General features: G+C 40.2%; 6 protein-coding genes and 1 long non-coding RNA gene across 11 annotated transcripts; 2 read left to right on the top strand and 5 right to left on the bottom strand.

Moving 5' to 3' along the window:
• Positions 1 to 70,827: 70,827 nt before the first annotated feature.
• Positions 70,828 to 72,450, bottom strand: gadd45ga (growth arrest and DNA-damage-inducible, gamma a). The gene is made up of 4 exons (XM_080893307.1): positions 72,309 to 72,450; positions 72,088 to 72,189; positions 71,754 to 71,964; positions 70,828 to 71,618 (listed from the first exon to the last, which is right to left on the bottom strand). Exons 1-4 carry the CDS (start codon positions 72,359 to 72,361, stop codon positions 71,505 to 71,507), a joined length of 480 nt encoding a protein of 159 aa, XP_080749433.1. The 5' UTR covers positions 72,362 to 72,450; the 3' UTR covers positions 70,828 to 71,504.
• A 3,685-nt stretch (positions 72,451 to 76,135) lies between these two features.
• creb3l3l (cAMP responsive element binding protein 3-like 3 like) lies at positions 76,136 to 82,215 on the bottom strand. Its single transcript, XM_080893948.1, has 10 exons — positions 82,079 to 82,215; positions 80,585 to 80,725; positions 79,965 to 80,358; positions 79,709 to 79,818; positions 79,469 to 79,561; positions 79,193 to 79,299; positions 78,366 to 78,434; positions 78,171 to 78,255; positions 77,993 to 78,086; positions 76,136 to 77,826 (listed from the first exon to the last, which is right to left on the bottom strand). The coding sequence occupies exons 2-10, from the start codon at positions 80,723 to 80,725 to the stop codon at positions 77,435 to 77,437; spliced, it is 1,485 nt and encodes a 494-aa protein (XP_080750074.1). The 5' UTR covers positions 82,079 to 82,215; the 3' UTR covers positions 76,136 to 77,434.
• LOC308404096 lies at positions 80,816 to 83,788 on the top strand. Its single transcript, XR_013973061.1, has 3 exons — positions 80,816 to 82,053; positions 82,159 to 82,245; positions 83,649 to 83,788. It is a non-coding gene; the product is annotated as an uncharacterized lncRNA (long non-coding RNA).
• nim1ka (NIM1 serine/threonine protein kinase a) lies at positions 82,729 to 94,917 on the bottom strand. 5 transcript variants are annotated; one of them, XM_080893949.1, is made up of 9 exons: positions 94,479 to 94,917; positions 88,496 to 88,593; positions 88,084 to 88,255; positions 87,760 to 87,819; positions 86,903 to 87,217; positions 86,668 to 86,780; positions 85,272 to 85,393; positions 85,000 to 85,146; positions 82,729 to 84,303 (listed from the first exon to the last, which is right to left on the bottom strand). In XM_080893949.1, exons 5-9 carry the CDS (start codon positions 87,214 to 87,216, stop codon positions 83,545 to 83,547), a joined length of 1,455 nt encoding a protein of 484 aa, XP_080750075.1. In that variant the 5' UTR covers position 87,217; positions 87,760 to 87,819; positions 88,084 to 88,255; positions 88,496 to 88,593; positions 94,479 to 94,917; the 3' UTR covers positions 82,729 to 83,544. The 5 variants fall into 5 exon arrangements, with proteins under 5 accessions (XP_080750075.1, XP_080750076.1, XP_080750077.1 ...); XM_080893950.1 differs by having other exon boundaries at positions 94,524 to 94,917; XM_080893951.1 differs by lacking the exon at positions 94,479 to 94,917 and adding an exon at positions 92,336 to 94,435.
• Positions 94,918 to 96,161: 1,244 nt separating this feature from the next.
• znf131 (zinc finger protein 131) lies at positions 96,162 to 101,957 on the bottom strand. The gene is made up of 9 exons (XM_080894894.1): positions 101,828 to 101,957; positions 99,718 to 99,871; positions 99,527 to 99,628; positions 98,507 to 98,651; positions 98,304 to 98,412; positions 98,027 to 98,218; positions 97,534 to 97,912; positions 97,252 to 97,382; positions 96,162 to 97,038 (listed from the first exon to the last, which is right to left on the bottom strand). Exons 1-9 carry the CDS (start codon positions 101,840 to 101,842, stop codon positions 96,514 to 96,516), a joined length of 1,752 nt encoding a protein of 583 aa, XP_080751020.1. The 5' UTR covers positions 101,843 to 101,957; the 3' UTR covers positions 96,162 to 96,513.
• Positions 101,958 to 108,087: 6,130 nt separating this feature from the next.
• selenop (selenoprotein P) lies at positions 108,088 to 111,617 on the top strand. The gene is given in 8 exon segments (XM_080893413.1): positions 108,088 to 108,219; positions 108,788 to 109,017; positions 109,260 to 109,472; positions 109,601 to 109,718; positions 109,833 to 110,237; positions 110,241 to 110,258; positions 110,262 to 110,276; positions 110,280 to 111,617. Coding segments are annotated over 7 exon segments (1,014 nt in total). The 5' UTR covers positions 108,088 to 108,219; positions 108,788 to 108,814; the 3' UTR covers positions 110,322 to 111,617.
• Positions 111,618 to 114,252: 2,635 nt separating this feature from the next.
• On the bottom strand, positions 114,253 to 143,251 carry ghra (growth hormone receptor a). The gene is made up of 10 exons (XM_080893270.1): positions 142,899 to 143,251; positions 134,953 to 135,071; positions 122,787 to 122,916; positions 122,422 to 122,591; positions 121,175 to 121,353; positions 120,418 to 120,571; positions 120,175 to 120,265; positions 119,975 to 120,044; positions 119,062 to 119,300; positions 114,253 to 118,960 (listed from the first exon to the last, which is right to left on the bottom strand). The coding sequence occupies exons 1-10, from the start codon at positions 142,901 to 142,903 to the stop codon at positions 118,201 to 118,203; spliced, it is 1,917 nt and encodes a 638-aa protein (XP_080749396.1). The 5' UTR covers positions 142,904 to 143,251; the 3' UTR covers positions 114,253 to 118,200.
• Positions 143,252 to 144,179: the final 928 nt, after the last annotated feature.

Raw genomic sequence — 144,179 nt, 5'->3', positions numbered from 1 at the left:
ACGAGCAGCCAATTGTATGTTAAACTTTCTTAAAGTTTAAACATGTTGGCAAACACCTAGTTGTTTCTTGTAAACGTGGATCAGACGTAGTGGACTATTAGCGTTGATTCTGAGTTGTGTTTTTGGTAACCTGACAAAAGCCTCACAGTAACCTAACTTTGATTTGCCACGTGTCATGTGCTCAAAGTATCAGGTAACGGTTTGTACCTTCGTATCAAAAAATGGCTTTTACCTAATTGTTCTTCCATTTCATTTGGAGTCACTGATTTTTAAATGTGACACTCAAGCTGCTTGAACAACTGTGTTTTGTTTGGCAGCTAACTGCGGGTAGCTTATAACCAGCTAATGTTGGTAGGGTGTTTTCTTTTGACAGAGTGTTTCCACTGCTGCTAAAAAAGGGTTTACCAATTATAATGATAATCATAAAACAATAAGCTTAAAATGCTAAAGGGCTTCACAGAATTTAGGGAAACTGATATAACAAGCAAATAACACTCAGAGAACGCAAACCAGTGAGAGTTTGCCAAGGCAGCTCACTCTCTGGGCAGTATTTAAGTGGAATAGCATTGTACTTTTTTTGTCTTTTTTCTTTTTAAACACACTTTAAGAAGTTTTTAGTGCAGTAAAATCAGATAAAGGTAGCGTGACAGACTTTTACTTTGATTACAAAAATAGTATGTAGGATTAGGTAATGAACATAATAACTGGACATGAATAAGTTGAGATGCAGATGATTCTCTTTTACTTTCTTTAAAGATATAACGCATTTTGGGGTCAACTTGAAAGAAAGGGAGATTTGAAATGTAAAAGTGAGGTCAGAGGTCAACTGTGACATGATATTTGGATGCAAACTGTAATGTGTGTGAGAATTCCCATATAATAATGTCATTTCCTAAATGTTGTTTATACAAAAATAATAGCAGTAGAACTTTAAGCCTAGTTTTTAAAGATACGATTATGGAAGTTTGACCTTATTTGCCTGTGAAGAAGAGGTCAGCTCCAAAGTAACGTGACATTTAAAATCCTGTATATCATTCCCAAAATGCCTTAAAAAAAACATCGTTTTAAATAGCTCTGTATATCATTATTATAACTTTGGCCTTCTGATCAATCCACTGAAGTTGAAGAAGAGGTCAGAGGTCAAATGTGACATGATGTTTTAAATCTTGATGATGATGCTTTCTGTATGTTGAAAGTATGAACCATATAGTCAAGGTGAAAGGCTTTTTCTCAATTTTCAAAACTAATTAATTTGTGCATCTACTCATCTTGCAGGATCACTAAACTTTGCACAAATACTGAGGAACACTTTGTGCTTTCAGCAAGGTATAAAAGCTACAACCAACTGTAATAAATGAAAGGAGTCTGGAGGGTAAAATAAAAACGATAACAATAAAAGTATGCTGATAATTTCCCACCAACCACAGCTGTGGTTCATTTTGTTCCTGCAGAGTTTGGTGGGTGCATTCTAAATGAGCATTCATTCCATATTTATTACTTTGTACTGCCAACCAAGAGCTCAAAGCAACTACTTATTTACTTTTTGAGTAGCATATAGTTCATGCATTAAGCAGTCATTATTTTTGCTCCAAAAAATCCCCACACGGATTTGATTAAACAGCAGGCGCTTTCATGTACTCATCTTAACAGGATTTACTTAGTGTCAACACAACTCCTCGATCAAGTTAAATACATGAGGTAAAGAAAAGCTGTGATTAAACTGACATGTCACTTAAACAAAAATGCGATCTTAAGAGATTCTAAGTAAAACTGTTCGGAATAAATGATGAAATCTATGTTGTATAAAATGCAGGCTGTGTAAACTATAATTTCACTATCAAGCTGTCTCGGGGCATTCACTGTTTCAAATCATAAATGAAATGGAAAAACATGTAATATCTAGCCAAACTGAGCCTCATTGATTTTACCCTAAGTGCATGAAAAAATAATCTATTTGCAAGCAGCAAAGCCCAACACTGTGGGCTTAGTAACTCAACCTTGAGGTGATGAATAATTTTTCTGTCATTTGCAGAGCATGGTGCCGTACAGAGGCTGACAACTAAGGACCAGATGTAGTTGGTATAATTGAGCAGGTGAATTTTAGATAAAAGAGGTCAGACCTTTTCCAACGCATACAGAGAAAAAGTTTAGTACATAAAGTAACTGATGAAAAAGAACTTAGAAATAATTGCCATTTGAATTTTGCGTTTTATTGTTTCGCTTGCTTAGAATAAAGTAATAGTTTCATGTTATCGTCGGCTTTTGCGCTATAACAAAAAAAGGAACTCTGTGGGGAATTTTTTTTCTTTTGCCAGAGCTAATAAAACAGCTTTACATAAGGTGTAAAATTTCACTTCTCTATAGAGTGTATTTGAATTTATATCAAATAGAGTGGAGAATTGTTACAATGTACTTGTCATACTTGTTTTTGTTTCCAATATTCATCTCCATTCTTTATTTCAGTTTTTTATACATTTCACACTTATAGTCACGGTGAAAAACAGCACACCCTCTTTCAATTCTAAGGTTTTACATATTAGCACATCATTATCACAACAGATCTTAAAAGTAGGTACATATAACCTCAGATCAACTACAGAGTGTGACATATTACACTATTTATTTAACCAAAGTTAAGTCAAAATGCAAAAGCAGTGAGTGAAAAACACCCTTACTGCTTCCGTAGGAATTAAGAGGGTAAGTAGCAGCCAGGTGCTGCTAATCAAATGCACTTGATTAAGTTAACATTAATGTGAGTACCTCTCTAAAAGCAGAAGTTTTGTCAGTTTGCTGATCTGAAGAATTCAGGTGTGCGTTAACACAATTCCAAGGAGGAATCAGCAAAGGTCTTGAAGAAGCAATTATTGCTGCCCATCAGTCTGCCAAGGCTTTTAAGGTAATTTACAAACCATTTGAAAACCAGCCTTCTGCGGTGAGAAAAATGATTCACAAGTGGTAAGCATTCATGTCAATTTGCCAATTTTCTCAGAAGTGAAATCCAAATTCTAATTCATCACAAGGTCAGACCGTACAATGCTCTGAGAAACTGCGGGAAAACCCAAGGGCTACATCTCCCTCTCTACAAGCCTCAGTTAACATGGTAAATGTTTGTGACATTTCAATTAGAAGAAGACGGAACGGCTATGGCTTGTTCTGAAAGGTTGCCACGAGAAAGCCTCTTCGCCTCTTCTCTTTAAACAAGAACATGGCACAATGACTTAGGTTTGCAACGTCACATCTGAACAAACCATAAGATTTTTGGAACAACGACTGATGAGAAGAAACATGAGATGTTTAGCATGGTAGTGGAACAGTGATGATTTGGGGTTGATTTGCGACCAAAGGACCTGGGCACCTTGAATTCACTGAATCAATCTTGCACTCGAGTGAAATTAGTCCACCTGTATGACACGGACAAGAGAAACAGGACAATGATCCCAAGCACAACAGCAAGTCTAAAACAGAATTGCTGAATATATGAAAAACCAAGGTGTAGAAGTGGCCCACTCAGAGCTCAGACCTCAATCCAACTGAAAAGTTGCAGTGGAACCTTAGGGGTGTTGTGCATAAACAACTGCCTGCAAATCTCAATAAACTGAAGCAATACTGTAAAGAAAAGTGACCTCCACAAAAATGTGACAGACTGATGAATTAATCATTTTTCTGCTGATAAAGGTGTTTCTACAAACTATTGACTCTTCTGATGTACTTAGGTTTTTACACACTACCTCTGCATTTTGGTTTATATTTTCGTAAATAAATAAAGACATTTAATATGTTGTGGGGTTTTTTTCTTTCGTTGATGTCATGTTGTATTCACCTAATTTTAAGAACCCTTTTTTTCCTGCCTTTTTTATGCCCTGAAATGACAGAGCCACACTTTCTTCTGACAATGCTATCTAAAGTTTTATAAGATAATTATTTGAAATAATAACTTTACTCTCAAAGAAAAGAATCTACATAATGACATCTTCTACTCTGATGTATGCAAATATCATTTTTACATTCTTATTCATTCATATTAACATTATTGCCCCTTGTGTGGCCTGTACATAAAGCACTAATGATATTACCTACTCCCTTAAAGAAGATAATATAGAAAGAAAAAGGTTTCAAAGAATCTTTAATTTTTTTCTCTGCTTTCTGCTGCCAAATACATTAAATAGGAACATTTTATGAATTTTATAATGTTTATTCACATTTTCATGTGCAAATTTATGGAGAAACACATTCATTTACTGCACAGCCACAGTAAAATGCCACAAAACATTTTGTGCATTTAAACATCTGCATTTAAAAGCAACCACATTTTATTTAAATTCTATATGACAACATTACAGTTGTGCTTGTGTTATGATGGTTTTCACATTTTTGGCTTGTCTATAATAGATAAAGCATTATATGTTTAAAGTTATTGTCCCTGATACTTGTTTGTGTGTGCGTGCGTGCATGCGTGTGTGTGTGTGTGTGTGTGTGTGTGTGTGTGTGTGTGTGTGTGTGTGTGTGTGTGTGTGTGTGTGTGTGTGTGTGTTATATTTAGTTAAATCCATATTTATTTCTACAGACATGCATACTCTTCCCAGTCAGCCCCCAGTGCCTATGCATTACTCAGAAGCTCACTGAAGCTGGGTCCATCTTCAATGACATCTGCCATCAGCAGTGCATGACTGTGGAGAAATCTGTTGAAATCTACAGGGCACTGTACTGAATGGTTCCCATTGATCTACATTTGCCTGACACTGTGACTGACACAGCCAATCAGCCTATCATGGCCCTGGAGACAGACAGACACTCATTTACAGGTGAGATGAGGTGGGATGAGTTTGATTGATTGACAGACTGTCACTGAGCCACTGGGGCATTACAAAACCATCTCTGCACACCAGGAGAGCAATATTATTTTGAGTTTGAGTGTGTGCAAGAGTACGTGTGTTGATGCCTTTGCATCACTGTGTGTTTATGGATGGGTTTGTGAGTGTAGCTGGTCAGCCTTATACGGATTACCCATCGCACCTTGAGCATAGTGACAGGTACAGAATCAGGCTGTCAGCCTGGCCCAGCCTACTTCTTCAAAGACTGGCAGAATTAAATAAACTATCAGGCAGAGACTCTGACAGGAGGCTGCCAGACAAGAATCATATACACTCTATAGATAGACACATACCCACAAATGTGTACATATCACACATCCAAGGTGTTTCTCTGCTCTGCCGTTGCATTTTCCCAGTCTCTTAATAAAACCAGTGCTCCCTCTCTTAAGGTCTCTCTCTTCTCTGTGTCTCTCCTGCTCTCTCCCCCCTCTCTCTCCCTCACATAGCCCTGTACTGTGGTTTCGTGTGGGATTCAGCAGTGCCACTACTCAAACACAGCCTGTCAGGACAGATAACAGTTGTTTGTTGTTTAACACTGTACAGAGAGCTTCATGGCAAGCCAAAATCTGGAACCATTTCTTTTTCATCCCTATGATTTTTTGCATGGTTTCACATTCAGCATTTTGTAAGGCTGGCTCAAACTGGCTTGAAGCCGCAAACCTGAGAACTTTCTCCCCACTTTCAAATGTACAGTCATGTAATATCTCAAAGATTGTGTTTAGAGTAGAAGAAATGCCTAAAAAAAATGTTTGGTCACCAAATTTAAATATCCATCAGAGAGAAAAAGATTTCCCCAGATAGCTTGATTTTCTTTTCAGCTACTTGTAAGTACCTGTTTCAAAGTTCTGTATTTGTTATACAGAATTTCTTTGCTTTGGCACCCTGGATTTTTGTACTGCTGGGGTGTCAGCGCGTCAATGTAGCAAATTAATTTGCTATCCCAAGACAGCTACTGCCCTCATGTGGCCAACAGATGTATTCTGTATAGACTGAAAAACACATGGTGAGGCCATACTCTAAGACAGGGGTAGGCAACCTTTCTGATGATGAGTGCCATCTAAAATTTCCTCAGAAGTCAGTGTGCCATATGATTGCATTAGCAATAAATTTACTTACACTCTATATCAATAGTTACACACTTTTTATCCATAACAAGAACTCCATAACAGCAAATGAACTGTACAACAGAAAATGCAAATGCTATTTATGGTCTCCTCACAACAATGATAAGAAAAATAAACTGAGGCAATATGGCATGTTTGTTAATACAGAGATACACATGTTAATGTGATCTCTGGTCTCCCACTCAGAGACACAGGTCTCCGAGTGTCCAGTGTTCAGATGGCTACCTGAGGACACTCTTTGTGTGAGAGAAAATCTGCTCACACAGACATGTAGAACCAAATATTGTCAATAAGGCCTCTGCAATGTTCTGAAGACAGTTAAACTTATTTTTAGCCAATTACAACCTGAATCTGATAGTTGGGGTTGTTAGCTAAGATACCGTCATTAAGAAGCGGCACAACTAATGTTTCTATGTGAGCTAATTTGCGATGTGCACTGCTGGCCCGACCATTTAGTTTTTAATGCACCTTCTCAGATTATTTCACTGCGTGTCGTGCCCAGGGCTGGACTGGGACAAAAAAATCGCCTGTGCATTTAGACGAGACCGACCCACCAGGTATTAAAGCGATAAAGCCTTTGAATGAAACCAAACACTGTTGTGACAGTTATGTACACTGTCTTGTTGGTATATGTATAATTTCTATACATTTTACGTCAGATAAAAACTTTGGTTGTAAGATTCAGATAATTATTTAATAAAAGCTAGACATTTTTAATGAGAATAAGAAAGAAAAGTATTTCTTTGTGCCCCCCTCTCCCAGTTAATGCCCTACCTGGCCCCCTGGCAAAACTTTGCTAGATCCGCCCCTGCACAGTTACCAGCTGTCAGCTACGTAAAAAAGGATCCTGGTGTTATTTGTCTCTCAGAAACAGTTCATAACTTCCCTTCAACTCATTCATGTCACCTAAAAGGTAAACCTGTTTCTCCATCACCTGTTCAGCTCTGATGATTCAGTAAGAACATCTCCTGGTTTCATCTTCATGTTTCCCTCTCACCACATATCTAAACAGACATCATGACCAGCAGCTTTACAGCTGTGGCTCCAGCAAACATCAGCTGATACTAGAAATTAATATTAAATAAATTCTAACAACAGCTGATGAAGCTTAAACGTGCTGCTGTTGTTTAGCGCGACATCCGCTGGTTTCCTCCTTCTGGTGCAAAGTGGGCGATAAACAAACAAGAGAGAAAAGCCGATCAGCTGATCATTGATCAGTTTCATGATTGAAGTAGCACCAGAGGAGAGAATGAGAGAAGAAGAAGCAGCTGTGCAGCGTAAAGACAGAATAACTCCAGCTTTGTGTCTTTTTCGTTCTAGTTGAAGTATATTTTCTCTCAATACCGGACGATTCCGTTTTTTACGGGACGGTTGGCAACTCTACTAACTAACCTTATGAATAAAATAAAGTTCAGTATCAGTAACATCATAGCACCCACCCAGCTGTAGAAACTCCGTCATGCTAGCTAGTACACAGTACGAGTTATTGTAACTGACTGTAAAAAGTCAGTGTAACGAAAATAAACTCCACCTAAACTTGGCTTATATCTGACCCAGATAGACTGCATGTCATGAACCGAAGTTCCGAGCGCAGGCAGGACCCAGTAGCAGAACACACACACTAGGGTAGGAGCGAATAAAGAAAGTAATTTTTATTGCAACTAAAGGTGTCCCGTGAGGGTAGCCTGAAAAACAACGTATGGAACCAGAAGAAACCGAGGGACCGCGCAGGGAACGCCGAGAGCGGGGCTGTGAGAGGCTGTAAACCAAAAAGAGAGACAGATTACTGGGGTGCGGAAAAAAGGCAGCATACGAGGGAAGGTGGAGTGTGCGTCTCACGGTGATAGCCGGGCCGAGTGAACCAGAGGGGGGTGGAGCTCCAAAAGGGGTCGAGACGGCGAAGCTGATGGTGAACCAAATCTCAGGCGGACAGGTGGACAGGCAGGTGGCTCGTAAACAAAAACACGCCGAGTTGTGATCTGGGTACACAGGGAAAAAACAGTGTTAGGTCCGATGGAGAGTTTGTCATAAGAGTTCTTTTCCCGCAGGCGTACGTTACCGCTGAGAGGCGACTACGGACTGGCGTGGAGCAGCAGGTAGGGCAGGATTAAATAGTCCACCTGATGATCGCCTGGGATGGGATGCAGGTGTGGGGTTAGCAGCCACGCTCGTGGGCGTGGACATCCCAGCAGCACCCCGGACGCCGGGCCGCGGACCATGACACTGCAGGTCATAACTTCTTACCTGAAGTTCAGTTCACCTGACACTCGGACCGGCTGCCTTCTGTGGAAGCTCCGCCACAGTCACCACCAAACAACTGAGTTATTTCTACACATCGACTAGCATCCGTCCACCACCTTTCATTGTTCATACCGTTACAAAAAAAAAAAAAAAAAAAAAAAAAAAAAAAAAAATCATCGGCCCATAAAAACGAAAAATCACCATCTGCGCCTTTGTCCAGTCCAGCTATGGTTGTGCCATCAGTTAACCCTTCGCGTGCCAGCTGTGGCAGGCGTGCCCAGGGTTGCCGACCCCTGCTCTAAGAGATCAACTGCAGAAATGTTTAAACTTTGCTGTTTTAGTTCACTGTTACACAGTGTACAGTACCCGCCCATGCAATATTCAGCAACTACAATAGAATAGTCAGACGTCACATCGTCTAGTGATGGAATCTAATATAATAATGAAGTTTTTGTTCCGCGGGACATGCGAATAAACAGCTGTTTAACCCATTATTTTCATCACCGCTGATCTCATGTACCCCCAAGTGCTAAAAACATTTATTTCAGTCTAACTTAAAGTGTTCAGAGTTAACTCTGTATCAGCTTCACACTACCTCCAAATGTAACAGCAGACATCTACAGCATTTCCAGCATATATAAATCAGCTCTATACTGTCACATCACGTGGGTGGTATAGCATGAACCACGGGTACACGGAGCAGATTATTTTGATTAAAAAGTCTCATTGCAGTGACATCCTGTATGAAACGCTGTTTGCTTGCAGTGTCGCTCGCTGGGTGGTCGGGTTCAGCATTGGGGTTTTCTGAGAAAGGAAGCATGTGGCATTACCATTTCCTGACACCACGGTTTGGTGTGTGAATCAATGTGTTATTGATGTACTGTTGACATGTTATTGTAAGAAGAGTCACACTCCTGTGTAACCTGTCCATGCAAAGCACCTGTTGCTGACATGTACCAAAAGAAAATGGTCTCTTGGTGTAACAAACTAAGATTGATTACAGTGTAATATAAACGCTTGTAGATACCTTAAAATCTCATCCTCCTTTTTTTCCAATCTTCTTTATTTGTTGTTATGGTGAAAGATACAGAGAAATCAGAAGTCAACCTGTAACTTAACAAAAGGGTTGTAAAAAGAAGGGGACGAGCCAAGAATTCAGCTAATGTTGCACCCCACAGATTATTAGCCTGGATGTCTACTGACACATTCTGTCACCACATATATTCTCATTCTCATGTTATTCCTTGTGTTCAGACATCTGCAGACCAGTCCTTGTGCATTTGGGTTACTTTTGAGCTCAGGCTGGTCCCCGAATGAGCTTTCCCACCTTCGATTTGGCAGACAGCATTTCCTGTGAACTCCCCATGATAATAACCTCACCACCAGGGCATGATTTTTAACATAATAAATGGAGTCGAAAGGAAAGAAAGAAACATATTGAGTGAGGAAAGTTTTTTGGACAAATTCTTTACCTTCCTTTAAATTTGGCATTGAGACAAATGTGAATTCAAAACATGTTTAGGTTTCCTTCTACAGCACAGGATCCTTTTTTCCCTTCATTTTGGTGTTTAGAAAAAAGCAACATCAATTTAGCACCAGTAGATGGCAGTAATATACAACAAAGCCATGACTAGTGAGTGAAGAATAATTTAAATGTAAATGTTAACAGCCAGATTACAAGTCAAGTTACAATTGATTCTATATCCAACATTGTTTCGTGTTTAAACAGAGTATGTAATCTGCTTTAATTATCAGTTTTAGTGTGTGGGTGCATTTATCTTAGAAAGCCAATTAATACAGTAAAGAGAGAGCTTTTCATTCTCTTTGAATAGAGGATAATTATCAATTAGCACATATGAAACCAAGGGGGCTCTATCCATTTTCATAGCTAGCCAGAAGTCATTTATAAGTGTGTCTATTGCTTTTGGCAAAAATATTGTTTTTACTGTTCCTAGAATGTAAATGGGTGAAATGCATGAATTACAATAACTTAAAGAGACCAGTAAGTGTAGTTAGTGTAGTGCTTTCACCGTTTCAGAGAAAAGGGCTCTGCTGTAAGAAGGGCTCCAGAGTAAAGCAACGCTTGCTGTTTCAGCATACTAGTATGCTAGAGCATGTTAGCCCAAAATAAACACATTTCGAGTCCAAATCCAGTACTGCTCAAAAGGTGGGTTATTTTGAAAAGTCAATTTTTGTACTTTTATTTAATTAACATTAAACTGATCCAAAATACTTTAAATGACATATAATGGAATCGTTTAATATAAACCATGTTTTCATCAAAAATGATCTAGGCGTGAATTATACAACCAATTTTCACCATGTCATGATCCACTGGCACTCAGATTGTGAGACAAACCCATTTTTGAATTATGCTGAACCAGCGGAAAACTTCCTGTTTGCTAAAAAAAAAAAAAAAAAGCCAGACGTCTGTCCATAGCAGGGTGTCAAATGTTAGGCCTTATGGGTTTAATTTAAGGCTCAAAAATATCTTTCTTTTCAAACTCAGTGTGAGTGTTTGTTCTAAGAAACAAACAGCTAAAGATTTGATGCATTACTCCCTTCATATTACAGCACAAATTGGTAACTAACTGGAACACAAAGACAAGCTTGTCCTAATATATTTATCCTTGTGTATTTGGATTATTTCGGAGCTCAAGCAGGTCCCTGAATTTGATTTGACATTTGACATAACCTCTTTATTCAGCGGGACAGTTGGAATCTATGCTCACATGGTTAATTAGTCATTTAACACACAAAAATCAGCCTTGAGCTAACATTATGTATCTGGAAGGCAGGAGGGATGGACTCTGAAAGCAGGCATCCATGCACTGTTAGATCTTCCATTTAAAATCATAAATCATTTACAGTATGATTAATGTCTCTTTAACAGCATTTCTGATCAATATCACATCATGTTAGATAAAAACGAATGGTGTTTTCTATGAAAAAGCTTTTCAAAGCAAACCCAATGTGCTGTGCTTTGATGTAAGATAAGATAAGATAGAACTTTATTAATCCCTCGGGTGGGTTCCTCTGGGAAATTCGACTCCTAAAGCCTAAAAAGACATACGCAGTGATTACAAACACACTTTACAACCAAATGGAACATGTGAATTATTCATTAATAACTCTGTAAAGAGTTGTGTGCTGTATCATCCAAACAATCTCCTCCAGAGAAGTATTGTACAAGATCTTCCAGGAAATTACCATAAGGGAGCTTTCAGTTTACTAGAAAGCATGCTGTACTCGAGTAAACAAGATGAGAGAAGACAGCGCAGAGCTCACAACAGAGTGAGAATTCCTTTATTTGACAAATATGTTCCCTGAATTAAATCTATGAAATTCTTTGTGACTGAGGAGCTTATCAGAAAAAACCCTCTGTTTCCTGATAAAAATCCGCACTCCTTTCCAATAATGCAGAGGGGAGGAGGACAGGCAGAAAATATCAGCTGATGCAGAGGAAGATGCTCTGCTGGTCCGCAATTGGCTGCTTGAAGCTCGGCAGCCTGCCATAAATCAACACTTAATGATTAGAGGGTTGGAGGATTCTGGGAAACAGTGTGACAGCCAGAAAAACAACTTAAATACGTTCTCCTGGTTTTGCTGTGGATATTATTACTAGAAATGCTGGCTGGACCTCATTGCGCAACAAAAGCATAATCATGCTTCCCGGAAGAGAGCAGGGCAAAATGACTTCTGATCACGGCTGAAAGTTCATACATCTATTTCCACTAAAATGGTTTTCTTTTATTGAGCTTAAATTGTTATTTAGTATTAGCATGCTTGGCTTCTTTGAATATGAATGAAAGAAATGCAGTCCAGTCCAGTTACTCTGTTATATCCATTACTCTCCAAGAGGGAGGTGGAGGTTATTGATTAAGATAATTAACATAGATTGAGCTGATCAACCTGCAACTGAACTGAAAATGTGCTGTCATTCTAGAGCTGCATGTTTTGACTTCTCATGCAGACAAGATTTGAACACAGTATCACACTTTAGCAACAAACAATAAGCCAACCTGCGTGAAATAAATGCGTATTTTTATTTGAACACAGAGACTTGCGCATTTTCCAGCAGAGGTCAGCAAATCTCTCTGCAAGAAGTCTGTTTTCAACATTACACTTGTTTTTTCCTACTAACCCCTCTGTGTTTGCTAATGTTTCAGCCCTGCATTGCATTGCAGAATGATATGAGCCCCAGACTCCCCCCAATAATTTTTTATTGGGTTCAGACCTTGTTTATTACAGCTAATTATAGACCTGCAATGTATTGATTTCCTATCTGCCAACATTTGCCTTGCCTTATATGTTTTAAGACACACTGTACTTGACTGTAGATGCTGAAACTGATACAGATAAACAGCACTGACTGAAGACATGATGTATTACAGAGTGTTAAAGGTGCTGCACTCAGGTTACATGTTTGATAGCATGTTGCGACATGTCTTGAAGTTGAAATTGTGCACACCTTCACAACAACAGTCATAATAAATCTGCTTTGATCAAGCTCCCTCCGCTTTGATCATGCTCTCTTTGCAACCCATGACGAGTGCAAGAAGAAAATGGGACTGAAGAACGGTCCGATCACATGGTGTCACCTGACTATCAATGATAATAGAGAGAACATGGGGTGCTGTTAGAGTACTGTGTGCTCTTCGGGTGCTGAACACACTCTGCTCTGTGTGAGGTGCTCATGTGGTGTTGGCATGCAGCGAAATGAAATCACTGGAAAGCTCTGGAGGCTTTGCATGCCTCGCTGTGACATCACTTGACCGGTGAAAAGATTTATCGAAGTTTGGAACTGTTGGCTCATGTCACCGTGAAATGGACTAAGGTCAAGCAAAAAAACAAAAAGCAAACAAAGAAAATGAAGTGAAGTCTCATTTCTGGTTCAGCTGTTTTGTTATTTGTTAATTAAAGTGATGTAATTCTGTGTGATTGACTCAATCATTCAGGTTAGGAAATCCCAAAAAGCTGATTCTGGATGAGTGACGAAACGTTTCTCCCACAGACAAAACGATACATCCAGATTAACAGAAACAGCTTTTTGAGAATGACTTTACATTTTTTGGAATAACATAATATCATCAGCTGACTAAAATCCACTCTAATGTTAAAAAAGGTCATTGTGAAACAGTGTTCACCATAAGTGCTTATCCTCAGGGCTGAATCTATCAAATGCTTAGGCTGACTTGCGCGTGAGAGTGAAGCAACATAGATTCTTCTCTACATGTCTGAGTACTACGGGATATGGAGAACAGAAAGGGGGGCGTGACAACTCATGGATTCTTTCCATTTCCTCTGATGCCATATGACACAATTAGATACAAAACCAACTCTCTGAAGTATGTGCATGCAAACCTGCAATGTGATGGGATGTCATGCTGCATACTGGAGAGATTTTGGCCTCACAATAACAAAAACAGTAGTTACACACTGTAGTCCACAACAGAGGTGAGTTGCAGGAGTATTGAAGAAACACAGAGGTACATTTAGCAGATGATAAACTCCCACCTTAAGGTTTAATGCCATTTACTTGGAATAGAGAACAAGCTATGAAAATTCTAATTTGCACTTCTTATAATTACTCAGCCCCCGCTGACCTTTTCTTGCTGTACTGTACGCCTTTACAGTAAAGCTTCTCTTTTCTTTTCTTTTATGCATGCCTGTTGACTTTTGCTCTTTTATTGATACAAATGTCCCTTTTGATCCCATGAGAACAGGAGCTGTGCACCCTTTCACTGCGACAGGGCGTTCAAAAACCCCCAAGTCAAGTACCAGATACTTTCATCTCCCCCCACGCTGAGAGTGGGAGGTGTTTACTGAGTCAAAGTTTCATTGGTGGGTTTTCATTTTTATTTACCAGTTAATATAAACAAATGTTTTTTTATCAGTGTTGAGGGAAAAGAACCCACATACACAGTCGCATATGTGCACAACGTTTACAAGCACACAAAGCCCACACACAAAGGAACTTTCTCCAAATTGGTTTCTGTGTCGTGTAAAGAAAGCACGGCAGGGGCCAGTTGTGTAAAACACGAAAGGTGTGCAGAGGTGATGGGAGAACAGAAGGTAAAGAAAACGGACAAAGAAATAGGTGCAGGACATTCTGACCCAGAGTGAAGAGAATAGAACACCAGGCTAGAGTAACACTCTGTCTGATTTGGCCCTTGAAATGATGCCTTGTGCCAAGCCTGTCAAAAGATCACAGTAACACAAGTGGTTTCACACACAGATACACACCTTTAAATTTTCCTGCGCACAAAAGCAGGAGCATGCACGCACACACGCATACACTTACACACGCGCGTGTTCACACAGATACACAGACAAGGTTAATGATGTTCTCAAAAGGGAGCAGGAAAGGAGATCAATAGCTATTAGAAAGCACTGTGAGATTGTATTTCTCCCTCTTTTCCTCTAATGTGTGCTGACCATCGTGATTTGTTTCAGTAAAAGTGCACAGTCATTTCTTTTCATCTGGTCACTTGCTATTACAGTAACAACCGAGTATTACCAGCAGCACATTCCCTGTTTCTGTGCACCCAAGAAGCTATATTTGTGTTCATACCCCCGAGTGACTAAGCTATATTTAGCCATTTGAGCAGCGAAAAGACAAACAGTTATTCTAACAATGATAGTGAGTCTATTCGACCAAAGTGCAATGGGAAACGTTTTTGCACTGATAGAAGAGTGTGCACACTGTGAAGCTGTATGAGTGCCCAAATGTTCTTGTGCTGGAAGATTGGAATAAGATACTTCTTGTCCGTGTGACTCCACATGCCTGACTTTAATAACTGATTTACAGAGCTGGACTCTCAAAATAGCCACCTAGTGGAACAGACTGTCTTGATGTAGCATGTGCCTGCAACACATGGTCAAAATGTCTTCATAGAGAAGCTTCTGCTTTAACAAAAGGCAAGCTAAATAGGATTTGAGATCAGAGAACATGGTGAAATTGGTTGTTTCGCATTGGCTCGATCTGAAAAGTCCTTCTATAGCACAGCTTGCAACTGGCTCTTCTCTGTTTGGCCAGTCTCCTACCGAGGTTGTTAAACAGATGCCAGTTTAACCAGATGAAGTACAGCTGAGTGCAGTATAATTGCTGGAACCTTCTTGCTCTTTTTTTTTTTTTTTTTTACATCTATGCAAGTTGCACTGCCGATAACTAAAAAAAATGTGACATTTCAGACTTCTGTGAGTTAGGTTTAAATTGTAATTGGCATGTATTGTCCTCACTTAGTCACTTTCATTTTAAAGCATTAAAGCATATAATGCTCTAAAATGAATATATCTGAAATAAGCAGCAGTTGGATTTTCTACCCTGCTTTATTTACTTTAATCCCAATCCAGTAGGTGCTTTTCTCTCTCTATGTAGACTTTTTTTTAACCAGAGGATACACTACAAATGTTCTCATAACATCCTGTGTTGACATGCTGCAAATTCCCCAAATCAATTAGTCAGAATATGTACACTAAGTTAGAAATCATAACAGCAGACCACATAGCTTAGAGGGGTAGTCCTGTATCACAGCTGTGATACAAGTTGGTGGGGATTTATCTGTCTTTGATTGCTCCTGTGCACAACTTTAAGAAAAGCAGATCAACTGAAGGATAACAGGAATGTTTGCAGACCTTACCAGGGGTATAAAAAAATAAGTTAAAAAAGTAATAATCCGAAAACGGCAACTCTAGAGGCTGCAAATGTTATATTACAATATAATAAAATTTACTGATAGTCCTGTTCCATGTTCACAAAAAGCCACACGCTCTGCTGTAGGTGGGAGGTGGAAGGTCAAGAAGTAGCGGGCTGAGAGGTCATCAGGTCAGGGGTAGGTCTCTGTTTTGTAATTGCGTTGTCCCCTGGGCTGTGTAAAAGGGGCTCGACATCTGTCCTTCCTCATAAAGATACATTAACGGCACCCTGTCTGGCTGCACACTGTCAATGTCAGTGGCTTTGTAGCAGCTGGTCTGACTGCTGTAGCAGCTTACACGAATAGCATGCATGTAGATAAAAGCTCGTCTCTTAAATGAACCTTCACCGCTTTGTTTTTGGGAACTTTTCCCTTTCCTGAGTCTTTGTGAACAAGAGTCTCGTACATGGTGCTGCAGTTAGTAGTGGCGCTCTATATCTAGCGCAGCTGCTGCATCTCCCCAAGGGCAAGATGAGAGGAAAAGAGTAAAGGGGCGCTGCCTTGTGCTGTCTGTATCGTGCTGCTGCTGCTCCTCTTTCTCTCTGCCCACTCCTCAGGTTTCACAGCCCACACGACTGAATCACACAGTGACCCATGAATTTACACTAGTGTGTGACCGCGCACACACACACGCCATTTCATACCCCCAGGAATGATTCATGGTTACCCCCCCTCATTTCCCCAGGGAGCAGTGACTCAGGGTGCGAGGACAAGCAGAAGAAAAGGACAGAACATAATACAGCGAAGGGAAAAGAGCGGCTAACACAGCACAGAAATGCCGAATGCTCGAACAATGAGCAGTTTGGCCTTCAGTGCTTTGAGGAGGCAGCAGGCGCTCTGTGCAACAGAACTTCTGCTGAACATGAGCTTCATCATGCATATTGCTGGTCTTAGTCACCACAGCAACTGTTCCACTGAGCTCAGTAGAGATACATTCTCAACAAGTGTCACTCATCGCCGTTTCTGAAAGCACACACTTCACTCCTCTTGTGTGTTTTAAATTGTTACCAAGATGTTAGTGTAGGGAGGAATAGCTACCAGTGGAGAGAGTTTGTTTGACGCTTGCTCATTATAATATACAAGTTTAAAAGAAGTGTTGCCAAAAGGTGCTGCAGTTTCTTACACAAAGTCTAATGTACTTTCATCTAGTATTCACAGTGGCTACATTTAACTTGACTCCTCGAGATGCTCTCACCAGACTAATTTACTCTCATTTAATTATTTGTTCACAAGGAGGTGTTTTGTGCATTTTTATTGTATCCCATTTAGAATCTGTATGAATAGCATGCATATATAAGATCTGCAGTCAAGGCATAAACGGTTAATATCTTGTAACATTCAGCATGCACACGCTCAATAATGTGCTATCGTTAGAACACTTTAGAATACAGAGTACTGAAAAATATAACATGTTCATAAGTATTTCCAGATCTGTGGCGCGATACAATCCTGTCTCAGAGATTTGTAGACAATTCCCTGGAGCTCTGACATGCCCTGTCTACTGTGTGCCCTCCCAAATCAGTTGACTGAATTTACCACAGGTAGACTCCAATCAATTGTTGGACCGTCTGACAGACGTGGAAACAGGAGTGTCATTTTTTTTATTTCATAAATTTGCAGGAATTTCAAGCAAACTTTTTTCACTTTGTCATTACTGGGATTTTTTGCAGTGAAAGAAATGAATCTAATCCATGTTGGAATAAGGGTGTTATATGGAATAAGCAAAGTGCTGCGAATACTTTACAGATGCATCGTATGCACGTTTTCTTTTGGAGCTTTAAGACCAGGTAGAGTTGCTGAAATATTTCACATATGCACATGTCTACAAGTTCTTGTGAGTCACAGCAGTGACAGTGTTATCAGAAGCGCAGTTTGAGGAAAATACCAGCTGATTCAAACTCAAACTGAGCAGAAATTTTCTTAGCTGTCAGGTATTTTCTTTGTTGATACACAAACATCTATGCATCTTATCAGCAAAAGTGCTGACCTTTTCAGATGCTTCTGAATTCAGGTTGTGAAAGCATTCTTCATATCTTTATCTATCCATCTATCATCACTGCATTTTACAGTAGACTACAGTGCCAAATGGTCCTAATTGGCGCCGTTAGGAGCTGTCAGTGTGACCTTTTTAGACAAAGAAGCAGGGTGAGTCAGAGTGGGTAAAGTGCAGCATCTTAAACATGGTTAGACCACATGGTGTAGAGTTGAGAGAGAGGGAGAGAACCTCACAGCAGTTGGGCAAATGACTCATGGCTTTTTCTCTCTGGGATGCTTTCAGCCCTTGCCTGTGCGGGCGGTAGGTAGGTGTGTGTATGTGGGATTGTCGCTGTGCGTCGGTAGCATGTGGTGAGGCTCTGGGTGTGAGGATCTGCACAGTCTAATATCAATTATTTTCACGTATAAGCAAGCATCTAAGCATTAACATACACAAGTTAAGAAAGGCAGTTTCAGGTGAACATTTGCTCAGGTTTTATCGTGTCAAATGAATAGCTGGAAGTTGCCGTGGAAGTTTCCAATTTTGATTAGGGGGTCGGATACAAACTACTTCTACACAAAGCAAAACAACATCATGGGCTGTGGTGCCCATGAGGTCTCGCTGCGACAGTAATGTCGAGCAAAGTGGAGTTTCCTTGAGCGGAGGAATCCCCCCAGCGCAGTGACCTGGTTTCTGTCTTTCTCACACATTTCACACAAACACCCACACCCACACATACAACACTACCTAACAGTGCAGCTGTTTAGATTTGCATGTAATCACTTCCCAGTTGAAATTGTAATTGCCTTAAAAATTCGAGTTGTCAGAATTATTTCAGTTTTCTTTTTATATTTACACACTTGTAGATCTAGAATATATTTTTAATGATAAGTTTAATAGGCTTGAATTTTTTTAACTGAAGACTCCAAGGTTGTAGATGTTAGATTTTTTTTAAATTACTATTACTGAGAACAACTGTATAGAAATAATGTCATAATTAGCTGTAACTCACAAGTTACTGTGTCTGAATTACATGTTTTGGTCGTTAGTCCGACTCTGCATGCATGTTGGCGCATGTGATAACAAATTTCAGTCTAAAGCACATAACTGTGTGTGTGTGTGTGTCATTTAATACATTCATGTAGTCTTGTTGCACTTCAGCTCAGTGTAAGGTCCTCCTTGGCTGTATTGTTGCCATATTCTGTGTGCACGTCATGTGCCTCAATCACTGTGCGTCACATCAGAGCAAACAAAGCGCAGCAGGACAGACAAGTGAAGTATTACTGTTAGTGCAATAAAAGCTATCCAGTAAGTGTTAATCTAGGACACCAACCCCAAATGTTTGAAACCCAGGCTAAAATACTAATGCTGGTTTTGGGTAAATGAAAGGCCTATGGAGGTTGGAACTTAGGCCAAACTACTTGTTTCATATGAGATGCTAGCATTCACTAAATTTGTTCAGATGATCTGGCAAACATTACTTTTATATTTCCTCTTAAAGGCCCGATTTTTCATTTCACATGAACCAATATCAGCTACAGCTGCTGAAGTCAGATTCAGCATATAGACAGAAAGAGAGCGATTGAGAGACAAATGAGTCAAGTGGCTTTATTGTCTTTTCAACCATGCGCAGTGGTACAGTACACAGTGAAGCAAGACAATGTTCCAAATATGGTGGTCTTGGAAGAAATACATATGGTGCGACATATAACAAACAATCAACAGTGGACTACATAAAGTGCGAGTGTGCAAAGATTGCAGTTTTTGTATATGTATTTGGGGGTTGGGGGTAAAATTCATGCTATAACTTACAAAGTTAAAGTTCAATTTAGTTTAGATAATAGTTGCTCTCCATTGTTTCTCTTGCACAGTGTAATGGGTTTCTCTCATTCAGTTCAGCTCAACTCATTTTTATAGCACTAAATCACAACACCAGCCACTCCAAGGTGCTTTATATTGTTAGGTAAAGATCCTACAATAACTCATGTTCTGATCATGAAGTATTAAAGTCTTATTGGAGATTATGTATTTTCAGGATTTCAGGAATTTCAGGAGCAGGACCACACCTCCAAACATGGAGTGATTTATTACTGTTACTGAAGGTCCGCGGCTCCGAACCGTAGTAAAGGAACCTCTGACTAATACGGTGGGTTCCGTGTCGGGCTCGTAGCCGAAAAATAGCTTTACTTTGTTGTGTGGGTCAATTTTGCTTGCGAGAGACAGAGAGAGGCGTTGAAAGGCTGCTCCAACGGAACTTATTGTTTCGAATGAAAACACGAACACAGCATACAGTCGAGTCTTAATAGCGTACTTACAACTGGGCTCGTCAGGCACTCTTCTTGGCTGCAGTGGTTATTATTATATTTACATGCTTCCAGCTCCAGTTTCTGCTCGGTGACAGCTCCGACTTTTCCACTCGCCTTTTTCTCCCTCCTCGCGCTCACAGACACATAAAAAGAGTGTGGCAGTCCATTCTCCCAGCAGCATGGACTACACTGCCCATGAGGCTACATTCTTTAGAGCTATACCTGTAGCATTCTGCCTATTAGCTTAGCACAACAACAACAACAAGGCCTCTCTCATCCAGGAAACACAGAGAGAGAGAGCGTCACCCTGTAACCATGGCAACCGTAACCGTGCCACCTGGAACGACAGAACGTAGCTGTCAAACAAAACCAAAACAGTCCTGACCTGCGACAATATGAAACAGGAAAGTATCCATTTATTTCAACAAAGTAACTGTATTCTAAATACCACCTTTTTAAATGGTAACTGTAACGGAATACAGTTACTCATATTTTGTATTTTAAATACGTAACGGCGGTACATGTATTCCGTTACTCCCCAACACTGTATTTAGTACATGGGGATCTGCCAGGCCCAGGAGCCGTCGCCAGTCCCCTTCGAGGCCTTCCCCAAACCGCAGCTCAATTCATGTCAAAGCATTTACTTTTACCTACTAAAACGCTGTCAAACCGAAAATGAGGACGTGGGCCCAGCTAGTGAAATGGTTAAGCCTACGCTTAATGAGTTTCAGTTGCCAAGATTTTAGTGACATATTGTCCAGACAGTGGTAAAGGGCCAACTGATATAATAGATCATCACTGGCTTGACCCCTCTAATGGAGTATGATGACCTCTGACCTGCTTTTCCACACAAGACATAGCCCTTGTCAACTCCGCTCACAAATCAGCTTTCACTTAATTGCATCACCTCTGAAGAAAAAGTAAAATCTGGCAATGGATCAGTGCCTCCGACCATGTCAGCCTCTTCCGTCTGCAGTCACTGTTTTTGCCAGAATGGAGGATGAATGTGGTGTCTGATGATTATCTGACTGACAGGAAACACTTTTGTCTCTGGGGTTATCTGGCAGCCTACAGAGAAGATGACGTGAGCAGTAGAGGACAGAAAGGCCAATTCACTGGCACTACTTACAACTCTCACTAGGTTCCTGTAGACACATGCACACAGACACGTACACAGAATAATTTTTTCTTGTTATTCTGATTTTGGAAAATCCATCCAAAGTCAAAACTTCCAATGAACTCGTCAGATTGTTGCAGAAAACTGCTACCATTGAGAAGAGTCGTGCATTTTCTTACTAATAAACTAGGGCTGACATTATCTGCACACATGCTGCTGAATTTTATCTCTAATCCTGCAGGTGAAACTGGAAAACATCACCATCCATCACGAGACAGGATGGCGGTTTGGACATTCCCTCCAATCCTGATCTTCCTGCTCCTCCATTCGCTAAAAGCATTTTTAAAGTTTTTTTTTCCCTTCCTGCTCTTTTGTCCCTCTCCAGTCGCATTCTTCTAGTCATCTATCTTTATGTCGCTTTAGATTCCAGACATCAAATTTCACAGGAGTATTGAGTAATAGGATCCTACAGTGTATACAGAAGCCACTGCGGTGGTCTTGCACATGTTACAGTTGTCTGTATTCACTGTTTACTTTTTAAATCCATGTGAGCTGAGTTTGGTAAGCAAAAGATAGTGTGGGAGCTGAGATAAATATTTTTCACTTCAGCCAGATCACACAAAACTCCTGTATTGGTCTATCTCAGTAGCTAGAAACTAGAGCTGGGCGATATATCGAGTTTTAAAAAAATATCGATATATTTTTATACGAGATATAAGATGTGACCATATCCTTTATATCGATATAGTCTATGTTACGTTATAATTATACTTGCGGAGCCGCAAGTTTGCCTCTCTTTCGTCCACTTTCGTCTTTACGCAACGTTACTCGGCCTCGCCTCTCCTTCACTGAACACAACTCCCCCTCCTCCCCCATCGCTTCACCTGCAGGAAGCGACAAGATGGACACGGCAAATCTCCGTTAACGAGTTACTGCGCATCGCCCTGTGCGTGGGGCTGGACGGCGTCAACGTGTTAGCTAGCTAACCACGCTAACGAGCTAACCACGCTAACGCCATGCAGCCCAGAGGTGCTGCACGGACTAAAACCCTTTCATTTTCTCAAAAGTTGACAGCGCGCCTTATGTATGAATTCTGGTTGTGCTTGATGGCCGCGAACCGATTTTATGTGGTACACGGCGCTCAGCAATCTGTCAAAAAATGTTTTAGTACGACTTTGGTAAGCTACGGAGCTGCACCGCTTGATGGATTGTCGGAGCATTACGGCTGAGCCTCGCGGAGTGATACGTACTGTGCTTCAACGTAATATTACCCTACTGTGTATAAGGACCATAAATGTCATCTGTTAAGAGACGTGGTTGCGAAGCGGATTACAAACTCCAGGCTGTCAAGTCAAGCAGTACAAGTTGGGAACAGAGCAGCTGTGAAATCTGTCTTTGTTATTGTGCTCAGCGTCTTTTAGTTTACATTTTGACTGCACATTTGTGAGCTTTTTGTTATGCACAAAAACAACATTGTTTTCTTTTATTTATGGAGCATTATTATTTAATAAATGCTCATAATTTATTTTTGAGTAAATTTTATGTACATCTGCTCTATGTTAATAAAAGTGCCTGTGTGACATCTGGGACACAGCTTTGACTAAGAACTCTCTTTTTGTTCTTACTTTATGGCTTTAAAAAAATATATCGAGATATATATCTTATATCGCCATCCAGCTAAAAAATATCGAGATATGAATTTTGGGTCATATCGCCCAGCCCTACTAGAAACAGAATAAAACTTCATCACTGTGCACCTGAGCACCTTTTATTTCATATTTTATATGTATAGGCTTACATTTCTTCAGGAATAAAATCTGAGAAATAGGACTTATGAGGTTGCGGTAGAAATTGGCTTTCTGTTGAAGTGCTTCTTTGTTTCAACACATCTACGTCATGTAAGTTGTCACACACATGCAAGATGTTGTTTGTGTGTTGTGTGCAGGTGTTTCTGAGGGGCTTTTATGATGGCCTGTTTGTGATTTGCTGTTGAGCACACAACCACACACCGCTCATGTTTGCGACACATGTTTACTGCGGTAATTGTGGTCTTTCTGTTTGCATGTGTGCTGGACAGTCGGGCTTGCAAAACCACAGGGGCACCTTTTGTTTGTGGGCAGAAGCGAGGTTTGTCTGGAACTGTTAGTCTGGTGGTTTATTAAAACATCATGTAGGATTACAGTGTTGTACTCTCCGTGGTTCTCATGCACACGTTGGGAGGTAGGCTGAGTTTCTGGGGTCTGTCTCTTCCCACACAAGCTTGCAGGTGGCTCTGGTGTCAACCAGAAACAGCACCCACATGGACTCAGCGCTAGACAACGCAACCTGTAGGGTGGGCCTGTGTTCAGAAGGATACTTCAGCTCGACGACTGATTAAACCTCTCTTCTTGGCAAGCATCTGTTCTGCTGAAATGTACTTGAGAAAGCATTGAATCCCTGCCAGAGGGAGTTGAGCTGTTTTTGGCCTTTACTTGATGAGATGTGCAAAGACAGCTTTGCTACACCAGATTAATCAAATCTCAATAATTTTCTTTTCGAATTCATCCTCTTGTAATCTCATTGTCACCCACAGGCTAGCATGGATTCACCTCTACGCTGATGTATCTGTCTGAAACACGTGAATAGCATCATTGTCAGCTGCTCCTCTGAGTTAATGAAATGAAGTTTTAAGACTGCTAGAGGAGATTTGCTGACTTTAAAGAGATGCTCTTTTTTACACATAGTACTGTGGCAGGTGGAAGGGCTCACTAATCCTATTAACACAAATTCTTCATCTAATCATCTGAGACAGAAGGTGATAGTAGGATACAAAGAAACAAGGGAGAAAAAAAAAGCTTTGTATGGGAGACACGCATGCTTTTGCTTTCAATGAAAGTTGTAACCAGAGCTTGTCTGCATGACAAGGTAAGGGAGATGGGATCAATCTAAATGAGTATTGAGTACGCCATGTATTTTTCTTTTTTTCATGTAGTTCTACTCCCTGCAAGAGAAAGTAGTAGAAGAGATCTTCCTTTGAACGATATCACATTTAGAAGTGTATGTCAGGTAATGCCAGTACTATTTCTTCACATGATGTTACAGGCCAGAGCTTTCCAGAGAGTACAGACTATAAATAAGTGTGGGTTGTGTAAGGTCTGCATGGCTCTATTAAAAAGGTTAGAGCAGGACATAACCCTGAGTGCACAAGCGCTTAAAATAAAGATTTAGCTGTGTGGACGGCTGAGGGCACTTTTTACACTGCAGCTTAGATGTTCAGTTTGCCACGAGAGCTGCATTTTCCCTGCTGGTGTTGTTTGTGAGTGCAGGAATTTGCAGGTTAAATCTGAAGCCAAGCTGTGTATGTCTGCCATGTGGTCACATGTCTGCATGCAAGCTCGTGTTCGTCTCTCAGTTCAAGCCTAATTCTTTTGCTGTCAGTAAGTCTGAGTTTATGCAAAAAATAACAAATAAAATTTAAAAAAAATGTCTTTTGGTGCAGAGCTGGTAAATTTTTTTTCGTGTGTGTGTGTGTGTGTGTGTGTGTGTGCGTGCGTGCGTGTGTGAGACCCATGTACTCGAGTTGTCTGATTTGGTTTCAGGGACTAGCTGATGTTTTTGAGACCTGCTGCTGTAACTGACAATTCAGTCTTCACACACACCCGCAGACAAACTGTTCGCAGGGACTCAGATATAGACAGATGGTTCACACACACACCCTCCACCGAATCTCCATTCACATGCATGTTCTCCGTTTTGCACAAACTGTATGTCTAACCGATACAGTGAACTTAAATCCACAGTTCATATTGACAGACAGGAGTGGCTCTTGTCACAAATTGAAGGGTTTAAATCCAAAATTGTAATGTTTCTGTATCAGTCAGTGCTTCAGAAATGAGTGTCCTTTATTCCCACCATCTTCCACTTTCATTAGCTTTAAGTCTTTCAGTCTGAATCAAACTGATCTCCACCCTGCGAGCACACCTATTCTGTGAGTCAAAGACAGATACCTACTCATAGGAGTATTTGCAAATGACATGCAAATCATATCTTAACATTGCAGCAACACAAAACCAAACTTTTAATGGGAAAGGATGCAGACAGACAGTCATACAGTTAATAAGTAATAACTGCCAGGTCCCTAGCCTATTATTTGAGAAACTGCAGCCACTCAAGCTGACATTTACCCAAACAGCTTCCCTCATGAGTTATAGCACTTGCAGTCATAACTTAAGGTTTCTATTACCATCTGCAGATTACAAGATGTTCTGTCCTGGTACAAAGTTAAACAAGGTTAGCAGAGCAGAATTAAATTCCAAATTTTGACATTACCGATTCCATTCATGTCTTAGAGCATGACTTCTGCTGCGTAACCACAATCACATGAGATTATTTCAAGACCAACGTGGAGATGATTATACTCTGGCTGCTTTAGACATCGCCTGATTTAGAAACATTGACAGCCAGAAATGGAAATAGTTCAATGTGGCCTGCTACAAATAGAAGGCGTATTCACTTTAAAAAGGAACTGGGGCTCCAAAAATAAACCTTTCCAGTCCTGGTAAGGATAAATCCCCCAAGAAAAGCAGATGGATATAAACAAAGAGACATCTTAGGGGATATTTGCTGTGCTGTCATCCACTTAAAGTCGCACACAGTCCTTCTCTGGCTGCCCTACATTTGCCCTGACAGGTAATCTACTATTCAGGTGAAAGGTGGCTCCAGTAGAATCTGGTTCTCTCTGGTCAGTTCTGAGCCAAAGTAGGATCTAATCTTAACCTGTTGCTGGAAAAAGAACAAATGAGTGATCTCGCTGCTAATAATGGTAACACCACCAACATGTACCTGTGTTTGGATGTGTGATTGTGATGTAAGACTGCAGTCAATAAGGTGGGATTTCTGTTTCAGTTTCCAGTGAGAAGCTGCAGAAATTCAGTTACAGCACATGCTCAAATCACATCGAATCAGCAGCGTCTGACCTTATGGCCACTGTACTTCAATCATCCATTTGGTCAAATCAAATGTGATTTAATTTATTCTACATAAATTCCCCAGCTGCTACTGTATTTCTAGATACATGTCAAGTGAATTGAGTTGTTTTTGGTGGTAGCAAGGAAACAATCAGGGTGATCAAAAAGCATAAAAAAACAAAACGTTCCCACGCTGGGTTCTAGGGTTTAAAGGACATATGACAGACATCAGTTGCTTCTGTGCAGAACGTCCCAGTGTTCTTATGGAAAACTGAGTTCACTTTATCCAGTGCACTTCTGCTTTTTAATGTTTTGCTTTAAATGAACAAAAAGTAATAATTCAGGACAAGGAAGAAGAAAAACCAATGCATGCCTCTCTAAATTTGTGCAGAATTGCAGATGAAACTGATTTCAAAGCACTTTTTGTCACTATCTTTACTCTGCTCTTTCATTTCCTCTTGCTTTTTCGTTTTATCTTTGCTTCTTTTTCTCCCGTCAGCCTCTTTTCTTTCTATTTCTGCGATATATACATGTGCATTGTTCACCTTCAGTCGGGCGTATGAGAGGCCTGTTGCTAGTGTCTCTCCTGCATCCTGCTGTTAATCCACTTCCCTCTAAAACATATCCTTTCCCCTTCCACTGATATACTCATACACATGCATGCTTAAACTTCTGCTAATGCACAAAACACACAGAAAGATTATACCCACACACACCCGGGAGACCTGAGTCACTTATCCAAACTTCCTACACATCCAGAATGTGTTTGTGCGTAGGCCTATACATGTGCTCTACGTAGGCGTGCTTTTATAATGGATATATTGTAATATTTTCATTTTCTATCTTGTCTTCTAGTTGTTGGGGTTTTTTTATTGGACTTTTTTTAGATATAGTGTGAGTAATAGCTCTACCTGCATTTAGTAGTATCAATTTAGAATCTGCTCTCCTGACGGTTTCGATCAGCATATTTCTGCCAAAAAAAAGAAAGAAAGAAACTATTAACACTGCAAAATGACTCACTATTCGCTCTCGTATTGCATGCTCCGGATGTGTACAAATGCAAGGCATTGCTCGACAGTCTTATTCTAATTTATCAACCTGTTTTGTGGCAAATGTTTATTTTGAGCGGCACACATGCTCACATCTTGGGATCCACAGATCTAGGTCAAACTGAGTGCTTGTATCAAATCGAGTCGAGCTTCAACATGGAAGCAGGTCAGTCGAGCAGTTATATATTGGACCGGATATCTTAACCTACATTTTTTGTTGTGTGTTAATGGTGGGAAAAGTTTGATAAAGCCTGCCAGTGAATTCTGGGATGTCACAACGGTTTATTCTTACATTGAGAAGCTCAGGGGTATATACTATGAAATTCTTTCTTACACAAAATATGTTTCATATTCCTTAATATTGCTTAAAAATGTGCAAACTTCACAAACAAGTTCTTTAGATTAACAGATTAGAAAACTATGCGAGCATCATTTGAAAAGGTAACGAATTAATCTTGCACGAGATTAATTTTAATGAAAGTAATAAAAGCACCAACTATATGTGAAATGTGCAAAGCACGTTGCTAATTTCCACTTCTCCTGCACTCACTCCCCCAACTACTGTCTATACACATAATAAAAATGTTCATGGACAATTAGTATGTTTAAAAGACAGCAGTTTCAGTAGAAGGGTAATTAAGACCAGAGCGAAGAACTCCTTTTTTAAAACCAGCTCAAACTCAAAGCAAAGTGGAATACTAAGAATTCTATGTCTGCCCTATAATACAGAAACACTGTAATTAGAGAGACGTTGGGCTTTTAGATGCTTTAGATGAATTGTCTTTTGAGATAGTTCAAAGGCAAGCCACAGCAGCTGCACTGAGCATTCAAGGCTATTAGATATGAGCCTGAAGGTGCAGTTGTTGTTTGTATGTAACAGATCCTGTTAGACAGCATGTCAGAAAGAAAAGAGTGCATGTTTTCTTAAAGTTATTTCAAAAACCTCCTATAACATTCAACTGAAGATTTGCAGTATATACCAGGATTGCAATGTGTCAGCGACAGAAATTATACTCTATTATCGCTTTATATTCCTATATATTTGCTTATAAACAGCATATAAAAAGCACTATATGGGCAAAAGTACTGAGTCACTTGTACATTACACCTACAGGAGCTGCTCAGTCATGGAAACCCATGCTATGAAGCTCCCAGAGCGCAGTTTCTACGCTGATCTTAATGGCAGAGGAGGTTTGAAGCTCTGCAGTGACTGAATCATCAGAGCGTTGGCGACTTTTGCGCACTATGCGCCTCTCCGCTGCGCTCTTTGACTTTATGTGGTCTGACACTTGGTGGCTAAGTCGTTGTGGTTCATAAACACTTCCACTTTGCAGCAATACCACTTACAGTTGATTGTGGATTATGTAGGAGGCAAGAAATTTCACAAACTGACTTCTTACACTGGTGGCATCCTATTACAGTACCACGCTTAGATTCAGTGCGCTCTTTAGAACGACCTATTCTTTTGCAAACATTTAAAAAGGCAGAATGCATGGCTAGGTGCTTGATTTTACACACCCGTGGCCATGGAACTGAAAACAACTGAAATCAAAGATTAAAGGGTGGCTCAATACTTTTGTCCAAAAAGGCTGTGTGTTTAAGAATTCTAAAAAAAAAAGATCTAAACCACAAGTATTGAACTCCAGACCTCGAGGGCCGGTTTCCTGCAGGTTTTAGATGTGTCCTTGATCCATCACAGCTGATTTAAATGGCTAAATGGCCTCCTCAACATGTCTTAAAGTTCTCCGTTTGATTCAGGTGTGTTGACCCACGGTGAGATCAAAAACCTGCAGGACTCTGGCCCTCGAGGCCTGGAGTTTGACACCCCTGATCTAAACTTTGTTTTTATACAAGAGTTCTATCTTTGACCTTACTTCTTTGCTAACGAGATCATGCACAGGCATGCGTACATCCTCCATGGCCATTATCTTTATTGACTGTATACGTGCAGAAGCAACATGTGTGCAACTGTTGCTTCTAGCATGCCTCAGATCCACACGTTCTGTGTTTCTCTGTTCCTTTAGAGAGAAAAGAAGCAGAGAAATGTGTCATAGTGAAAGTTCTGTTGTTCAAACGGGAAAATCTTGTTGCTGCTTGAGCAGTTCTGAAAACAGTCCCCTCTCACAACAGTAGCATTTGCAAATCCAGACTGATCAGCTGTTTCTATATATAGATCTGAGCTCCATCGAGCTGGGTAACCGCAGAGAGCTGTGAGAGAAACTGCAATTACAGAAAAATACTCTGATAACATGACATTTGTGTGGAGCAGTGAGACTTGGAGCAGTACAGAGTAAAGGTTACACAAGGCCTCACTATTTCTCAGTAATTGTCATGATACAATTGAGACACTGACTAATATGACTCCTCATCATAGTAATTTGCATGTGAGTAATATTCTTACAGAAAGCCCTAGAGCACTCTGACTTTCTTTCATGTGAAATCAGATTTGTGACCTTATGATTTGTTTAACTTCTGGGCTGAGAGTGAAAGTGCTGGTGGGGAGCAGTCACTGTTAAGGCTTTTTTTTAAAAAAAACAAAAAAAAAAAAAACTAGTTCTTGGGTACAGTTCAGCAGGCACCGGTATAATGGCTGGCTTGAACCTGTCAGTGGCCAGCAGGAGTTGCAAGCAAGGGTAAATAAAAAATTAGAAATTAATATATACTTCATTTTTGCATGCATGCTATTGGATACAGTAAATTGTGTCGTTTCCCAGAAAGCTCAGTTCCTAATCTGAAACACCTTCTTCCATATCAACCATTGGTAAGACAATTAAATATAGCGAGACAGAAAGCGAGGTACCTCTTTATTTAAAAGCACAAAGTAGTGTTTAAAACTCTTCTCTTTAAGTGTTATTTAGGCAGTGATGTATTTTTATTACAAATTTAATACTGTCTGTGTTATGCCATCTTGATATTAACCAAGAGTTCAAGGTTGTACCACTTGGGCTTAATTACTAATACAAATTGTACCACAGAGATGAGGTCAAGGAAAATATTAATTACACAGCTGTCTTTCTCTTGAGAACCAAAGTCAACCACAAGCGATGGATTAATGTAAAGCTAAATCGTTTCTTGTTTGATAAGCTGCTTGCTATGTCATGTTAATGACTGACTCTGAAAAAAGGACATCTGAAGCAATATCATTCATGTGACTGGATGAATCTAAATGAGAAGAGTGACTGGCATCCTCAATGACTCCTTCAGATTTAGTATTGTGACATCAGATGTTCCTTCAAACAAACTGTCACCTGCAGGTGCTATAAAGCCATAGCAGAAGTTCAGAAAGGGAATTTACTTTTGCTTATCCATGTGTGATACTGTATCTTGCCAGATTTTTATTTAAGGCCCCAGTCACACACAATATAGCTAAACTGGGGGGGGGGGGGGGGGGGGGGGGGAGTAGATTAAGACACCTTGTGCAATAAATTTGCTAAATAAGCTTGTTGCCTCAGAAATGTTTGTTTTGAAGACAGGGACCAGGTCTGTAACCACTCACAGTTAGTTGCTATCTTCAGAGTGACTTTGGTGCATTGAGACTGCAATAAAACGACAATAAGATGGAGTCTGTCTGTTATTGTATGGGGTCAAGTTCGCAATTACATGCAATCTGTTTGTGATAATACGGCAATTACCTGTGATAAGAAAATAAAATTGTGAATCTGTTGCCATCTGTTGCAGATCTGTTGCACACAGAAATGGACATTAAAAACAATGTAAATTCCTCCATAATCAGCTGCTGCAGGATGGCAGTTCAACTGTAAAATCTCATCACTGCTTTGTAATCTTGTTTTTGTATAACCAGAATACAACCTGCTGGCAATCTGTTAATTCCAGTCTGAGAGTAATTGCAGTGACTCAGAGTTAGATCGCAGTTGAGGATCTTGCATGTTTAGCCTCTTGACCACCAGTTGTTTGCTGCAATTAATGCAATAGTTCATTAAATGTAAAAAGATTTCCAAGCTGCAAAAGTACTCAAGTCTGACTGAGCCATCAGTGACTGCTTTCAACCAGAAGTCACTATGGGAAATGTGTATTCACTAACCAGTTAGCAGGTACTTGCTAGACTTTGCTGGTAGCCCCTGCAAAATTGGTTGCTGAAGTGACTCAGGCTTAGAGAACAGTCGGTGACCGCTTTGTTGCTGGAGAAAAGTTTATATTTCCCAACCAGTTGGCGACGCTTTTTCTGAGTTTTACTTGGAGAGTAATCGGTGAGTGCTAGCAGACAACATAGCATTTTCAATCCCAAAAGGTTGATTCTGTTCATCTGGACGTAGCATCTTATCTGGATTATCTGGAAGGGACTTCTTCAGTCTCAGCTGACTGCAGGTTGGAAAATGCTACGTCTAGATGAACAGAATCCACCTTTTGGGATTTATTTACCTGGATGATTGAGCATGCATCAAGACATAGCATCTTCAATTTAACAGGCAACTGCAGAAATCTGCTAGCAACAAGTACAAAGAGATTTTTGGTGCAGCACTCTCTTTCCCTAGAGAGCAGAGGTTACCAGCAGGTCACTGACTGCTCTGATTACTCTAAACTTGTCTTAAAAATAAATAAAAGTTGTGAAATATAGAATAGGAACATAAAAATGATGTTTTGCTGACTTCATAACAACAGAGGTGTTATGTGTTTGCCTATTACTAAGACAGCACCTTGTGTTTTCTCTGCTTGTATTAAGCGTTCGGGTGAAAAACACAACAATTCAACTGATTCCAAAATACCCACTCTAAGCTGTAGCCAAGTTTACTCACTTGCAGCCACGACACCTCATTCATGACATCACTGGCCTTTTGCTGAAACACAATGAAGACTTTGTGAAGCCTAAGCTATTTGTGTCACAGAGGCTAAAAAAAAGAGCTGCTGACATCTAAAAATAGAGAGTGCAAACCATAAACAATAGGACTAGGATTCCTGTTATTACAGAGCTTATTCTCCCTGAGAATTGCTAAGATTACAGGAGTTAGGAACAAGGGGAGACGGCGAGGCATTACTGGTGCTGACGTGGTACTTGCTGTCATAATGATTGTGCAGAAAACGAGACTCGGAAACAAACCAGGTCTGACCTTTACTTCATCGGGAAATCCAGCAACAACTGTGGTGCAAATTTTCTTTTGGAAGCAGCTCAGTTAGGTGGGGGAAATCTTTCTAAACGCAGTCAAACAAGTGCAATATGAGACAGAGCCACCCATCCCACGCCAGAATTTTAACATGAGCCTAATACAAGTGTAATCAAAAAGACCCTTCTATTTATAGACTCTGGGAATTTCTACTCAGTAGCTCAAACTGCACCTTTGTATGTGTCTTGCTCTTATCACTGTGTTTTCTATGAGAAAGAATTATTGTTCTGTGTGATGCCTTTCATCATTCAACCAATCTCAGTTCATATTGGTCTTTCTTTTAACTGTGTATCTCTTTCTCTCACCACTAATGTGCATACTCCCAAACCACAGGTCTTTGTTATCAGCCTTCTGACCATCGCAACAATACTGTCTTTTGAAGATTAAAGACTAAATTAATACTTTTTAGCAACTGCGCTGCAATAATCCCTTTCAATCCTGTGTTTTTCCCTCTTTTTCTCCCTGTATTCCAGTCCTTGTTTAATGAGTTCAAAGGAGCCAGCATATGGGCACTCAGATCGGGGATTGTCACCACACACACACACACACACACACACACACACACACACACACACACACACACACACACACACACACACACACACACACACACACCAGGATTAAAATGCAAAGGGTGGAACAATCATTGTGGTAGCATTATTACTCATTAAAGCATATTTCTAGAAGGATTTTGGGGTTTCTATGCATCCAGGGGGATTTGGGAGGGGTAATGCTCTTCAGATTGATTAGCAGCCTCCAGATGTTCTCAGCATTGTCTGACAAACGACAAAACAATCAGAAGGCCTCTTTATACTGTGACTGTATGCATATGAGAAATAATAAATATTATCTAATGTGCTTTAATAAACTCCCTGTGTTTTTGCATGCTTTGACAAAGATTTACAGATTTGGACCGAAAGCAAGAAAAGATGCCAGGACAGGTTAGGACAGGTGGAAGGTTGAAAATAAAGGAGGGCAAGGAAATCTCTGAAGTGGAAAAAGTGGTATGGGGTGGTCTGTTGACTTTTTAATGCCAGCAGGTTTAAATCACACGACCGATTTAAGATCACCAAGGAGGAAGGCTAACAGTATCTGTTTCAAGCTGTGTCGAATACGTCAGCTTCAAACTATGTATTTTAATCCTAATTGTGCAGGTATGTGGATATTATTGATGCCCTAAAAATAGAACAAACTAACCATGCTTGTGTTGTCTGTGCATCCCAGAGGTGGGACCAAGTCATTGTTTTGCAAGTCTCAAGTAAGTCTTAAGTCTTTATCCTCAAGTCTCAAGTCAAGTCTCAAGTAATGTCAGGCAAGTCAGAGTGGAGTCTCAAGTCACTGGTGTAAAAGTCCAAGTAAAGTCACAAGTCTGAAATTTTGAATTTCAAGTCCTTTCGAGTCTTAAAAAAAAAAAAAAAACGAAAAAAAGAATGTTGCAGTTATGCTAAATGTAAATATTAGACCATGTAATTTTTAAATCTGTGTTTTTCTCAACACATGACAAAATAGTGAACTTAGAAAATATACACAAATTGTGAAATTGCACCTCAATCCGGTTGTTCAGTCTGACGTCACTAGCCGTGTCTGGGTCTAAACTCCACTGCAGGTCCATATATCAAACGATCACTGTGGCATTACTGAGAGTTGAAAAACTGTCTAAAGTCTTTCATCTTTAATAAAATGATCAGCGTTCTGCTCTACCAGGTGTAACAATTGAGTTTAACATCCAGGCATCCATGAAAACAGAATTTATGACATTTAACGGAGTTAGAAGTTAGCAGGGAGTTAGCTCGCTAGCTTCTATCTAAATACAATATAGCATGTCCTGACTGCGGGGTTTTGGAAACAAATTAAAACGTACAGCTCTGTTATCACTTCCAGCATAAATGAAGACAGAAAACTAAACAGCAGTGACGTTTGTAGGGTTACTGAAGTTGGGCTAGCTGGTATATAATGATGTGCTACGTGACCGCTAGCGACACAGCTATGTTAGCATAATATAAACAAGCTAACTTTTTTTCCACTCGATAAAAGTTAACGTGAGTGTTCTCGGTGGTCAGAAACAAATGTAATCGCATGGCAGGATGCTGTAAAAGGACCAAACTTCAGCCAGGAGAACAACTGAGATAATCCATCCACAATACGAGGTTAGTCATTCATATACTGTTGCATGGGCTGGGCTGTAGTTACATCCTAAGGTTTTAAAAACTGATCTTAAATAAATGATTAGTGGTAATAAAAGCCGAGGGAGGTCAACAGGGATCACTGACTGTTTTAGGAGCTTTTTGAGATCAAATAGAAGAAAATACATAACATTAAACATGTTAACAACACAAAAGCCATATTAAACGCAGACTACTTTAGACCCGGAAGTAGGATTCGTCGCGTCATCACTGAACAACCGGATAAAATGCAGCTCAATTAAACTTAGCTCCAAGAATAATTTTCACCGACAGTTCTGAGATAAGCTGCATGTTATTCTTGGATGCGGTTGTAGGACCAGCTTTAAAATCGCATGACAAAAATATCATACACATTAAAAAAAACTGCATCACCAACGTAGCCTGGACAACATTTGCTAGTTAGATGAATATCTCATCGTAGCATATTTATATGCATATTTATAATTATACGGTTCTTGGAGTGAGTGCATACACTCATGAAGTTTAGTAACTTCCGGTCACTGCTGTAATCGCACTGGACAATTAGTGATACAAAACAACTGTTTTATCCTGTGAATAAAAGTATATGTTTTTGTCAATGTACCATAATAACAGAGGCGAAACGCAATATTGTGTCAGGACAATTCACTATTTATGCACAATAAACAAAGGAGCATAGCGCGACAATTTCTGTTCAGCGCCAGACTTGCTTGTAACCTATATCACCAATTATGTTAAGAAAAATGACGTATTAACTACTAAAAAACACTGACCTTAGTGTAAATGCTTGGAGCAGACTAACCTGTGAGCTGGAGTGTTCTGGGACGTTATATTTTGTCTTTGAATGGCTGGAATCCAGTCGCCTCTTTGTTACTTCGGAAACATGGCTCGAACAATTTCTCTTCAACGACGTAATCCGATAACAACCGATCTCTTTACCCGTCGGCTTCCCGTGGCTGTCATGCGACCGGCTATTGCAGTTAATAATACAACAGCTTCTTGACATTTTTGTGTTTCTTTTTATCGCTGTATAACTGATTTTAATTGAAAGCCTGCGTGCGCTAGTACCTCTTGCCACGAGTTCCCAGAATCCTTTGCGGTTTACCCCTGAATGACGTCACATTTTCAATCTCTATATAATATGCGTGTTAAATTTTATATTTGGGGTGAAATATCAAGTCTTTTCAAGTAAACCGGTTCAAGTCCAATTCAAGTCCCAAGTCATTGGTGTAAAAGTCCAAGTCAAGTCACAAGTCTTAGAACATTTTTTCAAGTCAAGTCTAAAGTCATAAAATTAATGACTCGAGTCTGACTCGAGTCCAAGTCATGTGACTCGAGTCCACACCTCTGGTGCATCCATCCGTCCACCCGTCTGTCAGTGACAAAGGGGGGGACTAGAGCCTATTCCAGCTGTCATAGGGCAAAAAACATAAACAAAAGAACCTTAAATTAAAAAAAAAAAAAACACTAATCCATTTTATGAAGATGATTTTTAAATGTGTGTCTAAACAGACTAAAAACTATATTAGCAGCACATTCAAGTGTTTTGACATGAGCAGATTATGGTTGGATAATATTTTAGCAGATCTCCACTGCATGATAACAATTTATGACTGATTTTTAAACAGCAAATTATCACACTGGCGTGAGTTCCCTGAGTGCGTTGTCATCAGCACTAATCCACCCAACCCACATCAAACAGTTTCCTTCGCCTCTCTCTTTTTTATCTCGCAGTATCTTTTGTGTTCTTGTCCCTCCTTTTCTCCTGTTTTGCAATATTCAGAATTTACAGCCTTTATTTCTTTCTTCCTCCTAATTTTCCTGCTTATGCATCCTAAGTCATGTAGCCTACGGGTAAGAACCTGTGTGCACGCCAAAAGAAAAGGAAAAAAAGAGAGTGAGACTAGACCAGGTGTGACATTTTGAAGAACAAAGGTTGTCATTAGCTCCTTTGTAACACGCAGAGGAGCTCAGCAGCTGTGCGGCAATGAGTATTTGCAGCAAAGCACAGCCATAGTAAATCTCACCCAGGCATAAACAGTGATAAAAGTATGTTGTAAAGCAGAGTGAGCAAACTTTGCACAGGTCAGTTTCAGATTTCTGTCAGGGCTGTGAATCACCATGCATGCTGTTTTTACTGTGTGTTAATTGTTGACATAGATGCTACTAGGCAATGTACAAAAATCAAAGAGTGTTCCTTTAGAAAGTCCATCAAGCACAAAGTGTTGCAGGCACAAAGGATTACATGTCACTCAAAGTAATAAATTGTATATATGAAGTAAAAATGGGTCACTGTGCCAAGCAGCATATGGGTCATCCTTTGTCGGGCAGAGCCACACAGATCACTGTGCTGCACGCTAAAAAGGCCTTTCTTTTTAAGCTTGTCAGCTGGTCACATCTCACATCTCGTTAACTCTCACCCAACAGGTGAGGGCACAGCTGCAAAGTGTACACACATCTGTCACAGCAAAATAGTGGTCAGGCAGAGAAAAAGAGCGTGGCAGTATGGAAAGGAATCATAAGTGACACAGCTGTCCTCATAACGAATTAGAATATTTTAAAGAAATGTTAGTTATTGTGATTAGTGTGCTAACATGCAAGTATTTTTACATGCAGCATTGGTGATTTTACGTGACCTCTTCACAATGGGCAAAAACAGACTTAAAGTGACAGTAATTTGAAAGATTTCTGCCTGATTCATAAAATGGGTTAGAAAGAAAAATGATCAAAGTTACATATTTAGAAATGAACTTTAAAATAAGCAAGCTTTAAATTGAAATGGTCTTCTTGTTTTGTGTTTGATTTTTGACAATGGCCCCTTTTCTTATGTCCCTTTGAAATCCATGTTTAGCTCAAATATCAAAATATGTCGATTTTTCAGCCGGGAGAATGTGGAAATCTTCAAAGTTGGTCTTCATTACAGTAAGGATTACTGTTGTTTCTCACTTTTTCCTTTTCCGTAAGTATTTTAACATTTCTCATAGTGCTTTGTGACACTTTCACTTTTTTATGTATTTTTTTTAACTAATGTGGTTTCTTGCATTGCAACTTTCACTGTAACGACAGTGACATTACTTCCATTTACACCCTTTTGACACCTTGTCATTAAGGCATATAAAGCACAATGGAAAGAAGATAAAAGAAAAACTGTGAAAGTTCACACACACACACACACACACACACACACACACACACACACACACACACACACACACACACACACACACACACACACACAGACTTTACAATGGTGACATCTCTCCTCAAACCCAACCAGCAGCATCTGTGGGGTTTCCACTGTTGAGGCTGGTCTAATTGTACTTCTTCCTGTTTCCCCTTGATTAATGGTTCTCTATTAGACCGCGCAAGCAACCACAGCTGAACATGTAGGTCATGGATCAAAACAAGAGAGATAGCCACCTGCTGGAGCAGTTTCGTGCCACTGTCCGTCTTTGCATTTTCTATAGGGTGGGAGTATGGCTAAGGGAACGTGTTGACAAGGGTATCAGACATCAGGAAATTCAGTTAAGGTTGTCTTTGTTCTAGTGGTGGAAAACAAGCCACCAGATGTTTCAGTTTAGTATGATAAAGACTAGCTGGTCATTAACAAAAACCATTTAGGAAATATAGCATGGGTTTAAAAATTTGTAAGGAGAAGAATTAACAGTGTATTATCCTTTTATGGTTAATCCAGGAGGTGTAAACAGCACACAATCAGACACTCCTTTAACACGTTGCAGACTCAGTGGCAGTCATTGTGTATTACAGTATATATTCAGCTTGTTTTTACAAAAGCCTGCTTTCATTAGAGATTGCAGACACACTACACACATCTGTGTTAATAAGTACCTCCAACCACACCTTTTGCATTACAGTTGAAGTGACACCTTTTTAACAAAGCCCACCCTGTAAATGCAGGAAGTGGGTGTAACCAAGGAGATGGATGTCTAGAGAATGAGAGGCCGTTCACTGGGAGCCCCTGCGGTGAGCTGATAAAGAGAAGGGCAGCTTCCACCTTGCTAATACAAATGACTAAATGTAAGCCGCTGGGTATATGTAAATAAATAGCTTGAGTGTTAAACTGTTTTACATAATTCAATTTACAAGTCTGGTTCTCTGGGTAGCTGCAGCATGAAACATATTCTTCTTGTTTGTGTGCACCTGAGTGGAGGAATCAGTAAACAGAGAAAGTATTTAAAGTGTCCCAGAGAAGTGCTTGTGCACAGGCAACAAGTCAAGAATTGCAAAAACAAATTGGGGAAATAGAAACTCATTTCACAGTCGTTTCAATCTAAAAGTGGAAGCAAACAGAGCGCTATGACATATATTTCACAATCAAAACTCTGCACCATAAATTTATCCTCCTTTATAAATAATAAAAGATAGATTATTATCTGATTGTTTTTCTGATATGTTCCATATTTTAAATTCTGAACCAACCATACGACCAGAAGGCAAGACTAACCATTTGCATCGCTGTGTGCTCTCATCAGGACTGTGAACAATACTGAAGGTGAGGATGAGTCAACTGCCTGAATAAGAATCTGCTCCGACAGTGGAGATGCATTTAACATGCTTTCACCGACAATACTTTCTCTGCAAAGAGATGAACTCATCGCAAACATTTTTACAAAGGTTATATGGCAGAATTGAGCTATTTCAAAACTCTTGCTCTTCCCTGTACAAGAGAGCAAAAAACCAATCCAGCTATGACTGATCAAAGTTACAGAAGGTCACATGACTTTTCAAAATATTTATCTCCATTGTCTAACTGTGGCTATGTTACCTCATTAACCCTCAAGGGTATCTGTTAACAAAGATAATGAGCTACTTATCGGATGGTTGGTTTGGGGTTTAATTGCCTGGTCAGTTTTATTCAAACAAGACAGCCTGAAGACACCCAGCGGGCTGGCTGTACAACAAAGTCTTCTATAATGCAGGGCAAGCTGCTATGAAGCTCATTACTGTGAGTGGGAGCACAGAGATGGGAGCGCACACACCCACACACAGAGACTACACACTGTGCCTGTAATACACACAAATATTTTAGTCCTCATAGTTAAGGAGATTTACTGGAAGAGCGATTTCATCGTGAACAAGAGAAATGTTGTGGGAATTATTGTAAACGGTGACACTCTGCGAGCTGTTGGTGCTAAAAGCGCAGCCCAAGCCTCTTTTCTCCTGCATTATTAATAAATTCACAGAAAGAGCCAGAGAGTGAGTCACAACACTTTGTGTCCTGACACTTTATCCAGTCTGTTACACAGCTGGTACTGTAGTTAGCTGGTAGGAATCTTCTTAAGAAAAACATGTCAGCGAAACTGAAAATCTGACCGTATTATTCCGATATGTTTCCAAACCCTCAAGTGTTCATTTAAGCTCAGTGTACAAATTAAATGTATGATTCCCACCCACAAGCTTTTTGATTATGAAGGAATCTCCACAGGAATGTTATGCTAAACTCGGCGCTGCAGACGTCAGACGTTTGGGTTCAACACGCATACCGCTGATTCCAATCATTTTGCACTGCACACATGACCAGAGAGAGGGAAAGAGAGAGAGAACGAAAGCAAGAGCAAGAGCGAGAGAGCACCGAGGGAATCCCCAGGGGCCTTCTCTTCTGTCGCTGCGCCCTAAATGCTTACAGCAACAGCTGCAGACACAAGTGTGTGATGTTGGGAAAACCTGCTACTAAACATCAAACCTCCCAAAAAGCCCATTAGCTCAGCATTTCAGCAAGGTACAGAGAACTCCCTCTGTACTTCAATAGAGCTTGTGTCGGGCTTTTTTTTTTCTTTCTTATTTTGCACTTTTGAAGATTTAAATTCCAAACTCTGTTTGATGGCCTTGATCAAACCTGCATGAGATGCTCCAGTGGAGACATTTGAACTGCTTTGAAGACGTTGTCCATGTAAACTTTTTGAGAATTTCTGTATTTCCCCTTAAACTGTCCCGAGTCTTTAGTGAAAGAAACATTTGGCTCAGTTGCCCATATGTTTGTAGCTGGCATTCATCGTTTACTTTAAGCTACTGCGAGCGTTAATCTCCATACATTCATTATCTCGTCTGCTTTGGTTGAGCACGAGATTACAGCTCAAAAAAACAATGGGCTAGCTCAGCTGGTATTACAGCCCAGCCTTGTTAGTAAACGGGATGATTTGGGAAGACAAAAGAATATCTGGAGGATAAAGCATTGTCTATCTAATACAAAGGCACTGGTTCCCTAATGATGTGATTCTTGAATACAGCTGATTTTTATCAAAGTTAAAGATACTTGAAAAAAAAAGTTGTCTGTAAAAACAAAATAAACACAAAACTAATTCTGTTCTTCTGTCTCGTCTATCGTGACATGATCTGTTGCTTCCTTATGGTTATTTATATACGGTGGCTCCCCCCGTAAGAAGGCATCTAATGATTGTAATACCTCAGTGTCTGATTAGTACGTACCTTAATCTCTTCTGCTACGTATGAATGTGGTATATTCCTTGGTGAAATGTGCAAAAATATATTCAGGGCAATAATAGGGAGCGAATGGGGAATAATAAGTGCAAGTAAGAAAATGAGAAAAAGGAAAAGGATAAATACCAGCTGCGGCATAGAAATGAAATAAAATTGGGAATGTAAAATAGACAGAGGCTATGACAAAGAGGAAGAAAAATGGAGTGCAGAAATAATGAGTTTGAAATGTGCTTGTAAAGGCCTTTATACAGTAGGAAGGTGATGTATGATAAGATTTGCGGCACGAGTGCTGCAGATGCAGATTAATCTTTATTTACCTTTACGTTTTTTTAGGGACAAAATTGAATTGGGTGAAATGAGACAATAATTAAGACAAAGGAGGTACAAAGGGTATGTAAAATAAATGAGTAAAACAAACTCTTCTGGATTGACATAAAGCCCAAAAAGGACAAAACACCCAAACCCTCTGTCAGCGTTGATTATTTAGATCTGCTCATATTTATGCATTATAAAGCTGATCCTTCTAAACACTCTCTTTTCTCATTATCAAACTCATAAATACATTCTCTCTCTCTCACACGCACACACACACACACACACACACACACACACACACACACACACACACACACACACACACACACACACACACACACACACACGCACACAAACACAGACACGTAAATCCTCAGGGGCTCTGTCAGCTCTTGAGTGAAAAACATCCTAAGGGGATTTTAGACACAGATCCTGCGATTGTGCACGTATGTGTCAATATGTAAACATGTGTATCTGGATGCGCTGTTTTTGTTTTCAGGGATGTGCTGTATTCTGACATGTGGCCTTTGATGTGGCGCTCGTGTTGTTGACCTCCACATGGTTACGCTGTGCCCTTTCAGGGACTGAATTAATTAAAGGAGAGTTTGACTATGCAGAGCAGCGCAGGAGGATTATACCTAAGCCTATCTGTAAAAAAAAGAAAAAGAAAAAGGAAGAAAAAGAAAAAGAAAAAAACTACAATAATAGCCATGTGCAATGTTTACAACATGTTTTCTCTGAAGTGTGGCATGTGCCAGATGCACCAGAATCTCAAATTAAAGAGTCCTGTGAAAAAGAGAGTTTTCGGATGGCTGTTCGCACAGTTTTCTGTGCAGTCCTGTTTCCTGCTTCCACAGGAATGATGCAGGTAATTGCATTTGATAAGTAGCAGGGTACCACAATTTAAATACACTTGATTAATTGATCATCAGCCAGTTTAAGCACGTCTATAAAAGTGTAGGCTTTGATATTTCTCGTTCTGAGTCATTCCAGTATGTGTTAACACAATGCCACAATCTTCCCAGGAGTTGATGTCCCAGCAAATCTATTCCAAGGTCAGACTGTGCAATGCTCAAGAACCTGCAGAAAAATCCAGGACCTACATATCAAACTTTGCAGGCCTCATGTCAAATGTTAAAGTTTGTTATAGTACAAAGAGACATAACTGGACAAATATGCATTGTTTAGAAGGGTTGCTAGGAGAAAACCTTTTCAAAAAAGAATGTGGCTGCATGGCTTAGGCTTGCAAAGTTGCATCTGAACAAACCACAAGACTTCTGAAACAAGGTTCTTTGGCAGATGAGACTGAAATTGGTCATAATGCACAGCACCACAAAAAACGAGCACAGCATCTCAGCACAAGCGCTTCAGAGCAACTGACAGGCACAGTGGTGGAGACATGAGGATCTGGCCTTGTTTTGCAGTAATGGACCTGGGCACCTTGTAGCCATTGAGTTGACCAGGAACTCCTCTGTATACCTAAATCAATTGTGAACCAGCTAAAGTTTGTCTGAAATTGGGTCATGCAACAGGACTACGATCCCAAACACAACAGCAAATCGACAAGAGAATAGCTGAAGAAGAAAATAGGTTCTTGTTCCAGACCTCAACCTGATTGAAATGCAGAGAATTATGCATAAACAAATGCTTTCAAACCTCAATGAACTAACGCTATAGATAAGAATGGGCTCAACAATGATGTGAGGGACTAATAAAATCATACAGAAAAGTATTACTTATTATTGCCTTTAAAAGTGCTTTTAAATTATTCTAAAAGAAAATCACTGAAAAAAGTGGGAAGTTTCTCTGAGAATGGATTTTCAGTGATGGAGGAGATGAAATATTGAGCTTAGCCTAACAGCACCTCTGAAGCATATTAACTATCTTGTTATATTTTGCTTAAAACCATAATAACCATAACTGGGTTCTTGACCTTTCATAGACGTGTTCCCTGACTTTTTGGCTGTTCTGCAGAAAGCAGTAACTGGCAGGAGTGGCTGCGTCCTGAGCTCACCTACAGTAATCCTCTCATGTGACCCAGATTGCCTTACCCTACACTGGGCCGTAGTCAGAGACACTGCAGTGCCTACACTCCAGACATTGCTGATACTATGCAGCACAGCACTCCAAGCATACAAAGACAGCCTTGTGCTGATGCAACAAAAGGCAACAGAGAAAATCAAACACATCTGTACAAGGAACACCCCCACTGGAGGCCAGAGGCAGATCCACTCCCCCCCGCCCCACTCAGTGTGCGTACTAACGTTGTTTTTGTCTGCGTGGGACTTCTATTGCACATATTTTTCTACAGTGCTGGACCCGGTGTCCCTGTGTGAGCTCCAAAGAGGGATTGGTTGTTCTCTCTGCACAATCAGCTGGTGAAGGTATTGATTAGCAGTGGAACAGGATAAACTTTGCTCAGCTTCAGCTGCACGTTATGGCCCTTTCTGCGTCAGAGAGCATTAACTCTGGACTCAGAACTGTTGTCATTGCAGTCTTGTCTGCAACGATTCCCCACCGCAGCACTACCATCCCAAAAACAAAACACACACACAGACACGCAAGCCAGTGAGAAAAAATATCCTACGTTGTTTGCATTCAAGGTTTTCACAATTCCACCGACTCTGTTCTCCTCTTCTTACTCCTCCTCCTGTTTTGTACTGATCTGAGTTTCTGCTATTGATGTCATACATTATGGAACCACAAGACCAGGGACAGAATATGAGAGTCATGTTATTCAGGTTCACAGATACTGAGCTGTCCCAGTAGTATCGACTCTGTGGCTCAGTATGACGGCAAGATGAGGCAGCATCAAGTGGGCCTTAGTGAAAACAAATGACAAGAGGAGTGCAGTGGGTGGTTTATAGAGGAGTGAAGTACAAGTAGTACAAGATGTTGTTTTGATGTACTCTGTGATGTTTAAAAGAATTATACATGCAATCAGCAACAGCCAACATATTTTCACAGCAAAGTAAGGAGATCTAGAGTATTAATTGCTTTTCTTTCTTTGCAGACTCATTGTTTTTGTCTTTGCATTCAGTCTCCATATAAGCATATGTTATGCGTAGTACTATTCAGTTGATTTTCCTTTATGGTCGTCAAAAACTTCTTTTATAACACATTTGTTTCCTCTGAGGAAAATCACAGGAAATAGCAAGAAGCAACACTGCCTTTATTCATAGCCCGGGTGCTCAAATAGGGACACAATATTTTGGATGCCGATGAGTCATTGGAATTTTACATGTGACTCTTACATGTGTTTGTCCTCTTTGGAGTTTTATATTTATGTTAAAAAAAAATCCCATTTCATTCACAAATCTCCACTCTTTGAAACAACGTTGAGTTGATTGAGTTTCCAGAAAGGAAGTGGACAACGCTATGGAGTAAAAGGGAGTCATGTGACTCCAGAGGTGTTGGGGTTTTTTCTCATAAGTTGTTCATGAAGCAAAGTATTAGTGCAACTTCCACAGCCCTGATACAAATACAGGTTCCCTTTAAGTAAGATCTAGTGAGCTTTGTCTAGACACTTTATGCACTTCTATAAGTTGCTTTAAATTATACTCCAGGCCAGTGAAAAGAAATCAATGGCATTATGGTACATCTCATAAACTTGCAATGCAGTTCAATCACTATTTACGTAATTATTAGTTGAAAACCTTTTTTTCCAAGGCTGGGCATGCTCAGCATGCTCTCTTTTTTTGCAGCACAGTGGTGTGGTGGTTAGCATTACTGCCTCCTGGGTTTGAATCCACAGGTCAGGTAGGGCCTTTTGCATGTTTCATGTGTCTGCATAGGTTTTTGGTTTTTTTTCCAGGTTTTCAACCTGGTTTTCTCCCAAAGTCACGCAAAGACGCGCACCTTTACTTTAACTGGCGATTCTTACTCTATCCCCCCCGACCCCCAACCAACCATGAATTGGATAAGCTGAAGAAGATGGATGGATGGATGGAAAATATTTCTTACCACAGTTAATTTTTTTCTTTTTTTCTGACCTAGATCTGGAACAGTTTGATAGGTTTTTATTTTTGCCCCACATTCTATTTTTAGGCCTAGTGAAAGATTGAACACGATCAACCGAACAAAGAAACCAACCCAGCAAGTTCTTCACGAGATAATCATATATTTCCCAATCCTGTGATGTAGCATATAAATGGTAATAGTTATGATGCAGATAAAAAGCTACAAATTGCAGCTGGAAAAGAAACAAACATGAAAACGTTATGGCTTTGATTTACTTGGTTCGGTAGGTTTTGGGCACAAAAATAATAATATTTAAGGAAAGATCATCTTATTGTCACAGTTACAATAATAAACTGTGGATAAATGCATATTACAAGGTGCAATCAAACGTTTGTTCAACTCTGCCTATAAAAGTGAACAATATATCTGATTTAAATCTCCCCTTCAAGACTGTCTCCTTGTCAACCTTTGGGCTGCTTACAATCTTTTGAGCGCTTCATGGAAGCAACACTCACATACGCGTTGGATGTTCAATCTGGTAAGAAGGTGTCAGGTGATGAAAAATCGTCACAGGGTGTTCAAAAACATATTGGTTGCTTTTACAATGTGTTAAATTAGTGGCATGATGGGACGAGCCACAGCTTTGACATAAGCATTAGTTTAATCAGGAGAGAAAATTTCATTATTAAGAGTGGCTGCTCCCTTCACCGAATGCAACACCTTCATGGTTGGACTCTCTAAAATCTACAACATTTTAATACTAAATTTGACAATTGCATTCTCTGGAAGGTTGAAGTCTATGGTGAGAACATCAACTTCCAGGATTTTGAGCTCAGAAACAGCAACTTTATCAGGAACAATGTGATAACAGAGCTGATGAACACTGGAACTGTAATTTAGAGTTTGAATGTTTCTATAAAGATAATATTTTTTGTGCTGGTGAACACTGCTTTTTATGAGTGCAGGCATACATTCAACACTCAGACATTAATCATTTAGATTATGTAGATCAAGTAGCAGATAAAATATAAAACGTTATTTCAGGATGACTACGGTCATAGTTATCATTAAAAACACAAGCAGTTGCTCATTCTATGAACAGCTGATTTTTTTCCACACATGTTGCAGATGCATTTTTCCCTCCCTTTACACAGTTTTATTTCCACGTCAGAGGATGTCATGAATCTTTTATGGTGTAGCTGCCAATTTCAAATCTTTAGAATTCACGCTGAGCTTATGGATTATTATTGTTACAGCAGAGCAACAGGCCAAAAGGCAAACAACACGTGTGCATCTAAACCCAGTGCATGCAATGCTCTCTCTGTGCTTCTCCCTCTCTTTCTTCCATCTGATATGAGAATAGACACACCAGGGAAGTTGTTACGTGCAACAATGGAACAGCGTTGGCCAGTGCAGATGCCATGTGACAGTTCAGATTTCCTTGCTGTGCTCTTATAAGAGAGCAAGCACAGGCAGGGATTATATGCAGTGTGATGTATCCCCGTGCTTTCACAAAGTTATACAACCCTGAGCATCAGGGAATCAGAACTAGTGCAATTAGTTGATGTCTTTCGCTATTTAAGGTATAAATCTCCACATGACTATTAGCTAGAATCCAACATGGCTTTGCTGTAATGCACATATATCAGGGTTTGCATTGTTCCCATGTGACAATCGAGACCCTGGTATTCTTATGTAAGGGTTAACCTGCTCTTATATATTGTGGAAGGTTTGGTTCAATGACCTTTAGATAAAGTGCCCTGAAAGGTGCACAGCTGTCACACTTGCTCCAGAGCTGTCTTGAGAGTTCATTTCTTCACTGTTGTGCAACCACAGCACTGTGGCTAGGAAAAGTTCTTGGGGTTTCAACTTTTTGAAACATCAAACTTAACCAGACAGCCTTTGAAAGAAGAAAAAAGTACCTTTCCTGGATATTTTCAACTCTACACTTTATCAGTGCAGCATGCCCTATTTAATATTATTTAATAAACCACGCTACATAAAGTGCATACACCACCAACGAGCACTAGGACAAACTGGAAGCAAGAATGTCTCCAGCCTTTTGTCATTTAGGTCACCTAATGATGTTTTTAAAGTTGAATTAATTAGAAATTCAGCAAGCTATTACTCTTTGAATGCCACTTGTTACCTAAGGTGAAAAACTGTTTCACTGATGCATACAGTTGCCTCTTATCGATACTACTGGGATGCACTTTCAGCACTCTCTAAATATATAAAGTGGTGTGACTGATGTGACAGGTAGTAAAACGTTTGCCATTATGCATATGTTTACACTTTATGTCATCCGCAGGAGGGCTGATAAACAGTGAGTCACACAGAAAACACATTCCATTATGATGACTTTGTTTCACATTTGAGTAATCCTGTCATACTCAAAAGAATTTCCCTACAGATGATTATGATCTCCGTGTGCTCATTTCCATTCTGTACACAAGGCGATGTGTGTAAACCATGTTTCAGCAATATAAATGCTGCAGACGCTATCCTGGAGACAAGCATTTGTTTTCCCCTTGGAGATATGCAAACCTTAGATAAAGAGCATAGTATCCTATTCAGACGTGAAAGTATGACATCATCTTCTGCTGGCAGTATCTATAATCTTCCTAACAAACACGTTAAGAGGAGCTACAGAGTGTACAGGTCTTGCTGAGGAGATAGGTAGTACAGTACAGCAGTCACAGACAGCATCTGACATCTGACTTCTACTTGCATAAACCCTCACAGCTTGTCATGTCCTCATATGAATCAGCCATTATCTCACAACCACCACAGTATTCTTAGACAAGAGCCTATTCACCATGCATCTTAGAGCTGCCTTGTTGTTAAGAAAAGGCCAGGCACCCACAGTCTGTACGCACTCTCAGCCTGTCTTGTACAGGAGAGGAGATTAAGTTGTCTATGTGTATTGTGCTCATATCAGATGAAAATTGCTGGTGTGCATATATCAGCAGGGCAGCTCACCTTGACCATAGCATTTATATGCCATATATTTTGCGTGGGTGCTTTATGTCTCAGCAGTTCAATGTAAAAACAAGACTTCTGAGTAACTGGGGGTAAAGATATGAAATTAAATGCATTAAAGATAGGATAATGTAGGCATTGCTCTATGGTCATTTTTTTTTTTAAGTGGCATATATCTTTCTCTCTGCAACGTATGTTGTTGAGTTCAGAGAGCTAAGACAATGCTCCTCCTGTCTCTGGCAGTCAAACTGCCCTTTACTCACTGGTAGGGCTCAGGAGGAGGTTAACGATTCCTGTGTTTTGCTCTGCATCCATCACCAACTGTACAAAAACCACCAGAAACCAGATCCTTTTTCAGGCAGCTGTCGCGTGCAGCTGGTAACCCGAGACTGAGTTATCCAAGAGGCTTTTTATTCCACACATGTGGCACTACCTGTCCATTTGGAGATGGATTTGAAGATTTTATGTGTATGGGGCAGCTGCTGTGGCTTGAAAGCCTGATAAGAAGGAAAAAGGAGCAGGCAGAAACTGTAAAAGTATCCCCGCTTAGATCTCAAACTCATATCTCCATTCATATAGTATATCTATTTATCCTTCTGGTGATTTGCCGCATGTGTCTGGACATGTCAGGAAAAGAAAGAATGCCTTAAGTGTAAATCTGTCACCCCATATGTGTCTGTGTTTATGAAACTTTACCACTGACTGCTGCTCCTGCTCCACAGTAGGCCCTCAAGAGACACTACACATCGGGCTGAGTGAGCTGACGGATGGTCGGAGAGGGGGGTCAATTAAGATAGCTGCACGGTGTTCAAAATTAGCAGGAATTGGTTAGTTTGACTACTTGATTATGTGGAATTATAATGCCATATAAAAACTTCATGTTTATGTGACTCACGTAAGGCCTTCTGCTCCTTCACCTCTCTGAGGTGCCAGACTCGCTACAGAGGTATTTTTTGCACATGTATGATTCAGAAGCGTCTCTCAGGTTTCCTGGAAAGAGCTTCTCATCTCAGCAAGACAGAAGATTCTGTGTTGAACGCCGTGGATTCTGTTATAGAAGCTTGTTACATGTCGCTAACATGAAGCATCTTTCCTCTATTAGAGAGCAGCATCTACAGAAAAATAACTTGGAAGAATTTCATTTGACAGCAACACGTTGTGTGTTTTGTTAATTCGCCAGAAGAGCAAGACGCAAAGTACTCAGAAAGTAAGAGCCACTTCTTAGAGAGAATGTAACCATATCCTCTGTGAGCCAGTGCTGGGCAGCCAGTTTGTTTCAGTTTACAGGAACGAACGCTGCTGCTTTAGGGGGTTTTGCTGTTGCTTTCTTTTTCCTGGAGGAACTTTAACATTGCATTTACCATCTCTATTTACTCAAAGTAAATGTCCAGTGTGGGAGAGCATGCTCATTAGGTTAGATAACGCGCATTAGCTGAGGGGAGTATAAACACATATAAGGCAATATGATTGGCTGCAGGACAGCTGTGTGAATTTGTGAATTTACGCAATAACAATGTGGTTTTGACTTCCCTTCTCTTTTTCTCTGTCAAATACTCAATCTGCAGCTGGTTGTATGTATCTTTATGTACTCAGCTGGACTTGGCTTCCTTTCTTCCTCAGCCCATTTTACAGGCTGGGTCTCCAGCAGCCACTTCAAACAAGCAGCATACCAGTGAGGAGGGAAATCCATGGGACTGAGAAAAAAAAAAACAACTTTTGTGATTACAAAAGTGAGATTTTGTATATTTATCTGTTAAATCATTTTTGCCACCCAGTCGGTCACTTGCCTGTCTCATTAGTTAAATCACTCTTAGACTATTTTTTTACTCATTCAACTAATTTAACCCCCCTTAAACCTGAGCGTTTGCTTAGGATGCAACAGAATGAAGAATTAAATCTAATATGTAGAAAAGCCAAAAGTAATGTTGCCATAAGGGGAAGCATCACATCAGAGACAATATTTGAGTCATTCATGAATCGGTTTGCCCATTTGTGGATAATAAGTGTGGCTTTTGGACCAATTTACACACTTTAGACAAACTTCTTTTTTGATCCTTCTTTTAAGAAGGATCAAAAAACTGCTGGAAATACTGCACCCCAACAGATGCACATTGACGCTCAGTCAACCCATTTATTCTGTGTTTGGCTGTTGCAAGCACATTTGCCGTCTTTTCACAAAGCTGCCCAGTGAAGGAGCGCTGGATGTAGGTAAGTTCTGCTCTGCTGAGAAAGGGGATGTCTGGCTCACATTAGATGGTGCTTGGGTTCACATCAAAGTGGCGTTGCATTAGCCAGAGTAATAAAAATCCCACTTCAGTGAGTTGTCTGGTTTTAATGTGTTTGTATTAGGAAGTTATGTTTTTTGGCTAAAACTGAGGGAAGTTTAAAAATAACAGCTAATATGCTGCGTCTTAAAGTCTTTCCTGTTCAAAGGAGGACCTTAATGTATGATGATGTTCTATCAACAGTGACCAAAGGTGTTTAGGGTGTTATAGCTGCACTTTTGGTGTGATTAATGTATCATTTGATAAATGATAACTTTTAGTCTTTTGTTGTCTTTACGTTCAGTGAAGACCAAAAGCATGCACTAATCTGATGCAATAGCGATTCAATGACAACGTTCAGACAAAAACCTTGTATGCTACCCGTGTGGACATGACACCAGATCACTAAAGTTATTTCAACTCACTCATCTCTGCAACAAAAGCTAAAACTCGCTGACACATGATCAAAGAACTTGTTCTTCTTAGGAGCCTTTTTTGTCTTCCAGACTTCAAAGCCCTCGAACATCTTACACTTTTCTGCTTTACAAAGAAAAAAATACAGAAAGAAGAAGAAAAAAGCACTTGCTGTGTGACTCCTCCCTAGAACAGACACAAGGGTGAAACCTGGCAAACAGAACAGTTGCTAATAATACCTCAGACTATGCACTTAAAACAGCTTTCTTTCTTTCTTTCTTTCTTTCTTTTTTTCTTTCTTTCATTCCCTCTCTCCTGTGCATTTTGAGCAGGTGAAAGTTTAGTGAGTCAGCTTGGACTTTCCAGCCTCTCCTCTGAACTCTCTAGAAGTCACCTCACGGTGCCTTTCCTGTTATCTTCTAAAAAAAACCACTCACATGCACAATCTACAAGGGAACCGCTATTTCACATCTCACCTTCTCCTTTCTCATCACTGCTCAATTTTTACCCTGAAAACCCATCTAAAGGTTAAAAGAAAACTGGAATACCCCCTTGGCTGAGGATTAGGGTGCCTCTCAGGCAGCTTCATGTCTCAGAGGAGTGCGAGGCTGATCTTTCACCTTTTCTCTTCACTCTCCCAGTTTTGGCTGTGGGGCTAAGGAGTTAGGGTGGACAAGTTAAGTGTACTGTTACTTGGGTGTGACAATGTGCCAATGTGGAATCTAGTTTCACAGCCTAACCTGAACCCTATCTGAGAAATACTGAGTCTTTCTTAGATATGGCAGAGTAAACAAAACACTCTGTGCCCGGTCATTCCATCTCTTGGGGTTAAGTGCATGGAGGTCAGTTCTTGGAACTTTTGTGTACCTTTGGACACACAGAGAACCAAAGCAGATTCAAGAAGCATTACACTACACGCCTGCTCAATGGTTATCAAAAATTTAAAGCAAATATATTTGACAATGTTTAGCATTTTGGTCAGATGTAAACTTATGCTCTTGCACTTCATACTGTGGCTGCAGGGTGTGGTCTCTGGGCTCAGTCGCAGGATGGAGAGGTGAAGCGGTGTTTTTTTTAGAGAGGAGTGCCGGATGAGGGAAGGTGGCACTCCTGTCAGACATGACTAATTAACTAATTAACCTCTCCAGTAGGTGTGAGGTCAAACACGAGTGGAACAAGAAGCCCAGCAGTGAGCTTAGCACAGAGCTCTCCACAGCTGGACATAAAGAAGTGGAGCACAAGAGTGGCACTTGCTGTGTGACTCCTCTCTGTGGCAAATAAAAATAGGAGGACTCACAGTGGCAGAGGCAACTGCTACCAATACAAATACATTTTGTTGTATATATTCCTAATTCTAATTGTGCAGAACTGTTAACCAAAATGTAACCGTTGCTTTTTACATTCAAGTGACTGCTGTGGTTTATCACCAAGTTTGTGTCCAAGTGCTTGGCAAAGCAAAATGCCTTTTTGTATGTTTTGCAAATTCTTCTTAGATTATATTCCTGCTACATTTCTTAAGACTAATGTTGACTCAAGGCACTGTTAAATGTACTGACTCATGAACTTTGTGGTCATGCATCAGTGTTTTCTTGTTTGACTGAACCACAGCACTCTATGAAGTTTGCCTACTCCATCTCATTTTCTGATGCCAACTACAACTTAATGCTATCCGAAAAGAGGTAAGACTTTGAGGATTCAGTGTGATTTAGGGATTTTGCCCACAAACAAAACGTGAAGACATGCAATAACAAGCGAACATAAGGAACACAGATTTTAATAGACATTTCTAAATACTTTGATCTATACATATTAACAAATCACGTCTGTTTATTTCTTTAGAGTCACATAATCAAGTAGTCTTTAAGTGCTTAGAACAAGCATTGCTCAAACATACATCATGTGATGGGTTTTTATGTATATAACCAAGTAAATATGAGCTCATAGCATTTTGGAAAGTGGCTTTCCTGTGACTCATGAAAAACACGGATGTTAGACGGCTTAATCACCCCGATTTTATCCAACTGTCAGCCTAAACTATGGGCGCAATAATGGAAGTCGGAAGGCTCTAAAGACAAGTTGTCGCTCCAAGTGTGGATACTCATTCTCTTGGTGCAAATATATATAGGCCCCTAATTAAGTTGTTAGGTTAAAAAATGGTTTTAGGAGGTGCAGACAGATAGTCTGAAGACTGGTCGACAGCAAACAACAGGACTCGACAGGTAGATACAGGTACAATGTCAGATAGCAAGCCAGACAGATTGTTATCAGCCATGCAGTAGTGTGCATTGTTGCAAGTGCAAACAGATGAGAGAGAAGAGCAACACAACACGCATGCATCCATTCTGCATCCAGATGTGTCTGCATAGACAACAGCAGGAGTGTGCAGTTTATTTGTTGTGAACAAGTGAGTGCATGTGTGTGTATTTCTGCAGTACTTTTCCAGTCTAGTTTTCAGACTTTTTGGGGGGTAAAGGTGCATCACTGATGGCCTCAGCAGATGGTGTAGTGTAAAGTATAAGATAGCAAAAGCTTGTCATTGCTTAAACTCTAAGCAATGACAAGTTTATGAGCAAGCTTATGCACCATTAGGTTATGCTCCAATATATATATATCTATATATTTAGTTTTGTTTAAAAAAAAAAAAAAGGGGTAAAAAGAAAAATCACATTTTAATACATCCATGGAAACATCAACAAATGTAAACCAACAATGTGGTCAGCACCCAGCTACTTATTTAATCTTTTTTTTTTTTTTTAGCACTGATGAGGATTTCTTTGAGTTTTAAAATGATCTTGAACAAGTTCTTCAGACTTTCTGAACATCTTTCAAAGTTTTTCTTTGAACATTGGCTGCCTTTTCACTCATTTTCAGTCCAGTCCTTGTACCTGACCATTTCAGGTGTGTGAGCGTTTTTTGTCTCTTAAGTAACTTAACACCGACCTTTGAATCATTCAAGCATAAAAAAGGCATGTAAGTCATTGATGAACCAGTAATTTATGTCTACAGAAAAAAAATTAAAATGTACCTGCAGGCATTTTGTTACTAGTAGCCCCATTTCTTTGCACGAAACTATGGAAAATGCCAAAGATAACACAATTTGACAGGCAAACAAAAGCCCCCCAAGAGCTACTAGCTGAAAACTTGGGATATCTTGACATGTTGTGCAGATGAACAGTATCTGAAATTGAAATCCTTAATATATAGGTGGAAAATGCAGCTCACACAAGACTTGAGAAATGTTCAGAGAACAGGCTTCTAGTATGCCGAAGCCTCATCAGAGATGGTCTCAGAGCAAGGGTTTCATAAGAAGCCATTCTTAAGGAAGAAAAGACTGAGGTACACCAAATTGCACAAGAACTGGACTGAAAATCAGTGGACACAGGGTCATATGATAAATCTATATATGAAACTTTTGATTTAAATTGTTGTCAGTATGTATGAAGGTGGTCAGGAGACAGCTCCAGCAAGCCATCTGTAAAACATGGCAGAGGCTCTGTCATGGTTTGGAGATGCATGTGAGCCAGTGGTGTTTGGGATCTTGCCAAAACTGTATTATTACTAAATTATGAACACAGAAAAGTACCGCCAGATTTTGAGCCATATATCATCCAATACCATCTGATAAGCATCTGATTGGCAATGCATTAATTTTTAAGAATGACACGGATCCCAAACCCACTACCAATGGAGTAAAAGAATACTTGAAAAAACACACAGGTGAACACCATCAATCAGAAGATTCAATAACCAGGTCCTCTGAAGCTCAGACATCAAAGTTACTGAAGTAGTGTGGGATCATCTTGACAGAGAACAGAACATGTCCTTCAAGAAGTCTGGAGAACGAGTCCCGAAGACTGTAAAATTACAATTTCCTTTGGGGTCAACCTTCAGGATCAATAAAGTTTTTTTGAATTTAATTTAATTTAATTTAATTTAATTTAATTTAATTTAATTTAATTTAATTTAATTTAATTTAATTTAATAAAACATGCACCCTTGAGTTCAGGTTGTGTTAAAGATGGTGTTCACACCATATATATTGAGTTCCAAGCTCTATAGATAATTGTACAAACTCTGCTTTTGCCTTATATAATGTATTTCCATATATTTTTGAACACGTGTCAGTTAATCACTGCACCAATGTCCCATTATCTTGCAATATCAAAGAAGGTTTCTTGGACTTTTACACAACACTATAGCTCTAGTTCTGTGAAGTTGCTATATTTAATTTGTCTTTTTTAAAATATTGGACTTCCTTGCTTCAGCTAAGTGCATCAAGCTGCTAACTTTAATACATGCTGTGTCCTGTTTACTTAGTAATTACTTACTGAATAGGTTCTGATAATATCTGCCAAATATGCAGAAGGTCCCATGAAGCTTCCTAAAAGCAGAGGATGAGATTAATCTCTGCTTGCTAATGTGCTTTCTGAGAATTACCAGCATCAGATACAACCAGTAACAAAATAATGGGTCATTGCAAATTTTGCTTTCCGCAAGATCTGAACTTTTTCAAATGGTACAGTGCATCTGTTGTCAAACAGTTTTCAATGAGGTCTTCTTAAGACTGCAGCGTAGCACAAAGTATGCGTATTACATGACATGGTGGTAACAACGTGTATTTGTCATTCAGTTCTGGTGTCTATCAAGCTAATATCAGTTAAACTGTACCTCTCACTACAACTGCAGTCTGACCTATGACCTCAGTGATATCTTACTCTAACTTCCTTTTAGTTATTTCCTTGTTGTTTTCTACACCCCTGACAAGAAAACACCTTCAAAGAACACATTCAGTGCTATTCTTTAAATTAGATTCTCAAGCCAGCATTGCCCTGATCTCTTTACACACAGCCATGTGGGGTCAAACATTTTGAAATTTCATAAAAAGACACATTGTCGTATGTTTGCCTTTCTTGTCAAAATTACGCTTTGAGACAAACGACTTTTTCACTGCAGCGAATAACAATGTGCGTAATAAACAAAGACCAGACAAAGGCTTCGTAATTGAATCAACCGTCACTCTCTTTTCTGGAGCATCCCTCGGCCTAATTAAGGATTGCTCACTGGTTGTCATGGGAGACAATGACAACCTGAATAGAGCTGTCACTCTGGATCAGACTGGCATGTTGCCTTGGCAACGAGGGTCAGAGGGTTTGCAGTTCATGTGGAGGATGTAAGATCGGAGGAGGAGGAGGAGAGGAGGAGCAGGAGGAGGACAGAAGTGTAGAGGCTGTAAAGAGAATCTATAGCCAAGAATCTGCTGGGGGTCAGTCTTGCATTAGTATTTCACAAAAGCAGTTTTAAAAAGCACTGAAACAGACTCTCTGAAGGTCAGTGTTGCATTAGGGATGTTTCAAAATGCTATTTACTAAGTGTTATATACTATGTGTCTGATGGGACTTCATGTCATTTAACCTTTATCTGTGATTTATCTCCATTACAGGGATTTTGCAAACATATGACTCAATGCTCTTTAAGGCTTTTAACCATCTGATCTGTGTACTTTTCACAACGTCTCATGCTTAAGACTGGATCACGCCAGAATGATTTGCATGTGTCTCCATAAGCCGAGTTACTGTGTAAATATCATGTTGTTGTGAAGCTCTGAATGACTCCTCTGTGTCAACAAACTGTGGCTCTGTCCTGGAGATGCCATTGTGTTTTAATAAATCAACATGGATGAAAACATGTCTATAAATGGCTCTTTAGGGGGTGAAAGTCTGTCTCCCTCCCCTCCTTCGTATCAGTCCACTCAGAATGCTCTTTTTATTTGCCGAGACATTCGGGTGAAGCGTGCCACTCTTTATGTCTTGGCAAGAATCCACACCCATCAATTTCAAAAGCTCTTTATTTTTCCTACCACACACACACACACACACACACACACACACACACACACACACACACACACACACACACACACACACACACACACACACACACGACAGAAAAGTGGCCCCTCCATTCTTCATAGCAGCCCTGTATTTTTGAAAAGGCCTGGCTCAGATATCCTATAGGCATGAGTAACAGCTGTCCCCATAGCTGGCCCCCACTCAGCACCAAGTGGGGACCCAAAACGCTCTGTGTCTTTCAGTGTCTCCATCCCACTGTCTAGCCCTTCGCCTGGCTGACACTGGCTACTTTCACTGTCTCTCTTTTAGATCCTGTTCATCTCTCTCTGTTTACTTTTCTCTCTCTTTCTGCTCCGTCTTTCCCTCTAATTATATTGCATTCTAATTTTTCATTTAGGAAAAAAAAAGTGCTTCCTTTTGCTTTTGGAGGGAGACGCCACGAAAAAGAAAATGATACAGGAGATGGGACAAAGAAGAGGGCTGGCCCATTCATTGAATGTAAGGCCGCAGACTGGACCACACGTCCCCTTGACACACTCATGCACACAAACACACACTTCACCCCACCCCAGTCAGCCTCTAATCTGCCCTGTTCCACCCTGAGGGCCCGAGGCTGGGGCAGCTGCTACTGATGGAGCCAGAGAGCCAGCTGTCCTCACACACACACACACTTCTCCAACTCATTCATTTGGGACAAAGGAGCCAGGATAGGGGTGAGTGTGTATGTGTGTGGGGGGCTCATGATATTGGAGTGTGCCATGGTCATGAGGAGGGGGGCCCTTCACAGTCAGTAAAGTGGTTTTTATGTTCACTTTGTGTCTCAGCAACAGTTGGCAGCACGTGTGTCAATGACACGCCTCTCTCCTTTATTGTCCATGAAGTCAGAGGGTTTGGGGTGACCTGGGCCAAACACAGTGGCACACTTATACAGAGATCTATGTGCTCAAATAGAGGACAGTAAGGAAGTCAGGTAACCTTTCAAAAACACAACCAGTCAAGAGCAGAAAAAACAAAAACAGATATACTGTTTGCACTGCCTATTTCTGGAATTTCATCATCTTGCAACATCTGCAGGAGACTTTTTTCTTCTATATAATTGGATTTGCACGTGTTTTAATAGAGAGTTAGCACTGCTGAGAAGGGGCATTAAGTTCTTGTATGTTTTGGTTATAAAGGAAAAGTTCTTAGCAGAAATTCAAAAACATCACATCAATGGATTCAACCTTTAGGCTCTGATTGGTTTATCTCTATCTCCAACTGCTTCACTTTCTGGCTCCTGCTGGTATTGGTTATCCTCACTCTTTGTTCCTGATTGGCTCAGCTGCAGACTGCACTCAGGCTAAGCTACATGATTGGTGGAGTATCAGCCAAGCAATTGCTGTGATTTGCCCTTGGTTATGTGTTCACCAGTGTTTTCTAGATTCTGCAGCTGCTTTGGAGACACGGTGAAAGCCAGCGTGTTTGTTCGAGTGGGTGCATGAGGTGGGTTAGGTGTGTAGTTAGTCACTAAGGGCCATATGGCCGATGACACATATATACACGCGCTTGCTCTTGTGCACACACACCTGACGGCTGCCTCACACCTGCTGCACTGTCTAAGGTTGAGTAAGACCTGGATCAAAGGAAACAAGCCCTTGGGGGCTTTATGCGTGCGTGCATTTATGTGTGTTTGCATGCGTCTGTTTGAAGAGACATTCACTGCTTCTGAATCCATGCCAACAAAGAGGACTCTATTTGAATGAGAGACTCATGTCTGGCTTTGCAAAGAAAGAGAGATTGAAGACAAAAAAACCCACACTTGGCATATGGAGTTTGACAGGAACAAGAGAAAGATGAGGGATGAGGTAGAAGGAGAGAGTGAAATTTCCCTATAAGAAAATTCATTGTAGGATGCGTGGGTGTATCGATTGTTATCATCTTAAATCCAGCAATGAAATTTATTGTTACGCCTTTATTAACAAGGCTGGGGATACCCTTTCCTTTGGTCTTGGAAATAAAGTTCCATTGCTCTCATATATACACCCACCTACACACAAACGCACACTTACGCAGTCAAAGGGGGATGCTGAAAGGCTAGGTTCTTTCGGTTCACCCACAAAGGCAACAAAGTCCGTCTTTGTCAGTTTCCGAGTCAGACGTCAGTAAGCTGCCTTGCGCTGAGGCTGTGGATAAATATGCCTACACGTAGTCCCCTCGTCTACAAGTGCGACAGTAGCTACCCGCACCCACACTGCAGACAGTACTAGATACTGTACAAGATAATGTTTCTGATATATACCGACATCATATGCAGGACTTCCTAATTCCACCTCCTTGCATGTATGCAGGCATGCATGCATGCAAAGGGGCTTTGATACATAATATCTACAATGACAGCAACAAGATCCTCTTTTGGCTCCAAAGCTAAGCGAGATCTTTTCACTGTGGCCTTGAGTCTGTGTGTCTGTGAGCACACATGCATGTCTGTGTTTGTTTGCGACAGAAACACACCGGCTAAGTATCAGAATGTAATAGTTGCTGGGTAGAGTTGAGGAGTCTGCTGAGGTTGCTGTGGTTGGCTATCCACTTTCTTTGTTTCATAAACTGTGTCTGGCACTCCACTGTTAGACCAGGACAAAGCAGCTATTTTAAATGTATACTGTACTCAAGAAAGCATCCACTGTAACTCCAAGCAGAAATATGCCTACAATTTTATGCTTTTTTGATTTGTATTTCAAGGTTTTATTCCTCTGTTTTTTACACTTTCTCCGCGTTCAGTCCATTCTCATTATTTGGTTTGTTACATCAATTTTTTTTCAGAAAATTTAGTGTGATTTATATTAAATGCAGAGTGTTATTTGGATCCCTTTTTAAACAGATTAAGTTAACATACTTAAATCTCCTTTTATTGGGATTTTGCTGTAAATCCGCTGTTTTCATTGTGAAGTAATTCACGCTTCAAAAATAGCCTTATGCAAGACACTGAAGCCCCAGAAGGCTGATCTCAAACTTATTTCACCTCCCAGCGGGGGGATGAATCAAGCATTACTTTGGTCTGTCCATATTGCAGCTTTAGATGAACCGTCACTCACTTACTACATCCCTGTTTTGCAGTGATTAGGCAAACATGATTGCACTTGCATGCTTTGCGGGTGGTTGGTGCAAAGAAAAAAGAAACAGTAGGTTACTGATTAGATTACCTTCCTTATGCCTTAAGGTTACATCCAGGGTACACATAAGGAAAAGAGGATAGACAGAAATGACAAAGAAGCTCTGTTTTAAGGAACTGATCAGTAAAGTCTCACACACAGAGACATTCACAATCCCACACTGTGAAGAAGCTATTGTTCACTTGCTGCAGCTGCATCCTGTGTGGTAGGTAACACATGGGTTACTCTGTAACAGTTCTCACTCTCACACACATGCACCAGAATTACTCTTTGTTTTCCCTACACCTTTGCAAATACATGAAAATATCCACAGATAAAGGGTAGTCCCTTCTACAGCTAAACAAATTAAGATCTAAATAACAAAATGCATTTTACATATAAATACACACCCGAATCAATCACAAATATTAAAGCTTTTCCCCACTATTGTTCATTGTGTGCACTGCTTGGATGCTCGCTTTAGTCCTTCTGCAGACTAGACCACTGGAACATTGTTATTTACACAGCTATTCTTAGTTTGCGCCCATCTTACTTAAAGACCTACATCTGTCAAAAAATGTGGGCTGTTATTTTATTTTGCTCCCAAGACATATTCCTCCTATGTTTTCCTAAAGCCTGAAATGAACTGGGGGAAAAGGGGAATTTAATTATGCCACTCTCTCCCCTCGGAATCAGCAGCAAAATCAGCTACATCTTGGCGAGCTCATCTCACTTAATGAATTTAGAGTAATTTTGACTGAAGGTAATAAGATCTACTACCATTGTTACCCCGGAAGTGACAGTGATACTGGTTTATTTTCACGTTGCAGGGTTTTATTTCTTTTCCATTTTTTTTCTCCGATTCGCATTTTACAGCATGCATTTGTGTATATTTGCACTCATATTCAGGTAACTTTATTAATCCCAAAAAGTTCATTTTGTTTGCAGCTTACCCAAACAAGCTAATCACACGGTCAAACTCACTCAACCTACAGTCTTTGAACATCAGTCACGATGTGTGCATGTTTTTATGCAACCGCAAGAGAATAAGCTGTAAGAGATGTTAAATATTAAAAGGGATTGGAGTTTTTATCAAAGTGCACATGGCACGAGTTTATGTTTACATACTAGTGTGTGAGTTAATCATATTTTATAACACAGTAGATAGCAAAGCTTCTGTTATTGTGTGTTATTATGGTCCACACTGATAAACTCAGTGCGAACAGGAAGACCGAAACATCCTTATGGTAAAGGACCCTAAACAGGTGCCAGCAGAAGCAATTAATCACTCATAACAATAACAGCTGTATAAAATACACATGACCACACGTGCATGTACACATGTCCACAAACAGGGAAAAAAACATGTACTGGGCATGCCACAGTGGCTGTGACAGCTGCTCATTCACAAATATATTCAGCAAGAAATGAAAGTGCAGAAAACTTTGCCTCATACACAAATAGTCTTACGGATACACGGGCAGATACACACACTCCTCATAATTCTCCACTTGCAAATTAAACTGTTGATCTTTAATTGGATTAGTCGCGTGTCTGCTTGAGCCTGGCATTATTGCCCTGTGTTTATTCTTTCTTGAAAGACCTGATTAAAAAAAATCTTCCCCTGTCAACACGTTGCCTGATTGATAGCGCTGTTTGATTAACTCACACACACACACACACACACACACACACACACACACACACACACACACACACACACACACACACACACACACACACACACACACACACACACACAAGTCATAATCCCTCCCCTCCTATTGGCTGCTGTTGGAGCTCTGTTTCCAAAGCAACACTGGAATACTGCTTGTGTGTGTGAGTGTGGCGCCACCCCTTTCAGGAAGGAAGCGCATGTAAACAAAGGTGACATGTGCAGCGCTCTGAGCTTGTCCTCACTCTGTTGTAAACAGCGTGTGACTGTGTGCACACAGTGCAGCTGACCTCTGGGATTACATGTTATTTTCTTGACTTTGAGCACTTTAAGTATTTGAAGGCTCGTACATGGTGTCACGATGCCGGGTTATGAAAATTCACAAAACACGCTGAAAAACAAGTTATGAGAGTTTGGATTAAATTATTTGTCCATATGTATGAGGTCTGGTCCATGTAAACAACTGTCTTACGTCAGTGTGGCAAAGCAGGTGCAGGTGCATCATGCACTAGGACACCATTTCAAATTCCATTATGCTGATGTTGAATATTTCAGGACTTACAGTGTCATGTGTGACATTCTCATGCATGGAGATTGTTTAAGTCGAGTGCACGGGAAGACATAGTCCACTGAGCATTAATTGTTTAGTTATATCACAGTTCTGTGGAAGCATTAAAAAAAGGAAAATGAAATGACAGACATGCTGCTATTTTGAGTGTGTTCATGTTGTTTTAGTGCAGGCATACTGGGGAATGGGTTAAAGCACAGAGCACAGAGTAAACAGTGTGACAGACTGCCCCTCTACCCTCCACAACCTGGTGTCACATGTTCCCCTCCCCTTGTGGTGTTTTACGGGATGTCCAGCCTTGCTGTGTGTGTTTACTTCTGCAGTCTAGATAGCATAAAAATGTGTGTCTCTGTGTGTGTGTGTCTGTTTTTTTCTTCAGGCCTGCAAGTAAAGGTAGCCAAAGTTCATCAGATTAGCCCTGATACGTAACACGTCAGATGAAAAAACTCCTCCTTGGTAAGTGAAAACAGAAGGGGGAATAATAACAAGGTTATTAAAGAGCATAACAGCAGATAAACACATTCATAACAGTGATCAAAATACCCCAACACTGAAACACCTATCCCATTGTGCAAGAGCCCTCAACAGCCAATCAGATTTCTGTTACCAACAGCAACAACTCATGTTTATGCCTACCTCCAGCTAATCCTGCTCTCCTATTGGCTTCTTCTTGGGCCCGGGAGCACATCTCCTTCCCCCTTCCCCTTTTCTCCTGTTCTCCCTCTGCCTGCCCATACATCCCCACAGATTAAGTGACACCGGCAAAAACAAAAAGCTTATTTTTGTTTTTCATCAGTAACAGTGCACCCACATAAACACCGGACTTGTTTAGATCTAAAAGTATAGGTTTGACAACTGCTGAAAATAATGTACAGTAGACAGGAGGGTATGGGTGAGGAGGAGGGATAAATTGAACCACTGTTGCCATGCGCCCTCACTGTGTTACCAGGTTAAGTATGATATGTTGCTATGAAAAAAAGCCCTAGTGTAAGGAAGAGGGGCAATTGCATCACTCCCTTGAAAAGTCCTTGAAAAACACATCTTTCTCCTTTTGTGCTCTGTGCAAAATTCTAATTGGACTTTCAAGTCATCCTCTGGGAGGAATTCCAAATTGAAATGCAGCACATGAAGCTACAGCATGCAAACTTTTAAATGCTCTTCATGCATGAAGGAGACTCCAACTTTAACTTCTCTGAGTGCTTTTGCTCATTGGTGTTTAAAAAAAAAAAAAGCACTGGTCATTTCTCTTTTTTCCACTTATTTGTTGAGACAAAGCGCATGAACATCCAAGCAGCTACTGTTTATTTTAATCTGGCAGTGAGTGTTCTGAGGCTGTTGGTAAAGCATTTGATAAGATATGTTGCCAAGAACATTGTCGGTCAGGGCAGATCTAATGCTATTATGCAATAGCTCAGTGGTTCAAGGAGCATTTTTTTAACTCCTAAAACAACATCGGAGCCCCACATGCATGTAGGAAATCTGAAAACATGTTGTGGTCAAATTTAATGTTTAACCGTGTGCTTTTCTTGTTATGCATTCCTATGTGTGTACTTCGTTGAAAGAGAGACACTCTTTCAAAGAAAGTCTACTTGTTTGTGCACAAGGAGGAAGGTATCGCGATAGTGAGCGGCTGCATCATCACTCTCCTAATAACCCTGAACCGTAATCGAGTGACGGCACAGCCAAAGCAAACAAGGCTGCCATTAGGGATTCTCCTTTGCCCTTTCCTTTGCTTCTTGGTCTTCTGTCTGTGTCCTCTGTCTTCTGCCATCTTTTCTATTCTTCCCCTTGCAGTCTTGTTCTCTCTGTGTCAGGGCAGGCAGTGTGGCTGGCTCGGCCTCTCTTTTAAGTCCTTTAATTAGCACGTGTGCTAAAAGTAGAGGGGCAGTCTGTCACACTGTTTACTCTGTGCTCTGTGCTTTAACCCATTCCCCAGTATGCCTGCACTAAAACAACATGAACACACTCAAAATAGCAGCATGTCTGTCATTTCATTTTCCTTTTTTTAATGCTTCCACAGAACTGTGATATAACTAAACAATTAATGCTCAGTGGACTATGTCTTCCCGTGCACTCGACTTAAACAATCTCCATGCATGAGAATGTCACACATGACACTGTAAGTCCTGAAATATTCAACATCAGCATAATGGAATTTGAAATCTGTCTATGCTATGTATCCATCTAATTGTTTTTATGCACATTTTTTTATTTATCCTTGAGTCAACCTGATCACCCTGTCTGCCCTTTCTGCATGCCAGGACGGAGCAGAAATTCTATCATGGGATGAGCAAATAGCTTGCAACTTCCCCACATTTTATTTGTGTGTCTGAATGTCTGCCTGTATTTTTGCAGACAGCAGTGTTAGCCCATTTCTCATCCTCCTGGCTGCACTTCTATGGCCGTGCCTTCCGGCCCGCTGCTCTACTTGAGGATTGTGGGCTCTGAGAGGGGATTCCTGGCATGGCTCGGAGTACATGTGTTTCTGGAACGATAAGCTCAGCAATGTCAGTAATGTGTCAGCCCCGGTGAGGTTACAGTCTTCTCCCCATATTTAGAAAATTACTTAGCATTGCCCCACCTTAGCCAGACTGGCAGCTAGAGTAAACCAGAAAATATGAAAGGAATTTAGAGGCAGAGCAGGGATAAGAGGAAAAAGTTTGAGTGATAAAGAAGATACATTCTTGCATTCATTAAATTCTATTTTCTTGAATGAATAATTAACCTAGAGTCCTTGTTTAATGGCATTTTGTGCTATATTTGTCTCCTTTTGCTTGCTTTCATTTTCTATTCTTCTCTTTTCCTCTTATGTCCCCTGCTTTGTCTGATGAAACCAGATGAGACTATAAGACCGTAAGCTGTTTCAGTTGTCCTGAGATTGCCTTTGTCACTTGTACTTATTGTAGTTTATATAAAGAGGCAAGCCAAAACCCGCAGTCTCATCTGATCAATGGATTTGGCATCATAACGCTTGTTGTATGTTTGGATCTCCTGTATTTGTGTATTTGGAGCTTACATACACTCACCTTAAAGTATTTTCACAAATGTCAAATATTAGTTGTGGAAAAAAAAATCACTTCAGGCACGATCACATTAGAAATTTGGCACTTGGATCATGTGATCTAAATTTAACTGCATGAGGTCACTGGTGTCATGAGTTATATAATATATATTTTTTAGGAACCCTGGGAAAACAGCAAAACAAGCAATGAGAGCTAATGTTATAGATATTTCACTCAGAAGTTACAGATTTCATCCAGTCAATCCATTCAGTTGCTACTGAACAAACACCCTGATGCAATCCCAAGGCAATTGCAGACATACCAATTTGAAAACAAACATCCAAACAACTGCATCCTGTGCAAATGGTGGGTAGTGGATGGATTCACTTCTAAATTAAAAAAATAATTATCTCTGCTCAGCTGATATATTAAAAAAGAGAGAGAAAGGTCTCCTTGGCTTTCACCAGAGACTTAAGTGTGGTATTTGATATTAACAGTAGTTAAGTTCGTATCATGAGCTCATCTGCAATGACCTGCTGTATGTGTGTGTGTGTCACTCTACCCCCCAAAGGGACACAGTGGATCTTTAAAGTGTAGGGCAGGTGTGTGTTTGTGTGGGTGTGCTTCTAACCTGGTCACCCTCCCCTTTGCTTACACACAGCTGTTTTGCCCAGTGTGATTATAGGCTCTGCTGAAAGATAAGTGCGATCATTACCGCTCAACTGAGAGGTTTATGTCATGTGATCTCATCCCTGTCGCTGTGGTGCGGTCATCCCACCGGCTCAGGTGTGAGCATGTGAGCGCTTCGACATTTACAGCTACCCCAGCCTGACTGAAACCTCAAAACCACCAGAGTGATATCATACTAACAGACTGATAGTGACTCTTCACAAACAGGAGCCAAAGTGTGTTTACATATTGTTGTTATGGAATCACCTTGGCCACCACAGCAATGTGAAATTCCCTGCGCTGTCAATCTAAGGCCTTCTGAAAGTTGCATGTTGTGCCGGTTCATCACATAACTTCTGTGGAATGAGCTCATGGTGAGAAACAGTGAACTGCAGAAGTAGATAGGGTGCAGCTCATCTCTCCAGTGAGTGACACACACACCCCGTACTTAGATTAGAGACACCTAACACCAGCAGTCAGCCTAGCTATCTCTCTCCGCAGCCTGCCAGGGCCAGCTGGGCCGTGATCTCATGGTACCATATCTGGCCAAGCGCGAGCAAGAGAGCTGGAGATGGGTAGGGTGGGGTGAGAGGGGATGCTGCCTGCCGGCTCGCTGCGTAATCTCATCTTGCTGCGGTTACTGTAAGTGGACTGAAGCAGGAATATGAGAGTTAGCCGTTAAAGTAATGACTCTGAGAAGGGCAGAATATTTACAGTTGAACCATAAGCCTGCAAATGTTTGGGGTATCCCAGGATGGCAAAACATTTCCCCAGGCAAAAAAGCAGCATTTAGATATTTTGACATCACAGCACAACACACTGTTCTTCTTTTAGCCAGGTGAAAGCAAGGCCCTGTTAGCATCATCACATTTTCACATTTTCAGCTGAACAGTCATGCAGTGGTTATAACTGTTGCTTTAAAACTAAAAGGTTCTGGGGTCAAATCCACCAGCCAGCTTGGGGCCTTTCCGTGTGGAGTTACTTTCTGGGTAATTCAACCTCCCCCAGCCAAAAAACTTGCACATTAAATCAACTGTTGATTCTGAATTAGCCTCAGTTGTGAGTGTGAATGGTATTTTGTCTCTATGTGTGATAGATTGGTGACCTGACCAGGATGTACCCAGCCTCTGGCCCCATGGCAGCTGGGATAGGCTCCAGCCCCACTGTGACCCTGAATTGGATAAGCAGAAGAAAATGGATGGATGAACAAAAGGTTATCACGTTACCAACTGCCAGTCTTGTTCAAGTGGGTCAGTGTCAAATAAAGGAGATTCATCAGCAGTGTTGGTCAAGTTACTTGAAAATAAGTAATCAGTAAAGTAACGGGATTACTTCCCCCAAAAAGTAATCCCATTACTTTACTGATTACTTATTTTCAAAAGTAATTAATTACTTAGTTACTTAGTTACTTTTTAAAAACACGATTTACAACCTGAATAGGTGATAAAGCGATAGATCTTTCAGCCCAATTCTACTTTTTCTGTATAATCCATCATACAAAATGTAATCAAATGGAAAAGTCCCTTTTTAAAACTTGTTTTATTAGTTTGAATCTTTTAACGTTATGCATCAAGCAAAAATTTAATTATATGCAACATTCTCTGATTGGAAGAAATTTGTTTAATATTTAAAGCTATTTTCTGCACATTCCAGCACATAAAATATTTTTTTGTGTGTGTTTACACTCACTTTTTCAAATAGATGCAAGTAAAACACAGCAGAAAATAAATAAAGTCAAAGACTCAGCGGTCCTTTTGCTCTCTTTTCACCTGTAAAGCAGGAGTAGGGTAGGCGGAGGTTTACCCTGGTGCAGGTGTGCCGCAGCGGTCAGTGGAAGAATCCGCGAGTTTCTCTGTGAATTTCCCATTATGTCATAGTGCACTCGGTGCTTGCTCGGAAGTTTAGGGGTTTTTTTCACTGTAAAAATAAGTTTTCTTCCCACGCACAACGGACACTAATGTTTTTGTCACTTTTTACGGAATCAAACTCAAAGTAAGGTCAGTACTTCCACGCTTTAATAAACGCTGCATGCTCATACTCTCTCCCGCACTCGATATATTATCCATTGTTGATCTGCACACAGCTGTTTTCACAAACGTCGCACTTGCTTACGTCACTGTCATGAGACATTCTCGCAAAAAAAATCACGGCTTTAGTAATGCAGTAACGCGGCGTTCCTACGGGAAAGTAACGGTAGTCTAATTACCGTTTTTGCAATAGTAATCCCTTACTTTACTCGTTACTTGAAAAAGTAATCGGATTACAGTAACGTGTTACAAGTAACGCGTTACTGCCCATCTCTGTTCATCAGTTTAGGAATTGTTTCTAAATTGGAAAGATTATCTCGAAATAATTCTGCTTTCAAATACAACTCACATTCAAAAACAGTAGCTTTCCATTTTAGCTAGTGCACTGTTTTGCTGAGAGCTGGTTATAAAATCATAGAACTGTTTTATACCTCAATTCAATCTGAAGCTTTATGCTTCATAAAATGCATCTAGAGTTTTGCCATTGTGGGGAATGACCCAGAAAAAGTCCTGTGCATAGCTTTTTGGACAGATTAAACACACATGTGACATTTTTATTCTACTTACAGTGCAAGGTGGAATTTGTAACATTTGGAAAAAGCATTAAAAGTTTCAGGTAGAGAAAATGTCTTTCCTGGCTAAGTGTTGTGCCCTCGTGTAGAATAAGTCCAGTGAATAGTCTTACTGGAATTAAAATAACTACTAACTACTACTCAAACTACTCTGTTTACCATTTTCTGTGTCACAGCTGAAAACACTAATATTCCCAAGTTAGACTACATCTGTCTGGTCTCATTGCCTCACTTTCAGTCTATCGTGGCTCTAGATCTCTGGCTCAGACTCTGTGCAGACAGTCGGCTGCCTCAGCAGTCTGGACTGTTGCTCCAGGCTTTTGGCACCCCAGCCAACACAGGGAGAAGATGTTTGTTACTATCGTGCAAATAGCAGCAGGAGAGACAAGAAGTCCTTTCCAGCAGCTAGTTTTTTTGTTCTCTTGTAGCACATATTATACCTGTACCCAAAAGGAATGCAGAATAAATACAAGCATGTCGCTGTTTTCTAGTCTTGCATAGTGCTTGTATGAGTTGAAGGAATTAGGCCTATATTATGCATAATATAGGCATGTTTATTGCTGTATATAGGCCTGAGATAGGCATACTTGCATGTTTTAGAGAGCACAAAGAAAAATCAGATCTATACCAACTTCTATCTAAACTAGGTCAAGGATTTAGTCAACAATGCTCCAAGTGCTTAATTGTGACTGCTATACGAACACAACACTTTGTTTACTCAGGCCAACATTTATATTCTTGATAAAATAGGTCTTATCTGGGGCATTAAATATTGCTTTTTGCAAAAACAGGTCAAGATTAGACACAACTGTGTCTGCTGTTGCTACGGCTTTTTTTTTTTTTTTCATTGCAGAAAACAAAGAGGGCTCCACAAAGAACACTGACCTGTTTGGACAAAAAGCCTCAAATCTTTTGGAGGCTTTTGGAAAGGTGTGCAAAATAAAGAAAAAAATGGAATTATTTTTTCAGGGCTCTGTCATTATTTTCTAAATGTTTTACATGTTTCCTAGTCTGACCTGTGACTTGGCTGGGACTTTTATAGGTAGGGACAATCATTTCTCACTCAGATATGATTAGGTTTCATGTTTAATCACAGAATCCAATGCACACCAACCACAGACAACAAGTGATCACCAACCACATTAGTCTTCATATTGTTGTCCCACAAGCCTGTTAAGTCCCAATCTACAGTTTTGACAGCACATGCAATAAAATGACTAGTTTTTATCATTTAGCATTTATGGTAATTTCTCCCATGTCTCCCATATGCCTACTAGTGCAGATATTAAAGCCCATGGAAAGTCCCCCAGATACAAGCCTGCATTCTTTTTTCTTCTTTAATTCTGACTGAGTGAACCTTCCTCTGTTCTGAGAACACTGAGCAATCACCTGACATCTGTCTAACACAGCATCCTTTGGTTGTGTGTGCATGTGTGCTATGCATGATCTTGAGCACAACTTTGTGCAAGATTGTGCACATGCAGTAGCCTGTTTTGCTTCATGCTTTGTGTGCACCTGTGTGCTCATGCGAGTACACATGCAGAGAATGACCAGCGGTTGGCTGGCGACTGAGTTGCTGCCAAGAAAATCGAAATGAGTTCCTCTGAAGTCTGGTTTCTCTTTGATGTGGGCTACCTTTTACTGTCAGCTTGAGCTCTGAGCTGACCGCAGCACTCACACACTTCCCCATACCTGCCGTTGCTGATCTGCTGACCCTCATTCAGCTGCAGCTCTCATCTCGGTATAATTTTCAATGTGCACGTGGCTGCAGGAATAGGAAGACCTTCCCTAGATTTGTTACCGTGTATTATGCATAAGTTCTACGTTGTTGAAAATTGACTTTTTTAAAATCAAAATCAAGCATGAGAAGAGTGATGTTAAATTAATTTGTAACAAATTTGTTTGAATGTACAAAACTACAACTCCACTGTCTACTGACCTATTAGTTAGCCACACACGCACACACAGGCTTCAGTTCCAGCCTAAGTAATTGTGCACTGTGCTATAAGGCAGCTAGTGTATCAGCAGTAAAAGGTCAGTGCCTGCAAAAAACCCACATCTCAATCATCATTACATTATAACTTTTAGCTTCCCTTTTCTTCATTTACTCTCTCCCTCTCAGCCACCTAATCATTTGATCTTTACTTTCCTTCCACCCACATTGTGCGATTAGCTTCTTGTGAAGCAGAGTTGTAACCAGTAGCACCACACTTTCCTGATACCTCTGCATCACTGCAGTCTGCCATGACGCCCCACATTATGTGGCACCCTAGGTGTTAGTTAATGTCTGTGTAGCTAAATGTAAAGGAGAAAATGAGATTTCTGAGAAGATGAGTTTGATTCCAAATGTTTATTCACAAAGCATTTCAAGTCAGTACAACACAAATCAATACTGCATTGCTCTGTCTGCATATGTGAAAGAAAACTGAATAGTCCATTAAAAAAGTGTCAGCTTTACATCAGGATTTGCAAGCAGTTTCTGCTTATTCCAAGAACTTCCTGACAGCTGCACTCATAAAGAAAAGTCCTTTGTTTAGACACTTTCAGACACCTTCTTCTGAATCTGCACCTGACTTGTTCCCCTCTGACGAGTCCAGTCCACTTTCTTAAGTCCATCTCTTGCACAGTATCGCTCTCTGTGACCTTCTCTGCTTAGTCCCGCCAGTCTGTTAAAGGGCAGTCACTGGGTTACCATTTGCCATCTTTAAGGTACTATGCAGTACAGTCCAGCTCCATTCTCAGTGTCCATCAGGCGTTCTGTCCACTCCACATACACCTGAACAAGTTCACACATGAGGTCTGAACCCTTGCACAGGGTAATCCAGAACCAATGGGCTCACCCAGGATGCACTGGAAGAGTGTGCTCTTGCAGAAGGGGGGAGTTACAGCCACAGCCTCTTAATCCAGACATGTGAGGCAGAAAGGCATGAGGCCCCCAGCTGAAGCTCAGCTCCTTGACTTTCTTTTCATCATCATCATAATCATGTGAAGCAACTTCAGGGGGGTGTCACTTCAGCGCTCTGGGAGTGTGATAGTGGGCACCCAGTCATACACACTGCGCCTTTCCTCACAGAATACACTCAGCTTGTCCAGAGCAGGGTCTTTCCATGGGTTTGCACTAGGGCTCTGTAATTGTAAAAGAGGGAGATATTTAGAGTCACAAAAGTGGCAACACCTACAAGACATGCAAAGAAAGTCAGACACAGTAGTGATGCATGTATGATTCACTGGCTACCAGCTCCTAACTGAGTGGGAACGTACCGTGACAAGAATGCAGTGTGCGTCTTTGGGCTCGCCGGTTTCATCGGCACCCACGAGGTCGGCCAGGCGGTCGATATCATTGACACGCACCACGTTGATGTCGTTGTCAAAGCAGAAAGCCTGGATGAGAGTGAAGTGGATCTGAAGAGCAATGTCACACTCGTATTCCTCATCGGTGGCGAGAATGCAGAACGCCACGCTGTCTGGGTCACTGTAGGAAAGACAAGAAAGGTGATTAGCGCATATCCTGCTGTGCGTGTGCTCGACTTTTTTTTTCTTTTCTGTTTTTTAAAGGGCAAATGTAACTGAAAGTGGCACGAAATGCAATACTTACACATTCATGACTTTGGCAGATTCGTAAACTCCAACTGTCAGGTAGTCCTGCTTCTTAGCAGCGATCAGCAGCTCCTCCAGGGCTGCGCCTGCACTTTGCACCCTTAACAAAGAAAAATACATCATCAGCACACTGATCACATTACCCTCCCCAAAAATAACAGCTACAACGCTTTAATCCAGGAGCTTAAATAGCGTTGTATCGATGAGTAAAATATTCACCTATCAGCGTTTTCCATTGTGTTCTCTTGTCCGTGAATCTCTTCCAGAGTCATAGTTATAATCCAAGCGCGATCGGGATGTTGCAGTGTTAAGAAAAGGCTGTGTAGTTGTCTGTGTAGTCTCTTGCGTTATTCTGAGCTCGGAACAGTCTGTGGGTGGCTTTATACCGCACTTGGCGTCGTTTCTCGGCAAGGGGCGGTCTTTCCGATCCTGTCTCCTACCATTGGCTCAGAGAAGCTTTGGTGAGGAAAGCAAAAAAAAAAAGTCCCCGAGCAGTCGAACTGAGCTTGTTGACAACCCCACGTGGGGCAAGATTACAACCTTTCAAGAAATCCCCCCCACCCACTCCCGATTTCTCCTTTTCTTGTCAACATCCAGCATCACCACTAAGGGCAAAAACTACAAGTGATGTTTACGATGAACTTTCACAGTCATTGCAAACAACATTGTTTTGTTTTGAACCACTGTGGCTTCAGTTTGCCCCTGGACACGATGACATGTTTATGATATTTAGAAAACATATAAGTCACACATACACAGTCAGACATTCTAAGAGATTCTCTTTTATTTATTATTATTATCATAGTTTGCAGAGGCGTTATTTACCATTTCGTAGCAACATCCCCGGTTTTTGGAATTATGTAACTATTACGCCTCGTGTTTTTCCACAGTGGGCATAGAAGAATTCAGACTATCCTACAGGTGACAACAGAACTGAGTGTGCGGATTAGCCGAAGGAAAATTGGCAGATCTTTTTTCTGTGGGTGAGCCGCATTAAAACTGTAGCGACGATTAATTTGATGTGTGATAAACTCTGGAACAATCCTTTATCGGAGTAGCGGATTTCCCCAGTCTGGAGAGTCACTGGGGAAATATTTATATATATCATCTATCCGAACTTTCCTTGTGCAGCTTTCCATTGCTCTTAATAAACAGCCGGTTCCTGGTGCACCTGCTTGGCGCGTCATACCCTACTAACCTGTTACTCAACGTGCTCATGTGTTTACAGTCTGCCCAGCAGTTACCGAAATGTCCCCGGAAGGAAAATCTGCAAGCCTGTCCTGACCCGAATAGGACCAGAATTCTTGGTGGCGATGTGTTTTGTGGGACTGACCAACCAGCTTATGGCCACACGCCAGTTTTTGTTTGCCTATTGAAAAAGCAAAGGCTTAAACAGTTTGTCTGGGGCGCGTGGCATTTCTGCACAGAGGTAAAGTGCAGCTCCGCCACACAACATCACTACATCCCTCCACCTGTCTCCGGACTTTCCATGGCGCTGGGGGATGTGGATCAGTATGTGTGTGCGTCCTGCGTGTTTTATTACCCAGATCTATTCAGTGCCCTGCGCCAGATGCCCGACAGATGCGCACGGGCCCTTCCCAAAAAAAGCGCCACGCGTCGCAGCCGCGCCTTTTCTGGTCAGTTTATCTTATCGGTGGGATAAGCACGTGTTTACATTCATCATCAGTCCCTTTTTTCCGACAGATGTTGCGACCACAGCGAGGCCGTGCATGTAACTGGGTTGTTGTCTGAACTTGTCCACGTGTGAGCAGTTAATGAGCACTGAATGTGAATGAATTACCAAAAACCTCACAACTTCACAACTTCTCCTATCTATCTATGAGGTCTAATATCTTCTTAACAAGTGAGACGTGCCCACAAATGGGCCTAATTACAGGAATAACGCGCTCTGTTAAAGGTTGTTTTCATGATCTGTTTCATGTTAAATGGTGAGTCAAATAATAAGCCAAGCTGACATTTGTTTGGACGCAAAAAAATGCCTACATGATAACGGAATGACCTTTAACCTAATCTAGCCTACACAGTCAACTGATGAAAACAAACTTGGCCCGCAGCAAACAGAGGGCTTTGTGTCACAAATCTGGATTTACACCTCCACCTGCTGGCGTGTCCTTTAAACAACTTGTCTCAACATGTTGAATAAGCCACATGACTCATGATTCCAGCCTTACAATGGTGAGTCACCAACCAGTCTCTGTGCTGTTACCCTCCACACAGCTGAGGTCAGACAAATACTGTTTTCCAGTCATGGAGCAGGAATAGCAAGGGGATACAAAAACAAGAGATTTGCAAGTGGAAAAAAAAAGAAAGAAATAATAAAAGGTACATTTACATAATATAAAGTTAGAACAGGATTACCCATGCATAAATTCACATTTTACTCACATATAAATCAATAAAGTGGTCTGTTAAGACAAACAATAAACAGGTCAGACGATTTGGATAAGGTTATACAATAGGGGGAATTCCAGAGTGCCTGTGAAAACCCCACTGGAGAATACATTAGAAATATCTCTCATGTGATCTCGAGGAAAACACCTGACTATGTTAAAAGGTGTGGCAAACAATTCCAGTGAGAGTTTATAACTGTGAGATTGTAAGTCCTCATTTCTCTGCCAATGTGGCTGCAAAATTGCACAGCACACCTGCAGAAAAGTTGGATAGAGTGAGTGGAGAATATTAAATAAATCCATCTCCTGTAAGTGGGTTGACTAGAATTGGTAGCAGGCTTTTTTTCACAACCCTTGTTTACGTCTTAGTCTTACTATCAGGACGTTAAAAAAATAGTCTGGTGCTTACCAGTTTCTAAAAATATTTAAATCCTTCCTCAGACGAACAACACGTCTTATTACGCTGTTTAACTGTGTGTGTGTGTGTGTGTGTGTGTGTGTATGTGTGTGTGTGTGTGTGTGTGTGTGTGTGTGTGTGTGTCCAAAATCTACATACACCGTATGATTCAGTATTTTTAGTTGCAATGACTTTACATAACTGTTTTCTGTATCAGCCTCTGACATCAATGTGGTCGAATTTAAGCCCAATCTTCTTCACAAACATTGCTTCAGTTTGTTGAGATTTGCAGGCATTTTTTGCGCTTTAGGTTCCCACCACGTCATTGTAGTTGGATCTGGACTGCAACACCTTTATCCTTTTTTCTTTTTCAGCCATTCTTTTGTAGATTTGCTGTTGTGCTTGGGACCATTATTCCTTTGCATGACCCAGTTTCATCCAAGCTATAGCTGTCAGTCAGGTGGCCTCAGATTTGTCTCTAGAGTACTTCAGTATACAAAAGAGTTCACGGCCAACTCAGTGACTTAAAGGTGACTGGTTCTGTGGTTATATCCAAATCATTACCCTTGGCTGTCCTGCCATGTTGTTTCTTATGGCCTGGTAAATGGCCTGTATTTATATAGCGCTTTACTAGTCCCTAAGGACCCCAAAGCGCTTTACATATCCAGTCATCCACCCATTCACGCACACATTCACACACTGGTGATGGCAAGCTACATTGTAGCCACAGCCACCCTGGGGCGCACTGACAGAGGCGAGGCTGCCGGACACTGGCGCCACCAGGCCCTCTGACCACCATCAGTAGGCAACGGGTGAAGTGTCTTGCCCAAGGACACAACGACCGAGACTATCCAAGCCGGGGCTCGAACCGGCAACCTTCCGATTACAAGGCGAACTCCCAACTCTTGAGCCACGATCACCCCGATCGTTTCTTAGAGAAGAGGCTTTCAGCAGAGGCAGCAGAAGTTGCTCTTTTAAGATCATTGCTTTTGGTTTTCTTCTTTGATATTGTGTTAAAACACACCTGGATGACCTCAAGTGGTCAAACTTGCTCGTGATCAGTCAATCAACTGCATGCAATTAGCAGCACTTGGCTGCTACCTACCCTCTTATTTCCCATGATTACCTTTCCATCCATTTTCTGCATTTTTGATGTCCCGAGACATAAATCCTTAGACTTCAGAAAGTATACTTTCTTTTTCACATCTGCATCTCTGCATCAACGACATGGATGATGATTTACTCTGACATATAAAAAGTTTATTATAGTTGTTCAGACATGTCTTATACATAAAGTGTTGAAATGTACATAAAGAGCTACAATCACTTTTTTTAATATTTACATGTCATTCTTGGACTACACCAAATGCCAGTGCTTTTTGTTCAAAGTGATTAACATTTAAAATCTCATTGCCTGTCAAGTATAACAAAAAGTAGCCTCGATACCATTTACAATACCAACAGTAACAAAGAAAAAATACACAAAAATAAAAAATGCATCACTGATAAAACAGGTCATAACATTTTGGAGCAATATTTACTGCAAGTTTACTGAGCAAATAAGTCAAACCCCTCATTCTGCTCACCGTGTGCTAAGATATTCCAGACAAGTTTACGAAGGTAAGAATTGTGCAGCGAAGTTATAAAAGAGAAGATCGCAGGGGCAGAGTTGGTTAGCCAACAACGGTTAAGTCCAGGATTCAGGTTCTTTTATCACATTTTGCGCCGCTTTACTGTACAACATAAAAACAAAGCATTCACAAATTAAAAGGAGCATGGATACCCTTGTTACAAGGGAGATAATGACAAACTTTACAAGTCTTTAAAATGGCCAAATGTCCTGCAATGGCTTAAGCATTACTGTGGTCAAACAACCACGGTGATCAAGCTTTATGAGAATCAAGCACTCTATCTTCTACTACTTCATAAACGTTGCTGACTAGTTTGCAGCACAAACGACTAGACTACTTTTCATAATAATTTACTATGGCTATGATAAGTATGATTTTTGGGAAGTCACTGATAAGCAGCATTTGTTAGCACTGAGATCTGCTGGACATTTTCAGATAAACTCACTCAAGATTTAGTGACAGTCGGGCCATCAATTCATGTCTGTCTTTAAGTAATCTACTGCCCATTCACTTCAATTATTCCTGTGCTGGTGAATAAATGCACAAATTTAGGCAAAGCTCAACATGTTGTACGATAATTTGACAGCTCTCAGTGCTAACTCAGTAGCATGTGCCCTCTAGTAATGCAGGCATTTGTTTAATCTCTGCAATGTCCTTTTGAAATATGAAAATATCTCCCCAGTTTCTTTTGACCGCTGGAGAAGGGAAACAAGAACAAAGTGCAAATAAAGTAACTAGTAGAAGACTTTCAGAAGGGAAAAGCATGGACGAAAAGATGGATCTTATATCTGGAAGAATAACTGCATTATTCCCTTCTCCCTTTTTTTAATATTAATGTTCCCTCTGGCACCCAAATCATTAGGAATACAGCTCCCTCTGCTGGTTATACTGAACAACATGTCCTTACTACATCTCATCAGAGCGGTGCTGCTGTAATATGACAGATGGAGGATTCCGGTCTATCCAGGCGTCCTTGGAAGCTTTTGCATTATATGCGACAGCAGACGCCACTACACCATTGATGGATCCTTCCTGTAATGCCCCGGCTGGCCCCTGCTTCATCTCTGCTGCCTGAGCAGGACTCGGGAAGTCTGCCGAAGAGTTGCTGTTGACGCCTGTTTCTGAATCAGGTTGTTCCACCCTCTCGTAGTCAGGAGTGTGATTCTTCTGACCGCCTGCAAAGATGGCTTTAACATTATCCACCTCTACTTGGTGAACTAACAAACCTTCTTTGGCCTCAGAGGAGGATACGGCATCTGTGCTTTCAGCTGGCAGTGATCGCAGGCTCCTGGAGACGACTGTTAGTCATGATTGAAAAGATAGTTTACAAAGGTTAGGCGACACTGCCGGAAATTTCATTTATGAAATCAGCTATCTTATTAACTAAAGCATGCATATCTTAAGGTACAGCAAGGATAGCTGAAATATAATAAAAGACAGACTTGATATTTATATACAACTCACTTGAGGAGGGCGTGTAGAGCTCCTTTGTTTGGGTGTTTCCACCAAACGGATTGACTGATGGGAAGATGATCAGACAGAAGGAGAGCAGGAAAACCTGAAAGTCCAATGAAAAAGTGAGAAAAATAGCAGAGCATGACAAAGACCTTCACACTGAGAAAAAAAAAAGAAGCCAATTTACCATAACACAAGTGCTGGTTGTGCTGGCCTTCATGGTTGACATCTTCACTATAGCCTGAAGTTTTCTCAGTTGTTCAATCAACGACCTGTTTATTTACAAAAACCAAACAAAAACAAGAGGACGTGTTCAATGTAACTGATTCAGAAGCTTGACCCGACTATGTAAAAACCCAGAAGCAAAGAAATGGCTTCTTACATGTTCTGTTTCTGAAGCATTTGGACTTTCTTCTGTAGTTCCAGGTTGTGTGCAGTGCAGATGGCCACCCTGTGACAGAAATCAATTCATCATTTAGCATTTATCAAGAATCAGACACACAAGTGTTTGCTCTATATTAAAAATCTTTTCTTCTCTTCTAATTTGATTTTAGTCAATTAGAGAATTTATTGACCATGATTTTATCTGGCCAAGAACAACAACAACACAAACAAGTCCTTGTCTACCATTATCAATAATACCATCCTGTCCTGCCATAAACGAATCAATATATTGATAAAAATCTTGAAGTTTAAAACAAGAGAGCTTAAAATGAAATACAGTGGAACCTCCACTTACGAAATGAATTTGTTCCCGAGGGTTTTTCGTAAGTCGAAAGTTTTCGTAAGTCGAAGTACCCATCGCGCCTTTTGAGTGAACAATAGGCTATAGGCTAATTGCTAACTGCAACAACAATACGTCGTTCAAGTGGAACAGCGAAGCACAAGTACGAAAGCCGAGGGATTGTCACATGATTCGGAAGGCATTCTGGGCATTCTGGGCTCAGCCAATCAGAGCCAGCAGATTTTGTTACGTGGGCATTTTGCCGTAACACGGGCAGAAATATTGCCGTTAAGTGCCTTCGTAACTGGGGTATTCGTAAGTCGGGGTTCCACTGTAGTCAGTCAAAATATTTAGATAATTAAGATATTCTGAAACTGATTACAAAACAATGTAGCCACATCCTTGGAGTCAGTGACTATATAATAATAATAATAATATATATTAAAGATTATATTAAAGATTTTGATTTATCATTTGTATCTCACCTGTTTTCCAGTCCATCAACATACACCTTCTTCTTCTTGCGGCTCTCCTGAGCAGACTGCTTGTTGCGGATCTTCCTTCTGATCCTCTTCAAAGTCCTCTCCTCTGCCTGTTACGCAGAGCAGAGCAGGCTTTCAATCACCACGCTCACAAGACAGATGACGATGTGTATAAAACAGCTTTGAGCAGCTGTGCCACAGAAAGACCAATTTAATATGCACCCAACAAAGTAAGTATGTAACTAAAGAGATATCAAAAACACCTGAAGTGAAAATTACCTTAGTGAGGGGCATGTGTTGGGGAATGGTTACTCCTTCTTTTGCCAAAAGCCGCTTCTCCTCCTCAGTGAGCACAATCTCTTTAAACTGGAACTAAAGAAGGGAAATACAAAGTTTTTCTTTTAGAAATTTTCTGTGTGTTCTTATCTCGTTAACAACATGTGTCAAACATCACTGAAAACATCAAATACAGTCTCTTTGGGCTTCTGGTCTGGCATAAGAATAGCAAAAGAAACTGACCTGGTCTTCTTTGATGGACTCTGTTGTATCTTGTACCGAGTCCTCTATGGCCAAAGTGCAAGGCAGCTCACTGCTGACATCCTCCTCCATCGCCTCAGTCACAAGGTCATCTGTGAGAGGAAGACTAGTCATTTAAATCTTCCATCCCCCACAAATTCCACACAGACCACATCTCATGTTCCTTTTAAGAGATTTGAAATTCTAAGATAAAATAAAATGTTAAAGTTTCAGTAGTTCTTCAATAAATGATAAATACCCAGATCAATGAAGACATCTGTATCTGGCTTCTCTGCCCTCACACTCTGCAGCACGTCCATATCCCTCCCTCCGCTCTGCAGCAGAGAGTAGCTGTGATCTGCTTGGACTGTTAAGGCCTCAAAGCTTTCTGTTTGTGCCTCTGAATAAGTCACGGCAAGGTCGGAGTGCACCGGGCTCGGTTGGGAGTAGCTGGGACTGGGCACAACATCACTATCACTGCTATGAGGACTGGGGCATCCAACATGGTTGTTATTTCCAGCCCCGGAGCTGCTGTCGTCTGAAATGCCACTGTCGCTGCCCAGTGGAGAATGGGAGGGAGAGATGGTCTCTGTGTTGTCCTCTCCATCTAACAAGCTGGATAGAAAATCTTCAGTATCCATATCTGGCAGCATCTGGGAGACAAAGGTGTGTTAAATTCTAAAGCAAACACACACACATACATATAAGACTGTTAGGCTTTAAGAAGCTGTATTACCATGTAGTACATCTGGTATTAAGACTCAAAGATGTTTATATTACTGCTTCCAAAGCATGACTCATTTTAGCACCTAGTTACTTCAGATAATGCATTAAACCGCCATCTAACCAATTTCACTAACAACATTAACTTCCTCTTACATCTTGTTCAGACAGCCATGACTCAATGAGCCCATTCCCATCAGGAAAGAAGGGCTCAGTGGATCCATTCTCTCCATCATGGAACAGCAGTCCAAACAGGTCTGCTCCATCCATGTCCGGAAGATCTTCTGCTATTGACATCTGCAGATAAACAACAAAATACAGAGGATAGCATATTTAATATCTGGTAATAATAACATTTTAATGTATATAGAAGTTATGCTGCTAAAACAGAAGTATAACATCACTGTCTGGAATATTGAGAACAGCAAAGTTCATAGTGTATTACAGTTCAGTTGTGCGATCACCTAGTTAGGAGTTTGGGTTAGGTTAACTGGTTCTAAATAGGCCACAGGTGTGAATGGTTATGTGTTAGCCCTGTGGCAGATTGGCAGCCTGTCAAGTGTGTACCCTGACCTCACCACTGAACTGGATAAGCAGAAGAAGGGAGTATGGATGGATGGCTTTAATAGGATAAAATTCTATAGGATTTTATAAGTCTACTGGAATTTCTTTTATGATCCTAAAATGATTTTAAATTGAGGCTCAATTAATTCTACAATTGAATCATTATGTTTTCTAATGGATCAAACCGTTTTTAAATGACCCATGAATCTCTCTGTTATTGGGGGTTTGTAGCCACGTGACTTAGCTTGCTTATTAAAGTTCATGTCATTACTTCCCTTCCCTGATTGCTGTGTAAAAGTGCTGATACCCAACAAAATACTACGATTTTTATAACAGGTCAAAGTGCGCCTGATACATCAGCGTTGGTACATTGCACCGTGACGGTCCAGTAACCATCCACTGGATGCTGCTCTGTACTTTGCCTTAGCCTCCACGCGGAGACTGCAGGTGCATAGCTGTATTGAATGCATGTCAGCCGTGTAAGTATATGAAAAGCAGATGTAGTTCCCTGACAAGGGGCCGGTAACACGTATAGTAGCCTCTTATTGCATCAGCGCCACGGTTTTATCATGACCTCATCCTATAGTAAGCCCCGCCCCCCATGCCTTTGTCACGGGGTCTGAATGCAATATCAAGTGTCAAAATAAATAAGCTGCATAATTTTTAGTTTATCCAATATCGTGAAACGACTGTTTGAACGCTGCAGTTTGCCGAGGTTTTGAAAATGGCTGTGCGCCGAATGCAGGGTGCTGGTATTCAATAATATAAATAATACTACTAATAATTTTTTGATATTTATATTAGCCATTTTATACATGAACGAAATGACTTAGTTAAGCTAGAAGTTTGCGTAGGTGATTTTTTTTTTTGCTTATGAATTTAAGAAGCTCAAAAGTGTAATCATCGTCAAAAGGCAGGAAACGTCTTCTTAGGCCAACATCGAGGAATCAGCAGCATTCCGGTCTAGCATTAACATTAGCCTTATAATACTGTTATAATCTTTTTCTGCTGAGGGCGTGGTCCCCTGTATCATTAAAAACACAGGGAAACATCAACAACTGGTAAGATTGGCATTAATTTCCTTACCGTTTGATGGCAAGAGACGAAATACCATTCGAGTGAGTGCGTCCGAGTGTCTTTTGGTTACTCTACTCGTGTTTTTTCAGCTGCCGCTGTATACCGTCAGACCGCTTCCTACTGAAACCACCTTCCAACGAGGCAAAAATTGCGTCATCACGTAAAGGCGGAAATGAGTACGTGGTCTTCTTTGGTGTTTCTGGGAAATAGAGTTAGTTTTGTATCTCCGGTACGTGATAATTGCACTGCTTTCTTTAAGCTAATGTATGGATCATGTTATAAATAGACCAGGAATTATTATATAGAAAAATAAATAAATCTGGTAAATGTAAAATTCGGTGTTAAAAATAAATACAAATACATAACAAATAAATAACAATAAATAATAAATAGGTGTCAAAAGGTAAAAATATATAATTATAAATTAAATAAAAATTAATTAGCCAACAATGCATGTTAGCAACTTATTTTATAATGATATGAATTCACTGCGTATAATGTCTGTTTGGATTTACAGCTATAAAACACACACACACACACACACACACACACACACACACACACACACACACACACACACACACACACTAAATAATTTTAACATCAAGAAGACGAAGCAGCATTTTTAGTTTTAAATTTATTTCATTCAGCACATTTGCATGGACACGGAATCATAAAAAGACAAATAGATTCAAACTCTTACCAGAATCGTTTCATTCAAAACTGAAATTTTATTTTGCCATGTGAACTACTAACTGTTAGTTGGTCTTCATAGCTTAATGTCATCTAGTGGATTTTTTCAGGCCACAGGGAAAATACCGAGGTCAGCCAGTCTAAGAACAGGGACATCTCATAGAGACGTATTATATAAGATGTAAAATCTCTACTTACTATCTCATCACAAGCATTAAGGAGTACAATGAAACCAGGCTGTCTGATTTCATAAACAGATGAAAAAAAAAACTAAGGCATCGAGGAGAAGTGCAATTAAACATTTAAGACATAAACACATTTTGTGTAGATACTGCATGTTTCGCCACTTTTTCAACAAAATATTGTGGATTTATGTCTCTTCATAAAAAATAAGCTACAGTGATTCTCATAGGGCTTGTTGTTACAACACAACTAAGCATAGGCCAAGTGTGAATTAGAAATATATGGCCTGCATGACCCAAATAATAAGTTCTGCATGCCATCTAATCATTGCTATGCTGACTTGGATAAATGAGATTTCAGAACATTTCAAATTTCTTGAGATTTCCTGTCCCTGCAAGAAAAAAAAACAGACGAGGACAGCAGCAACATAGCTACAGAGAAATAAGAAAAGACCAATTTTAGGACTTGAGTGGGGTTATATACCATAATTTCAATTTATACTACTGGACTGAAAATATTCTTGTTTTAATTTTTTATTTGTAATAAATCCATGCATCCAAGTCCATAACTTAATTAAATTTCCAGAGCAAAGAATTTTGTCACAGAATTGCACAGAGTTTAGATGTCTGCCGTAAACTGCGGTACACTTTTAGCCGTTCTTTTTTACTTGTTGCTGTGGGTCTGACTGCCTGTTTTACCACAGGAATGCTTTCGACAACCCGTCTCTTGTGAAAACGGTGTAGCAGAATCCGATAGACACCAGTGATGGAGCTCCTGCAGTCTTTGCCCTGGTTGTTCAGGATGTGCTCCGAGGTGATTCCCAGTGCCTCCAGCGAAGACTTTATCTCCATCTCTTCCTCAGTGAGATCTGATGGATCACTCTCTGCGAGGTAGGATGGATCCAGTTTAAAGGGTTCCATGGCGTGCGGGAGGTCCACGGGGAGCAACCACTCGCAGCCCATCATCTGCTCCACTGTACAGCGGTCAGTTGGTATGGGTTGGAGGATTCCCCTGGTTAGCTTCTGGCATGCATCTGGCACCCAAGAGGGAATGATGTAGGCCCCATCCATGATGCATCGCTTTAGTTTGGCCACAGTGTCCGCCCTGAATGGCATTGTGCCTGTCACCATAAAAAACAACATCACCCCTAGGGCCCAGATGTCTACATAGATGCCAACATAATGCTCATCCCTAAAGAGTTCAGGTGCAGCGTATGGCGGAGAGCCACAGAATGTGTTGAGTGTCTCATCGCGGCGGCTCAGTGTGCTGAATCCGAAGTCCCCCACCTTCACGCAAGAGCCGTTGGTGTAGAAGACATTTTCTGCCTTCAGGTCACGGTGAATGATGTTATTTTCATGCTGTGGGAGAACAAAAAGAAGATCATATTATATGAGAATCGAAAATCTAACTATAGAGGAAGGACTGAGTGTTTGTCGTTATCTGTACTTCTACTTAAGTAAAGAAAGTCTGTACTTTTGCCACCTCTGTTCATGTAACCTGACACAGTGAAAACAGCAGCAGAAGCATCGCGTCTATCTCGAATTAAAAAAACATGTTTTGCTCCTTGTTACTTCTTGGATATTTCATCCTGATATCAAGAACAGATCTTTATTAATTATTTTGTCTAGTAGGAATTAGTTATGGCAGCTGCAACTATAGTTCCGTCGATCTGTGTCAGCATGTGAACTGCTCTTCCACATATTAAATATTCTAGTGAAATATTACAATGCAATATTTTTTTCTCATCTATTTTTATTCTTTGACAACCTGCAGATGGAGAGAGAATGAATGACTAAAATCTAAATGCGGTGCACATGAAAAGAGTGAAAGTGCTGGTTACAAGTAATGAATCATTACACAGCTATTGTGCAAACATTCAGCCCTGACAGAAATTGTCATATGAGATTTAATAGGTTAGAGGATTAGATGAACACACTGGCTTATTCAGGTCACCGTAGCAGCAGAGAACAGGCAGCACTATAGATGTCAAAGTTATACGACTATCAAGATTTTATATTATCAGACAATTTTAATATAAACGTAAATTCACTGACCATGTGTTTAACAGCAGAAAGAATCTGAGCAAAGACAAACTTGCTGTCAGTGTCAGAAAGCTTTCCTTCTGTAGTAATCTTGGTGTAGAGCTCCCCTCCGCCTGCGTACTCCATCACTAGGTGCAAACGTGACAAAGTCTCCACCACCTAAACACATACAGTGCAACTACATATGTTAGAATACATAAGCAGAAAAGTACTTGATGTCGGATAGATTTAATGATCAAAAAAAGCACAATGGCATTAGAAAGACACTTGAAAGTCCAAAATACCTCATAGAGGCGTATGATGTTGGGATGGTGTAGTTTTTCCATGCTAGAGATCTCCCTGGACAGCAGCCGCTGGGTCTTCTGATCCATCTTGGTCTTATCTAAGATCTTTATGGCCACTTTGTCTAGTGATGCAAAAGGAGACATTTGGTCACTGATTGCTGTACACATAATACATCTCGACACAGGGAAAAAAAAAAAAAAAAAAAGGTTGAGTTTTTAATCACTTTTCTAATAAATTTTTAATTAGTTGTTACATAAATCTTTTGTAGACTGATGATAGACACTGTAAGCCTGGTTCCACTTAGCAGTTCAAACAACACTCTGGTCTGGATAACTGAGATGAAAGTTTTGCTGATCCTGAACTAAATTTTCATGATTATATTCTTCCAGGGGGTCATATGATTTATTTTCTTAGACAGTCATAAATTACTCCAAGTCTCAGTAGATATGTAGGCTCACACCGAGGATGGCAAAGGGTTAAAAAAAATAAAAAATAAAAAAAGACTGGAATAGAGTGCTACATTAGCTGCGCTGTTAAAAATCAAAATTCAAATTTAAAAATGAATAAATAAATGCAGTTTTACAATGATCAAATGCACTCTGAATTTTGAAAAACTGATATCTTGGCTGTGTTCCGTTAAATGATTCATAGAGATGCATAAAGTAGACCTCAGGTAACTGAATACAGAAAAGTTCTTAAGTGGCAAAATGGTGTTGAGATATCTAATTGTTCTACAGTATGCATTATTAAGGCTGGCATTAGACTCTCTTTCAGCTGTGACATAGCTTTCAATAGGAGCATTTAAAATGCACTGCAGCTCATTTTGTGTTTTGACTAAATGACACCACTGACCTAAACATTGCACACACACACACACAGAACCAGAGCCAGCCACAGAGTAAAAACGCCTTAAAAACCTTAAATGGTAAAAAAAAAAAAAAAAAAAAAAAAAAAAAAAAATCCATGCATGAACACGCACACAAACACACACACGCAGACAGACAAACAAAGCTACACTAATTTTCCTCTGTCGTTGTAGCCTTTGATGAGGCATGCGGCAATTTTAGCCGTCGCTAAGGAAACTGGAGATCTCTAATCAATCCATCTGTTCAAGGGCAGCAGACAGTCTGTCTCTTTGTGGCTGAATCAGCCCCCTGGCCAGGCACAAATCGCCATGTTAGTAAATTGCTATAAGCACACATTTGGTAGTGTTGCAGCCCATTAATGGAAACAGGTTATCACCCAACTTATTAAGTCTAATAAGAAGCCACCGTAATAAAAGGAAGCTTGTGCGTCGTGTTTTTTTTTTTTATTCCAATGTGTTTAGGCGATGTTTTTATGCGACGCTGTGCAAATGTCTGTAAATATTGCCATTCGTTTCACAGTGGGGTTTACCTTTGGTGAGAGCATGAATTCCCAGCTTAACATGGGAGAAATTTCCACACCCGAGCTCTCCATGAATTTTGTAGAAGCCGATTCTTCTGCCCACTGTTAGCTCACGGACCAACCTGCCAGCAGTTTAGATAATAAAGCATTTAACACCAATTTTCACAATTTGGCAAGTAAAAAAAAGAAAAAGAAAAAAAAACCCACAATGAAAAATATAACAAGTAACTTACAATCACCATACCTTTCATCCTGGCACATATCCAGGTTCAGCCTTTCCAGGGGAGTGAGGCGGCGGACGGTGGCTCCTTCATCATCTGTGTTTATGTCAGAGCTGTCCTGCCGGCTCCAGCGGGCGTTCCTTTGGCTGCTACTAGTAGAGGCCACCGTGCTTCCAATGGAACCTCGGATCGAGTCTCCATGAGAATCCGCGCTCTTGACCCCAGTTACTGAGCTGGTCCCAGTGGTTCCTCCTGCTCCTGACCCCTTAGAGCCTGCTGTCTGAGTCCCAGCTTCAGCTCCGTCCGGGCTACTCTCAGAGGGGTAGACTGCAGTCATCCTGCAGGTGACACACAAGGCGGTCTGGGCTTAGTTCATAGCAGGAATTGATACAAGACTGGATACAGAATATGAAAGAAAAAAAAAAGTCGTTTTTAAAAAATAAATTTTTCTCAATACATTTTGAATACCCCGTTTTTCTTAACAGAATCACCTTCAAAGTAATTTTTTAAATGCCGATTAAACTCTTATGATAACTATAATGTTTGTGTCTCCAGTCCTAAAACTGTAAAATACATGTAATATATCATAAATGTGATGCCCACTTCAATATGTGCTCTATTTTTATTAGCAGATTAACAATAAATTTTAACTTTGCTGTGAGACTGTTTTGTTCCACACTTTTACAATATGTTCACAACAGCAATAATATTATTGCAGACATAATCTGCGTGACGTGAAATGAGAACGCGAAACGTATGCACGATAGTATCAATTTTGAATTTATGCTTATAGCCTACTATCCTGGTTCTGCTGTACTATGATGGATTCGATATGAAAACCGATAAAGCAAATTTGCATGCGACAGAAGCCTTGACTTACCTTTGAATGTGTGATCCTTTTCCATTTAGAAAGTAAGTCCTTTAGTGTTCTTGTCGAAATCTACCAAAGTCACATAGACAAGTGAGCCAATAAGCATGGTTTAACTTGGAAGACTGCTTTTCTACTAAATGAGTAAAAAAATCAGTGTGTCCAAGGCTCATGCTTCATCCAGAATTTCCAAAAATCTGCTGTAGCTTAAACTGTCCTTGCAGCTTGTAATCTGAAGGCTAAAGCACTTGTTGATATTTTAGTTTTCCTCACTTACGGATGTTCAGGAAAAGGTGACGAGCACGGAGATAAGATAAACGGGGAATTTAGGCTTACTGGAGTCTTTTTCTGAACAGGTCCGTGGGCTTTAATAGACTGCTTCGAGTCTCCAGGGTATAAATAGGCCACGGGGTGAGGAGGAGGGGAGAGGAGCTGGATAAGAGGGGGCAGGCTGGGGCAGAGGGAATGAACAGATGATAGTGTCAGGGTGCAGCCATGGAGTGGTTACCTGTAATGAAGGAAAAGACAGTCATAAAAGTAAGCGTCTTCTATGTTATGTTTTCTGTCTATATCAAAGCTCATGACAGCCTCTTTTACTTTGGTGCCTTTTTTTGCTTAATGTTGGTTTATCTACCTAAGAACATGCATGCAGTATTCTACTCTCTATATGGATCAAGCGTCTCCAGAAAAACACATTTATTCCAGATTCCATCTTAAGTTTGTTTTTAAAAGGATAACACAAATGTACCTGTGCAGTATCTTCTTGAGAGCTTGTTAATGTGCGCAGAAGCTCCTACTTCGTCTGCTGCTTGACTCATGCTCCAAATGTGCTGCAGGCTGGGGTTGCTAGGAGAGCCAGAATAAACAAATCTGAGATACTCATTACTCTCTGCGATGAAGAAGACACTCACAACCTGAAATACCTGCATGACTAACCTTGATCATTTCATTGCAGTATGTCACACCTCCTGCTGTTTGTGTTTGATGTGGGGTGTGGGAGTGCAAAAGAGTGTAATTAGGTGATAACTGTGTACTGCTCTGGGAACACACGTCTAACAATGTCCCGTGAGATGGAAAAGAAAAGGCGAATCCGATTGGCAAGGCGCAAGTTAAATAAAATGTCTGTTTTACAGTGATTAATCTGGCAGATAAAATAACTTAATGACAGAATTTGGTGAATAGTAATTGGAGTAAATCTGGAGTTGTTTCAGAACTGCGCTATAAATAAACCTTGATTCCACCAAACTTAGTCCAAAAAATGGTTTGTCTTAGATACTATATGTTATATCTAACCATGTATTATTTCAAAGCAAACTAGGGTGCATAATTTAGCAGCCCATCCATCCATCCATACATAGAGTGCAGAATTATTAGGCAAATGAGTATTTTGTCCACATCATCCTCTTCATGCATGTTGTCTTACTCCAAGCTGTATAGGCTCGAAAGCCTATTACCAATTAAGCATATTAGGTGATGTGCATCTCTGTAATGACAAGGGGTGTGGGCTAATGACATCAACACCCTATATCAGGTGTGCATAATTATTAGGCAACGTCCTTTCCTTTGGCAAAATGGGTCAAAAGAAGGACTTGACAGGCTCAGAAAAGTCAAAAATAGTGAGATATCTTGCAGAGGGATGCAGCAGTCTCAAAATTGCAAAGCTTCTGAAGCGTGATCATCGAACAATCAAGCGTTTCATTCAAAATAGTCAACAGGGTCGCAAGAAGCGTGTGGAAAAACCAAGGCGCAAAATAACTGCCCATGAACTGAGAAAAGTCAAGCGTGCAAGAGCTGCAACATCACTGGAGTGCCCAAAAGCACAAGGTGTGCAATACTCAGAGACATGGCCAAGGTAAGAAAGGCTGAAAGACGACCACCACTGAACAAGACACACAAGCTGAAACGTCAAGACTGGGCCAAGAAATATCTCAAGACTGGTTTTTCTAAGGTTTTATGGACTGATGAAATGAGAGTGAGTCTTGATGGGCCAGATGGATGGGCCCGTGGCTGGATTGGTAAAGGGCAGAGAGCTCCAGTCCGACTCAGACGCCAGCAAGGTGGAGGTGGAGTACTGGTTTGGGCTGGTATCATCAAAGATGAGCTTGTGGGGCCTTTTCGGGTTGAGGATGGAGTCAAGCTCAACTCCCAGTCCTACTGCCAGTTTCTGGAAGACACCTTCTTCAAGCAGTGGTACAGGAAGAAGTCTGCATCCTTCAAGAAAAACATGATTTTCATGCAGGACAATGCTCCATCACACGCGTCCAAGTACTCCACAGCGTGGCTGGCAAGAAAGGGTATAAAAGAAGAAAAACTAATGACATGGCCTCCTTGTTCACCTGATCTGAACCCCATTGAGAACCTGTGGTCCATCATCAAATGTGAGATTTACAAGGAGGGAAAACAGTGCACCTCTCTGAACAGTGTCTGGGAGGCTGTGGTTGCTGCTGCACGCAATGTTGATGGTGAACAGAACAAAACACTGACAGAATCCATGGATGGCAGGCTTTTGAGTGTCCTTGCAAAGAAAGGTGGCTATATTGGTCGCTGATTTGTTTTTGTTTTGTTTTTGAATGTCAGAAATGTATATTTGTGAATGTGGAGATGTTATATTGGTTTCACTGGTAAAAATAAATAATTGAAATGGGTATATATTTGTTTTTTGTTAAGTTGCCTAATACAGTACACAGTGCACAGTAATAGTCACCTGCACACACAGATATCCCCCTAAAATAGCTAAAACTAAAAACAAACTAAAAACTACTTCCAAAAACATTCAGCTTTGATATTAATGAGTTTTTTGGGTTCATTGAGAACATGGTTGTTGTTCAGTAATAAAATTATTCCTCAAAAATACAACTTGCCTAATAATTCTGCACTCCCTGTATATATCTGAGAGAGACTCCAAACAATCAATTAACCAACAATAATTGATGAGGTTTCTTCCACTGTTAGCCAAAACAATAAAAAAAAAAATATATGAATGAGCCACAAATTCAAATTGGGTGTTAAATTTCTTTTGTTACAGCAACCATGGGCATAATACTTAGATTCAGTCTCACACACACCGGACTGGTCTCATACACTCACCAAGACTCCAATTATCCAGGTAAATCCACAATTTACACCCGTTTGACTGCTTTGTTTTGTTTTTAACAAAATCCCTGTATATCAACACTACGGCCCGATGGGCTTGGTGCATCTGAACAAACTAATAAACAATAAACTAATTAAACTGTGCCCAAAGAAAACATTTGTGCTGGCATAACAAATAGTAATAAGTCGTACGTAAAGGAAAGAACAGAAACGGTTAGTGTATCATGGAGCTTTCAAAGGCTCTCCATCAACTGTCCATATATTAAAATGAATGAATCTGTGTTGAAGGCTCGCCAGAGAATCAAAGCGGTTCTCTTTTGTGAGGCCTAGAGTCTTCCAGCTTTCAAACACCTTCCTGCCATGGAACCATGAATATCTGCGTATTGATCTAGGGCAGCCTAAAAGGACTTGCTAAGGGAGGAGAGACGCGCTTTATAGCACAAAGCAACATGTGCCGAATACATGCCTTTTATGTGAGTAAATAAAAACACTAAAGGACAGCCATGCATGAGATAAACTGGTTAACAATGAAGGAGAGCATGGAAAGTTTTGGTACCCCAATCACCATTATTACCAGTTTTTTGTCCAGACATTTTCTTTAAGGATATTCCTGAATGAACAGGATTGATTAATATGTCTGAATATATGCAAATACAGACATGTTTCCATTTCTTAACATTACAAACACTATAATAGTCTCAAACGTGATGTAATAATCAGGGAAACATTTGCCATATTGAGTAAAACAACTGGTAAACTACACTGGCTCTACTGATAGCAACTGAGTTTAGAGTATCTTCAGAAAAGGTCCATAAATGGGTATTTACTGAGAATGCTTTGTCCTCGGCTTCCACTGTATAACACATCTAGCAGGTTGCTTAGTGATGAACACTGACCAAACGTGTTTGTGTAGGGTTGAGGATTAGGCATTAACTGGATCTCCTCAAGGAAGAGAGTACACAGTGTCATATTTACAGTTGCACTGAGCCTGCGAGTACCCGTGCTAATCGTGTATATGAGCAGACTGAAAGACATAAACACACCAACACGTGCACAACAGCGGATTCATGAACCGTTCACGGTGGTGAATGCACTGGGATTCCACTCAGATTGCACTGAGGTACTGTTGCTGCAAAAAGTTGTTGAAAAATGAAATATTGCAATAAAAAAAATTATATTTTTGTCCATGTAACAAAGAAAGTTACTGATAATGAGAAAAACTAACAGACCTAAGGTGTTATGAGTTATTTTCATGTTATTTTCCTCATTGAGTTATTTGAGGAAGTAATGCTAAATATTTTAAATTCTAAATTAGTTGCATTCCCCATACAGTTAATGCTATGACTTAATATTGAATGCAATCTTCACTTGTTTGAAGCACCAAATGTAAAAAACAAATAATAGAAATGTATGAAAGTGTATAAGACTGCAAACAGCTGGGCGTTCATAAGCAAACACAATCAGCTCTGCCAAGTGTGAGTCCTTCTTTACTCACCAGACAGCCAGTCACTTGTCTCAAGATCCCTAAAGGGAAGAAGTAGGGTCTGCCGGCTGCTGATCACTCTGCTAGCATCAGCAGCCTCTTCAGACGCTCCAACAACGGAAAACACAAGAGCCCATCCACAGCAGCTGTGGATCAAGATTTACTTGCTCTTTCCATCTGTTATGGTTCCTATTGCAAAAATGCCTGTTTGTGTCTTTACTTAAGAAGGGTACAAAGCTGCTGTATGAAAAAGAGTTCCTCCTCTCTGAAAAACCCCTCACTTTACTTTCCATTCATTCAGTTCACCCGCGCTTGTATCTCATTTTCTCTCATTGAGTGCACATGCACATTAACAGACTCTTTCCTCGGACAGGCACATGCACGTGAAAGCATACACATGTGCAGACAGCGAGCTCACCCCACACAAAGCTCCCCAGTGTGTTAACAGAGGCGCACAGCTGACAAGAGTGAAAAGCTCAACAGTGAAAGAGTTTCAACAATGGGGACCATGGGCCCTAGGAACAGAGAAGCAGGCCTCTCTGGAATCTATGGGGCAAATATTTCACAATTCAAAAAAAAAAAAAAGAAAGAAAGAAAGGAAAAGAAAACCAGAGTGACCTCTAAATCCCTTTCCTCTGACGCACATTTACACACACAGTCCAAAGCACAGTGGCAGAGGCTTCAAAGGATACACAGCAACTTATTACAAGGAAATAACTTTGACAAAGTTGCTTTGCAAAGACGCTGCTTAATTGGTTTCCGCATATACTTTTCTGCTCCTGTGATTAAATGCTAAAAATGTTTTTCTTTTTTCTTGTTATGCAGCATGACTCACCTGAGCTACTATTCCCTAAGCCTGGCAATACACAGCACTGTGCAGATTCAAGTACATCTTGGTGAGCAACAGAGCCTTAACCAAAGTCAACATGACATCATTAGAGGGGAACACAATAACAGGACAATGCTGCAGACAACATATCCTGCATCTGGTGCTTCAAATCTAAATTCTATTCGGTCGTTAATGTTTCTGGCTTTAAAGAGCCGTCTGAGTTTGCATGTTATTCACTGTCAGCACATCAAAGAGGCGTGCATCAAAGAAAGACACATGAAGCACAATGTTTCATGTTCACTGACTGAATGATCATGAAAAGAAATATAATTTTAGAACTTTTTTTTGCTTCAAGTGGAGATAAAATTAACTCAAGAAGGCTATTTTCCTCCTTTTGCCTTTATAAGATAGAAAAATGTTTAAGCTTCATGTTTAAGTGTGCAAAACACAGCATAATGCAGTGTAGATTACTTTCTTAACTTTTCACATCTTCCATGTATTTGCTCCTTGGGGCAAACCAAAAAGTCAAAAAGTATTACTTATTAATTTCATATCATTTCCTTATGACATGACAGGAGGGAAGATTTTAAATTATTAATGCAGGAAAACCAGTAGAGCAGGCTATAAGGAAGCAAAGCAGTGCTCCCAAGCCTTTACCACAGAGGGAGATGATGATGTAAAAGGTGAATTTGGGGGAAATGACTGGCATTCGTCATAACACACTGGTAAAAACCAACAGGTGTTAGAGCCAGACTTTATTCATTCCGAGCCCGATGTAATCGAGCCCGGTCAAAAGCGGTATGAGAAGTTGAACAGAGTTTAGGTGGATCTCCAGTTAAGTGTTGCATTTTGTAGGTTTCATGCATAAATGTGCAACCCCCAACAAGCGGGGTTGGTGGCTTTAACTTTGAATGCATGTGCATACGTGACAGAATTAAAAAAAAAAAACAACAACAACAACAAAAAAACAAGTAAAACGAAAAGATCAAAGTCCAGTGCAGTAAAATCTGGGTCCACTGTAGGGGCTCTAGCCAACCACCCTCAGAGAAAACGAGATAAAGCTCTGCTGGGTCGCCAGAACTGAGGTTTCGATGTAGGTTTTTTTTTTTTTTTAAATGCATCTTTGTTGGCAACGTTTTCAAACAACACCCACTTATCGAGGAAACATTTTAAACAGCATTAGCTAATGACTGAGTATTTACGTTCAATGATAGCGATATCTACAAGCAGCAGGCCAGTTCTCATTTACCCAAGGCTTATGATCATAAGAATAGCGTAACAAAAACCCAAAAGAACGGATATGCTGCATGTGAGAATCGGTCTTACTTGGGTGAGCATCTTCATGGGCCCGTGGCGACAATGTATACCGACCTTGCTCCCAAATCCATCCTCTCCCGTACCCGGTGACATTGAGCTCACCGGCTCTGCTGCAGCTTTCTCTCTGTTGTGAAGGAAATCCGCTGAACGAGCGGGTGAACCGACGAATCAACGGCGTCTCTAGGAGTCCGCCGTCTATCTCGTAACCAATAAGAGCCGAGAATTAGGACCACTTCACTCAGTACTTCAGGAGCTGTCCCGGGCATGCGGCGATACACAACAGGTAACCTAACCTGCGCGTCACGCCCCGTGCTAGCTGTACAGGCTATTAACGCTGCAGGGGTTCAAGTCAGGGTCAGGAGACCTACGTGGGCTGTCCAGATTAATGAACACGCAAACAGAAATTTAAAAATGTAGATTTAAATGAAAACAAAAATAGAAAATTCTTTAGTTTGTGCAGGAGACAATTAAAATTTCCAATTTCATTGTTTTCCAATTTCATTGTACTACTGTACTATGTATGACTGTGCAATGACAATAAAGAGTTATCTTATCTTATCTTAAAACCTTTTTCATGTCCACAGATACCTACAAACACACACACATCTATATATATATATATATATATATATATATATATATCTATATATATATATATATATATATATATATATATATATATATATTTGCCTTCGGGACACACTAGTTGTCGTTCATTTAAAAACGAATGCTTAATTAAAATAAACTAAACATTTGACGTTTTAGAGTCTTCACTTCAGAAGGCCAAAAACTACAATGAAACTGCAGTAACTTTCTTTGCTTAAAACAAATACTTACCAACATCTTTATTGTGCTCTGTGGATAACCTGTGCAAAAGGTACAAGTTAAAAAACAAAACAATATATATGGTACAGGTATGTATCCATGATACAAAATAAATAAAAGGATAAATTGGTAAATGGCCTGGCCTGTATTTATATAGCGCTTTACTAGTCCCTAAGGACCCCAAAGCGCTTTACATATCCAGTCATCCACCCATTCACACACATTCACACACTGGTGATGGTAAGCTACATTGTAGCCACAGCTGCCCTGGGGCGCACTGACAGAGGCGAGGCTGCCGGACACTGGCACCACCAGGCCCTCTGACCACCACCAGTAGGCAACGGGTGAAGTGTCTTGCCCAAGGACACAACAACCGAGACTGTCCAAGCCGGGGCTCGAGCCGGCAACCTTCCGATTACAAGGCGAACTCCCAACTCTTGAGCCATGAATTTTCTAGCACAATCACATCCAGCAGATATGCAACTCCATTATCCTTTTATTTTAATGTTTATTTATTTATTGGGTTTGTCTTGGTGGATAAATCTGATTGGATAAAGGAGCAGCTGTGTTTACCTGCTAATGGATGTATATAAGGCAATATGCATGTATGCACCATACACCTGGTGTGTATTACTGAACTCTTTGAAATTGCACTAATTGAAATGCTTTTTTAATTTTGTGTTTCCGTTGTTGTTGTTTTTTAAAACAGTGTTAATTTTTTAATCTTCAAGATCTAAGTATAAAGCTGGAGAACTAGCCCACTCTTGAAACCGGTTTTATTTCATAGCTGATTTTCCCCCTACAAACCACCAAAAGTTAATAAAATAAACATCATTATTAACAACAAGAGAAATCTGCAGCATATGAGCTGCAGCAACATCTGGGTCAATTTATCATAGAACGTGACCCAAGTAAAAAAAAAAAAAAAAAAAACATTTGAAGAAAAACACAAAAATGAATTGATGGAGGACTGCCGACATCGAGAATATGGCATACGATGGCAAACAGCACCTACAGCAAGACAATGGTAACTCTGTCCATAGCAGTGAAGGCGGTGGGAACTGACATTCAACATAACAGACATCAGGACGTACTGAGGTGGCATGCGGCTTCTCACATGCAGAGATGTGTACCAAAAATAAAATGTCCATTGGAGGAGAATAAAGCTGTTAGGGACTAAGAGTGTCCAGCAGTTCATTAAAGACTCTTTTTGACATTCTCATACAACCGCTGCATGTTCTGCTTCCTCAACATTCACCATCTCTCCCTCCATCTGTACTTCCACCTGAGAGTTCACCACGTGCTGCCCGTCAACTTCAGTTGTGGTCACGTGTACAACCTGGATCTGCACTCCAGCCTGTTTTAATCTTTCCATGTCCTCCTCACACATCTCTGCCACCCCTCCATCCTCCATTACAACCGTGGCAGTCTCTTCCATCTCCATCACATCTACAGGCTCCACTGTGACGTGTTCAACCTGAATACCGTCTTCCAACAGGACAGTTTCGGCTCCCTCTATGTTCTGTGCTGCTATGGTGAGAGCAGCGGTTGCAGCAGAGTCAGTAATGACCAGTTCGTCGTTTAACTTATCCTCGATGGAATGGACCTCTTTGAGGTGTGCCTTCAGCTCTTTCGGCTGGGTGAACCACATGTCACACATGGTGCAATGGTTGGGCTTGACTCCGGTGTGGCTCACAAGGTGGTCTTTGAACTGGTCCCAGCTGTTGAACACACTACTGCAGACCTGAAGAAGGTGGAGAGCAAAAGAAGAGGTCATGATCATAGCACAGTAATATAGGGAGTAAAGTGATACAACAAATTACAATACAACAATACAACAGTATGTACCGGGACTTTTACTTTGAAAACTGACACGAGTTTCAGTGCTGCCCCATTGAACAACTTTCCGAATCCCTTCAGTGAGAACCTGATGGCCCTGATTGAGGACAAACTGTACCTGGCATTCATAGAGTTTCTTCCGTCCCTTCTTGGCTCCCGCCCCATTCTGACAGGCTGCCATATGGCACTTCAGTGTGCTATTCCGTGCAAATCGCTCATGACAATCTGGACACTCGTAAGGTTTTTCGCCTAAAAATGGGCACAAAAGACAGACATGTGTCTCAATGTCAGAAACACAAAAACAAATCTACTGGACAACTATGATAACTTATGTTTAGTTGCCATACCTTTGTACTTTTCATTATAAACAAAGTGAGTTCAAACAGTGTGAAATTTTCACCTGTGTGCTTTCGCAAGTGCTCCTTAAAGTGTCCGAAGTGGTCAAAGTGCTTCTTGCAGTATTCACAAACATGCACTTTCTTTTGGGGTTTCTGGTTTCGAGACAGTTCCTCGGCATCAAAGTGAAATGTGCTGATGTGCTGCTTCAAGGCACCCTCTCGTGTGTAAGCTTTACCACAGTGGTTACACACGTGGGGCTTCTCCAGCGAGCCCAAGTGTGTTTTCAAGTGCTGTTTAAGATGGTAGTACAGCTTGAAGCTGCGGTCACACTTGTTGCAACGGAACATGTTGTCTGCTTGAGAAATCTGGACCTCGACAATCTCGACATTCTCCAGCACCTTGGAGGCAGTCACCGTTTCCTCATGATACACAACCTCATGCTAAGAAAAAAACACAGAAAGAAAAAAAACAAAACAAAACCTCTGAGTTAATTATTTCATGCGTATCAGTTTAACAGTAGAAATCAGAAAAAATGTGCATTTCAGCTTTTATACCTCTTCTATTCCTCCTTTCTTGATCACCTGTATTGTTGGTTGCCCTTGCTGGTATTTGCTAGTTATGTCAGCAAGAAGAGCCAAAGCAGAATCATCTGATGCAGCTTGAGCATTCTTTGCCGCATCAACCACTTCCTCCAGCCCCGACTCCTCCACCTCAATGGGCCCTTCACCTATAACTTCAATCTGCACCTGCAGAACAGGGAAAATATTCAGCCTTAACAACTAAATATAGGACATCAAGCTGACTATAAAAGTGCACTGCAAGCATGCTGACCTGCTCCCCTTCCACTGAGGGTAGGGTTTCTGTAATCACATTCGACGTCTCAGCAATTTTCCTCTTTTTTCCTTTGCTCCTTGCTGTCAATGAAGAGCTTTCATTCATTCTACAAAAGAGGATCATTAAGAGGTCAAATGTTATTCTATTTATTTTTAAGTGAAATCTGGTCAATTCTAAAGCCAAAAGTGATGAGTTCTCACTTATTGTTGAGCGCTTTGATGGCTTCCTGCATCTGTAAATACTCAGCTGCTTTCCAGACATCATATGCCTCTTCTTCACCAGCTACAGCTAGTGTGGCTGTGTATGTGAACTCCATCAGCTGACGAAAGGCAGTGTTGCTCACACCTGTTAAAATATGACAGTAAAAGCAGTGGTGAGTAAAAGCTGATCGTGTGTAACAAAATATCTGTCTATCAGCAGCAAGTCCCAGCTTGGAAGACAGCAATTCTTACAACAAACTTGGAATACTTACATTAAATATAATGCAAAATCTCTTTCTGACACCAATTTAATTTTTGAATGTCTGCATTTTTCATAGTCAGGGATGTACTTTCATATGTTCCTATCACTTAGAAAAATATTCTACATAGCTCTACTACCAAGAGGTGAGAGTGTAATGGTCAAACTATTAAAAAACAAACAAACTGAAAACTGTAAATCAAGCAAGCAAAGTTAAAGCAAGCAATAAGACTGACTGATAAATCAGCTGTCAAACACTAACCAGTATAATCTATATTAAGGATATATTATAGCCAGTATGCAAAGGAGTTCTTAAATAATGTTTCCAAGTGTTTCCACTATAAAGTTTGTCCACCAGAGAGCTAAACCATAAACTGCAATAAACTGTAATGTGTCCTCTCAGAAGGCATCTAAGTCATGAATTAAAAACAAACAAACTAAAACATAAATCTGACATCAAGCTCAATACTATTATACAATTTGTTAAGTTCTCAAACAGCAATCTTCTCATTTTTCTCATAATCCACTATGGCTCAAGCTATGATCAAGAGTACTTATTTGGATTAAGGAAGGGAAGGAGGGAAAAAAGCTTTAGTAAAAGTTGAGTTAAAATCATTCGGTTTTGTAAAACCACATTTACTCTAAACTACTGTATTAATAGTGACAGCGAAATTCATCTATAGGTGGAACAGTCTCTCTGGACATATTCTTCCTGTTATGACACAATGTAGTCCCGCAAGTATAACTAACACACTACATACCTTCTATCTCCACCAGTGGCTCTTGGGTATAATCCTGAAAAAACTTGTGGAAAAATTGACTGCATGCTGCCAACACTGCTTTATGGGCTCTGAACTGGTGTCCTGGAAAAGACATGAAAAATGGAAATTAGTGTTGCCTCAGAATTTAACGTTAAACTTATAAAGATTACTTACACCAAATGCCTGTTTACCATCCACTATCAAGGTAATATCTGTAAACTGATCCAGCTGTCGCTGTTCGTTAAGTTTGTCCATCATGACTTTGTAATGTGCTGGGTACTCGCTGCCCACAGTGGCCTCCACTTCCACCTCCACCTCCGCTGCCATTATTGTCTGATCTGTCTTCTGTAGGAAGAGAGGAAGATATATATATATATATATATACACAACATGATCAACCTTGCTCGTTGTTACAATTTTACCACACAAATCTTTCTCGCAGCCTTATTTAAATATTATTAATTACATACTGGCATTTAATGAAGGTTCTTTTAAGTTACTTAATGTTATTAGTAACAGCTGTGTTTCCCTACTATTATATAGAAACGACTGCTCATTGTTTATGCATTACAAGACAAAGAAAATATTTTGGGACCACTGCAGCTGACACTAAATCCAAAGCAAAAAAAAAAAAAAAAGGAAAGGACTTTTGTAGTAAAGCAGGAAGTTCACCAGTTTGTTCAGATTGTTACTGACTGATATTCGCCAATCATCTCATCTGATGTGTCAATATGAAAATGTTTTAGTGCGTTTTTTAGTTTTGTTTTTTTGGCAGAAAACAATACATATGAAGATGTTTGGCTTATTTTAGAAATTGTGTCAATACACAGTTTGTCCAGCAGGGTGTGCTCCAGCTCAACTGTTTACACTGCTCTCAAAACAGACATTCAGTCAGGTCCAGAAGTATTTGGACAACGATTCAATTTTGCCTCTGCACACAACCAAATAATATTTTAAATGAAACATTCAAGTATAGATTAAAGTGCATTAACTGTTTAGAAGGTCATTTAGGCTTTAAAACAAGTTTGTTTAAAATATAGTTTGCCATGTTCGTGGGCTCAAAAGTAACCACACAACTGAGAAGCAGTTTCATGGCCAGGTGAGGCATGATGCCTTGTGCTTCCATAACAAATTACGCACACAAAAGATTTGGAATCAACTTAGTGGCTTTTCACTGGAACACTCAAGATGAGGTCCACAAAAATACTTATATGAGGGAAGGTGCTGATTAGGCTGAAAATTCAAAACAAACCTATTAGAGAGGTAGAAGAAATTTTAGAATTGGCCAACAATCTGCAAAATTCTTGAAAAGAGCTAGCTCAGCTACAAAAACACCCAAAAAGCACCCACAAAAGAAGAGGACTACAATTTCCTGCTCTAGGGGGAAAAAAAACCTTCCCAACATCTAATAGAATCAGCACTTGAGGTTTGAGGTGTACTATTGTCTACAATCAAGAGCCTTCATAAAAGCAAAAACTGGGTTTACAACAATTTGTCTTTAAGACTATTCCAGGCAAAGTCAAAAACAGGCAAACAGCTCATAAGCTGTAACAGACCACATCTTCACTGGTGATTATTGATCACGCAGAGCAGCAGGATGAATTCTAAAGTGTACAGGGCTCTACACCCTGTTCATATTCAACCAAATGTGGGTGGCGTCATTCCTGCAACCACAGTGAAACTTCTCCGGACTCAGCTCAACAGTTCATGCTTTTTAGATACTGACAATTCCGAAAAGAGAGACTCACAAAGAGACGAGCAGGAACTGAAGGCACGCGTAGTTATGGCCTAGCAGAGCATTTAACAGCAGGAAATGATTAGTTGATTAATCCAGTAAACAACAGTGTTATTAAAAGCTTCGTTGACAGGAAGAAAGTTGCTGCCCTTTGTAACGCTGTACAGTAATGGCACTACGTGATATTTCCCACTTTCTCAAGTTAAACTAATTTTTGTTTCTTTGATTTGTAGTCAGCGATTTACACAATTTGATACGTCCTTATTAATGTGGTACAACATAATGTAAACGTCAAAAGTTTTCCCATTAAGGGAGCATGTTTAGAATTACAGGGCGGTGTCTTAAAAGAAGGGAGACCTGAACGATAAATCGTAAACATTTAATTACTACCGGATATTAAATAATACCACTGAAAGGTTTGGTGTGCTTCAAATCCTTTTTTGGCACATGTTAGCTGAGCTCCGTGTTAGCTTAACTAGCCAACACATAACCCTCCCCCCAAACCGAGACACAGAATAAGCCATTTCACACACTCGACGGACGCGTCTTACCGCAACCCCGCTTACCATGAATAGACACATCGCCACAACCCTTTTGGTACTGTAACATGACGGAAATAAACATGGTACAGCTCCACAGTGTTGCAGGTAACGGGCCTCTTAGCACGCTCGCCATTTCGCGTTTGACAATCAACATTACGTCATCAAACCGCGCATTAAAAAACACTTTTCCCTGACAGATATTCTAATTGTAACCATAGAGGGTCGAAATACACATTGCAAGCCATCGGCATACATACCTGAAGTTTGGTTATGCTGCTTTAGAAAGTTATTTAGCGATAATATTTCCTTCGACGCATGTACCGATGTCCTACTCTCGTTGCTCCAAAAAGGGCGGTCGTTCAAGCTTCAGGCCTCGGATTCCCAGAAACCCTTGCGAAGTCAAGGACGCCGGGGAGCGTTGCTTGGTGACAATAGAAAAAGACAAACACTTACCTGGCTGGGGGAAATAACGACTACCAAACAAACAAAAATTTAAAAACTTTATTCTCTTGTCACTGAAGTTCCTTTATTTTAATTTATTCAACATATCCACATTCTACATTTTGGGGAAAAAAAACTTAATTCAACTGAACTCTCACTTTCATCATTTACTTTTTATTAAACGCATGTATTAACTTGAACCAATTTTTTCTTGTGTATGACAAATTAAAATAAAAGTATGAAAACAAAAAAATGGCCAAATGGAAACTTTCACCGGATAGTGGCCTGGAAGATCAAAGTTCGGTTAAGTTCATCCTACTGCATAAGGGGGATTAGTGCGCTTGATGATTAACACGAGTTGAGTTAATTATCTTAAGAAATTCCAGCTGAAACTCGGAAGCTCTGTTAAATTGAGGAGATGGGTGCACCAGGACAACTTTGCTCTAAAATAAAACTTACTACACTTTTAACTTGGTAGTCTCACACCACATGTCACATGTTGGCAGTGTAACTGGCAGTTTGTGGACACAAATGCAGGACTCATGAGATGAGAAATAGTTCAAGTTCAAGTTCAAATTTTATTCGCCACATGCAGTGGCAGGTTGCCCTGCAGTGGAATGAACCCGCCCCCCGACCTTACACACACGACACAGACATCACACGGGGATACAAGTCAGAGAATGGTTGCATTCCAGAAAAAACACTGAAATGTACACTACAATGGGAAAGTACAAGAGGAAAAAAAGAGACCTCTACTCATGCTGGGCTATAGGACAGCATGAGAACAGGAAACAAAAAACTCCTCTGCACAGAAAGCACATAAATGTCTACAGTACAACATTATAGAGCACATGACCAGCAACAGGGTTGGGTAGGGGATAAGGAGTAATCCCAGGAAACACAGCAACCATCCTGCCACTGCACCGTCTCTCCAACGTGGGCCCAGACCCGCCTGGTGTTCCCAGGAGGCAACAAGCATCGAAGGCATTGGAAGGGGAAGGGGGATGTGTGAGTGCTTATCAGTGTAAGTGTATGTGTGTGCGTGTCCATAATTCAGCTGAGACAGTGTCCTTCGCCCTACCAGGCTAAGTAAACAATCTACCAGCCAACCCAGGTGGCCTTGCATGGAGTGGGAAGGAACAGACTCAACACAGTCGTAATCAGGGAGTTTTTGTTCGGCTCCAGCCTTGAGCCCACAGCTGGCGCCGAGGGGATATCAGCATTAAATACACTCAAAATCCATCTTTAATTCTGAACCTCACAGGAAGACAACAAGTCCAAAACATTCGCAGGATAGCAGAACACAGGAGACAACAAAAGACAAAAGAATACTGAGACAGTATACACAAGATATTGAAGGGAGATGTAACAGGTGAGGACACAGATGACTCCACTATCAAAGTACTCAGAAGGAAGTTAAATTAAACCATTATGCCCTGGGATGTCCTATCCTGGGTTCAAGTAACGAACGGACTCTCTTTCCAGCGCCCTGGCATAGACTTTATCAGGGAGGCTGAGGAGGAGTGTGATCCCTCAATAGTTGAACACACCTGCTGTCCCCCTTCTTAAAGATGGGAACCACCACAATCCAGAGGTACCACCCCTGATCTCCACGCAACATTACAGAGGTGTGTTGATAAGACAGCCCTACAACATCCAGAGCCTTCAGTAACTCAGGGCAAACCTCTCATCCACCCCAGGGGTGCATAACCAAGGAATTATTTAACTGCCTTAGTTACCTCGACAGTTCCCCACCCAAAGGTGCGGGGAACGAACCCTCTTGTCCTACGTACAGGCAGCAAGTCGATGGGATACTAGGATACCCACCCCAGCACGCCACCTCTCACCACGGGCAACTCCAGACTGAGACAGAGTCCAGCCCCTCTCCAGGACACTGGTTCCAGAGCTCAAGCCATGCGTTGAGGTGAGCCCAACTTTATCTAGTCGTGCCAAATTATGTATCTCCGACAGAAATTGTTTCCCCTGCATCGGGACCTTGGCACAACATCGGACGGGATTATTTCAATAAACCAATAACATTTTGACTGATCATTATTTGTATCCTTCAGTGACTATACAGAACTGTACTGAGCTAAAACCTCCAAAATTTCAGAAGCAATAAGTCTTTGGACAAGGGGAACAAATTGTGTCAGGATCACCCTGATATTATTTGTATCCCACTGTAACTTTACTGTATAAAGAGCTAATATCTCTCAAATTTCTGGAGTAGTTAGTCATTATTAGAACTAAAAATCATGAATGTGGGATACTGTTTGTCCGTGATTTCAAAAGGCCAGTGCATGCTCCCGACGCAGGGGAAACAAATTCTTTCGGGGATACATAATTTGGCAAGACACCTCCACCACGATAAGATAGCATTTCGTGGAGGGGTCATCAGAATAAAACATCAGAATAAAACAGGAAGATCACCATAACTGAATGAGAACACTAAATTAACATGACACAGGAGACACTGAAAGACAAAACACAGTGAGGATTCTAGAACAGAATGAAACACAAAAGGGAATTCATTAAATGCTACTTAACCTAGGCACACATAGACCTCTGGAATATATAAATTGCATCCAGGAAAAATATCAACAATACAACCTGTGTCCAAGACTGACCACGACACTTAGCTCTTTCATATACACTAGTTTGGTGAATAGTTGTTAGTAGGCTCTGTTGAAAATGTTATGCATTATTGTAATTTGATCAGTGTGGCATTAAAATAGGTTACAGTATATACCACAGCCCCAGGCTCTATAAATCAATAACTTGGCAGGTCAGTCACATCATGTTCTATTTTGTCAGCTGATTGCTACAATGAAATTACGACACCACCTCAATGCACCGATCAGGTGATATTCTTTTAAAGACCTTTAGTCAGGAATCAGAATCCATCATAGAACAGAAACAGTACCAATGAAGGTTATCAGTGATCTTCTTATGGCCTCTAACTGTGGACTCATCTCTGTACTTGAACTGCCAGACCTCAGTGTAGCATCTGATACTGTTGATCATTTACTGCAGAAATCAGAACACATCACTGGCATTAAAAGAAATGTGCTGCACTGGGGAAAATTGAGAATCAAATCTATCTGATAGACTCCAATGTGTTCATGTAAATAGGGGGACTTCACACAGCAAAGTTTGTCATGGAGTTCCCCAGGGTTCTTTTCTGAATCAAGTGCTTTTTACATTAAACATGGTTGCCTTATAGGCAATTTTATAAAAAACCAAAGACATTTCTATTGCTATGCAGATGATACCCAGCTTTGTTTATTCATAAAGTCAAATAACACATATCCTACATAATTTCAGACAGGCTGAGATAACGCTGCTCAGCCATAAAAATCTAATGCTCGACAGGGACTAGAAATCAAAATCACACTTCTTCCTTTTTAGCTTCTCTTCACTAGCTGCCCGTTAAATTCAAAATTGAATTTAAAATATTTTCATATACTAAATGCCTAATAAGAGAAACTCCAGCTTATCTTAAAAATTCAAATAAAGCACTTCACTGTCAGACTGCATGCATACTTTTGGTTCCTAGATTTCTAAAAGTAGAATGGGAGGCAAAGCCTTCAGTTATCAGGCCCTTCTCCTGTGGAACCAACTCCCAGGGAGGGCTGGGTGAGGTGACTGTTTACAATCCATTATGCTGCAATAGGTTTAAGCTGCTGGGACAGGTTTGGCACCAGACCATATTGAACTGGACAGGCAACCAACTTTGCTTGACCAGGCAACGAACAAAATAAGATATTATTAATTACAACCGTATATGCATAATACACTGTTAAATCCTCCCAATTCTTTCGATCTTTGGGCTGAAGGAAGGACAATACTCGGTGTATAAATGCCCAATCAACAATTACTTTATTACATACAATACAACACTTTTGAGCATGAACCATCCGGATGGGGAGACATGCATGAAGAGGGACACAGCAAATCTCAAACTAGGTGGAGGGTTACTCAAACTGGCCCCCACCTAGTTGTAAAAACTTAAACATTCACATTCTTTCTAACTCCTAGCGAGCCTAACTTATGGCCTTGGCTCCCTATTTTGTCTGCCTTCAACAACGGTGGGGGTGAAGCTCCCGTGGAATGTGCTCTGTCTCCTCTACTGTCAGAAAAAGCAAAGTCCTGACTATCTGAAAACAGTATTTCTTATAACTCAGCAGTATAATGCATCATAAACAATATCATTCATTCACACTGAATCAGCAGTCTAATGTAATACAAATCAGTTTAATAACTGTAATAGTTATCACCTTCTAATTCAGGAGAATAATACAAACTAAAACTACAAAATAATTTCACAATCTTTAATTAGGGGCATAACATGGCATAAGATAATATTATAATCCCACAACACTCATAGAGAAATGCAGCTACAGTAATAAATATAGCAGGCATCTCTTAATTGTAGACAACAGTACACCTAAATCATTGGATCAACTGGGTTTTCTTTGTACTAATATAGGGTCTTTACCATACAATATAAAGCACTTTAAACCAATTGTTGTTGTGAATTAGCACTATATATATATGAGGCTAAATTGAATTAAATTCATAGACATTAGTAACCACATTCACTCTATGCACTCCATGTGTGGACTGCAACAGCATAACCTCCTATTAACTCTACAGTATCACTTGTGCTTTTACTTACGTGCTGCAGTGTGCATAACTGCTGGTGTTTTTCCTTACTTCTTATCATTAGCATAATCCTCTGTCATCCCCCGAGGTAAAACTACAACAGATATTGCTACAGTATTTGGCCGTTGTGTTCCTGGCACAGACTCTTTGAATCAGCAGGAAATTTGCTGCTCCATCTGTCATCTGTTTTGTATCAAATATATCAATATGGGAATATGGAAGGATGAACTTGTAGAGACATGAAGGGCGTTGGAACAGTGCAAAAACACAGTCAGTTCCAGATATCACCTTATAGTTACATCACCATGTCTGCTAAGGCTTTTTAATTCCTTGATGAACCCCAAACTCACCGATATTTGCTTACCTGGTTAAAACCAAACTGGACTTTGCGCTTTCTCAATTACATGGCCCACATCTGCAGAAAGATAACACTCTAAGAGTGTTTGTACTTTGAGTCCGTTTACAGCTTTTATATAATCAAACTTTGGATTGCTTGCTTACTTCAATATGGCCCCTAACAAGGTTACCGAATGTACTTTCAAAGTATTTTTTTTCATTAGACTCTTTTGCTGTTCTTAGCCTTACTGGTTCTCTGCACTTTAGCATTTTCCCCTTTGTTGTTTGAGTGATTTAAATTCCTCTTTCAGTGGAAGCATATAAGAACTTGAGTATTATTTACTTGATCTCTAAATTTCTGTACTATTCATTACTCATGAAGCTTTGTTTATCTTATCATGCTTATGCATTAAGCTGCAGCATTCCTCAGTTGTGCCAGATATGCATATATGCATGGGCCTTCCCTACATGTTTTTCTGTGACTTTTCAGAAGCATGCTGGACACCCACCAGAGTCCCGCCCTGTGTGTTCTGCAGAAAGTAAGAAAGAGAATTGCACAATCTTCTTCCATATTTTGGCTTCATGATATACCTATATATGATATGTTATTAACAAATCAACAGCTTTGATTTACAAGTCAAATGCACACACTATCTCCAGCACTTACATAAGATAGGCAAAACCTTTTGTCCTCACACATTCCTTAAGGTCCCTTTAAGGACAAACTACCCTTTGGAAACTGTACATGTGCCATTATAAACATCTGTGTCCTGTCAGCAAGCGGATTTCATGCACTGTGACTTTTTAACTTGATGATCAGCATACTGCTGTGACTGAACTTTGTCCTCCTTCCTGATAGAAAAACAACAGGGAGGCTATATAAGGAGGGACAGAGGAGGAGGAGGCTTGTTTTTGTTCAGAGAGTTGCAGCCACGCAGAGCTGAACAGAGGGTAGGAAACTTTTTAACCAAAGGGTAAGTAACAACATTTATTATATTCTGTTAACTTACATAAAGTAAAGACCTATAAGTCAATGTTTAACTGCTGCAATAAGTAAACTGTTAAAAAACAAAACCAAAAAAAACCCCATTAGAAACCAGACGTTGGGGTATTTCGCAATATAGAATTTTTTGATGAGTGCGCAGGTTCTCTCTGCATAAACTACAACAAATATTTTGCTTGAACTTTTCTGCTTGTCATATATTGCAGAACATATTTTTTAATATAATATTCAGTCACAAATCCTCTTAAGTTATATTTTTATATTACTTTTTGTATTTACTGCATCACTGGACTAAAATTTGTGTTGCAACACCAGTGAAAACTTCATAAAAGTGCTCTGCTCACTCTTACTAATTGCACAGATTTTGATATATACCCTATATCAAGTCCAGAAAGATTCCTAGTATGATATGAGGAATGTAAAAATTGAACACCTTCTCTGACCTTTTGTACTAATAGGCTGTGTTTTTCTGCTGAGTTTCATGCATTTCTTTCTGTTCCTTTCTGTTTTTTCTACCCTGTTCCTCTCTGAAACTAAAGTTGGGGCAGTAAGGAGGCGCCACAGAAATGTGGGCAGGCCTCAGTCTGCTCCTCACTCTCTGCCTGCTCCATGGGGGTGGGGCAGAGAGTGAGGGGGGAGGGCCCCGCTGTCAGCCACCTTCAGACTGGAGGATAGGAGACGTGGAGCCTATGAAGGGGTCAGTAGGTCGAGTGACGGTAGTGGCCCTTTTACAGGCCAGCTGACTGTTCTGCTTGGTGCAGGCTTCCAGGTATGTGCCCGTCATATGACAATGGTTGTATATCACACTTCTCATTATTTATAACACAAAAAGTGTCATGACAATGGATCAGCCCTGTGGCAAAGCACAAGAGACTGGTAACTGAGATATTATAGGAGATTTTTAAATTTGTTAAAACTGTCAAAGAAATCTTTCTATTCATATTCATAGAAGACATTTTTACTTTGACATATTGCTTTGATACTGATTCCCAATGCTCTTCTTTTGAGCAGACTAGATGGCCTGCAGCAGAAGCTGGAACGTCAGGGTCTTAAGAATGTGGTCTACATGGTCGTTAACCACCAGGGGGAGCAATCACGACATCTGCACCCTTTGCTGGAGGCCAAACTTTCCAAGAACATCATACTCTACAAGCAGGACGGGCAACAGCCTGATGTTTGGCAGACTCTGGCTGGAGAGAAAGATGACTTTTTCATTTATGACAGGTTTGACATGAAGTGGAAAATTCAGTTACATTTTTCTGGAAAAACCAATAGAACATTGTAATTTTGGACAACATATCTCACCTCCACAAGCCTAATCTTACAATGCTTTTCTGTCCCTTTGCAAACAGGTGTGGCCGTCTAACCCACCGCATTTCACTTCCATACTCCATCATTGGACAGGGCCATATTGCGCAGGCAATCAAAGACACCTACTGCAAACGCCTATGTGGCGACTGCACACATGAGGTATAGATCAAATCTAACAGAGAGTTGTTTTTTAAGTGAGGTAATATGATCATCATATTATAATTGTTTAATCAGAGGCAAGATCTTAAACTGAATCTCTGCTTGTAATTTCAGAGTGCTGAGATCCCAGAGGAGTGCAAAGATAATGCAGAGGTCCAGCCTGATGTCCCAGCTGAACAGGACGACACCAGACATGGTCATCACCATGGTCATGGTCATCAGAATGGTCACGGTGATCAGAATGGTCATGGTCATCAGAATGGTCACGGTCACGGCCACCATGGGGATAATCACGATGTTCATCCTCGTGGCTTTGGCCATGGCAGTGATCACAACAATGGCCATCATCATAGAAATCACAATGGTGCCGACCAGACACAGCACGGTGTTAGACCACATGGGCATTTCCATGAAGGTGACATGCCTCAGACCCAGCATCATTTTGATTTAGGCCAGATTCCCCAGGACGTGCACAATCAACAGGTGGCACAGGAGGCTCATGCAGTCATTGAAAGGCCTTGATTATCTAGGAAGAACAGGTGAAAGTTAAAGTACAACTGACAGGGTCTGACGGGCTCTGACAATGAAATTAAGAGCAGCTGATGCTGACACTGACGCAGGCTGTTTGGCGAGGCAGGGAGTGAGCAGCCAGTCGGTCTCTGACACTGTGATGAGGCGTTACCCACCTCCTGACGGTGACACGGGCTGATAGGCGATGCAGTCAATGACGTTAGGGAAACCTGACAGTGACGCTTGCCTCACGCTGCCTGACAGGAGCCTCAGCCAGCCCAGTGAGCCTGACCCCCAGGTGTTGTTAGCTGAGGATGAGAGCAGCTGTAAGCTGGTTCTGATGTCAGCTTCATATTAACACCAGTCAGCAACACCGGGGCCAAATGCTCTTTTTACCAACAAGTATTACCCTGAGAGAGGAGGGTGGGCATTCCTGACAGTAGAGCAATGGGTTAAATTAGAGTCAAGCAGCTATTGTGAGCTTATCATTGAAGTAATTTGAATATCATTTAAAGAATATCGCAATTTTAACTATCTCAATGTATCTGTCAGTGGGTTGCCCTCCTCCTTTCTCAGGAGTGTATGTGATTGTCATGTTTTCAAATTAGCCCCCCCATTATGTTTTTTCCATCCTTTATGAAACCAGATGCAGAAACTATGATCTAGTGGCGTCTGTATGATGTCAGGCTGGAGAAAAAGGAGAGGGTAGTTCAAAACATGATAAACGCTTCAAAGTTTTTAAAGTTCAGAAGTAGAAATGACACAAAAAACTGCAAATAAAAGTAAAAGTAATTTAGAGGAAATAGTAAACAAGAGCATCACAGTTTATGAATTAGTTAAAAATATGTCTTAAGGTTGTATTTGCTTTTTTATTAGGGAAGTCCAATAGCACTGATCCATTACTGAGGAAACCCCCTAAAAGACATTTAAATATAAATCTAAAAACTATAGACCAATCATTTTTTTGTGGGGCATTCTATCGATTATCATTCTTAAGTATATAACAGCAGTAACTAACACATGTTTTGTGCACAAGCTTTAACATATCTGAGGTGTGACCTTTTTCCATAAGAGAAAATCTTCAAATTTTGAGTACTAACAGTACAATTTATTCTTTCACTTTTCTTTTTACCAAATTTGGTATTTAGCCTTCAAAGTTCACACATTGCTACAAGGCTTTTTTCTTTTTTTTGAAGTTCAGGAAGACAGCAAGGAAAAACGAGAGTAAAGCAATGAATGACTGTTTGAATACGCTCTGTTCTTAGTGATGGTTTCAGTGGGAAGACATCAGTCACCCTGAAAACCTGAAGATCGGACATAGAACTGTATTGGAATTGTATGCAAGGTGAAAAATGAGAGTTGAATAAAGATGGCTCAATTACTCTTCTAGTTTTCGAGTATCTTCTTTTTTTCTTTCAGTGTATATATTACATGTGAATGAGGGGGATCATATTAGCTGCAATATAGTATCCTGTCCCATTTAATTCAGTAGTCACAGCTGATACTGTTTACATCAAAACAGTCCTCATACATTAAAAAAAAAACAAAAAAAAACATTGATCTTCCTTACACCTTCATGTGGGCAATTTACAACATAAGGAAACTATTCTCTCACTAGAAGAATAATTGTAAGTAATGGACTGCTTACTGAAACATGAATAAAAAAGGAAGTCTGCTAAAATGGTGTGATATCTGGCTTTCCTAATTTCCATAGGAAATGGAAATATTCTCACTGCCTTCCTCTCTCAGCTCAAATATGAGTGGTGCTGCCAGGTAGGTTTAAATGTGAGAGTATTTTTATGATTGTATGGTTGTCTGTGTTAATCCTGTAATGGACAGGAGGCCCATCCAGAGGGTACCCACCTTTACAAAGCTCAAGGGAAAATGGAAAAGTGAAGATACTAGATGTCACATAAAACATTACCTAGTAAAAGTAATTTTATTATGGAAATTATGATACAAATAAACATCGCTTTATAAGAAAATATAGGTAAATAATACTATTAAACACATTAGCCTATTAGCTTAAAACAGTTAAAATTCACTGTTGAAATGATTGGGAAATTCTTAAATGTTATCATTCCACAAACAAGTAATAATAATAATAATAATGGATTGGATTTATATAGCGCTTTTCAAGGCACCCAAAGCGCTAGTATGAACATACTCTATTAAAGTTTCTTGTTATGTAATAATGTAGTAATGATATTTCTGATGCAGTCATGTTTATCCGTTTATCCCGTTACCTGTGGTTACCACCACACACACACACACACACACACACACACACACACACACACACACACACACACACACACACACACACACACACACACACACACACACACACAAATAGTCTCCGACTAGATGAAAACTGTCATAAAGTTGATAAACTGGCTCAGGACACTGAGGAGTTCCTGATTTAGAGAGTGGGATTTAATGTTTCAGCAACTCAGAAAATTTGTGAGTAGATACTTTTTCCCTTTAGATGATCTGGAGATGATTTCTGTAAAAAGTGTTTTCACTGTTTCCCCAAATATGTATCAGCAGGTGGCGATAAAGATCTAGACAATAAACCACCACTACACCACCATTGAGCCATTGAGCTGATGTGTATACTGTTGAAGCCCTTCCATTCATACAGATTTGATAGAGCCTTTAATTGACAAATTCACTGACAAATCCTCCCAAATTAGCATATTTCATACATTTCATACAATGAAATAAAGGGACTTCTTAGGTTGTTGGGTTACTCTCACATTTTCAAGGATCAAGGTGTCTGTTTCTAGTTTCCTGCAACATATCGACAAATGTGCAGAAGCAAAGCACACATCGCACTTCCAGTTTATGTTATGCAATTATTTATTTGGCTAAAGGAAAACACTTTGCTTGCACATGCTGATGACACGCTTACATTTCTGGTTTAAAGTGATTGCACTGATGAGTTCTTGTTGGTTTGGCATTGTATGACTGTTTGCTTGTTATTGAAATAGCTTTAGATGCAACAAACATTAACAGAAGTGTCATCTAGAAGAGGGGCACCTTAAGCTCATCTTTCTATACTAACATTGGTGTAATGATGCCAGTGTCCAGCTCCAAAATCTGTGAAATTATTTTAAAGACTTAAAGCACACCAGCTTCTGTTCAGTGTTATAGCTGAATTGCCTGTTGGACTGTGTGTCTGAAAAGGTCAACAAGCAACCGGAGGTAATAAATGAAGCTGAGGTGGACTGCTTGTGTGGGCGTAATTGGGCTGAAGATCCAATACAGAGGAACAGTGACTTATGGGTAATTACCTGCAATGTCCTGAGACAAAGAGCTGTGAGTGGCTGTCTCTCTGATTCAATCAGCCCCACACAGAGCTGGGCAGTACACAGCCTGTCTTAATTGTCCGATATGCTTTCCCCTCGATGCACGGATGCACAACGTTTCCTGCAGCCGTTTTCTCTCCATTTATACCGGCAGCGACAGAGACTCACACGCTTGTGAACTCATTCGCACAAAGTTCCTCTGTGTTTCTCACAAACAAGCTCACATTCTTCCCACTCCAACTGCCACACATACACGGATGCAATTCCAGTGTTCATCTCTGTCAGACACACACACGGAAATCTGTTTGCATTTAAACTCTAAGACCACATTGGGCAGCAAATTTTCTTCATTAACAGCCTTCTTCTGTCACTCAGTGCTGATCTGAGCTGACCTTTACTGTGCAGTATGCACTTTCAATGCTATTATACTTTTAATGACACAGCTGGCAGTGGTTTTGGGAGGTCTTGTGAATAGCTTGTTGAGCTGCATCTTGAAACGGAATTAGTCATAAACACTGTTGTAAATTATCTATAATAAGTAACATGATCTCGATAACTCGGGGAAATCTAATTTGTCTAGTTTACGTTTGCATTTAAAACGCTAGATTAGTTGAAAATAAAATAACTGGTCCAACACACAGCGTACAAATTGGAGATGGAGTTAAATGCAGCTTAGAAAGGCGCTTCGTAAACAGCATTAGCAGTTAGATTTGCCTTTGAAAACATTTTTATTTTTTCATTCTTGAAGACAACATGACAAAAATAATGACCAAGATGCTGTATATTTATTTTGTAACTTGTCGAGAGCTTATTGATCACATATACAACATCAGAAAGGCTCAATTGGCAAGAGAACAATATCAAATAAACATCACAAACAAGTTCTTAGCCCCGAGTAAAACAGCAGCCAACAGACAAGGACAGCGGCTCCAAGGACGGAGGGGGTGGGTGTGAGGGGTTTGTGTCAAAATATGAAGAAAACAAGCCAATGCAAACCGAAACGTCATACTTGAGACCACAATGGTGATGGGTCTGATTTTGGCATGCAGAACATTTCCAGCTTTATTAATCAAGATGACAACACGGCAGCGAAAATATTACTCATGCAGCACCATTCACAGTTAATTTGGCTAAGGTGGTGGGGCAGACAAATAAATAGCACATGGAAGGAAAGAGAGTGAAACCACTGAAGGTCATTAAAAATCAGGCTGTATACCGCTGTACTCAAGTCAAGAATGAAAGTGTTTCCTCAACAAGCTGAAAAATGTGTGGCTCGGTGCTCTTTGCTTGATAACGAGCAACAACCAGCACAGATTCCAGCAAAACTACTTCCAGACACTGTAGAACGACAAAAGCCACACTTGGACTGACAGGCTGGGGGCTAAAAGGCATCATTATAAAATATTTTACCCCCGTCAAAAAATGCACTTTCAAATAATGAAATGCTGAAATCACATAGCGGGAGGAAAGTCCGAGCACAGAGTTACAATATACCTATTCACTCTGCCTCTTTTTTGATATGACTTCATTAAAAATCTGCATTTATCTATCTATAAATCTTCTAGCAAATATTAAATACTCCATTACAATACATCTTTCTAGTAATCTGTTAAAAGCAATCTGTGTAAAATACGTTCTTTAAACAAAACTGAAGCTTATCGACACTGATACTGTTCCTCACTTTCTGATTACTCTGCTGACTAGAAAATATATAATACTAGTTTATAGCGCTGTTTTTTTTCACTCACTTGATACAAAATATGTCTACATCAGATATATATTGTACATGTACAAAGTGCTTCTTCTAAAGTGTCTGTAACATTTATAAGCTTGAAATAACATTTGAAATGTAGTAAACATTTGCACAGCTTGAAGAAAAGAAGCACCTCCCAAATATTTCTATCGTACTGTAACCTTTAAAAAACACTTTAACAGATTAAACTTTTTTTTTCTTCCTTTTTTTCCTTTTTCCACATTTCAGTTTGTACACTTTTAAAAATCACCATGGTACAACTGATACAGGATCAAAACAGTGCTTTTCCCATGATCTGATCTTCCTTCATAAAGTCAGAGAGCCTTCTGGGGGTCTTTGGATGAGTGTAAACACTGTGAAAGATTCTCGGGGCGAAACGGTCACGTTACAATGCTACTGATTACGGACGTCGCCTGCAAAACACTTACGTACATGTTATAATGATCGTTGCGCTCTCTCGACTGACACCACAGTAAGGCTCAATGCGGGAAATATACATGCACTGAGCAGCAATATATTGTGGCTACTACTAATGACGCAAAATATAAATGCTTGTAATTTTACAGCAACAGTCAATATATTAAGACTTTTCTGCAACAGCAAGGACTCGCTGGGATCATTAGCGCCAGGCTGCAACGACATAATGCTGAGATATAAAGGCGAGATAGAGAGAAGTGGCACATATTTATCAGATTCCCATTAAAAAAAATCATTTTATGGCTCTTGCATTGCTATGAGAATGTCGGATTAAAAGGCATATATTATCTGACTCATCTATCCACTTATCTGTATTAACGATGTATTTCTATGCTGGATGTGCTTCCTTTGCTCTGTAGAATACATTTGTGTTATGGTGAGAAAAGCTCATTTGGAGGCTGCCAAATGGAGGCTGTTCAGATTCAGATTGATTTCACCCACATTGTGCGCATGCGCCATTAGCGTGCTGCCTGCTGTAACCCTAATTTCCTTCGGGATTAATAAAGTATTCTGATTCTGATAGTATTACAAAAATCCCCCAATTCCCAGGACAAATTTATTGTAAACATTATAAAGATATCTAACTTATTAAGCAACAATATATAACTGAGCTTTTCTTGGGGAGGAATGCTCGCAGCTACATACATGTCAGTTTGCAAGTGGTCAGTACGAACTTTCATAATCACTTTGGATTTGAAAGGTTTTGTGAGCATGATTAGCAGGATGCTTATTGTGGTTTGCAGCTGATAAACTAGGTGAACGAGGCAAAGACTAAAATATGATTAAGGGAAATAGTTTTACGCATTATTGTCTTGTATGCATGCACGCACGTGCGTGTTGCCGTTGCAGTGCTTGTGCAGATTTTTAAAAGCGATATCTCTGCACAGTTCACCTACACTGTCCACTTCTAGATCTTGCCTGCACAAAGCAATGCATAAATGCACAAGTTGTGATTGCATAAACATAGTACCATAGCACAGAACTGGCAAGCCACTTATAATATTATAGGCACAGGCTGTTAACACTTGGCAGTTAATAGGTAGAAAGATTTAGCTAATTACATTTAAAGTATACTTTCACAGTCTTTCAGCTTGCTTCATTTACACCAGAGGAATACAAACCCCAAGAAGAAAGCTTGAGCATTATGGTTTAAGTTAAAAAAATACGCTGCCCTAGTCTCTCTTAATTGCTAGCTGTGTGCATGTGTCCCTTTCTCTCCGGTAAACTACTTAATCAACGTGCCCTTGAGCAAGGCACTTGGTGGTGCTCTGTAATGTATAGCCCAGTTTTCTCCCAGCTGTGAGTGAAACTGATAGAATTCTTCCTCATAATACAAGTGCTGCACTTCAGTGCAACGTATGAACTTGGCGTCAAAATTAAATGTCAATAAATAACCTAAAAAAAACCAAACAAACCACACAATTAGATATGTATATCAGCGTGTGATATTCAATTAATTATGGGTACTAGTCCATGAAGTGTTTTAATTTCTCTACTGTGTCTACTTATGTGTAAGTTAGTGGTTTCCTTCATTTCCCAGATTTCCTTTAAACACTTTCCACGAAAAGAAAGAGGTATAACTGTGACTGGACTAACTTTAATTTGCTGTTGGTGTTTGTTGCCCTGACTTTGGTATCTCTTGTGTGTGTATACGCGTGCTGGATGTTTTTTTCTATTTGTTTAAAGCATTAAACATTCTATTGAACTAGAGGTTAAGAGGAACATAGCTTGACATTATACGACCTCAATTCCATTACTTACTCTGAAAATATGAACAGCTACCTTTTAGATAAAATGAAGACTGGAATGCAAGCTAAATCTGGATAGGTATTGAACAGTGTACTTGGTTGTTGTTTTTTATAAAAATATATCTCTAGTGAAGTGCTAATATGATATGATGAGATAAGAACGGTCTATTGATAAACTGATAAAGTACCTCGTGGGGTAAACAGCATCACCGTCAGCAATGACCTTTGTTTGGTGTGAAAACTCACACCATCAGTCATGCACTGAAAGCACTCTGTAAAATTAAGACTGTAACAGTGTCATTGCTCTGGACACAATAAGCCAGAGATACAATGCAACACAAGGCAGTTAAGCATTGATATTATGTTTGCTTGGCTCACTGTAATCATGCATGGATGCATGAGATGCTGACGAAACAGAGCAAACTGTGCATTTGGTTTATGATGTTAATATTTGGCTGCCTCAAAAGAAAGAACTGCTTTAGCAGATGCAAAGAAGTTAAGAGAGTATCTTGTAGCCTTTTATATCTGCCTTTCAGCATCCTCTGAAAATAGACACCCGTACACATCTCAGCCGCCCAGTGTGCTGGGAGTTACTTGGTTTCCAACGGGAATCGGGTAGGACGACTGCGGGTAACTTCCTGGTGAATCAGCCTTACATGTAAAGGTCTGATGTCTTTGTCATTTTATTGTGAGAGGTTTCCCAGCAGGTCTGGGGTAATGTACCCCACAGGCATAGGTGCCTTGAGTGGGTGCTGTGGCAGGCAGGAAGGGGGGGTCTGGTGGCTAGGCAGGTTAAGGAGCAGACTGTGATGACTGTCTAACTCCTGAACCACTGTGTAGTCTGCAACAGGAGCAAAAAACTGGGGGGAGTCAGGAAGAATGTAAGGCGACGGATTAACCTCCATTGTGGCTGCAGGTCTGGGCTCCACTGGCTGAGGATGTATGATGTGGTACCCCTCACCGGGCATGGGAGAGCTAGGGGGAGGAGTGCTGATTTGCTGGATACTGCTCTCTGTACTGTAGGCACTTCCTTCTGGATCCACTACTAGCAGCTGAAACTGTGGCTCTTTTTGCTTCCGTTCCTCAGACTCCTCACTGTCTTCACTCTCTTTCCGCTTCTTTTTTGTCTCCTTCTCGGCGGCTGAGATGCTCTCCTGGATTCTGAGTTGCTGTCCAGGAGACAACACCACACCACCAGAGGGCATAACATTGCTAACCTGAGCGTAGAAGTCTGTGTTGACCCAGGTCTGGGGCCCTCTGGTTTGGGTTTGGATGAGCTGTCTTTCACCTGTCTCAGAGGCTGAGGATCTTTCTACAGTATCAAGGGAGGTTTCCTCTTCATCAGGTTGTCCTGGTAGAAGCGTGGCCATCAGCATTAGTGTTTCTTCTTCAGGGAGATCTGAGTTGTAACAGGTGGCCTGGGCGGACTCAGCATCTGGACCACTTGAGGAGAAGCCAAAAAAACAAGAAAAGCAAAGAAATTAGTATTCACAGAGCTATTTGATTAAACAAATAACACCTTTAAATGTAAATCTTTGCCATACCTGATTGAATTAGAGCAACTTATGTTGATGTGTTGACTGACAGGTTGGGACTGACCCAGGAGTTTCTGGGTGTCTGAGCCCCGGTTATCCTCCTTCTCTCCACTATCTACATCCTCTGTCTCATTGACCTCCATGAGCTCCACCCACAGCTCATCTTGGTAGAAATCTGGTGCATAAATGGGCAGGCTATCCATTCCTCCACCACTCAGCATAAAATTCAGCTCATCCAGCTTCCCCTTCTGCAAGTGTACAAACAAGTGTTCTGACATTTAGGCTCCAGAAATTGACAGTTTCCTCTGTAAAACACTCTGACTTTGCAGACTTACGTCTAAAAATTTAAACCCAACAAAAAGTGTATGGCAGCTTGGTCTACTCACAAATTAACAACATAACTTATTTATTAATTTACATCAGGATTTTTTTTTTTAATTGTTCAGAGGTGAGATTGTTTTGTGTGGCTTTTAAATGCACTCTGTGAATAATACACCCACAACACAATCCTGAATCATGATGCTCTTTCTGTCTAATTCCCTCTGAGTGGTCCTTATGTCCATTTTTTCTTGTTATTTATATTCAGTTTTGTTTCACGTTTAATTGGTGGTTGAGTCAGATGATAAACTGGTAGTGAGTGTGAGAGAGAGACGAGGGAGTGATGTGGTGATTTTGTGACCTAACATATCTCTACAATATGAGCCGCACAGACAGACAGGAATCTGTTTTCTATCCAAATTACAATTGAAATATAATTTTAAAAATGTGATTACACAATCCCTTATATAATGGTTTTACTTCCAAACATTGCCTTTTTTAAAATCTGATTAAAATACACAACAATTTTGATCCCCCTCTGACAGTCACGCTACTTGACTGCGGGGGTCTAGCATTTGCTTGAAAAATCACAGACCAGAAATACCTTCAATAGCTCTGAATCGATGCCTTTGATTTTGGGTGCAGGAACAGGCGGCAGCAGAAATATCATTAATCTGCAATGACAGAAGAACGAGAGAGAAAGAGAGAGATGTGCACCTGTGATTTAGCAGATGTCTCATTGTTTCACAGATGTTTTGGACACCACAGATGCATGAAAGAGAGGGAGTGCGTGAGTGCTCGTACCGGTTCTGCTGAGAGATGACTATGAGCATGATGAGTATGAGGATACCCACAGTCCCAAATACAAAAACCAGTGTGAGATGGACAGGAAACTCTAAGAAGCAAAATGAAACAGAACTCGTCATAATAATGATGACAACCAGTCCTCTGGCTTCATCAATCATACTGTGTTAAATGCTCAAAGAAAAAAAAAAACAGTTTGCAGTTCACCAAAAATGCATTGCATCATTCTAACACATGCGTTACCTGTGCTAGGAATCTCAGTCACTTGAATGAAGATGGATTCACTGAACTCGCCAAATTTAATGAAAACCTGCATCCTGCAGCGGATATGTACTTCATATTCTTTTCCTAAGTGCAGACCGTAGATTGTCTGATGAGAGTGTGGCTGAATCTCCAACTGAAAATTGCAAAAACAGACAAACCTTTTGTAAATTAAAAAAAGAAATGATGATGATGTGCTTAAAAAGAATGATGCAGCTATCCTGACAGAAATAGTAACAACACCAATGTTAAAGGCTGAGTAAGAAAAGGAGGGTGTCAAGTGGTCCGTTTTTATTTTTGGCACCTGTAACTACACAATTACTGATGCACTTCAGATAGACTGGATAGATGACATGCTATTATAACAGATGGACGTGAGGTCCCCAACCATCAGGCAAGCCAAGCGGTAATGAATACGAGCCTGTACACAGTCCCATGGCCTCTGACCTACAGATCCCTCCCTTCTCTTCCTTCACAGATGCTAAGGCCTTGCTCTGGCTTCCACAGCCTTGCCAGCAAAGCTCCAACTGCATTTTAACTACAAGTGTTCAGGGGGGAGGGAAAGAGAAACATAACACTCTGCTTCGATGACCTACAATCCATTTTTAAGAGCATGAGATTTGCTTTTTTTATTTGTGTTAATGTGCATGTGCAAAATCTGCTTTTGTCAATGTGAGGAACTGTGTGTAAAAAGAAATAATGGGCAAGCTTATTAAAAAGTTAGGAATAAAAGACTTACTGCTTCCCAGTTTGTGGTATTTCCCTCTCTGTACTGCAACTCATACTCCAAACGCATCCATCCCAACCTAACATCAGCAGTAGGTGGGGACTCCCAGTTAACCATGACATCATAATTTAGCCTGGAAGGACTTATAGTCAGCAGGGTCCAGTTTAAAGACACTGGCGGGTCAGGACGTACTGTCAGAGAAAAGGCAAAAGTTCATATTCGAACAGAAGGAAAGGACACTTCTAGTTACTGATTTGGTATGCTAATTTAGGATCACATAAAAAAGGTTAACAGAATACTAAAAAAATACTGCTTATGTTCAAAAAGTCAATATCTGTTCAATCCAGACTGTGTCACTCCCTTTACAAAGATTAAAACATTTAATTCCATTTAACAGATTTAAAACTAAATGATCAACACGTTTTGTTTTTCTCTTTTTTCTTCATTAATTTAACACGATTGATGAGGACATAAGGACAAAGCAAAGAAGTGAAAACCTCCACGAAGTCATAATTATTAAAGAAGGAGTCCTCCCATCACATTACATTTGTGTAAAACATTGATATTTTTGAACTGAGACTGGAGCAAATGCAAGCAATATTGATTGAAACTGCACAGGTCTGATTTGATATTATCATGAACACATCACAAATAGATATTTCTTTGGTATAACTGGAAACGTTGGCCATAAAGAAGAGGGGGAGAAGGCATTTTAAACAATGTCAAGAATCATCTGGAGCTGATTCAACAAGTAGTTGCTACGCTCCTTCTATAAACAAAGAGGTTTGGAAGAATAAGCAGCAACTAAAAGCCTGACCCTACTACAGGTCAAGTGTCTAAGACAACATCCACAATTAATTTATACTCATAAAAAGAACAAACAAAGATCTTTCCATGAAGAAGATGTCAGGCAACATATGACGTTGCCATATGATAATATATTGCTTGTCAGCATCTTCTAGACTCAAAGTATTTACCACTTAAGCACTGTTTATCTGACATAAGTCCAAAAACAAGTAGAATTTCCAGGTATCCTTCTGCACGAGTAATTCATTGAACTAGAAATAACCATTTTGTGCTGTGAAATATGAATATATAATTACATATGAATACATTAAGTAACATCTGTAAAGATCTCCTAATGCTATAAAGGATTTTTACATACAACCTGAAAATGAGAAACAGTAGGATGTCAAATTTTCTGATAAATCAAAACTTTTAAAAAAATCTGTAAATATGCACAAATCTTGGCTACTAACCAATATTCTCCACCCTGAAACAGTCATCTTCATTGAAATAGGTGATGTTGTTTTGAGTGCGAAGCTGCATGCAGTAAGTGATCCATATGGATGTGTGATTTGCATCAAAGAAACATTCCCTATTTGAATGGATATACTCGGGACACTCCTTCCACTGGCTGGTAGGAGACCTGAATGAGTGAAACAATGGCAGAAGAAACATAAGAAGAAGTAAAAAACTAAATTCTTGTCAAGTAAAGGTTATACCATCATTAATGGAGCTCACTGATTCACACAAAACAATGTGCCTACGTGAAGTTTTCTACAAAACAAGCAATTATTAGGATTTCTGAGAGTAAAGCAAGCATTTTGGAGATTACACTTACTCTTTCTTAAGGTAGAAGACTCGGAGTGCTCCAGGGGAGGAGAGGTTGTGGAAGGTGCCAGGACTCCACCAGCAGCGGAACGTCTCCTGGTCCCTTGATATACACTCAGTAAAATGAGGCTCAATGAGAGCTGAAAGACAGAGTTAGAAGAGCAACGATTAGAAAGGAAGTGAGACTGCATTAGGCTAATGAATCACCTTTATTAACATCTATCAGCGTCTGCAGGGGCTTTGCTTTATTCGTCTAACAATACAGAGATACACGGTCTCCTAGGGGCCCACTATCAATTTGAAAATCATTGCTGTGTTTTCAAATCATCAAATGCGCAAGATTTTCAGAAAGCTTACTCTGAACTTGAGGTCAAGCATACTGAGATTCAAAATCATCTGAGATATTTAGTAGATGCACCTTTAGTATCAATTTCATATGGAGCCCTTCAAAGGACATTGGAGAAAAAAGTTTAAGATGTATTTTTGCGAGAGCCTGAGTTACTTGTGCGAGATCCCGCAAAAGTTTTTGATTGAACTCCAAACACTTCCAGGTCAGTAATGAGACCTTGGAAACCACAGTTATGGAGGACACACACCCGTGGGACAGATGAATAGATTTTTAGTTTGAGCTTGGCCTAAACTATGAAATTAGATCAGTGCTTGACAGTAGAGACCGTTTTTATAAGTGAGAGACATCTGAAGAGAGTTCTTAGTGCAAGAGGACACACTCATCCGAAGGAGTACTCTGACCTGGCAGTCTTGGCTGAATTCATTAACAGCCAGCTGCAGTACTCGGGTACTGATAGATGTACGCTAAATGCGCGGAAAAAGTCTTTCTCAGGATCTCGCAAAACTTTTTCAGGACTCTGCAAAAGTAACTTGAATTTTCGCAGAAGTACATCTTCTTTTTTTTCCCCCACCAATATTCCATTCCTTGAAAATCCTACTTCGCCTTGTTCTCTAGTTATAAACTTCACGAGATATTCAGAAACCTTGACCTTGAGGTCACTGAGGTTCTAACTCATCTGAGATTTTTAGTAGATGCACCTATAATATCATTTTGAAGCTCCTATGTCTCCTTGTTCTCGAGTTATAACATTCACAAACTTTGCACCACTTGCCCATCCGCCCTCTTGCCCGGTAGTGTGACACCAATACTGCGTGAGCCTTTTACAGCTCAGTCACCTTTAATTGCACTAATATCATGACTTCTGGTGGTGTCAGACATCACTTTTTCACGGAAAGGCTGAGTAAACTTGCTGAAATCTAATCTTAACCTCAGAATTGCAGAAACTTGCCACAGTTGAAAACAATAAAAACACAACAGATAATAGCACCTTAAGGTTACAATCCACATTTAAAGACTATCAGATGAGCTCTGGGTATTAAGTGTAATCCTGCATTATTTATACTCAAAGAGTTGCTAGACAAATGGAAAATGCTTCCATGGCATGCTTCCACATGATTTCTGAAACAATGCACAAATACAAACTTGCAAATGTGCCAGAAATATTTTATTCCTTTCTTTTAACAACCGCTGCTGCTACCCTGTGAATCCCATGAATATCATTGCGCGCACATACCAGTAGAAAAAAAAAAGAACTTGCTAAAAAAGTATTATGCTGCTAACGTTTCGATGTGTCCAAACATTTCGTAACAACCTAACCCCTCCTCCCTCCCAGCCCCCCCGCTCCTGTCGGAGATCAGTTTCTCGCCCAGCAGAATATAGAGTCCCAGAGTTTGGTGCAACCATAAATAAGCAGCTGAAAGTACCATTGATTTCTGCTCCACTGGCTCTCCGCCAGCTCTCTCTTCTCACTGCCTGCATTATAAATCACACACAGACCTAGAACATAAACATGCATCAAAACACAGGGGAAAGAAATTACAGACCAACTGGAGCTGATAGTTTCTAAACATAAAACCAAAACATATCTCCACACAGACTCGTTAAAGATTGTTCACTTGTAAAAAAAAAAAAAAAGAAGAAGAAGAAGAAGAAGAAGAAGAAAGGCACGTTACTGGCATCTGCATACAGACATACACCTACCAAGCATGCATCCTGATTCAACTTACACACATCTAACTACAACAAGACAAGCTATCAACAAGACCAACTCAGGCAGGGCAGTCAACGCACACACCATTTATTCACGTGGAATATAAACCTACTTCGTTTCCATGCTATTTGGTGCCAGTATAACCTCATAATTCTCTGCATTCCTGTGCAGTTGTGCCTTTCCCACCTCCCTTCCCTTCACCTTTTGCACGCTGTTGTGCTTCCCCGAGGTTTGCTATTTCAGCTCGGCTTCCCTTCCCCATCCAACAAATTCCAGCTGCAACCATCAAAGAGCTTTCTGCAGACGCTGAATGCAAGAAGGCCTTAGAACTACAGAAGAATAGGATACTACAGAAGCAAAACTTCTAAGGTCCTAGGGTTTTTATATGGGCTGTAAATTTGGGGGGATAATAATTTGTATTGATTGGTACTTACACGTCTGAAAATGTTTGGGGTTACTCACAACTCACAAGACTTTTTATGATCATCAATAATTACGTAATAAGACGTGCTTTTTTTTTTTACGCGTTTCATCTTCCAGTTGTTATTCTTGTCTGCGAGAGAAGAAGAATCTTGAGGTCAAAGAGCAATGCCGTATTTTTAAAAAGCTATTTGCATTTTTTGAACTTAAAACCATGTCAAAGGTGAAAGGTTGAGCCGCAACACCTGGAGGGTCACACTCTAATTTTGTCATTCTCTCTCATTTCCTCCTTTTCAGTATTTCAAAGGATAAAAACTGGACCGTTCCAGCTGTAACTGACTCACAAGCCAGGGGTAATGTTTTGACAGGAGGATGTTGATTACCTGACTACATAGGCTTGTAATATTTTTTTAAGGCTGTGCTCACATTATCAGCATGTAGTCATATATAACTACATATATAACTATACTTGAGTTTCAGTAATGGAAAGCTAAATCCTGCCTGCACCTGCCAGGTACTAAATGAGCTGAAAGCCTGTGGCTGGAAGAAGAAAACTAATTTGAACATGTGTGTGTGTATGTGTGTGTACATGTGTGTGTACATGTGTGTGTGTGGGTGTACTGCCTCATCCTGGCTGTCCATATGTATCTGTCTGTCCACGTGGATGTGCAGCTGAGACTGATAAACAGCTCTTAGCTTCACGTCCTCTCTTCATCAGTCTGTGTAGAGGAGCTAGGAAACCATTTATCTACCTCCATGTCAGCTTTAGCCATTAGGGTTTAAATCCACTAAGAAACCTAAATAAAGCACTCGGCCCTAGGCTCTCACATCGGCTGGCAAACAGAACTGAAAAAGGCGAGAGAAAAAGGTGCAACCAGCATTTACCAGTTACCGCACTGCGAAATGCTCGATTGTAATGAGGAGTGGAATGATCACCTTTTCCAGCTCATTTGCAGATTTAAGTTAATGTTGAGGTTAGTCATGCTCCAAAAGGCTGACTAAAGGAACAGCGAGATGTGATGGAAAACGAAGAAGGAAGAGTGACGCCACTAAAAAACAAACATTAGCCGGTACTACAAATGTCACTTGATGAAAAGAGATGTTTTGAAATTAAATCAGAGCAGCATTTTCTTTTAATCGATATTTCTATTAATAAAGGCAAACTAAGTCAGTGTAGGCGACTGTTTATACGCTGCAGATCATTTATAATCTGTCCCAACTGTCACCCCATGTGACGTTCCCCTGGGTTCAGTTTTGGGTCCATTACTCTTTGCACACTCTTCATGTGTGCAAATATTAGTAGTTACTGACTGATGCATAAGGAGCATGAAAATGAAATACATATGGTTAGCTACGATACTTTGATCATGTCATAATGACAGAAATGCCTTAGCATTTTTTTAAAAACTACTTTCTGTATCTTTGTGAAAACATAAAAGTTTATGATTTTGTTTTATCATGAATTAGATTCGCACTAATAGATTTCCATGTAAATGTTCCATTACATTTGTCAACCGTAAAGCTCTTTAGCCCTGTTTACCCCATATTGTGGGCTACATCTATTACTTGGGACTTTTTGTTCGGGCACATGTTTAGGTATTTTTGTCCACTTCTTACTTATGATCACTATAAACAATGCCAAAAAGACATGTAAATGAGAACTTCTTGATGTCTCTTCATTGTGGTTTTAGTTTAAAAATGATTTGGTTGCCCTGTACTTTAAGAGAACACACAGACCTGCCAACTGAACCTGTTGTCCCCAGTCACATTGTTCACATAACTCAAGAGTCTGCTCTCAGTTGACCACAGAAAAACCCCATAAAATGACATGACACTAAAAGCAGCCTTGTTTCTGGAAGTATTCATTTAAACCATAAATATAAATGATAACATTTATAGGAGTAAAACTATAACTTAAACAGCACAATTTTAAAATAATTTAGCATAAACCCCCATGCTAAAAATGTTGTGACAATGTGAGATATGTAAGTAAAAACAGAATTTAATGATTTGCAAACTGCATAAACCAATATTTATTAACCAAAGAACGAAAAGATATTAAATATCTAAACTGAGAAAATTTGAAAAAAAAAAAAAAGGAGGGGGGGATTCTGGCAACAAGTTTCTAAAAAAGTTGGGACAGGAGCAAGTAGAGGCTGGAAAACTAAACGGTATTACAAAGAAACAGCTGGAATAGCATTTTGCAACTAATTAAGTTCACTGGCAACAGTTTATTAACACAACTGGATACAAAAAGAACATCTTAGAAAGACGGAGATTCTCTGGAGTAGAGAAAGCAAGAAATTCACCAGTCTGCAACAAACTGTGTCTACAATGTGAAACTATTTCAGAATAAGGTTTCTCAATGTAAAATTGCAAAGACAGTACATAATGTCATCAAAACAGACAGAGAATCTGGAGAAATCTCTGTGAGCAACAGACATGGATAAAAATCAATAACGGACACCCGGGCTCTCAGGCAGCACTGCACTAAAAGCAGGAATGATCCTGTCATAGAAGTCACTGACTGAGCTCAGGAACACTTCCACAGAAGACCATCTTTGAACACAGTTCGCAGACAGTGATTTCTGTGTTCTATGTGAATAAAACATGTTTATGAGATTTGTAAATCATTTAATTCTTTTTTTATTTACATTTTGCACAGTGTTGCAACAGTTTTGGAATTGGGGTTGTGTTTGAAGGTGCTAGTTTTCCAGTCATTTCACATATGCCTTATTCTACGCTCCCCATGTCTATTACACATCTATTCTTGGCAGGTGTCGAGCCGTAGTACCTGCCTAGCAAACTTGAGACCTTTCTGGCTGTTCAGCACCAACTTCTGCCATATGATCGTTTTTTTCCAACGCCATCATTCTGTTTGTGTTTGTGTGTATTTCTGTTATCCAGATGGAGAAGTTGGCAGCACATGCTGACACTGTGCTAAGAGTAAAAGTGCCTGTCAGTCTGCACATGCCAAGTCCTACATTATATCCCTGCACCAGAGCCCAAAGACACACGCACACATGCACAGGCGCACACACGGTAGAAGTATAACTGTGTGCAGCACACAACGTAATTTTTTTTCCATGGGAACATGTCTTGGATGACGAGGAAAAGAAAGAATCAGAGAGAAAAATTTGAGGACAAAGTCTAGAAGAAATTTATTTCATATTCATAATACTCTCATACATCTTCGTCATCTTCAAATAAAACAGGCAATGAAAATTACAAGCTCCAAACTGGGCTTAATGGTGAAGGTTACATAGTGACTTAGGACATGGTGCAACTCTTGACAGAGCCAGTAAGAGCGAGAAGCAGGCCAGAAGAGAGCGGGAGAAAGGTGAGCGATTGCAACAGGATACAAACAACGGAATGTAAATAGGTGATATAAATAACTCCCAGCTTGCACATGCAGTTCCATACTCAAGTGCACGGACACACACAAATGCATATGCACTAAACTTACACCTTGAAAACAATAAGCGACAAAAAATATGCCATTGTTCTGTTCCTTGAATACATCCTGCCTCTCTGCTCAGTAACACAACAGAACATGCAATGGGGCTTCTTCTCGTTTGAAGCTTGACTGGATGTCAAGTTCTAGATTCATCTGAGCCTCATGACAATGTTCATAGCTTTGAAGTCCCTGAGACACAGCCCGGTGTGTTTAGCCGCGTAGTGACCCAGTCAGCTTATTGTAGTCACAGTGACTAATGATGTTAATCTTCTCTAATGCCATTACAGCTCACAGATTTAGCTTAGTTATGTCATATTATGTCCACGTTCAAGTAAAGAACAAGTGTTGTTCTTGCTCCTAATTTTGTTCTTTGGACTTTGTACTGGAGGGTGTCAGAGATCCTCATATGGGACAAATCAAATCTCTATTACAGTGTGATACATCAACACTGTAGGGAGGTGAAATAAAGACATAATTTCTAGGTTAGCTGGTATTCAATTAGCCTATAGGTTTTTATTTATGTTTTCTGCTATATTCACGATTGTTAGCAAACTTTCTTTAAGGCTTTTCTTACAGTTCTTTGTATCTGGGACTAGGGCTGTGCGATATGACCAAAATCTCATATCCCGATATAAGAATTCTATCGTCCTGATAAGATATAAATCACAAAAATGTAACATTATCTGTTAATTCTGTGAATCTTGGGCAGCTCGACTTGCGGGAAGTCGAGTGTTTTAGCCATAGCTGCCCTGGGGCAGACTGGCAGAAGCCAGGCTGCCATATCGCGCCATCGGCCCCTCTGGCCAACACCAGTAGGCGGTAGGGTAAATTTATTATATCATATTACATTATATCCTCTTTCACATTAGAGCCACGACAGGACCCACTAGAACATGGGAACAAGTAAAAGTGAAATATAAGAATATTCTACAGAATGGTAATATTTATCACTTATATTGCTTTTAGTCTCTTGCAAAGAGAGCCTGAAATAATCTGTTTGTTTGTTTATAACAGCAACCAAGAAAAGGACAGAGCAAAAAAAGACAGGTGGTGGTCCTGCACCCCCTCGTCAACAAGTTGGTTAAGTAAATAATACCCTCACGGGAATATCAATATCTCTCTATGAGCACACTGTCGCGCTGAGCTAAAGGATCCTGTCTATCCCGCAATATACGCTGAATTCTGAGAACTCTCCTTGTCAATCTTGCACCTTCCGCAATGGGTTGCTCGCGTATACGGACAGGACATGGCTGCGACAGACTTCCCAAATCCACCTTCGCTTTTATAGCCGTGGTCTCTCATCTTGATTACACGACGTAATTTACAATTACTACTCTAAAATATGAATTACATCTGAAATAATCAAATACATGAAATAGAATGATTAATAGTACATTTCCCTTTTTTTAGGAAATGACCTGTATGTATCTGTATGAAATCAATAAAAGGATCAAGTACTGCATTATCTTTAGTTACATTGATAATATTTATTTATGGACAAACAGTGGTAAAATATCGCTGTTGCTTTCGTATAAATGAAGCGGACATACCTGAGTGGCCGCGATCTAATCCTGTTTACATAAAGTAAACCTGCTCCCGAGCAGGTTTACGCTTACGGATCTGTTGCTATGACAGCAAGTCCCGGATGAGCTTCGGAGAACCGAAGGATCCAGGATCGCGCGAAATCGTCAACAATCAAATCCAGCTAACTTACTTAGCGAGGTACGAAGAACGGGCCCCTGGTAACAGTTTCACTCCTACTGTGTGATGAATATTTGTGGTTTTCCAAAAAAAAATCCATCTACTGTATTTGTATGTGAGTAATGCAAAGTGAAACTTGGCTTTGCATTTGGTGTGAACACACCATAGCTGTCATTTTTCTTCTTAATTATTATCTCCCCTGAAAAAACACTTTATTTTCATTTAGTTTTTTTCTTTAATTGGAAGCTTTCTGTCTTAAAGCAACCTTCCCACTTTCACAACTCTCAGTCCTTTATTTGCAGTATGAAGACTCCATATAATGAGCACAATTTCAAAACAACTCTTCTGATTCTTGTGAATCAACAATTTGTCGTGTAAACGTATTTAGTGCGCAAAGTAAGACCATTTCCAATCACATTAGAGAACGAGGCACAGCGACTGCAGTTATCTATGCGAGTGTAGCGGGAGATACACCGCATGAGATGCATTCTCGCCACTGGCAGCACTCCGGTGTAGGAAAGCGTGCTTGCCTGGGTAGTGAGTGCAAAGAGTCGGGTCAGATGGCAACTGCTCATTTGCTGCGCATGCATCGGATTTACCTGCTCTAGTGTCACATGCGCTTAATCAGACCACATGGACCTTGAACTCTGGACATGGCAGAGAAAAGATACAAATACCTGACTCTGACAGCTTGGACATTAAAATTAATGTCCAAGCTGTCAGAGTCAGGTATTTGAATTCTTGTCTCTCTGCCAGGAAATGCAGACAACAGTCCAGGACTGTTGCTGATGTGTGAAAATGTTTTTTAATCTATCCTCTGGTATTCCTCCATCCATCCTGCAGCTTATGACACTTTCCTATTCAATGTACAGATATGAAAATCAGGGCAAATTTTCCTGCATGCAAAATGTTAAATTAGTCTTCTTTGCAGCATTGCTTCCATCACACAGCACTTTCCCAACCATGAATTCCCCTCAGCTTCTGCTATCTACAATATGCATGTCTCTCTTCTGCTCTTCCAACTTTGTGTTTAACTTCAGGCACCATTACCCACACAAGGCCCCAACTTTGAAGCTCACACCCACCGCTTGTCGTTGAAGCAGATGTAACTGTGGATTGTGTGTACAAGCCAGATGGACCAAACCTCTGCACGGTTACCACTAGCTACCACCTCTGTGGTAAGGAACACAGCCCTGTTGAACAGAATCAATCTATGCGCTTAAGGAGTGAGGTCCTTTTGAGCCACACAGACAATCAAGGAAGGAAGGTTGTGGAAGAAAATAAAAGAAAAAGGAAAGTGTGTGTGAGTGTATATGTGAGCAAGGATAGATAGAATGAAATGACTAACACAGCCTATAATCACTATGGTAAGCCTTTAACTACATAGGAGCATCTCCAAATGTCTACTCTTGGCTTGTTCTGTGGCTCGCCTAACAACAGACATAAATATGCTGCAGACACAGAATTCCAGGAAGACTCTTTTAAGTCCATAAGCAGAGCAACAAAATGATTTTAAACAACTCCAAAAGCATAATGCTGAGGGTGGCTCACATACTGCACAAGACTGCATTCTTACTGTAAGCGTTATTTTTTAGGTATATAAAAAAGCCCATGCAAAGCATTTTCCATTTAAGCCGTAGTGAGAAGAGCAGCTGTCCAGATTGGAAGTTGTGCAGTGGTGAGCTTGGGAAAGGCACAGGCTGCATGTGTTTGCTCATGCTATCACAGGCTGCTTTGTGTTTACAGATGTTTTAACGGTTGTTGAGGAAGACCAGGACTGAACTACCACAGTGGTCACTGGGAACCATTTCAACATTTGAGGTGAACCAAACAGAATGTTCAATGGTTTTGACATCACCTGGTTATCAGCAGTTTTTCCTGAGAGCTTATCAGAATGGTACTGTAAAAGTGACAGAGATAAAGATATTTGATCCACTTTGTTAACAACGTCAAAAGGCCCAAGGGCAAAGACACAGAGCTCAAAATGTATCCTCAGACATTAGTCTCAGCTACACCAAATTTATTACCTGAACTACGTACCTTTCCCTGCTTCCTCGCCTCCTCCTGCCACATCAGAAAATATATGAAAACAATCACGGGAAGGCATAGAAATTATAACCCGTAACACGAACCTCAACTATAAATAACAATTCAGGCCCGAGGCAAAGAAGATGGACTGATTTACAACAAAAATCTGAGAAAGAACGGTTTCTTTTGCACCAGTACTGGCATCGGGAAGAGAAATAACAATATGTTCAGCACTTGAACTTTCAAACTTGATTCCACTTATTCCTGCTATAAAAATCTACCTAGAGAGCCTGTGTACCATCCTGAACATGTATGACTGAATTGCAACTTGCCATAATTAAATATAAAGTAGTTTTAGAGCAGTGAACAGACCGTTGGAGGGGGCCTGACCCCCGCACACTAAAGAAGTCAAAGGTAGAAAGTTACTTCGAAGACATTTTAAAGTAGGAATCAATTATTTTTATAGGAAAAAAAACTTTAAATGAGGGAAAGAGAAGAACTTTAGCTAGATAAAAGATGGTGAAACGTTAATTTATTGTCACTGTGTTTCAGATTGCTGCAGATTGCATAACAGCAAATGGAAAAAAAAAAATAGAAAAGACGCACTAGTGTGGACTTGATCTTAATTTGACCGGAGAAAACACGATGAGTTGGCATTCTTCGGTGGATTCCAGTGGTATTTTTCCATCTGTTTCTCATTAAACCCATACAAAGGAAGATGAAATGTCTCAGTAAATTGGCAAGCTATTTCCCTGTTTAAGAATACCGAAGATATGGCAAAATTACAAAACTAAAACTACTGCTTGATTCCATTTATTGGTTACGCAATCAATAAAACTGTGTACTGATAAATAAGTCAATCAAGCTGTGTTTTCTTGAACATAATGATCTGCAGGCTCTTTGTACTCTCTGCTTACAGCAATCTGAGTTTGCATTCTAAAAGCAGGAAAACACTGCACACTATTAAATGTCACCTACATCAAAAGCACTGTAAAAACAAGAGGGAAATAAATTGTCCAATGCTGTCAACTGCACTATTAATAACTTAAAATAGCATATAAGGCATGCCATACCTTCCATAACCATGCAGACATGATGTGCTGCGATGCTTAGGTGCTCTTTTTCAAAGGCAATCCAAGTATAGAGAGAGATTTTACTAATGCAAATCTAAGGTAATGATAAATAGTTTGCATGTAATACGTGCACGTGCAAGTGCAGGGCCAAAATCAAACAGTTTAAATTCCACTAATGTTTCTCCAGGTAATATGCATGCTTAACATTCTGGCAACAGGTGCTGCAGCAGCCAGCAGGCTGCCCAGAGATGGCCTGGAGATCTCAGGTCACTGACTCATGCTGTCTGGCTCACCTTTTAATGGCAATGAACAGATGCACCTAAGAATATACTCAGAGCACACTACCTTGCCAAAATATAACTGGTTTGCACGCTTTAAGCGTCATTAAATGTATGCAAATGTATTGAGCATCTGATTTCAATTATAGGCCTTTCTCTGGATCAAACAAAAACATTCAATCAACAGATTAAGACAGAATTAAGCTGCCTGCTGATGGTTAAGCTGCTAACTCAATCTTTTTGGACTACAATCCTTACCATAATAAACTACAGCCAATTAATTTGGATGGAAATAAAGTCTTTTCATCCAAATGTGCACAACTATAATCCCAATAGATGCCTTAAATCCACAATGTACTGATTCATTGCTTGAACAAGAGTCAATTCTGTTTTATCCAAGCTGAACCAGGTCCATCTGCAATAAAAAACTTTGGTCAGAAAATGCCTTCTTATCCGTCTTCCAGAAGTAATCCTCATAAAATACGTCCAGGAATGCAGACACTGCTGCACAAGAGATTTTCCTCTTGACCACCTTCGACTGATCACTTTTTGGGGGTTGCTAGGAATTTCTCAAACCTGTTTGTTGCAGAATAAGCACCATTTTTATTTTCCAGGTTTGACACTTTTACCTTAGTTGTAGTTGTTTCTATCATTGGGCTAAAATGTCAATCCATTATTTCACACTTATTTTGTGGTTGTTTGCAAGTTTTTGGTTTTAAAAGGTAAATTATGGCAACATCAACTCATTCCCTCATCTGCAGTATTCTTTCACCTAATTATTTCAGATAGATCAGTGGCACCTGGGTTAGCTGGCTGAACATCCTGCATCATCCTGTCCCTGGACTTTGACAGAGCAGCCCCAGTCATATATTTACCCCGAGTCTATTGATCACTATCCTGCCTGACAAGCCAGATCAGGAAAATGCAGCGTTTGCTCAACAGTGAACCTTTCCACATGAATCTGAACAAACAGCACTCTGCAACTGATGTCTGACAAAAGACGTGATAACAAGTGTCAACAACATGCTGCACGCAAAACACACTTGTTAATATTTGATGAGGTGAACATAGAAAGAGAGAAGAATTATTTTTTTTCTCACATGTTATTTCTCACTCTAACTGGTTGTGACACAAAGCTGTAAGAACACCAGTAACTTACCTGATGATGTCGTGTGGTCCCAGTCTGTGAGAAATGTAGATCCTGGAGAGGGCAGCCAATCCAGGGAGGAAAGAATGAGAAGAATCAGGAGATTAGAGGCGAGTGAGAGAGCCATGATGCTGTGGAGAGACAGAGGATAGAATAAGAGAGGACAGAGACACTGTGATTATAATTATCAGCTGAACTCCATGGTGACACTCCCATGTGAACTAGCCTCCTTCCCCCACTAACGCCATCTTTTTCTCTCTGGCCTGTGAGCACAATTTGTGACCGCTATTTATTTCAGTTGGTGTACATGAAACCAAACACTGGACAGGATGTAAGGAATTATCACGGGAGTTTGCAGCTACGGCATTTCAAAGCTGAAAATATGAATGGTGGGGTTTACATGTGTTGTTTCGCTTTGTGTGAACTCTAAAAGAAAACATTTTTTATCATTTCAGAAAAGATCTCAGTAACATTTCTATTAGTTACAGCCACTTGAAATAACTTTTCCATGACGTACACGCTACCTTCTGACTGTTTAGATGGTTAAATCCATTCGTTTCACAGTCGATTACATCATTAGACAGATATATGCTCCTGAAAGCCTGTTATTAGCGCTAGGGCAAGTTTTTAAAACATTACTTAGCTCCATGTTTCTTTGGTTTATTAACGATAAATGTGTCAGTATTGGGAAACTGATGCACTATTACATTTAAAGTTATTAGTGGAAACAGATGTGAGTTAAAACTTCCAACAAATAAAAAGAAAAATTAGCATTTGTTTGGAATAGCTGTCACCATTTGAGTGAATAAAATCATGTTCCGATCCATGCTTAATCATCCAGGTAAGGAAATTCCGGAAACTTGATTCTGTGATTTGCAGTGGGAGAATGTCACATCCGCTTGAACAGAACCAACTTTCTGGGAAAATCATGTTCCTTTTGTATCAGCTGGGAATTATAGATCTTTGCTAAATTAGAGTTATTAGCATTTTCTGTAGGGTCGGTTTCTGGTGGGTAAGCAAAAAGTAGTTATCTAAATCCACAATGATGCCAAGAATGTCAAACCCAACAAACTGGCTTTTCAAGACCAAAATATTTTAGATAGAAACCAACAAGTAGTTTGACTTTGGCACTTTGGATCTAATTATGAAATCCTGTATGGCAATTAATGGCAATTTTAATGTATGACACAAAAAGGGTAAAATATCCTTAAAAGAAAAAGCTGTGGAGGCTTAACTTGTAGAAACTGTATTTCCCAACAAAAGTTCTAACACAAACTCTCCTGCCATCTTTGTAAAACATATATTTTAGTAGTTTATTTATTTGAAAATATGATGGCAGCTAATTCACAAAACGCTCAATAAGTCAGTGTTAGAGACAAACTCTAAATATAGGCCAAATTTTCAGTCCGCACCCTTGGCTATTTACAGCTGTGGCTCCACGACTTTACTGGGCAGCAAACAACCCCATCCCCACAGGATACATTTGCCTAAATTACGTGGTCCAAGTATCTTAAGATTCCTGAATCCAAGCTTATCTCATTTTATCTTATCTTCCACATTATCTTATGTAATCTTGTCTTATCTTATCTTGCAGATCCCACAGGTTACAGGAACTGCTCAAGACTGGAAAAGTCTGGTATCTTAAAAAACCCTAGCGACAAGAAAATGTCTGGATCCAGCTCACTAGCCCATATTTACCACACTAGTCATCCATTTACTTGATTTGGCTTAGATTTATTACACATTAAAACAAAGAGTCTAGATTTAAGGGAAAACAACATCTCAGTTTGACAAAAGAAAAGGTTTTCATTTCAGGCTTTTAGTCCAAGGATAGACTTAATCCATGTCAGTAAATCTGAAACATGAAGCACAACTAAAGCAAGAACAAACGGAAAAAAACAACAAAAAACTAAACATTGCAACATGGACAAAAAAAACAAGAATCAACATAATTTTGCAACTCTGGTTCGTCACATGTAGCAAATTTTTTAATGAATGTGGCAACAGACAGGTCCACTGTAAGCAGTCAGTCATATTTGTGCTGATGACTTCCAAGGGTCCAGAGGTCATATAAAGCCAAGTTACACAGTGCAAGAATTTATGGCAGAGAACTGTCAAGAGGCAAGCTCATGCAGACTTACTTAAATGTTTCTCAAATGAATTTCATATTTTTGGCTTCCGTTCTGTTGAACAATTATTAACCCGTCCGATAAACACTTTCAGATAAGAAATTATTTTTTTTTGCTTGTTTGTTTGTTTTTTCCCCCTTGGAAAAGTTAAGTTCATTGCACTTCTTTTTAGCATAATTTTTTTTACTTCTTTAACATTCTTCCAGTAAAAGTACTAAATTGGAGCAAAGGTGGCCCCTTTACCCCAAAATATGTCCTGATGTTAATCCATACTTTAGTCTCACCCTTTCACATCTGGAAGCATTTGTGGACATCCTGGCAAGGATGGTGCTTCTTCTCCATCTTGTGCAAGCCTGTCCCCCGTTTTTCTTCCTCTCTCACCCAATTACAAACTCACAGGCTGACAGGAAGAGTTGTCTAAGCCAATCAGAAGAGAGGGAGGCTAAACCCAGGCCTCTTGGGGTCCCTTGGTAAACATTTAAGGCCTGCGTCCTCAACCCTCCTCCCACTACCTCTGCCCTAAAGCATACACACACACACACACACACACACACACACACACACACACACACACACACACGTGCATACAACATGAACACATCACACATACTAAGGCACACAGATGCAGACCTTGACTTGGCACCCCTCTGCCAGCACCATGCCTCTCCTATGTTTCCTTAAATCTACTATAATCATCTATGTTTGTTCTAAAGAAGCTGACAGGGGAGGCAGAAGCCAAAGAAAAAAAGGTTAGGGGGTGAAAGGACACATCGTTTCTGTTAGTCCCTTCTATAACTGAAGAAGGACAACATGTACACAAACACTCGCAGAGCAATGTTGCAAGCTAGAGTTTAGTTTGAGCTTCCTTTAGCGAGAAAGCAAAAAACAGAAAGACTGTGTAGTTGGCGCTCTGACATTTTGTAGTCAATAAATATTTTCTATGGACACTAATTTCATACTCTAAATTTACTTATGTGCACTGTTGTGTTTTTGAATTGTGTCTTAGGGCAGGGGAGTAAAAGCAAGTCATTCCAAAATACATTTTTTCTTTTATCTTCAGTGTCCACAATAACTTGTTTTTGTATTAAAATGGAAAAAGAACCATACTTTCTTTTTAAGGACTCTACATCCAAACCATAGACTGTATATAGAATATGGGCAACGTAATAGTAATGACATTGTTTTTTGGACTACTGTGCCCTAATGTTTTGTCTTTATCATACTGGCACTCCTCAAGCTCCTTTGCAGACATAAATGTCCAAATTTATTTGGGTAAGAGGATAGAAGAGTGTTAATTTATCGGACAAAACCAGCACCCTGGAAAACTAAAAGCTCAATAACCCCAAGAGGCCCGCTTAGTTTGGTTTCATGTTAATGACATTCGCAATACAACACAGAAGTCAGCAAAACAGTCTGTGCTCATGTCCACATATAATACAACAGGAAATTTGAAATGAGATTTAGCATTTGGTCATTACAAGAAAGAAATTCTGCCGTAAGGTCTTCAAGGCCATCATGAAACACTGATTCGGATTACGAAGAAAAGAAGGAAGATTATTTTATTCACTAACAGATGGGGGGGGAGGCTTTGGGCAATTTGACCTGCATTTTTCATTTTCCCCACTTCAGTGTTTTATTATTTCGTGGGGCATTAAAGAAAAACGAATGTTTATAAGCTCTAAATGGCCTGAGGTGATTCAACTTTGACAGAATGCAAATGAATTAACATTTTCACATTTCCACAACAAAAGTGGAATTTTGAAATCATAGCTACTCTGCTAAATGCTACAAAATATTTATAACAATTGCGTGAGACATTAAAAAGTTTTTGAGCACTGTGATTTAAAGAGTGGATCTGTGTGTATCCTGCCCCAGGATGCACACACATGCAGTAAATTATGCATAATTTTATTTTTGCAATTGGATTTCTGATGTCTCCTGAGCAGAAAAATACAATCAATCTTAAAAATCTGTGATGTAAACAACGGAATTTTTGTGGAAGAAAAACGTCTACAGGGCATCTTTAACTGCATACAGTTTTAATCATGAAATAATGATAGCATGTCAGTAAAAATCATCACCCTGGGAAGCTTTAAAACAAATATAATTTAGATGCCAGATGCCAGACAACTACATCGTCTTCAAAACAAGACAAAGTAAACATAAACAACCAAGAAAAATGTGGAATATAATGTTATGGAGCCGTGATTTTTTTCTCACCAGCAACCCAACAGGCTTATTATTTATGGTTTCATAGAGCGTGTCACTGTGTCTCAACATGGTTTAGCTATACTTTGTGACTGAAGGACAATAAATAAACATAATTTGGAAAATGTTGTGGCAGAAATTATAGTCATTTTAACGAAATCTATTCAAACAATGACTGTGTTGTGCGTTTGCCCACTACTGGTTCCTGTAATACGTATCAGCAGGAGTGTACTTCTCCAAAATCATACGTCAGTTTCTGTGCCAAAGCTACGGGGTTTTCTTTAGAGGGGTGGAACAACACAAAATGATTATGGTGGAAAAAATTATTTTTACCACAGGCCTGATCGCTTGACAATCATCATCATGAAAACAAAAAATAAAAGAAAACTAAACTATGCTGTTTTGAGATATTTCCAGTTCACTTAGGCCCTGAAAAATCTTTAAACATTACAGCTTTCACCAAACTAGCATAATTTAACCAGGTATGCTCCACAGGAGCATCACGGTGTAGGAAAAATGGAACCACAATGCATTATTGTGGATGATTGCAGTGCAATTTCAGTCTCGGGTTCAGAATTGTTATATCTCTAGATAGCATGCAAACATTTTTCCTTAACTTCAACCCCAGCCTCAACATTTTAGTAAATGTAACACTTCCACATGAGTCTGCACATTACACCAGGTAGTGAGTGAGAGTCTACCTCGGCAGAGCCAATCAGACAAGAGTAAGGACCTGAAAACAGCAGCAACCAGCTCCTCTAAATAAGCCTTGTGCTGCTGGATGTATTTACATACATTTGTCTGGAAATCAGTATATTTGTGAAGAAGCTAGGTACATATAAATATATATGTAATTTTTAACCTATGCAGATATATGTTTGTGTGTCCACTTCCCTATATAAATATGGCTACTGGATGGTTCTAACGTCCCCTGCTCTTATTTCATAAGAGAGTGCGGAAAACTCAGAGTCAGCACATTGGCATGAGAAAAGTCTCTGCTGGAAGCAGATCAGGTCACACATCTGCAAACCCCGCTCATGTCTATGTGTGTGGGAGACCAGCAAGGGAAAGAGTGGGTGTCTGTGTGTATATGCATGCATATGTGTATAAATAAAATCAAGCATGCGTGTCAGAGAGAGAATGACAAAAGTAATGAGCACAAGCACGAGTCCAGCAGAGTCAAATTGCTTTACAAAATTTCCAGTTGTGTTTGTGCGCACGCGGGCATACAGCGGTTTGTCTAAAGCTATCGACTATTAAATGTTTTATGTTTTAAAATCAGGTTTTTCATCTTTTACAGGTGCCTGACGGTGGTAAAGCTGCTACTAGTCAAATTTGGCCATTTCAGAGACAGTTTTTAAAAAAATTAATCAGAACTGGAAAATTAACTGTGCCATTAGGCTTTAATGATTTATTGTGATTTACTGAATAGTTCAAATTTAGTGGTTGAGGTTTTGGAGTTCAATCTAATTTGAAGGAATCAAGTCTCTATCCAGTCTAACCCCTTCCAGCTCTGTTATTTGGACTAATTATATCTGTGCAACATGTACCTTTCCCTTTTGGTCTAAATCTGCTGTTTCTCTCTGTATGTCAGACACACACAAGCACATTCTGAAAACCATGACTGAAGCCCAGGTGTACATGGATGTGTGCAAAATGTAATGGTTTCCAGAGTGCTGTTGAGCTGTCAGAGGTTTTGGAACATAACAGCTGTACTTAATGTTGTGTGTGACGACAGCGAGACACAAACCGATGGCTGTAATGTCTCTTAAAACTACTCGCCTCATGTTTTGAAATTTCTTTTCAGCTGCACAGTAGGGGCTGGTGTGTAATTGCTGTAGTTACACAGCTTCTCACCACATGTCTCATCGTTGCTTTTCTCTGCATTAATGCAGAAGTGATCAAATAAAGCATCCAACTGAAGATGCTTTAGCTACATTAGGATGAATATTAGCAAGTTATGCATCTATAAAAATTGATGTGATGTTTAAGACACACTGCCGACGATTTTTTTATATCTGTATTTATACAGAGAATCGATTATGGGTAAAACTTTAAAGTAAAATACTGTTTTCAAGCAACTGCACAAATGGATTTATGAGATTCTGAAGTGAAAGTAAATATGGTTCTTCTAGAAAATAAAAGGCACAAAACACACCAAAAACACACAACCTGGACTGCTCAAAGTGCAGATGGCCACAAATTTTGGGTGATGAATAAGAAGAAGCAGAGCTGGAACTCTGCCTTCTGTGTATCTCATCAGAGTGCAGTGTGCGTCCTAATCAAAACTGCAAAATGAGAAACATTGTTCTCCTGTGGTTCGTAAAACGGTCAAGCGTTCACTGATGAAGAGCAAACAAACTGAGATTAGAAGCTTGCGAAACTGGTAAATGCATGTGCTGTTAATAAAAACGCAATAAGGAGGAAAAACAAAGTCCCAGACTACTCTTTTGGCAGGTGTTTGGATGGTGGTCATTTTTCTGGAATGATATAAACTCGGTTAACCTATTAGTGCAAGGCTAAATCAATTACCATTTCTTAATATATTGTAAACAGTGAAGTCATTTAGTCAGTAAGAAGCTTGATTACATGAATGTTTGCAGTTCCTCTTAATATTATTGTACTGGTTTCATATGATATTGAGTGTCTTTGGATGGTGTTGAATCCAACTGAGCAGTTTAGGTAAATCACAGCTCAATATTGGTGGGATAAAAGAGAAAATATTTAAAAAGAAAACTGCCAATTTCTAGAGAAAATCATAATATTTGTACTCGACATGCAGTACTTCTCAAACTTTAGAAGCCAAAGAAAGCTCACACTCCACAATCATTAACAATAAAAAAGATCCCATCTTAATTTCAGATGAACTAAAAAGTTAAGAATCGCAGCATCAGCTCTTCCTTTTGTTTATTCCCCCTTTAAGTCATATAATTCACTCCACGTTTTCCCCCAGGTGTGCCACCCCCACCACCCACATGCCCACCAATGAAGCCTGTGCAGAACCACTGTCCTAATGTCTTGCGTCTACAATAACAGATATAACTGTACAGATATCATAATCACTCAATTCTGAATTTGATGCATGCAAAGACACCAAAGAAAACAAGCACCTTCTGAGCATTTTAGAATAGCTTGATCACTTTTTAAAGAAACAGCGCTTCTGTCTCATTCCAGATGTTTGTATTTCTCCACTGAGGTTTCGGTATTTGTCAGCATGCTGTTTAACACAGCGGGACTGTACTGTACAAACACCCCGGAGCTGTAATTAACGGGACTTAACGGGTAACAATAGAAAAGTATACATCCGTCACATCCAGCTATGGCTGGCATCCCATCCCAAGCTCTCCAAATTTCTCTTGCAACGCCAATTTGCAGCACAGGAAAAAAAAAATCCCATTCGTTGTTGATTCTGCTGTAAGCTCTTAAAAGTGCGCACCAGAAGAACAAATGAGTTTGTGATGGGTTGGAAAGATTTTCTTTTTCTTTTTTTTCTTTTTTTGCGTAAAAAAAAGAAGTGCTGCATTTAAGCTAAGCCTCGAGGCGTGCATAACATGCTTAAAATGTGGAGCTTTATGGGCACAAACAACGCATTTCACTCTTTAAAAACATAAACTAACTTACTTCATCCGAAGCGTGGAGCTGAAAACTGCAAGCACGGCGCAGATTTACTTTTCAGAAGTTGCTCATCTGATGGCCAGCGCAAGCACTAACGGGTTACAAGTCCTGCTTCTTCTTCACTGCAGACTGCTCGGCCCGACTCAGTCCTCACCGGGACGACTTTTACATATCACTCAATCTCAGGATCGGACGCGTGCTTTCCTGGTGCGGTTTTTGCCTTATTTGCTGCTCATCGTCTAGACCACTTGGAGGGGTAGAGACACGCTACGTCGCTTAAACAGAGAAAGTGGGCAGTGTGTCTCGCGTAGCGATCAAGCGCCCTCATCCGCCAGCAATCCACTCTGCTCTGTTGACCACCACCACAGAGGGGGCAGCTAGGGAGAATGACTGCCGGGCCAAACTTCCAAAATAAAACCCCTTTAATACGCTGCCATGCTTTCTGGTGAGAGCAAAAGTGAAGAGAAAGTAGCGACCTGCACGAACAGCTTATTAGAGCAGACGAACTGTACTGTAGTTGAATGGGTGTGTTTAGAATAGTTGTTTATGTTAATTGTTAATGTTTTAGATATTTAGGAATGCGGTGAAATGTAGTTTTCTTTATTATTTAGATGATAAAGTCTTAGAAGAAAAAACGTTTTGCTTTTCTTTTTCACGTGAAATGTATATTCTCCCCCCAAAGGTTATATAACCATCAGAATAAGCCACAATGTATCCTGTCCTTGTGTGCGAAAGAGACATCGTTTAACTACAGGACACTTCCATGGTGGGGGGACTCTGTCCTAAACTGTAGCCTGTGGAGTGTCCACCAGAGACGTCACGCCAAGAGAGGCTCGGCCAGGATTTCAGCTGTCAATGGGCCTAAACCCCCACACCCATAAGCAACCAGTTAGTAAGGACGACCCGCCCCGACACGTGAATAACGTTTCATGCGCCAGCTGTTGCTGCTGGTTTGCTTTCCCCCCTGAGCACTGCATCCATATACGCTGTCTCATTATCGCCACAGAGCTTTTCATTTTTTCCAACGTGTTCATGATTTCACTTCCAATCGATGATTACTCAAATGCGATCAATGCAAAAAAAAGTTCAACTGTCTCATTAAAACTACCCAAGCCTAATTTTGGAGAGCTGCAGCCTGCAACACACGAGTGTCCACATACCCATTATGAAAGTACGGATCACAGGCTGTGTAATGTATAAAGCTGAGCTAACCCTTGCTCTCTAAAACGGCAAGGAGCTTCAAACTCCAATTACCAATATCATGATTGGAGTTTTATTAACAAAAAC

This window comes from Rhamphochromis sp. 'chilingali', assembly GCF_963969265.1.
Source record: "Rhamphochromis sp. 'chilingali' genome assembly, chromosome: 10".
Lineage (NCBI taxonomy): Eukaryota > Metazoa > Chordata > Actinopteri > Cichliformes > Cichlidae > Rhamphochromis > Rhamphochromis sp. 'chilingali'.
The sequence above is the reverse complement of the archived record's forward strand: the minus strand, read 5'-3'. Positions and strand labels throughout refer to the sequence as shown.

What these genes read in the sequence shown, in the direction of transcription:
- gadd45ga (XM_080893307.1), bottom strand. Translation starts at nt 72,361, where the DNA reads ATGACTCTGGAAGAGATTCACGGACAAGAGAACACAATGGAAAACGCT. An exon ending in ACAATGGAAAACGCTGATAG is followed by an intron (nt 72,190 to 72,308) that starts GTGAATATTTTA and finishes TTCTTTGTTAAG; the next exon opens with GGTGCAAAGTGCAGGCGCAG. An exon ending in TCTGCCAAAGTCATGAATGT is followed by an intron (nt 71,965 to 72,087) that starts GTAAGTATTGCA and finishes TCTTTCCTACAG; the next exon opens with TGACCCAGACAGCGTGGCGT.
- creb3l3l (XM_080893948.1), bottom strand. Translation starts at nt 80,725, where the DNA reads ATGTCAATAGCAGAAGATCTTCCGGACATGGATGGAGCAGACCTGTTT. An exon ending in ATGCTTCAGAAACAGAACAT is followed by an intron (nt 78,256 to 78,365) that starts GTAAGAAGCCAT and finishes GTAAATAAACAG; the next exon opens with GTCGTTGATTGAACAACTGA. An exon ending in CAACCAGCACTTGTGTTATG is followed by an intron (nt 78,087 to 78,170) that starts GTAAATTGGCTT and finishes TTGGACTTTCAG; the next exon opens with GTTTTCCTGCTCTCCTTCTG.
- nim1ka (XM_080893949.1), bottom strand. Translation starts at nt 87,216, where the DNA reads ATGACTGCAGTCTACCCCTCTGAGAGTAGCCCGGACGGAGCTGAAGCT. An exon ending in ACATCATACGCCTCTATGAG is followed by an intron (nt 85,147 to 85,271) that starts GTATTTTGGACT and finishes GTATGTGTTTAG; the next exon opens with GTGGTGGAGACTTTGTCACG. An exon ending in TTTCTGCTGTTAAACACATG is followed by an intron (nt 84,304 to 84,999) that starts GTCAGTGAATTT and finishes GTTCTCCCACAG; the next exon opens with CATGAAAATAACATCATTCA.
- znf131 (XM_080894894.1), bottom strand. An exon ending in GCACTTGCGAAAGCACACAG is followed by an intron (nt 97,383 to 97,533) that starts GTGAAAATTTCA and finishes GCCCATTTTTAG; the next exon opens with GCGAAAAACCTTACGAGTGT. An exon ending in AGAAACTCTATGAATGCCAG is followed by an intron (nt 97,039 to 97,251) that starts GTACAGTTTGTC and finishes CACCTTCTTCAG; the next exon opens with GTCTGCAGTAGTGTGTTCAA.
- ghra (XM_080893270.1), bottom strand. An exon ending in GGACCACACGACATCATCAG is followed by an intron (nt 122,917 to 134,952) that starts GTAAGTTACTGG and finishes TCTGTCTTTCAG; the next exon opens with CTCTCATTGAGCCTCATTTT. An exon ending in GTCTTCTACCTTAAGAAAGA is followed by an intron (nt 122,592 to 122,786) that starts GTAAGTGTAATC and finishes TCACTCATTCAG; the next exon opens with GTCTCCTACCAGCCAGTGGA.